This window comes from Peromyscus eremicus, chromosome 1, assembly GCF_949786415.1.
Source record: "Peromyscus eremicus chromosome 1, PerEre_H2_v1, whole genome shotgun sequence".
NCBI lineage: Eukaryota > Metazoa > Chordata > Mammalia > Rodentia > Cricetidae > Peromyscus > Peromyscus eremicus.
Genome location: NC_081416.1, coordinates 17,453,565 through 17,596,185, shown reverse-complemented (window position 1 = coordinate 17,596,185; position 142,621 = coordinate 17,453,565). Strand labels below are relative to the sequence as shown.

The following is a 142,621-nucleotide window of genomic DNA, read 5'->3' as shown; positions in this document are numbered from 1 at the left end:
TCCTCCTCCTCACACTGACTGCTCACAGTCCTCCTCCTCACACTGACTGCTCACAGTCCTCCTCCTCACACTGACTGCTCACAGTCCTCCTCCTCACACTGACTGCTCACAGTCGCCCATAACTCCACTTCAAGGGAATCCAAAGCCGCTTTCTGGCCTCCTTGGTCACCTGCATCTACAATGTGCATAAAACCGTATGCTGGCACACATACACACAATCAATCAATCCATATATTACTTCAGATTTCCAATGGAGGGGCCAGCAAGATGGCTCAGTGGATAGAAGTGCTCCCCACACAAGCCTGAAGACCTGAGTTCAAATCTCTGAACCACAGTGGATGGAGAGAACAGACTTTAAAAACGTGTCTTCTGATAGCTCTGTCATGTGCATGTGCACATGAGCACACACGTGCAACAACAATAAAGTTTTATTTCATTCTACTGGGAACATTTTCCAGGGATTTCTCACAGACTTGGAGTCCAGCTCCTCTGTTTACTGGCTTGGCAAGTTACTTGTAACATCAGTGTCGTTGTCTGTCAGAAGGAATGATGACGGGACCGACGGCAACTCAACGAGATAAGAGCAGGGAATGCCATAAGCAGCTTTTAAAAAACTGCCTCTTAGTTTTCCTTTTTATTTTTGCTTTGTTTATTTTGAGACAGGGTTTCTCTGTGTAGCCCTGGCTGTCCTAGAACTCACTCTGTAGACCAGGCTGGCCCCCAACTCACAGGCCTGCCTCCACTTCCCAAGTGCTGGGGTCAAAGGCGTGCTGCTACATCCAGCTTGAATTTTTTTTCTAAAGAAGCATATGATAGGGGGCTGGAGAGATGGCTCAGGGGTTAAGAGCACTGATTGCTCTTCCAGAGGTCCTGAGTTCAGTTCTCAGAAACCACATGGTGGCTCACAACCATGTATAATAGGATCTGATGCTCTTTTCTGGCATGCATGTGTACACACAGAGCACTCATCCATAAAATATGAATGAATAAAATTTTAAAAAAAGAAACAGATAATTGCCTTTTGAAATTTTATACATTTATTTATTTGGTGTGTGTGCAAATCCACATACACAAGCGTGTCTCACAGTGTGTGCAGAGGTCAGAGGACAGCTTACAGGGGGAAGCTGGTTCTCTCCTTCTCCATGTGGGATTTGCAGGCTGAACTCAGGTCGTCAGGTCTGGTGGCAGGACTACCCAATGAGCCATCCTGCCAGCACTGCGCTGCAATTGTAATAAAAGGCTATATGCTCACAGAAATGTTATCGACTCCATTTCAGCATATTACAGATTGCATCATGATGAACATGTGCTGGATGACAGGTTTTTACCTAAGAAGGAAAAAAGCCACAATCACAGCCTTTGTAATATATGCTAATAAAGCATCATGTTGTACATTTGATTCTTTTGGAAAAGATGGCAAGAATGTTCCCTGTTCCCTACTTAAAAACAAACAAAACAAAAACAAAAAACCCAAATACTAAAAACTCAACATTATTCCTAACTTGGAAATAGTTGAGCTGTTACACAGACATGGATCATTGTCCTAACCATGGTTCCATCCTCAAATTTCTTAAGACTTTGGACCTCCACTGCCTCATAAATATACATATATACGTGTGAGTGACATTCTGTTCAGCATATAGGGTGAGGGTGCCTGGCGTGGTTGCTCACACCTGTAATCCCACCACCTGGAGGCAGAGGCAGGACAGATGCAAGTTTGATGCCAGCCTGGACTACACAGAAAAAAATAAAAAAGGGTATGGTGGTTTGAAAGGCATGGCCCCCAAAGGGAGCGGCACTGTTAGGGGGTTTGGTCTTGTTGGAGTGGGTGTGGTCTTGTTGGAGGAAGTGTGTCACTGTGGAGGCGGGCTTTGAGATCCCATAATACGCTCAAGCCAAGCCCGGTGTCTCAGAACACTTCCAGTTCCTTCTCCAGCACCATGTCTGCCTGCATGCTGCCTTGCTTCCCTCCATGACGATAATGGACTAAACCTCTGAACTGTAAACCAGCCACCACAATTAAGTGTTTCCTTTATAAGAGTTGCCATGGTCATCGTGTCTCTTCACAGCAATAGAAAGCCTAAGGAAGATGGGGGAAGGGAAAGGAAGGGGGGAAGACCTGGCCTTACCTGGCAGAATGCTGGCACAACTAAAAGCTAAATACTGAATCTGTTATGATCTGAACTTGGAGTTTGCAGAGATCATTCTATTTCACCCTAAGAACAGCCCTGTAAATTAAAAATTACCACTAATCTCATTTACAGAGGAGGATGGAGGAATTGGGAATGGTTAAGCATTTTGCCATAGGTTAAAAAACAACAACAACAAAAACCAAAAACAAACAAAAAAACAAAACTCATAAGCCACAAAGTTGGGCTTTGAATTTAGGTATCCCAGCCCTAAAGCCTTCACTCTGTGAAATATATTGAGCCTAGGTACCAGGCACTGTTCTAAGTCCTTTTACATTGTATATGAAGGGGTGATTTTAGTCTAGGTTTCATTAGACTAAATGAGCAACCCAGGCTGGCCTAGAACTCTGAATCTTCTTGCCTCAGCCTCTCAAGTGTAGGATCATAGGTATACGCCACCAAACCTGGCTACACCCTGCTCTGTTCCATGTTTGAATTCACGGAATTCTCACAACTACTGTAGCAGCTTGCTCATCCTGCAAGATATGTGCAGTGTAACTTTGGGTAGTCTGTTCCCTTTGAATCTGTCTGGCCAGGAAGATGCCACGGGAATGGTACAGGGTGAGCTGTAAAGAGACTGGAAGCTGGAGAAGCTGGAGAAGCCGGAGAAGCTGGAGAAGCTGGAGAAGGGAAGAAGGTTTCACAGAGGGGGAACCAAAGCTTCTGGCCAGCAGCCAGCATCAATTGCCGGACACGGGCATGAGGCTGCTTTAGTTGTTCAACCCATAGCTGAGTTTATAAGTGAACAGAGCTATCTGAACACTCAGGTAGCACCATCTGGAGCAGAAGAAATGCCCAGCGCCCCCCCCACACACACACACAACAAAACTGTGAAAAAATTAAAAAAAAATATTGTTCTCCTGGGCACAGTCAATGCCTGTATTCTCAGTAGTTAGGAGTTGAAGGCAGGAGGATGGGGAGGGTTCAAGGTCATCCTCAACTACACAGTGAGTTTGAGGCCAGCCTGGACTACATGAGTTTCTTTTTGTCTCAAAAAAAGTCAAAAAGAAAAAAGGCATATCTTCCTAGAACTTTCTTGCATTCTAAATAAAAAGCATGCCTTTTCCTTACCCCTTGTCTCATCTTGGAAAACCAGCCCCAATTCTAGGCTTGCTTGTTTGCTTGCCCTGACCCTCCATGCTTGCTCAGTTTCTGGAAATACCCTTCCCTTTCCTTCAGCTGCTTTCACTGCTGATTGTAACTCAGAAGACATGACTTTCTCTCCTCCCCTCCCTCTCCCTCAACAGCTGCCAGGCTACCTGTAGCTTGCCTGCCATGTTGTTTTTCTCTCAAACTTTAATAAAGTGGTCCTTGGGCTTAAAAAAAAAAATCACTGTTTAACTGGAGACGGGAATGTAGCTCGGTAGAGCACTTGCTTAGCATGAGCAATGCAATCCCCAACAACTAAAGAAAATCCTTTATTAGCCTCCAGATCTGGAGTGAAACGTCATATAGCAATAGATAACCAACACAACAAGGAATATGCTACCGTTTCTTTATTCTGCAAGTGGGAGCGCTAAGGTCATAGATGGGTTAAAGAACTCACATAGCGTTAGGCCACTAATGATGGGCAAAACCAAGGTTTTCACTGCAGCAAGAATCTTAACAGGTCTTATTAATAAAAACAAACCTGAAGCCAGATACTGGGGTCAAAGCTGGAAGATCAGAGAAGCAGAACAAGCCACAGCTTCCTCACCTCGCCAATTCCTCAGCTGATCCTGTTTCCTCAGACTGGAAGCCTCTGAGTCCTCATCCAAATGGATTTCAGCTGAACTGCTTCTCAAAAGCCTGAAAGCTTAACCAGGCTCTAGTTCCTGGTCCTCACGCCTTATATACCTTTCTGCTTTCTGCCATCACTTCCTGGGATTAAAGGCATGTGTCACCAGGCCTGGCTATTTACTCACAGAGATCCAGATGGATCTCTGACTCTGGAATGCTAGGATTAAAGGTGTGAGTGCCACCATTTTCTGGTCTCTATGTCTGTCTAGTGGCTGTTCTGTTCTCTGACCCCAGATAAATTTATTAGGGTGCACAATATTTTGGGGAACACAATACCACCACATTTTGCACGGAGGCATTCTAGCTCCAAGGGCTGCATGAGCAGCCACTAGTTAACAGAAAAATGGCCCTTCAGAGATATCCATGTCCTCATTCCCAGGACCTGAGAATTTACTGCCAAACTTGGTAAAAGGAACTTTGTGGATATAACTACCTTAGTGATCTTGAGGACAGTTACTAGGTTCTCCAGAATCATCTGGATGTACACGATGTAAGCATGTGACCTTTATAAAAGGGAGACAACAGGTCAAAGGCAAAGGCCAGGTGACAGGGCCATGACCCGGAGAATGAGGACACCCTTCAGAAGTGGGACTAGCAAGGGACACAGACCCTCCCGAGAGCCTCTGTAAAAGGAGCAGGCCCTGTCTACACCTCACTCTAACACAGTGGGATAACTTCAGACTTCTGGTCTCTGGAAGTATAAGAGAATGAATTCTGTTGTCTCAAGCCTTCAGCAGCAACAGGAAACTAAAACACACAATTCTCTCCTTCTTGAGGGGAGCTGGAGTCTTTCCTCAGTCACAAACCAGGCCAGTCTCTTTATTCTTTTTCTGTCTGTCTGTCTGTCTGTCTGTCTCTCTCTCTCTCTCTGTCCTTCTGTCTCTCTGTCTATCTCTGTCTCTGTCTCTGTCTGTCTGTCTCTCTCTTTCTGTCTGTCTCTCTCTCTCTGACTCTCTCTTCTCATCCCAGAAGCTTGCCATGTAGCCCAGGCTGACCCTGAGTTCACTACATAATGTAGTCCAGGCTGGCCTCCAGCTTATGGTTCTGCCATCTCTACCTCAAAAGTGCTGGGATTATAGGCATGTGTTGAAAAACTCTTTTCTGTCCCATTTTCCCCCACCTGCCTCTTCCAGGACATTTTCCCTGAACATCCTGGCTACTGCTTCTCTGTCCTGTTCCTATAGCAGACATTTGCCACCTTCTTACTCAGCACTTACTAATATCAGTGCTAATGTGCTGGCGGGCGGCCCGGTGACATTCTTATGAGTGTGAGTCACAGAATCCAAGGACATGAGGCCGGAGAGGTCCTTTGAGAGTCTATCCCTTCATTTTATGGATGATGAAACTGAGTCCCAGGGAAGAAAAGAAAGCCACGTAGCCAAGGTCATGTAGCCAGGGTTCAAAGACAGGGCCCCTGACTTTACATCCATAAGCTCATTCATTCAACAAGCATTCACCAGGCCCTTGCCAAGATGGGTGCCGGAGAGTCACTGACAACCCAAGCAAGAAAGGTCCTTGTCTCACAGGGTGTCCAATCTGTAACAAACACCGTTATCACGTGGATGTATCATGACTCACCATGACAAATGTGAGGGAAGTTTGTCCCATGTGACAAGCTGATGGTGTACAAAGCATACAGATGTATTTTAAGTCGTCAAATCAGGGAAGGCTCCTCTGAGGAGGTAACCACTGTACTAAGTTGTGGATAAGGACAAGTAGAGTTAACTAGGACTCTGTGGGGTTAGGGAGGAGGATAAGATCTATTAAGCAGAAGAAATGAAGTATGTGAAGGCTGTGAGATCCAGGGGAGCAGAAGATGGTGTGGGGGTTGTCAGGGGGTCAGGAGAGCCAGAATGACAAGGAGAGAGGTGAGACTTAGGGGCTCCAGAAGTCCACAGGGTCAGACCACAAGGGCCAGAGAGGCCATGGGAGCTTTTGGTACTAGTCCCGATGACAATAAGAAGCCGTAAGAAGATTTTAAGCGGAGAATGACATGATCATATTTGAGTTTTATGGTGTTTGCCCCCACCAGGGCCTTTGCTCATCTCTACAGGCATGTTAGAGATCATTATTAGAGGGAGTTTTATGCCACTCTGTATTCCTCTCTGTATGCATAGCCTTGTACAAAGCAGGTGCCCCATAAATACACGTTGATTAACCTCTCAGAGGCAGGCGAGGCTAGAGAGCTCTCCCTCCCTCTTGGAGAGCTCTGGCTTGGGCTCTCCAATTGCCACACACTGACTCTTGTCTCCCCTCCACACACACACACACCCATTCCCCGAGATTTCATCTTCACCCTCCTTCTTCTCTGTCCACACTCTTCCCCAGACCACCTTGGTGCTTCTTACAGAAATGGTCATTTCCTTCCAAGCTAAGCTCAAGTTCCATGATGGCTGTGACTTCAATGGCTTACTCTGTCGTTCCCAGAGTTGGTATAGTACCCAGCATATAGCAAACACCCCATGCACCTTTTTATTTACTTCTTTTTTTTTTTTCTTTGATGCTGGAAATTGGACCTGGGGCTTCATGAATACTAATGTGTCTTCCATTGCTGAGTTATATCTCAGGCCTGCATAAGTTATTTCATGAGAGTGTATATTGGATGACCATTCAGATGAAGTTCAAGTAGAAACAAAACCAATCTACGGTGATTGACATCCAAATAACGGCCACCTATGAGGACCTAATAACTGAGAAGGAACACAGAGACTTTGGGAAAGGAGGACTGGAAGTCTTGATCTGTGTGGCCCAGTATCTGCATATGGAAAAGTCATGGGATTCATGATCTTTACTGTGTGGGTTTTTTTTAAGGGGGTGGTATCTGCTAAGGGGGAGCACCCCATTTCTAGTTGTTTTAGGTACTTGCCCTGAGACCCACCTCATTCAATAGCTCCCATCCTATACATTGCTCTCCCAAGTCCTGTGCCCAGTGATGTCTCAACATATTTGCAGTTACTTACTTTCCAATCCACAGGATCCCCTGTGCCCCACACTACCCCTTCTTACATCTCTCCTTACCCAGCTTCCAAAGACACATGAACACAAGTGGCCCTGTCCTTGCGTAGATTCTTAGGGTGACCCCAGGACTTTCACTGTGACTATGTTATGTGGCAAAAAGGGACATGATCTGAGGCAGGAGGTCAGGATGACTGGAAACCCTTGAGATGTAGTAAGTCTTCCGTGATAGCTGGTGGAAGAGGGATCTGGGGATATTCGAAGCATTGAATGGCACACTGTTTCTGGCTTTGAAGACAGAAGGAGTACGTACAAGCCAGACAGTGGCTTCCGTGAGCTAAGGCTGGCTCTCCTGCTGACAGCCAACAAGGGTGCAGGGAGCAAGGAGTGGAAAGCCGCCATCATGGGAACGAATGTGGACAGAGTCTGTCCCCGGAGCCTCAAAAGAGAGCTCTGACCAGCTAAAGCCGGATCTTGTGATTCTGACAGGACCAGCAGTCATGCCTGCCAGACTTCGGACCTATGGACCTATGAGATTAAAAATGCGTGTAGAGGGCTCAGGGAGACAGCTCAGGGGTGAAGAGCCTACGCTGCTCTTCCAAAGATCCCAAGTTCAGTTCCCAGCACCTGTGACAGGCAGTCACAACTGTCTGTAACGCCAGCTCCAGTGGTGCCCACACCTCAGGCCTCTGCAGTACCTGCATTCACACACACACACACACACACACACACACACACACACACCCCTACATATAATTAAAAATAAATTAGTAAATAAATGTGTGTTGAGCAGGGATAGTGGTACATGATTTAATCCCAGAACTTGAGGTGTGGAGGCTTAAATTCAGTCTCCACTCAACGGCCTCTACATCCCTCCCTCTCTCCCTCCCTCCCTCTCTCCCTCCCTACCTCCCTCCCTTCCTCCCTCCCTCTCTCTCTCCCATCTCTTTGCTCCTATCATGGCTTAGACCACTGACAACTCTCCTGCCCATTTGCCTCCAACCCATATTTCCAACCCATTCATCCTGCTCACTGCCACCAGATTAATCTTTCAAAGCCACAGACTTCATCACACTTTTACCTGCTCAAAAAACAAACAACAACAATAACAAAAAACCTTCAGTAGCAAGGTAGCCTAATAGTCATCCTCTGGAACCAGAATGATGGTGTAAAGCTCTGCCTCACGTGGTTTGTTTTTCTCTTTTCATTTTATGATCACCTATGTTGTCTAAACATAATTACTGAGATTTTACATGATGCCTCTCTGTAGTTCCAGCCATTGTCAGGTAAAGGCAAGAGAATCAAGAGTTCAAGGTCATCCACAGATAAACAGCTAGTTCAAGGCTGGGCTGTATGGACGCCATCTCAAAACAATACTAATAATGAATGTAACTGCCCAGAGCTAATTGCTGCTCTGACTGTAGAGTTTTGCCAACGTTTACATCACCACAAGCCCCACCCACATCAAGATGATTAGCCCAGCCACCCACTCCTAAACTCCTGCTCTCCTCTTGGGATAATGCATGAATGAAATAAGGTACATGTACAAAAGGTAGTTGCTATTGCAAGATGGCTCGGTGGGTAAGAGCTGTCTAAGCCTGACACCCCAAGTTCATTCAGTCCCTGAGTCCGACAGCGGAAGGCGAGGGCTGCCTCCTGAAGTTGTCCTCTGGCTTCTGCGTGTGTCTGCACTCACACACACCACACACGCACAGTAACATTTTCTTTTTAAGGTGAGGTGGTGGTGATAATCAATCTTAAAAGAGTGATTCGTGGCCTGATCCAGGTAAGCACTCCATCTGTGAGTCCTGATCATGGGCGTTGTTACCCATCGCTCCAGGGGGTTGACTGAAGTCTTCAGTCTGGCTCTCCAGCCCCTCCCACCTCCGCAGCCCATTCACAGAATTCCGGGCTGTCCTCTTACCTGTTAACCCCATCCGTTCCTTCCATCTTCATCACGCCTCCCTTCATTCACATTATCACCTTCTATTCCCAGCGGTCTCCTCCCTGATTCACACATCTCCAGTTGCTGCGGCTAACCAGGCTGCTGAAACCCAAGCCTGAGGGTGTTGCCTGTGGGTTACACCCCTCTGTGAATGCAGCTGCTTTCCAGATGAAAGTCTCACCACAGCCCTTCAGGACTCTAACACTGCCATCTCCAGCCTTTCTGTGCTCTCTGCACATACGCTTCCTCCGGCCCCGGAAGTATCCACTTGGCTATTCCTTCTTCCCGAACCATGCTTCTTTTACCTCTTTGCTAAAGAACACCTGGTTGCCCTTCATCTTGGTCTAAAGCAGAGGAGACTTCCTCCAGGAAGCCTGCCCTGACTTCCCTGACTAGGCCAAATGCCTCACTTACCAGATCACAGAAGCTCAAATTGCTCTCCGGTTAATATTTCATAGAAGCTATTTGTCTTCATGAACTTCATCACCAAAAGCTCCAGGCCAAGCCTGATGCCTGGCCAGGATTGTACCCGCTACAGTACCAGGAAGCAGTATTAGACAAAATGCCTGCGCAGGCCCCGATTCAGCCTGCTGGATTGCCTTCCCTGCTAACACTCACCCCACCTTCACTCACTTGTCCCCACTTGATGTGCTCTCGGGGACAACTCTTCTTTTGTCACACCGACCCACCCCTGGCAGTCCCTGCCAAGCCGCTGTGACCAAATGTTGGGGCCTGTGATGATGTCCAGTGATACCTCCCGCCTGCTCCGCCACCATCATCTGGTCTATATTCTTTCTCACTGGTTGTGAGCATAACACATGCACACTGAAGAACTTTTAGATAACACAGATAATGCAGAAAATAGAGAAGAAAACACAAAACATTTCAAATGTAACTACCCAGAGATAATTGCTGCTGTTACTGTAGAGTGCATGTTTGCCCATTTCCCCACAGTCAAGGATTTGTTTTTTTTTTTTAACTTTACAACAAATCAATGAAGTTCATATTATCCTCACCACTTTCCAAAGGGAGGAGGGGTCCAGACAAATTCCGTAACTTGTATAAAATCACAACTAGTAAGGCCAGAATTAAGGCTGAGCCCCAAGCCTGCTGCCTCCTGCCTGGGATCCGGGTCTCTACAGGGTCTCTCGGGCCTCTAGGCCCCTCCCCCTCTCTACCTCCTAATTCTTCTCCTACCACTGTTCTCTTTTCCATCAAAACCCGAACCCCACTCAGCAATTCGGCTTCAAGGACACCACTTCGGCGTCCAGTACAGTGTGGAAAATTGGCAGCAGCGTACATGTATGTCAGGATGGGTCAACAAGTGACCCATACAGCCTTGTAGTGGACTGCTACACTGTTAGAAAAAGAACCACGGAGAGCGTAGGTTCATCACAAGTTACTTCGGGGACAGTTTATTAAATTTTAAAAAATCGCCGGGGTGGTGGCGCACGCCTTTAATCCCAGCACTCGGGAGGCAGAGCCAGGCGGATCTCTGTTGAGTTCGAGGCCAGCCTGGGCTACAGAGTGAGATCCAGGACAGGCACCAAAACTACACAGAGAAACCTTGTCTCGATAAACCAAAAAAAAAAATTTAAAAATCAAGACAATGAATAATGTGTGAGATGGACTATCATTTATGAAGATATTCCTACACACACACACACACACACACACACACACAAACATGCACACACAAACATGCACACGCATGTGCGATATCAGTAGCTACTTCTGAGAAGGAATATTTAAGGAATGAAAGTGAATGATAAGGGGGACCTGGGTTTTCACTCCCGCATGATACTTACATTTTTATCACATCCATGCATGTAATGAGTGAAAAACAAATCAAAAATAGGCTGGGATGTAGCTCAGAGGTAGAGGTTAGGTACTTGCCTAACACGTGAGAACCTGCATTCATCCTCGGCATAAAAGGTAAGACAAAGTAAACCTCACAAAGTGGCCCAGCTTTCTCTGGCCCTCCCCTGAGCCGACTTTTACTTCCCTTACGTGAGTGTTCGTATGTGCTCTCTGGTGTACAGGTATGCCCTCCTTCCTTCCCCAGTGAGGCTCATATACTTACCATTTGTCTCAGGGGCTGGAGAGATGGCTCAGTGGTTAAGAGCACTGATTGCTTTTCCGAAGGATCCAGATTCAATTCCCAGCACCCATGTGGCAGCTCACAAGTGTCTGGAACTCCAGTTCCAGGGGATCCAAAGCCCCTCTTCTGATCTTTAGGGGCACCAAGTATTTACATAGTACATAGACACAAGCCAGCAAAGACCATAAACATAAAATTACAACAAAACCAAGACCTCTCCCTAAAATAATTTTTTGTCTTCTTCATTAGACTAGTAAGATCCTACAAGGGCAAGGACTTCCTTCTAAGCTGTCTCCCTCGGTTCTCTCTGTCTACCTTTACATGAGCTCCTGATACTGAAGTCGGGTCACCAGGCTCACACGGCAAGCGCCCTTACCTCCTGAGCATCTCACCAGGCTTTCACCTCTTTTAAGACCTCTGTTCTGACAGGTGGTGGTGGCGGCTCACACCTTAATCCCAGCACTCAGAAACCAGAAGGAGGCAGATCTCTGTGAGTCGAGGACAGCCTGGTCTACAGAGTGAGCCCAAGGACAACCAGGGCCACACAGTGAAACCCTGCCACAGACAAACACCTCTATTCCATCACCCCTGAAGGGTGAGCTCCCTCACGTTACCCCACCTCCACCCCTGTTGACTTCTACCTCAAAGCCCAGCATCAGGCTGGAATGACTCCGTCAGAATTTGCCTCTCTGATGTTGCGTTCTGTGATACAGGAACCACACGTCCACCAAACCCAGCACTCAGCTCAGACCGCATCTCTCTTGTCCATATCACTGACTGGATGGGCACTAACAGCCTGCCCCCGGTCACTCGTGAAAGACAGGTGACATTAGAGAGCATGTTACTTCCTCCTCTTCTTACTCAAAGTCCCTCAGCCCACCTGGGTCACCAGTCTGAGATCTTCCCACCCTCACATCTGCAGCCTCAAAGCAGGCTCTTGCAAGGTTCCATGCCATCTAGGCCTCTCTTTCAGAGCAGAGCCCCACCCAGGCCAAGGCCAGGCCCCAGACTGACTCCCTGCCCCCAGCCCTACAGAGAACACCATAGCCCAGCCCAGCCTGGAGGGTCTGGCCCATCAATCGTGTTCCCAGGGGTACAAACCAATTTCTCTTGCTTTCCCGAGCCCGTCTTCCTGGCGGAGCCTGGAGGGGCCTTCAATCGCATTAATCCCAGCCTGGCGGCGGTGACGAAGACGGATTTCTCCACCAAACGATCCATTTGTATCTCTCGCGCACTCAGTTGGTTTTTTTTCTGTGCGGATGTTCAAAATATCATGAAAAAGGCGTTAGCCGGGTAGCTGTGGCGCAGCGAAATAATAGAGTGATCCGGCAATACGCTCCTGACCTTGCAGGACAGCTAATCCATCCGCACATCTATCTTAATTATTCCCGGTTACAAAAGAGAAACTCCACCATCCATTCATTCCGGGCTGGCAATTCCATTTTCCACCCCCACTCACGTCCCATCCTTTCCCCACCATGCCTCTAACCAGATAGTCCCATTCGCCAGGCTCCAACACTCTCCACCTCCAGTCCAGGCCATTCACTGCCACTTGAGATCCAAAGTCCTCTATGTGTGCTTTCCTCTCTAGAACACCCGTCAATACCCACTGAAGACCAGCTACGTTGAGAATCAAGGTTCCGCAGACACAAAGATTGTGTGCACAAGCACACACACACACACACACACACACACACACACACACACACTGAACGTTCACACAGGTAGCCACAGAATCCTCTCCAGGTTTTAATATTCAGACTCCTTTCATACACAGGCCCACTGTATCTTCCGTTCTTACTCCAACCTCACCATTGGGCTTCTGCTGCTGCCTTGATGCTAACACTGGTACGGATGGGATGGACTTTTGGACGGTCAGGTTGGACCCGATGAGTGTCTTGGCCTTTCTCTCACCTCTGAAGTCAAACTGCATTGTTGCAACAATGAGATAGCGTCTCTCTCTATAGCCTTGATTGACCTAGAACTTGCTGTGTAGACTAAGCTGGCCTCTAACTCAAGAGATTTGCCTGCCTCTGCTTTCAGAGAGTTGAGATTAAAAACGTGTGTTGCCATGTCCTGCCTCCCATTCCATTCCTTTTTTTTTTTTTTCTCCTTGCTTAATACACCTAGGGCACCAGTGCTGGAGGATAAAGATTGACATGTGAGCGAGGAAGAGAGCAAAAGATATGTGTGTTGCAGGGGGATTGAGCTGAGATCCAGCGATGGGGGGGGGGGGGATGCAGAAAGGGGACACCAGACACAGTGATAAGAAACTGACACTCTGTGACTGTGACTGCATGAAGAATACAATTCCAGCTAATGGCACCAGATTCACTTTGGGAATGCCCGTGCAGGTCTCTAAAGCCCTTCCTAATTCTGCCCCTTAATGTATGTCTTTCAGATCCCTCATTCTAATGATTTTAATGCATTCAGCAAAACTAGGCATGTAATTGTCTTGGCTCTGTGCTTGGCCGTGGCGGCTCCTGGGATCCCTGGCTCCCAGTTTTCATGCCCTCCCCACCAATCCAGCCCTCCCTCCTTTTGTACTCTTCACTTCGGCTTCGTCAACAAGTGAGACTTCTCCAGCTCTTGGGGTCCGGGAAGGAAACAGAAGGAACTGGCCTCAAGAAACCCACTGAGGAAATGATGCAGGGAGTCCTGGGCTATCAGGAGGTGTTTTCTGGCTCAGCCTGGCTAGTTACTAGTTAGAAAAGGAAGTCGGGATGGCTTCCTAGAAAAGCTCAACGACCCCCTTTCCCAGAAGCAGCAGGCAGCCTGGGCTGGGCCTGCAGGGGCAATGTGCCGGGGAAAGGCCATTTGTCCGGAGACAATGGCAGAAAAGGGGTCTCCAAGCGGCTGTTGAGAGCCAATTTGTAGTGGTGACGGGCCGAGGTTGCTCCAAAGGCTGGGAACAGCTGGAGCTCCGGGTGACTGATGGGTGGGCCCAGGAGAGGGGCCATTGGTCTGGCAGACACAAAAGCCCCGATGGTGCGCGGGTGGGGCCCGTCAAAATCATTAAGTGCTGAAGATGGAGCCGGCAGACTTCAGATGGGACCAGTGGGTTGGGGGAAGAGGTCAGGAGCTCTCCCTGCCCTTTCTACCGCCCCTCCTCCATCCTCCACCCTCCATCTCGGCTCCGGAAACTGGCCACCCACGACCCTATTACCATCTAATTTGCATAGACACGCCCTCCCCCAGCCTCCTGGTGCCTCCCAGCCCAACGTGAGCAGTTCTGACTCTGGGGTAACCTGGGGCTGAGTCGTCCCTCCGCGCCTCTTTTGGGGACCCGTCACTCTCGAGCAGTGCATTCCCCAGCCGTGCCCTTCTCTACTTTTCAAGTAGAGACTTCAACTAGACTGTCTCCAGGCAGGACCACCAAAGACCCCAGCCCCAATTCCAAATCGAAGAAACTGAGCCCCGGGGGCTGCTTTTGGCTACTGCCAGGCGCCTCCTTCCCTCTGTGTGGGAAACGTTTCTCCCCCTCGACCTTCCCCCAAGGGGTGTAGGGAGGAGACACTGGAAGAAGCCGCTGTCCTCCCTCACCCCCGGGAGCCCTCCCTCGCTCCTCGAGGCTCCGGGCACGAGAGCAAAGCAGTGACCCGGCCAGGTGGTGATGATGCGGCCGGCCGCGCTGGTCACTCTTGGCCGCTCCCCGCGCGGCGCCCGACCCCCCTCGCATGGGTCACGGCGCCGGCAAAACTCCCTGACACAGAAACGCCGCGGGGCCTGCGCGTGTCGGGAACAATCCTCCCGCTGATGGGAAGCGACAGCTCCGCCCCGCCTCCCTCCGCGCTTTCCCTCCACCGTTTCTCCCCGCGCCGCCCCGCTGTCCGCCCAGCCGGCCCACGGCTCCCCTGCAGCAGGCCTGGCCCGCCGGGTCGCCCCCGGAATTCCTCTGCGTGGCGTGGCATTTGTACAGGACAGCCGGAGCGGCCCTACGGCCAGGTGGCTTAGGATCTGGAGACAGAAGGAGTGGAGAAAGAGAGGTGCTTGGAGGCACAGCTGGTCTCAGTCTGCTCTGCCCCTGTTCCTGAAGAAAAAAGACTGGAAGGAACCAGAGAAATATGTAGAGGCGCTCCCTGGTGTCGCCTAGTCTTCTGGCCATCTCCGTCTTCTGTGCATTTTTTGTATTGTTTGCAAGAAACACACACACACACACACACACACACACACACACACACACACACACTAACGTACCTGCAGGCATAGTCCAGTCATGGTCACCTACCCTCCAGCAGTGTAGCCTGTTCACAGCCGCAGAGAAGTCTGTGATCACTAGCTCCAGTTTTCATACTTGCTCCGAGCCAGAACCTTCCAGGAGGCAATGCCACCTTTGGCCTTCCTCAGCTTTTTCTCTGCTCACCTGGACCCTGATTTGTGGTCCCTGACTTGGACCCTTACTGTCGGCTTCACTGAAGGGGATTTGATGTGGAAGGAACAGCCTAGGAGAAACTGCTGGATCCGCTCTTCAGCTCACTCAAGGAGAAGCCTTTATGGGGGGTCCCTTCTGAGGATGGGCCAAAGCTCCAGCAACACCTTGACAACTTACCCAGACCCGCCCCAGACCTACCTCTGCCCTTACTTCTGGCCCACTCCCCCGTCCTTTGTGTCCTGGCCTGGGACCAGATGTTCTGGGAGTGTATTTTCCCACCTCTACTGTGTCTCTCCCTCACTGACATTCCTTGGAACCTTTACTGTTGCTTTTTGTGGGTCCTGTAATCCTCATCTTGCCTCCTCCCAGCAACACAAATCCTTGATGAGTGAACTGTGGTGGCTTGTGAATTTGGGTGGCTCTCTCATGCTGAGACAGACAATGTCCCAGTGAAGTGGGTGAGGGCGGAGGCACCCTTGTTGGAGCTGAGGCAGAAAGATCACATTTTGAGCCAGATTGGGCTATACAGTGAATTGAAGGTCAGCATGAGTGACATAATAAGACCCAGTCCCAAGAAAAGGAAAGGAAGCTGGAGAGAGGGCTCACTGGTTAAGAGCACTGGTTGCCTGCTGGGTGGTGGTGGCTGCGCACGCCTTTAACCCCAGCACTCCAGAGTCAGAGGCAGGCTGATCTCTGTGAGTTCGAGGCCAACCTGGTCTACAGAGAGAGTTCCAGAACAGGCAAGGCTACACAGAGAAACCTGTTTCGAGAAGAAAGGGGGGGGGGGGGAAGCAATGGTTGTTCTTCCAAAGAACCTGGGATTGATTTTCAACACCCACATAGAGGATAACAACCATCTGTACCTCCAGTCCCAAGGGAACTGATGCCCTCTTCTGGCTTCCCTGGTCACTAAGCATATATATGGTGCAAAGACACACGCGAAGGAAAAACACCCATATACACAAAAAATAATAAGAATAAACTTCTGAAGAGTGCTAGCTTTGGTAACACATACACTAAAATTAGACTTGTCTTCTAAGCACTCCACCACGATCCTTTACTAAATTACTTCCCTTACGATTTCTTTATTTTATGTGTATGTTTGGCCTTCATGTATGTCCCATCTCCACCATTCTCTTCCACAGTCCTTTGGCCTTGAACAGTTTTCCAGGAAGCCCTCAGTCCTACCTAGCTGCTAGTTTTGAAAAAAAATCCACTCATTCCCCCCCCCCCCCCCCGGCCTGGAATTCTCCAACTGTGTGTGTGGTAGGATGGAGTTGAAATCGGCGAAAGTCTGAGGATACCCACCACCACCTCCATTCCGGGCTCTAATCCCTCGTGAGAGGAGGGTGGGAGCACCTTACCCAGCTGACCCAACCCCCACAGAGGGGTTGGGACTCCAAGAGGACTGGGAAATGTTGTGAATTAATTGCCATCAGACCTAGGCCGCTGTTCATCTCTGTAAACAAACATTTTAATATGCTGTAATTAATTACATCTGCCACAGCGACCCTCCTCTCATTCATCCTTCTTCAGCTTTTCTTCTGCGTACCCTAGACCACCTTCTCCTCCCACTGAAAACCTGGCGGGACCCCTCCCGCCCCTCTCCCTCGCCTTCTCAGCCCCCACCACTGCATGCAGGTGCCAGCATCTGCCATGCCGCTTTCTGTTCCTCTTCTGTCTCTCTAACGCCCTTCTGTCTTTCTCAAAGTCCTTTGTCTCTGATCCTGTTGGCCTGGGTTTTCTTCCTCAACCAAGTTTGATGTTAAGAACACATCCTGCAGGGAGGAGGAAATGAGACCAGAGGATCTACCCAGGTGCCTAAGCACACTCTTTAGTGAGCTAGGACCAGGCTAATTTACAAGGATTATCGCGAAACGGGGGAAAGAACCCTGATGCAACGGCTGTCTTCATCCCTCTCTCGTCCCCCTCCCTGTCTCCACAGCAGCTCAGTGTGAGAAACACAATGGGGAGACAATTGCCCAGGTGAGCCCACCTGCCTATGCCACAATTACTTCCCTTCAAACACAGAAGGACCGCGGCAGGATGATGCCCGTTAGGGCAGACAGTTTAGCACCCTGCTGGCCACAAGGCTGCTGGGGATGGAGTGTTATCCTTTTTCTGAGTTCACCTTGACCTGCGACGACGACTGTGGGCCGGGGCGGGAAAATGTTCGCCCTGAGCAGAGGTGGACACCTTAACGAAAACGAGGAGAGTCACAAGCCCAGATCGCCAGGAAGGACTGGAAGAGGGCTGGCCGCCAGAGGGGTTGTTGGCCAGCTAGGCCGCGCTGGGGGAGCTGGGAGCTGGGTGGGCGGGGTAGGGCGGGCGCCACCAGGCGTGGCGCAGGGAACAGAGCAGAATGAAATGCAGATGCAAAACGTGCTCGTAAGAGTTTCCTCTCTCTCCCCATCTGCCAAAGCCGAGATTTTAATCTTTAATCCATGAGCAATCAGCGAGCAGCGGCGAATGGCACATTACAGATGTTTTACTGTCGCGGGCGTTCGCAGCCTCCGTGCTCCGTACAGGCGCGACGCGCGGGCGCCCCTGCCCCTCCCCCCTCCCCTCCTTCCTCCCTCCCCAGATCCCACTTAACAATATCCCCCCTCACCTGCACTCTTCAGGCTGGTTAATAAAGGTAGAGCAGGGAAGCAGGGCCTTTTAACCCTTTCCGACAAGAACTGGGAGTCTGTCTGTGGGGCTACGCTGGTGGCACAGGCGCGGGCCGCAGAAAGGACCGGGTGCCATTTATACCTAGCCAATGTGGATTTTCTAGGTTGAGGGGCATGAAGCCAAGGACATTGATAGTAAAATCTTTCCATTTCCCACACCCTTCCAGAACCCAGCATCCCGGGCCCGCTGGCGGCTCCTGCTATTAGCGCTCCAGATGTTCCGCTGAGCTGAGGCTCTGCTTTCCAGATGTTGGGCACCTCTGTTCTCACGTGTGGGACCACCATCCCTTCTGCATGATGAAGGAGAATGCTGTAACGGTCAGATTTGGGAGTCGCTAGGTAATTCTGACCAAGAGGAGCCTTTGAAGAGCTGCTGGTTAAAATCTCGCTTGGGAAGGGGGGTCCACTCTCTACAATGGAGCTCTGTGTGTGTGTGTGTGTGTGTGTGTGTGTGTGTGTGTGTGTGTGTGTGTGTGTGTGTGTCTATCTGTCTGTCTGTCTGTCTGTCTGTCTTGTCAAGCATAGGTAGGAAGATAGGAACCCCAGGGATGTGACTATGGAGCTGCTATCAAGGCCAAAGGATAAATGATGTACCCCAGAAATCCCTGGCAGTGATTCTAGTTTATAGAGACATACTTGTATGATTTTTAAGTATTTGTCGCATTTTCTAGTCTGCAGGCCCCACGAGGTCAAGAACTATTTCGATCTATCATCTTCCCAGAGTCTAGTATAGGGCCTAGCACCTAGCAGATGCTCAGCAAATGCTTTGAAAAAGTGGGCTCCTGTAGGGCCCTGGTCATGTTTTCTTGGGCATTACCGATGAAGTCAGCTCATGTACCTCAGAACAAAAGCATCCACATTCAGTCTCCCTCCACCAAGACTACAGTGAACGGCATCCTTCCTACCCGGGGCACCAGCTTGCTTCCCTACATCTTTGATGGATCCTTCCCTTTAGACAGGAACCGAGGACAAGGATGGCTCAGCCCTTTACAGCTGCTGCTTTTGCAGAGGACCCGGGTTCAATTCTCAGCACCTACACGGTGATTCACAACCACTCCAGTTTCAAGGAATCCAACGCCCTCTTCTGACCTCCTCGGGCACCAGGCACTCATGTAGTTAGTATACACACATATAAAAAATAAAATTAATAAACACAATTTAAAAAAGAAGAAGAAAAAGTCTCTGATACTACACCGGAGTTCCACTGGCCAATTTCTTTCCCTAGGCCTCTCTGACCTTTCACCCTCACCTCAACCCTACCCTACCTCAGAGGTCTTCTTCCCGTTGGTATGCCCACAGACACCAGAATCTTCTCCTGTGGTTCTCACGGGAGGGGTTCAGTTGTACACCTCTGCTGCCCAGTCCCCAGACTGGCCCAGAGTTTCACTTCACAGGCCAAGGTCCCACCTTTTCCCTAGAACTTCCTACTCTGCACCCCAAATTTGGGTCTTCTGGGGAGGCATGTGCAGAGAGCAGGGATGAGGAAAAGCCGAAAACCAGCCAGAAAAGGGGGGGGGGGATGAGATCTAGGACTAAAAATAAATAAATAGAGAGTGGGAGGGGGCAGGTAGCTAATGAAGGAGGGTGAGACAAGAGGCGGGTCTAGACAGGAGGGCCAACGGCGGTTGGCCCAGGCGCAGAGGCCCGCACAGATGGACACCCACACTTAGAGGATGCAGGGAGAGCGGGGTGCCGGAGGCTGGGGTCGGGCTCGGGAGCCGGGGACCCGGGGGCGCCCTGGCCGGCCGGCCGAGGTGGCTGCGAGCCCGGGCCGCCCCAGCCGCCCCAGCCGCCGCCGTCTGTCGCAGGCCTCCCCGGGCCTAGGCCGCGGGGCCCACAGGCGGCCCCGAGAGGCGGCGGCGGGGCGAGGGAAGCCGGGGCGAGAGGCAGCGTAGCCGCGTGTGTGTTTTTATTATTATTATTTCTGATTAAAGAGGAATTCATCTCGTATCTGCCTCCTGCCAGGGGCCGAGGCGCCGCCATTGGGGTTAACGGTGCGGAAGAATACAAAAAAATTTCATTGAGGAGGATTATAAAAGTTACTAGCTGGAACATTAACAGAAGAGTAACTTGTAAAAAATGCAATATTACAATATTCACAAGGACGGCAGAGCGTGGTAAAGCTATAAAATTCAACATTAAAATCTTCCACAGCCTAGATAACCTAGTTAACAAACATGGTATTGGAACTACTTTTCTATGGGGGATGAGGGATACGGTGCCGGGGGCTGATCACACCTCGGCTGAGGGCGGGGTGGGGGCGGGGCGGCCCTGGGCTAGCCCCGCCTCTCTCCTGCCTCAGCCTCCTCCCCAGGAAAATGGGCGTAAACAGAACTTCTAGGTGGGGAACGTCTGAGGGAAGAGCCTCCATTTGTGAGGTTATTTCTTATGGGATATATTGAGTGAAGCAGAGAATTCAGTATGGATTTAGACTGTCTACAGAGGATGTATACCTCTCTACAACTGCAGGAAGTGTGCATAAAATGTATTAAGAAAGGATTTGGTGTGCACTTCAGTGAGTTTCTGTGTGTGTGTGTGTGTGTGTGTGTGTGTGTGTGTGCAGTACTGTGTGCTCAGGGTCTCCATACATGATGCATATGGAGTACAAATGCATGGTATATGCACATAAATAGGGAATTCAGAGCAAGATGTTTTGAGTTGTACATTGAGTGTTTATATCATGTACGTGAGATAAATGAACCTCTGTGTGTAATATATGGGTGTATGTACAGTGTGTGTGGGTGAGAGGTAAGCCTAGATAGTATAGGAGCATAGGTATTTACTGAGTACCTGCTGTATGGTGTGTGCATATACATAGAGTACATGTATTTAGTGCAGGCATGATATATTTTCCCTAGAGGCTATATGTTACATGATTCCATGTATAGATTATGTAGGGTGCATACATCAAAGGGCATTATGTGGTTTTTAATACTATCTTAATAGGATAAGTCCAGATACTATCAAAAGTATGTTTGCTGTGTATGCATGATAAGCATGCACAGACAGTGCTTGAGATATGATACATGAGTGTGAGTGTGCAGGACATGTGTTTAGGGCATGTGCACCTGAGTGTGATGTGAGTGTAAATGAGCAAAGGGGATGACTGTAGATATAAGTGCCCGGATCTTTGGTATATATGCCTATATCTACAGTGCATAAATATTTGAGCAGATTACATATTCATGAGAAGTATATGTGCATGTATGAAAAGCACATAGACATGTGAGCTGACAGAGTGTGCACTGGAAGACACAGAGTGTGGATCAGGCCTCCAAACATGTGGCGATTAAGAGCACACGATCAGGACATATTCTGAATTGTATGTGCTTTTCTGTGTCCTGAGTGTACGTATGACCTTGGGCAAACAGCCTCTAGGGATCTTGGGATCACTCTTTGCAGAATGGGGACAGTGTCTGTTTCACGGGGTTGTCATTAGGGTTAGACAAGTTAACACTTGGTATGGTGGAAACAAGAAGGGCTGGTGCCCTAAAAATGTCCAAAACATATAAATAGGTTTCCTTCATGGCAAAAGGAATTTTCAAGATGTGATTAAGAATCTAGATATTAGCCTGGTCTACAAACTGAGTTCCAGGGCGGCCAGGACTGTTACACAGAGAAACCCTTTCTTGAAAAACAAAAACAAAAGGAAGAGGAGGAGGAGAAGAAGGAGAAGAAAAAGGAGGAGGAGGAGAGGAGGAGGAGGAGGAGGAGGAGGAGGAGGAGGAGGAGGAGGAGGAGAAGAAGAAGAAGAAGAAGAAGAAGAAGAAGAAGAAGAAGAAGAAGAAGAAGAAGAAGAAGCCAGAGCTTAGAGCTGGAGAAGTGACTCTCCAGAGCATTAGTTTCTCTTACAGAGGACCTAGATTTGGTTCCCAGAACCCACATAATGGCTTGCAATTGCCTATAACTCCAACCCCAGAGGGCCCAATGTCTCTTTTGGCCTCTTTGGGCACTAGGCACAGATGTGGTGCATAGACAAATAAAAAGGCAAAACACTCATACACATAAAATTTAAACAAAATTTAAGTATCTCCAGATGAATCAATTATCCTGGATTACCAGGCGTGGAGCAGGCCTTTAATCCCAGCACTTGGAGGGCAGAGGCAGGTGGATCTCTGTGAGTCTGAGGCCAGTCTGATCTACATATACAGTTCCAGGCCAGCCAGGGATATATAGTGAGACCCTGTCAATAATAATAATAATAATAATAATAATAATAATAATAATAATAAAATTAAGAATTATCATAGATTGTGTAGATGGGTCTCATGCCGTAAGAAAGATCCTTGAGAGGAAAACACACACGTGTCAAAGGAGAAATATGAACAAAAGCATAGGAAGAAATGATACAGCCATGACTTATGGGATGTAGGTGGCTTCCAGAAGATTCAAACAAGCAAACGAATTCTCTCTCAGTCTTGAGAAGTTAAGCCCCACTATCACAGTTTAAAATTCTGAACCCCCTAACGTAAGATAATGTAATCTTTAAGATGCTCACAGTTTGGGCTAGTGAGACAGCCTAACAGTCAAATGCACTTGGATCCAGTGCCATGTTCTGGTTTCTTCGAGCAGTAGGCCCACACATGGTGCACAGATATACATGCAGACGAGACACCCATACACATATAAAATAAAATGAGTTTTAAGGGATGGTAGCAATTTGTTATGGCAGCAAGAGGAAATTAACATGTTCACAATGTGCTTAGAACAGTGTCATGTGTGTTGTAAGTGCCTTATAAATGTCTGTAAAATCAGTTCTTTGGAGGTAATGCTTGAGGCCCTAGATCTATACCCAGTTGCCAAACTTGCCTTTTTGTCTAAGGCTGTCTCTGGCTGCCCTAGGCCCACTGATCTGGATCCTGCCAGAGCTTTTGTTGGGCCAACAGAAGCATGGATGTGGGAGAAGGGGTATGGAAAGTTTCTTCAAGGCCTGCCTGCTTGTTCTTCCTTAGTCATGTGCGGGGTGTTGGGATTAATGCTAGGTACCTAGAGCAGGAGAAGGTGGAGAATTTGGGGGCATTCTTCTTCATCTGGTCTTTGAGCAGGCTTGGCAGAAGGATGAAGGTATTGTGGGTGAAAATACAGGGGAACTTGGAGCCTTTGGAGCCGCTGGAATAGAGACAAGTCTTTGGGCACAGAAAGTGACATCGGACCTCAAGTCATACTCCAGCTGCCAATGGGATGAGCTCTTGCTTATAAGCCATGGTTCTCCCGTCACATCTCTGTTACTATAATGGATATCTTCCTCCTCCAGTTTGGTCCTTATTTAAGGTTTCTCCTGCAGGTCCTAGATGGCCACAAGGATTTGGAGGCATTGCTAGAGATGATGGAGTAGCTGGTTTGATTTAAACCCAATCATTTCCACTTCCTTCCATGCTAAGGTTGCATAGAAAGTTGATGAGATGGTATAAGTCATTTAACCAGGCTCCTAACAGTGGACTTTTGAGTTAGTTCTTTTTGTTTTATTCTTCGAGATAAGGTCTCATATAGGTCAGGCTGTACGTGTGTGGTGTGATATATGAGTCCCTGGGATGTCATCCACAGAAGAGGAGCACTAATTCTCCCTGGGTTTTTGTTTGTTTGTTTTTTGTTTTTACAGAATGAAAGAGAATTTGCTCCACATTATCTTATTGTCGTTAATAGCCAAGGTCCTAAAGTCCAACACTCACATTTACTTAGAAGATAGAGATGCCTCTCATTGCTCTCAGTCTTGGGGCAGTACAGGCATATAAGAAAGAAAGAAGTAGGGCTGGAGAGGTGGCTCAATGGTTAAGAGAACTGACTGCTCTTCCAGAGGACCTGGGTTCAATTCCCAGCACCCACATGGCAGCTCACAACTGTCTGTAACTCCAGTTCCAGGGGACCTGACACCTCCACACCTATGCACATAAAATAACGTTAAATAAATTATTAAAAAGGAAAGGAATGAAGGAAGGAAGGAAGGAAGGAAGGAAGGAAGGAAGGAAGGAAGGAAGGAAGGATGGACACTGGCAAAGGACATGTCTAGCATGGAAGAAGTTGTGGGTTTAGTTTCCAGCACCACAATGACACATGAACACACACACACACACACACACACACACACAAAATAATAATAATAATAATAATAATAATAATAATAATAATAAATTTAAAATGCTCAGTGTTCTCTCTGTGCATTGAAACAGTTTAGGAGTTAGAAAATTCATATAAGGCTCTCAATTCAGCCTTTTTCTGGCCAGTATAACTGGATAGCTCAACTAACCTCTTTGCCTCAACTTCCCTAGCTGTAAAACGGGTTAATAATGGCATCTAATCCATAAGGCTGTTTTGAGGACTAACTGTTGCCTGAAAGACTTATGGAAATGCCTGGTGCAGAACATGGTCTCAGCTGATGTTGACATTTGGCATCACCATCACCCCCCCCCACACACACACACACACACACACCACCCCATCTTCTGAGAACAGACTGTGTGCTGCTCTGGCTGGTAGGCAGGGGTAAAATCAAAGCCCAGACACGAAATAGTTTCTGAGCATTGGTACAACTTCAACCCACATAAGCCTCAGTTTCTTCATCAGTATGATAAACTCACGACACTTGCTTCGGAAAAATGTCCTGTGAGGACCAGAGCTTAGAAACATGTGGCCCAAAGCCGTGGCTGGTCTTTAGCAGGGTTTGCTCAATCTGCACTGTAAGGAATCATGGAGTTAGTGCGGAAGGTAAAGCAGACTTCGGATTTGGAGGCACACACCTGGAATCTTAACAGGAGGCTGAGGCAGGAGGATTGTACATTGACCAGGCTGGGCTACATAATGAGATGCTGTCTCAACAGACAAAAGCAAATTTTACAATATGCCAAAGGGCACACAGGGAAAACAAGTGATCCTTCCATCCACGCTACCCTCATGGAGGCAATCAGTTTCTTCTGCATCAATCCAGGACTGATCTACGCAGGTCCCATGGGGATGCGCATGGATGCATGCTCTTTCTCACACGTTCGTGATACTACTGCACACCTGTTCCATGCTTTCTTTCCTTATTTATCTTGGAGATCTTTCCATGTCTCAACGTAAAGAGACCCTTTTTTCTAGGTTAAGGCTGCATAGTATTCTGTTGAAAAGTATTAAGTCTGTTAACTCGTCCTAACAATAGACATTAGGATTGCTTTTTTAAAAATTGAGACAGGGTCTCATATAGCCTAAGCTTGCCTCAACTTCAATATATGGCTTAGGATGACCTTGAACTCCTGATTCTCCAACTCTACCTCCCAAGTGCTAGGATTCCTGGCATGAACCACATTATTGGGCTTTCAATAACTTCTATGACTCTTTTTATTATTTATTTATTATATATACAGTGTCCTGATGGCATGTCAGAAGAGGGCACCAGATCTCATTATAGATGGTTGTGAGCCACCATGTGGTTGCTAGGAACTGAACTCAGAACCTCTGGAAGAGCAGGCAGTGCTCTTAACCTCTGAGCCATCTCTCCAGCCCAGCTTTTGTTGACTTTCAATGACGTACAAACAAAATGGCCATGGCTATCCTTGCTTATCTGTCCTTTGATCATTGGTCTTTTAGGTTGCTTGTCTTTTATATTTTAAATAGCACCCAGTGCTTTTCATGTAAAAATCAGTCAGTCTGGTTGCTGTTTAAAAATTAGGCAACTTGGGTTGGTGATGTAGCTCAATGGGAGAGCACATGCCTAATTTGCATGAAACCCAGACTCTGAGCCTCTGCACCAAAGTGTCAGATAGATAGATAGATAGATAGATAGATAGATAGATAGATAGATAGATAGAGAGATAGATAGATAAACCCTCAAACCATATTTTTTTAACCAGAAAACTTGTCACCATCAGCTCCATTTTCTTTTTTTTTCTTTTTTTTTTTTTTTTTTTTTTTTTTTGGTTTTTTGAGACAGGGTTTCTCTGTGTAGCTTTGCACCTTTCCTGGAACTCACTTGGTAGCCCAGGCTGGCCTCGAACTCACAGAGATCCGCCTGGCTCTGCCTCCCGAGTGCTGGGATTAAAGGCGTGCGCCACCACCGCCCGGCAGCTCCATTTTCTACATGGCAATAGTCTCCTTTTTCCCCCAGTGTTGGAAATTGAACCAAGACCTCATGCATTGTAGACAACAGTTCTGCCTCTGAGCTACATCTCAGCCCAGTGTGTCCTGGACAGAGGAACCCTGTGCTTTTCAGAGGTCTCCCTAGGCTGCTGGTGGAGCTCCAGTGGTGATGCATGTGTGTAGCACACCCTAAGCTGGGTTCCATGCCCAGCATCACAGAATATTAAAAGAAGAGGTCTCCCCTCTCTGCCTCTGCCATAGGCCCATTTCTGTTGTCTTCTCAACTAACTCTTCCTGCACATTTGAGCCCTGGTAAGATTTATACAACAGATCATGTAAAAACAGTGTTTGGTACCAAAAAAGTATGCAATATAGATTATTTCTCTTTTGCAAGGAGTTACTCTTCTATCTACAGTTCTAGAATGTGTCTGTTTTAGGGACTCAGATTTTGACTGAATTATTTTCATGCATGTGTGGGTAGGTTGTATTCTTTCATTAAGTCTGTATATTTTTAACTTTATGTGTATGAATGTTTTGCCTGCATATATGCAGATGTACCATATAAGAGCCTGGTGTCTTGGAAGCCAGAAGAGGGTGTGTGTCTGATGCCCTAGAACTGGATTCACAGACAGTCGTGGGCTGCTATGTGTGTGCTGGGAACCAAACCTGGGTCCTCTGCAAGAGCAGCAAGAGCTTCTCACTGCTGAGCCATCTCTGCTGATGGGTTCTTAGAGTATTTAGGAAACTGGAGGTCCAAACAGGAAGAGGAACTTTTCAGATAGACCCACAGGTCTCCCAAAGCTCGGGAAGGAGGAGGGAGGAATTCCTTCACCTATATCATGTCAGATTTAACAAAATGAAGATTAACCTGCCTGTTGGCCTTTTACCGGGTGATATGGTAGCCATTCGCCACATTTCTATCAAATATGCCAATTGAATTAATTTTAAAAATCAGCACCCTTGGAACTGGGAGGATAGCTCCATTAGTAAAGTGTTCGCCATCCAAGCATGAGGACCTGAATTCAGTTCAAAACCCAGGTTTAAAAAAAAAAAAAAAAAAAAGCTCGACATGGTAACATGTTCTTACAATGCCAGTGATGGGAGGTGGCAACAGGCAGATCTCTATGGCTCGCTGGGCAGCCAGCCTAACCTACTTGGTAACTCCAGTCCAGTAAGAGAATCTGTCTAAAAAACCAAGCCCCTGGAAACAACACCTGAGCTCCAGCTCTGGCCTCCACAGGCACACACAAGTGCACACTAGCCTCCAAGAACACAAGTGCACACCACCCTCCCAAAACACAAGTGCACACCAGCCTCCAAGAACACAAGTGCACACCACCCTCCCAAAACACAAGTGCACACCAGCCTCCAAGAACACAAGTGCACACCACCCTCCCAAAACACAAGTGCACACCAGCCTCCAAGAACACAAGTGCACACCACCCTCCCAAAACACAAGTGCACACCACCCTCCCAAAACACAAGTGCACACCACCCTCCCAAAACACAAGTGCACACCAGCCTCCAAGCACACAAGTGCACCCATACATACACACTCTCAGTTCCTCAGTCACACTTGCTGCATTTCAGATGTTCTATAGCCACACATAGTGGGCCCCGTGTTGAACAGCGCAGTACAGAACATCCTCCTGAGTGGGTCTCAGGAGTTCTCCGGATACACTGATCTAGACTAGATTCACCACAAAGACAGGAACTCCTTAACTCCTGTCCACTATGGACAGGAGTTGTTTCTCATGCCCTTCCCTGAGCTGGCACAGAGAAGTCACTCAATGATGCTATTGGAATGAACAACTAAGGAATAAACAAACAAGTTAATGAATGAACAAGCCAACCGACGACCCACAGGACACACAACTACAGACTCTTCCACAGCAGCATACCGAGGCAACCCTTAGGAAACTGAGAACACACTGGGTCAAGTGGACAGCAATACAATGCTGGAGAGCAGCTGTTCCCAGAGGAGCCAAAGGGTCACTCCCAGGACTCAGGCCTACAAAGGAAGCAGCCCTTCCTGGTGGGTGAGTCAGAAGGCTGTGTTTTGAATATTGTTGCTCTCTTTTGTGTGTGTGACCTCTTCCCCTTGGAGTCTGGATAAGCCCTCCTACCTGGAGAAGGCTCATTAACCCTATGGATCAGAGCAGAGCAAGTGGGATCCAAGGGCCGAATGGGCAACTAGCTATAGGGAAACTACTCCCCCACTCCCCCAAAGGAGACATGTTTCTGATACTGCCATATCTGACCTGTGCCCACCTGAGGGGGATCAGTGTGGAGGAGGAGGAAGATGGGAGGAAGAAAGGGGGAGGAAGGGGAGGAAGGATGACAAGAGGGAGGGAGAGAGAGGTGAGAGGCAGAGAAAAAAGCATTTGTAGATCTCTACATTCTGTGTTTGCATCTTCGTGTATCTGTGCGTATTTGGAGGACCGTGTATGCAGCAGAAAGTTGGGCATGCATTGGGCAATAGGTGGAGAGCTGTGTCTACATATGGAGACTGGGATATGTGTGTGCCCAGAGTTCTACTTAAGCATGGTGTTTGTGTATGTGACATTATGCAGTGGGAGGCTGTGTGAGAACTTGGAGCTGGGAACGTGCAGTGAGAGGACTGTAGTAGTCTGTGCAGTGGGGTCTGCGGTGTTGTGTTTTGCTGTGTACAGTGAACTGCGCAGCCGCCATGCCGGCTTTCTACACGCTCGAGACCATGTCCGGCATGTACATAGCCCTGCTCCATTTCTTTTCATTCCTGAATGTGGGCCCCAGGTGGTCCCCATAGTCAGCTAGTGGGAGCCCCACTTTGGAAGATTTCCGCAGTCCCCAAGAGAAGTCTAGCAAGCAATTCTAGAGGGCCCTCTTGTTTCCTAGTTTTCCTAGGAGGGTAGGAGATGAGCTGGACTCTGACGGAGGAAGACCAGAGAGAAGTAAAGATGTAGACACAGAATGAGAGGAAAAAAGAAAGGGGGGAGGGGAGAGAGAAGGCAGGCTGGCTGGGCTGACCAGTAGGCCACCGGGCCCTGGTCAGCAAGTGAAGGGGGAGGGAGTGTGGGGACTGAGAGATCAAAGGCCAAGCTGAGAGATAAGGAGAGAAGAGCTGGGCGAGCCTGGGGGAAATGTGGACCCCCGAGCTGGGGAAGCACAGCGGATCAAAGGCCAGCGCGGGGGCGGGAGGAGGTAGTTGGGAGGGACTCCGGAGGGACCCGGGAGGGACTCGGCGGGGGGTGGGGGTGGGGGACCGGCGGGCGCTCGGGCGCTCCGAGGCGCGCGGCTCCCCGGGGAGACCGCAGACACTTTGCGGAGATGTTACTCCGGAGTTGGAGACGATGATAAATATGATAATTTGTATAAAATCTGAATGGGTCTTGTTTTCAGGGAGAATGCCTCGGATGATGAATGGGCCCGGCTCCCAGATAGATGGCTGATAAAAAGTGTATTGGATTGGCGAGAGCGATTTTAATTCTCATTCGGTACCTGCAGATGCCGCGCCCGCGCCCTGCCTCTCCTCACTCCTGCCCACGGTGCGGGGCGGCCGGCGGCCCTGCTGGCCTCGGCGGCCCCAGAGGCTCCTGAAATGACTCTAATTACAGAGTTATTAATTTTAAGAGGAGGGTGAGCGGGGGGTTTATGATTATTAATCGAGCACCGGCGCTCGGCAGGAGGGGCGGCCCTCGGGTGAGCGAGGCTCTGAGTGTGCAGTCCGCTCGAGGCCCGGGGCAGCCGCCAGCCCGGCTGGCTCCGAGAGGAGACGGTGGCCGTCAGGCCCCCTTCTGATGCGGGCTGAAGCATCTCATGCACCTGTCACCCGTGTCTCCGGAGACAACTCCCGAGCAGTAGGTTCCAGGCCTGACCTGCACACCTGAGTAGCTGAAGCCCGGGGTCCAGGCCTGGGAAGTCAGTTTCCACCCCCAGCTCCCAGCTCCCAGAGGTGGAGGAGGGCTTGAGACCCACAGCAGGATGCATCCTTGAAAGGCAAATGATCAAGACAATGGCATTGATGAGGTTCCTTATTGAATGCTAGGTACTGTGCAGGCTGCTTTAAGATTTCAGTTTCCCTAATCGGAAAGATGAGGCTTCCCACTTCCCAGGCGAAGAAACTAAGACTCAAGAATAACTTGGTCTTGGGAGGGAAGCTGTCTACTTCAGTGATCTTTAGGTCTGCTCTCCTCTCCTGCAACACACACACTTTTCCTTGGCCGAGAAAGGTGAGGAGGTGGGAGGGAGAGGCAAGAGAGATATTTCCTATCTCTAATTTACATCCATCCAGTCAGTCACCTTCATCCCCAGTGTCGACTCTGAACGATTTGGCATGTTGCCCAATACCCTGTCCATCTTCCGGGAAGATTTTCAAGACTAGACTTGGAGCTGTAAAGGCAGACCCCTGAGAGGAGTACATAAATGGTTTCTGCTCCATGGTGCTTGCTCTGTGGGAACATCTATCTGTTCAACTACAGCAACTGTTTTACGGAACTCCAAGGTCATTTGGAAGAAGGTATTCAGTGTTTGTTTGCCAGGAAACGGTTAAGTTTCAAATTCTATACATAAGAAAAAAAAAGAGCCTTCTCCAGAAACATGGGCCCAGGATCCTCCCCCGACAACATGTTCACTCCTTTCTTTCCACCTGGTTGAGGGAGCCAGGAGTGTCCCCCACAGACCTGGAGGGCTCCAGAGCTTCCTCAGCTCCTGCCTTTTGCCAGGAGGTGGGGACTTCTGGCTTAAAAGGGAGCTGTGATAAAATGCTATGAACATGGGTGTAGGTGGTGTCCTCTGGCTTCCATAAGGTCAGTTCTGTGGACAGTCACACAACCCATTGTGTGATGTGGACACAAAGGACCCTGTAGAGAGGAGTGGGGTTCTCAGCAGTGCCCTCCCCCCTCCCCCCCCCCCCCCGCCTCCAGTGGTGGTGGGGTGCTTTGGCCAGCTTAATGAGGCTCTACATGGGGCAACCCAGGTCATGCCTTGGGGTTGGGGACCAAGATAAGCCTAAGGCAGCAGTTCTCAACCTGTGGGTGTCAACACTGTTGGGGTCAAATGACCCTTTCCCAAAGGTCACCTAAGACCATCTGAAAACACAGATATTTACGTTACAATTCATAATAGTAGCAAAATTACAGTTATGAAGTAGCAACACCAACAATTTTATGGTTGGGGGGGTCACAACAACATGAGGAACTGTACTAAAGGGTCGCAGCATTAGGAAGGTTGAGAACCACTGGACTCTCAGGAGTCTTGTCTGTAGCTGTGTTGAGGACCAGGCCTAGTCAGAGGCTAAGCCCAGCTGCCATGAGGTACAAAGGTACCTTAGCTCCCCATCCTGAAACTTAAAACTGAGTCAGAGGGCATCTTAGGCAGAAACAGGGCCTGGCTGGGGAACGAAGCCTCCCAACCCAGAGAATACCTCTTGGAGTGTGCGTCCCAGTGATGGCTGCCTGGCCCTGCAGCCTCAGGAGTATCACAGCCTCATCATAGATGCCAGCTTTGAGTTTCCAGATGCAGGCAGGCCGGCCCTGGGTGGAGAAGGAGAGTGGGGAGTGGTGTGAAGATGTAAAACAGGAGAGGAAGAAAGTTCCTGCGTTGCACCAGAAGGAAGACTTCCAAGGCAGTCCTCTTAGATGGGACAGAATCTCTCTTCCCTCTGACTGTCCTCTGGGGACCAGAGATGTCTAGCATAGCATAAGCACAGAACTGTAGGTTGAGAAGCAACCTCTGTCTATGGAACCTGTCTACGCCACCTGCCCAGTGTGATAGAGGAAACGTTACTAAGATTCTTTGTGCCTCACTGTCTTCATTTGTAAAATGAAGATAATAGGTGTTGGGTTGGGGAGATGGTTCCGTGGAAAATGCCCTGGCCGCTAAAGCATAAAGGCTAGAGTTTGCACCCCCAAACCACATGAAAGCCAGCTGGCATGGACAGCACCTGTGATCCCAGCACTCAGGAGATAGAGACCTGAGGCAAACTGGCTAGCTAGGCTAGCTTAAACTAGTTAGCTCCAGGTTCACTGAGGGACCCTGCCTCAGTAAAGCAGAGAGTAAATGAGGAAGACATTCTGTGTTAACGTCTGGTCTCTACATGTACATACACACATGCATGCACACCCACCCATCTACCCACACACACGTGCCCACACATGAAAGCATACATACATATGTGTGTGTGTGTGTGTGTGTGTGTGTGTGTGTGTGTGTGTGAAATACACAGAGAGAGAGAGAGATAATAATAATAGGTGAAAATGAGAGGGATCACCACATATAAAGTACTCAGACAGTGTGGCATGCAGTGAGGCCCTCAGACATGTTAGTTGTCTTTGTTGCTTATTGTCACTCACCTTGCCTCCAGGCCTGCCCTCTGAACTGTTTCCCCAATAGTCCTGTATTAACCATTCTTTGTGTTTCTGACACCCTGTCCTGTGCTCAGCATAAAGAAGTCAGAGGCCTGGTGTGGTGGCATATACCTATAATCCAGCTACTTGGATGCGAGACAGGAGGGTCTCCAGATTGACACCAGACTGAGCAATACAGTGAGACCCTATCTAAAAAGAAAGAAAGAAGGAGAGAGAGAGAGAGAGAGAGAGAGAGAGAGAGAGAGAGAGAGAGAGAAGTCTGAGTCTAGAGTGAGTTGGAAAAAAAACGAGGTCCGCCAAGGATACACAGATATTTAACTTTTGTGCTCTGGATTACAAATGTGGACATTTAGGCGCCTTGTTCAAGGGATTTGACCATGTAGTGGGTGTGATTCTTATCTGAGGAAGAGTTCACCTCAGGACTGCTGCCTCCGCTCTGGATGCTGCCCTCTCTGATGTTTCAGGATTAGTGACAAGCCACACCCTTCAGTGACATGCACTGTCCCATGAGGGTTGCCTTCTAAAGGAGGGCGTGCAAGTGAGAATGATGGAAGATGTTGGGAAGGAGTCAGAGTTGAGATTAAAGTGTCGGAAGGCTGGTGAGATGGCCCATCAAGTCAAGGTGCCTGCTGCCAAGCCTGATGACCCAAGGTCAGTCCCTGAGCCCCCAGAGTGGAAGGGGAGGACTGACTCCCACAAGTTGTCCTGTGACTCCCACATGCACTCTGTGGCACGTGCGAGCTCCTCACACGCACACACTAAATCAAACTTAATAAAATATTCTAAATTTCCTTTACTTAGCATTTACTAAGCATCTCACCCCAACACACACACACACACACACACACACACACACACACAGAGAGAGAGAGAGAGAGAGAGAGAGAGAGAGAGAGAGAGAGAGAGAGAGAGAATATATGAGCCTCTTGCCTCTACCTCTCCACCTAACATCTGTCTCTCCCTCAGACTGGTTGGCCTTGAGAGTTTGTCTTTTCTGGGAAAGATTGCCGACCTGGTTTCTACTGCTCTCTCTCACCTCCCAGCCCATTACTCACACCTCCAAAAATGACCTTCCTCCCAAAATCAGACCTGTTACTCCCTTGTTTAAACCCTCCCACTGCCCCCCCCCCCACGGGCCTGCAAGGGAAAAAAATCAAAGTTTAGGGAAAATGCTATTACTGGCCTGTCTTCTTGCCCTGGCCTTTGCCCTTCCCCTTACATGGCTTCCTAGGTTTGTTTGTTTGTTAAGAGTTCCCCAACTAGGTCGGTTGTTGACCCCCCGATGCCTTTTCTCTTTATACACTCTAGGCCCAGGGAATAAGCACCCCACCCCTCCATTTAGGGTACATTTAGTTACCCCTCCCATTGGAGATTGAATCTCACAGACCCTGGGCAAACAACATCTCACTGAGGTATATACCCAGATTTCCTGGCCCCTTGTTTTTAAGTTCTTGAGCCGGGGTCTCACTAAGTTGCCAAGGGTGGCCTTGAACTTGCTCTGTAATCCAGAGAGGCCTTAACCTTTCCGTCTTCCTGCTTCAATCTCAAGAGTAGGCCTGGCTGAGCTTGCAGTGATGGCTCAGTAGTTAAAAACACTTACTGCTCTTGCATGGGACCCAGGCTCAGTTTCCACGTGATCACTCACAACTGTCTGTAACTACAGTTTCTACAGCTCTGACTACTCTTCTGACCTCTGAGGGCTCTCCCATGTATGTAGTGCACACACACACACACACACACACACACACACACACACACACAAAATTAAAGAGTAGCGGGATCACAGGCCTGCAGCAAGAGGCTCAAGTCATCTTGTGAGGCCCCGCACACTTTACCAGGCGTTCCCTGTCAATGAATTGTGTATTCCAATCATCTTGACAACCCACATACACCATCGACCCCAGACAGACAGGTTCTCACTATGTAACCCCGGCTCCTCTAAAACTCCGTATTTAGACCAGACTGACCTTAGTGAACTAACTCAGAGATCAGCCTGCCTTAGCCTCCTGTGTGCACCAACAAGCCCAGCTGAGAGCCCACACCTTGACATGTTCAGAGTTTTTATTTGCCAACAGGTAATGTCATCCTTAAAAGGGATGGACAAGTGCGGGGATTGGGGGGGGGGGGGGCGTAACATCTGTGCCAGCGTGCAGCACCGCGCAGACCCAGGCTTACTAAGAGATAGCCCGCCTCTCAGCATTGTCCCAGCTCAGCGATGCCTCCCTTCTGTCCTCAACTTTCAGCCCTCAGGTTTCAGCATTAGTTACACACCTGCACGTGTAGGAAGTGACTAAGTGGCCCACCGGCTTCCTGGAGGACTGTTTTTCTCATCTTGCTACAGCAGCTCAGAGGGAAGGTCAGAAACAGATCTGTGGAGTGGGCTGGACCCCACCGACCCAGAGGCTCTAAGGCTGGAAATTTTCCCGAGCATTCGTCATCCAGAGGCTGCCAGGCCAGACTAGATGACTTCCTCTCCTTACTTTGGGTCACACCGACACAGAGGTCCTTAGCAACCTTGTCTTCACTCAGGCGTCCTGGGAGTACCAAAGCTCGGGCTTGCAATGGCGAGGCCAGAAACCGGGAGGGCGCTCCCATGTCTATCCACAGAGACCTCATAGGAAAATTCCTAACATCCTTAGACCTAACTTCCTTTCCCTCTCTCCCTTTTCCCCACTTTTCCTTCTTCTTCTCCCTTCCCTTTCCCACTACTTCCTTCTTTCAAGCTTCTTCATTCCCCCTACCCTGTGGTCTAGGCAGCCAGTGCTGGCCAAGGCACCCCAAAGCGAGGAGTGTCTGCGCGGTGCCTTGCAGAAATCCCAGCTTTAGGAAATGCGCCCTCCGCTGGCGCTGGGTCGCGGTTCTCCGCTCAGCCTTTTTTTTTTTTTTTTTTTTTTTCTTTTCCTCACAGCTGTGGTCTCTCTTTCCTAGGAGCTCCAGATCCATGACAGGGAAATTCTCCCAGGGCCTGCTGAAGAGCGAAGGGTATGAGCTGCGGGGGTGCAGCGGGGGTGAGCTAAAGGTCCTCTGCTCCCACCCGGTCCCTGCCCCACGCAGGCTGGGCCAAAAGTCCCGGGCACCCAATTCAACTCCTAAAGAGAACCCTGTGTTATCTACATAGGTCTCCCTCACTTACCGTGGACTCAGAATGTCACTTAACACACACACACACACACACACACACACACACACACACACACACACACACTTCTGTGTGAGTCCAGTTCTGTGTGGGACCCGGCCAGAGCCCCCAGGGCACACACTGAGCTCCCCGCTGTGCCCTCAGTCAGTGGCCATTGCTCCAACCCTGACCGCCGCATGGCACGCACTGACTGCCATGACTAGCCGCAAAAGCATTTGCTCTTTCACTTTTCTTTATTTTCTTCCCTCTTCCTCTCCATCCTCCTAGCGCATCTTCTCTGACTTCGTTTCTCTCTCCCCTTTCCCTCTCTTTTCCCTTCGCTTTTCTTTCTCTCTTTCTGCCTCTCTTTTATCGCCTGTCTTTATTTTCCTATTCTGTTTCAGCCTCTTCTCTCCTTCTGGGACTCCCCTTCCTGGACCCCTGGCTGTCCCTGGACGAAGGTTGCAAGGTCTCCCGGCATTCTCTCCCTGGCCCCTCCGCCCTTTTCTCACTTTCTCCTTCTCCCAGGGGCCCCCGTCTGGCGGCTCGGGTCCGGCTCCCCCGCCGCCACGGTGATTTATTCGCCTCACTCGGCGGAATCAGGTGCTGAACCGAGCCCCGGAACGAGGGAACAGATTTCTCCCAGGAAGGGTTTGTGAACTAAACGATGCTAATTATGGGGTGCGGGACGCGCCGCCGCCGGAGGAGGGGAGAGGCGCAGGGCGGAGCTGGGCCAGCTAGGGGCACGGCGCGGGCTGCGGGCCTCCCTGGGCGCCTCCCAGCAGCCTCCTTTGCGCCTCCTGCCCGGGCTTCACCCTTCCCTGGGAACTTTCCTGTCTGAGTTAACTATTAACCGTTGGCGAGAGGCAATTTTCTTCGGAATTTCAGCGATTTCCTTTTCGCCGTGGAAGCAGATTAACATGCAAGCGGGGAGGCGGCGATCGGCTCGGGTCTGCCCGCCGCGAGGATGACTGTGTCCCTCCAAACTGTCCCGCCGCCGGACAGCGGAAAACTACAGCCCGGGTCCCCCACGCCTGCTTGAGCAGGGGCCGTGACCCAGCCAATGCCCGCAGAGAAGGTGGAAAAAGCCCAGCGCTTGAGCTGGAGCGAAGGTGGGGGTGGGGGTGGGGGGAGCTTAACCCAGACTTAGCCCGGAACCTCGGCCATCGGCACGTACAATCACACCAGGAACCCAGAAGCCACACAGCCAGATCCCCGCCCCAAGCCTCGCTGGCTGGAATGTTCGGAAGACACAGGCGAACTCAGGGAGAGCCCTCTCAGGCCTGCGGACCCCCGGGACGATAACTCACTTCCCCCTCTCACTGTCCTGTCCGCACCCCAGAGTCCACACGTAAGCACACCCTGCTCTGGCTTCTGACCGCTGCAAACTTTGTTAAACTCCTTACTCCCCTCCCCCCCCTCCTGCTTTCTTGCCTGGCGTGAAGCAGGGAAAGAGAAGGTCATCGCCCTCAAAACCTAGGAGTTGGGACCCCGTCTGACTGGCACGTTAACCTCTGGCCCTCCCGCCAGGCTGCTAGACTCGGGAGCATTCCCGGCTGATGGGCGTTGGTGACGGCTGCGGCCAGGCTTACCAAGGCCCCTGCTGCTGTTCCTAGGGCTGCCCTTGTCCGACTCGCCCCGGACACTGGGCACGCCAGCCCCGTGCACAGCAATCTTCTTCCCATTCTTGGTCTTCCTAGCTTATTTTTCCCCAGCCCTAGCCTTGAGTTAGTCTTTCCCTGGCCGCCAGGTTCTCTCAGCCTCTGGCGGTTTGCTTCTGTCTCTCTCTGTCTCTCTCTCTCCTCTCTGTGTATGTATGTCTCTGTCTGTCTCTCTTGTTTGTTTCAAGGCACGGACACTGATTGCGCCTTATGAAGTTCTAACTGGTTTTGTGTCAGGAAGATCTTTCTCGCTGCTACCCAGCCTGGCGTGACGGATTAAACATCAACTAGTTAAATAAAAATTAATATCAACTGCCTCCTAACTTCTAATGTCATGTTGTTTATAACTAATGAACTGATTAGGGGATAAACACATCACGGAGACATTCAGCTTCCCTGCCTCAGCTCCATCGAAGCCTGTGCCCACTCTAACGCTGCCAGTTGCCAGGCCAGGAAAAGGGGCAGGGCAGGCTGCCTAGGCTGGCAGTCCCTGGGGCTTACTCCTCTGCCCACCTTGATCTCTCTCTCTTTTTCTCTTTCCTCCTCTTTCCCTTCTTTTGTACATTTTTCTTTCTGTCTCCACCCCATTTCCTTCTTTTTCTCTTGTTTTTCTTCTCTCCCTCCTGTCCTTCTTTCTTTCCATTTCTTTGCGGGTCCATCCCTGTTTATTCCCTGTCCCTGATCACTCCCCGAGTTAGCCTCCTTTCTCCTTATTCTATCCTGACTCAGACTTTCTCCTCCCCTTTCTCTTCTTTCCTGCCTGGACAGCCCAGAGTATGAGATGACCAAAGTTCTTGTAACTGGGCTTTTGCCCTGACTCAAAGCAAGACAGCCTTCCCACAAAAAACTTAGAAACACACACACACACACACACACACACACACACACACACACACCCCTATTTAAGGAGAAGAGAAGGTGTTTTCTCCATTTCTCCTCTTCCATCTGAAAGGGAAGCAGGATAACAGGAAAATCCTTCTTAAAATTTGTGCTTTCCCTCTTGTCCCAGAAGCAATTATTCCAAGTTATACTACTAAATTTAATTTCAAGAAGAAAAAAAGAACTTGCTCTAGTATCTTTCCTTCGGGGCTTCAGACCCCTTAGCAGCCAGCCTCAGGCTGACCTGGGCAACCTCCCCTTAGGAGGCCCTTTTCCTAAAGACACTTAAAGCCAATCACAGTTGTCATGATGACAACCATAAGGCAGAAAGGTAGGTAATCACAGACCCAGAGCTGGTGATTTTTTTTCTCCCTAAGAAGCCACAACGTTTAAACTTGGTTTGCCCTGGACCGCAGGGTCTGACAAGACAATAACAACAGAAAAAAGCTTTTAAAACCAATTTAGCACACGTGAAAATGTAATTCTAATGAAGAATCAATAGGCTGGCGGATCATTTTTCCTGCGACTCCTTGGAGATCCTGAAAGAAACTTTCAATCAATGGGACCAGCGATGAGCAAAGGGCCCAAGAGACAGTGTGGCCCAGGAGTGAGGGCCGGGGAACAAAGGGAGACAGCCGCTGAGGGAGAGTCTGAAGAGAGCTGAAGGCCAGGGTGCCTTTGACTGCCATCATCTCATAGGTGTGTGGAGGAAGGGTAGCAGAGGGAGAAGCTAAGAAACCTCTTCCCTCTCAAGTTCCTTCAGTGATGCCTGTAAGTCCAGTGGGCCCAGCTGCCTCTCCAGGACCCATGTCTGAGCCTGGCACTGCCCCAGCCCTGGATCCTGCATGTAAGCACCAGTGGGTAGTTAGCTCAGGAACAAGAAAGCTGAGTGTGTGACCTCAGTTCAAAAGTGAGTGCTTCCCGACCTGTGTGTCTGGGAGACTGGGTCTCAATTCCTGGTTTTAGTGGGAACAAGAATATTTGATGCAGGTGTGGCCTAACTTCATATTTTCTAAATCATTTAAGCACACTTTGACTCCTAAGAAACTTGTGAAGAGGGTAGGGAATTATTATCACCATTTCAGATGCTAGGAAACAAAGACACAGAGATCTTTGCAGGGAAGGTATGATTCCACAGGACAAAATCCATGTGTGCCAGTGTACACTTTTAATTCTAGCACTTGGGAGGCAGAGGCAGGGGGAATCTCGATGAGTTCAAGCTCAAGGCCACCCTAGTCAAGTTCAAGGCCACCCTGAGTTCTAGGCCAGCCAGAGCTGACCACCTGAGTCTGACCCCCATAGACATGGTGGGAAGAGAGTGAACCATGTCCTATATATCTTGCTCTCTGACCTCCCCATGAGATTGTGTGCATGTGCACACCATGTTTACATACACACACACACACACACACACACACAAATACATAAGTGCAAAAAGGTGTGTGACCAGGTGACAATGAGAAGCTGATTACAAGTTGTCATCTCATGTGCACGAGCAGAATACTGGTAGTTGTGTGTAATTGTGCCTACCGACCTCCTATCCTAGACCATGGAAATATTTCTCTGTATATAACAGCAAGAAAAAAACAGTTTTAGATAAGGTCTCAGTATGGCTGGCCTGGAACTTGCTTCTCAACCAGGCTGGTCTCAGATTCACAGAAATCTGCCTTCCTCAGCTGCCTGAGTATTGGGATTAAAGGTGTGCACCACTGTGACCAGTGAGCTGTTTTTTTTTTTTTTTTTAACTTTTAAGTTTTTATGCATTTGGGTTGGAAAACCATTGTAAAATGAGAAAGAGGAAGATGAGGAGGAGAGAGAGGAGAAGAAGAAGAGGAGAAGTAGCTGATGAAGTCTAATGTCTGAAACAAGACATGTTGGTAGGCCAGGCCTGGGGCCTACACATCTAACTCAGTGGTAGAGTACCTAGGATGAGTGATTCCTGGGTTCAGTCCCCAGTGCTGTTGGAAAAGAAAAAGCCAATAAGGTGATAATTTGTCCAGAAAGTCATCTTCCTACAGGCTTGCTGTGGCTCCTAGTGCTTCTCTGGCTTCCTGTTTCTGGTTGGACAATCTCTCCAGGGTGAGCTCAGTGGACGGGTTGTGGCCTCAGGAGTCAACTTCAAGTCTTTAAGTAAGAAAAGAGGGTATGGAGGACTTGAACTTGAGTCACATTGTTCTTTTTTTGCTTGTTTGTTTTGTTTTGTTTTTAGAGATGGTTTCTGTGTGTAGCCCTGGCTGTCCTGGAACTCACTCCATAGACCAGGCTGGCTTTGAACTCAGAGATCTGCCTGCCTCTGCCTCTGGAGTGCTGGGATTAAAGGCATGCACCACCACCTGGAGTCACAACTCTTGCCTTGATCTTTCTTCCCAGGCTCTTTCTTTCTCTCTCTCTCTCTCTCTCTCTCTCTCTCTCTCTCTCTCTCTCTCTCTCTGTATGACAGCATCATAGACCTCTTCTTATCCAGTGCTTTCCTGGACAGCTGCTCAGGGTTGGTTATGAGAACAAGTCTCTGAAAGGGGGAGTCCCAGGACAAGCAAGATAAAATGGAACAGATGAGGAGAGGGAGCACAGGGAGGGAACCTCAGTGCTCCTGAGGGGGCGTGTGTGCTTCTGAAGGAAGTACGAGAGCAGGTGCATAAAAGGAAAAATGGGCTATGAGAGATTTGCAGAATTTGTGGCCAAAGTTGGAGAGATGTAAATTGCAGATTGAGAGGGTACGATGTAGGACAAGGGAAAGTGGGCCTTTGATCACCCATGAAAGCACAGGTGTGGTTACAAAGGGTGTGAGTCTTAAGGCCCAAGAAACTTGCCAGGGGGTGGGGGGGTTGGGGGGGGAGTGGAGGGTGATCAGAATACTGCAGAAGGGCTGTGTCCAAATGAGCGCAGAATGAGAAGGGAAGAGTGGGCCCTTCCTTCCTCCTCTTGACCAACACCTCCTCAAGGACACCGGGACATTTTCCTTTTATCCTAAGTTTTTGTTTGTTGAAAAGAAAAGGAATCCAGAGCAGATTTGTAAAGAAATCAGAGAGCAGAGCCACAGTGAATGTATTAGGGATGGGGACCACTGGGAATGATTGTGTGGTCTGCAAAAGTTAGGGTGCCTTTGTGGAGACTTTAGAAGCTAAACTGGGAGCCAAAAAGTTCAAGGCAGGTGAAGGAGCCTGACAGGGCGAATACCGGAAGTCTTGGCAAAGGGGAACCGCACGAAGTTGGGGAGAAGGCAAGGGCCATAAGTGGACGCCTGGCCTTGCAGGCTGTAATCTGAAGGGGGGCGTGTGACCGTGGAGATGAGGGGGTGGGGTAAGAGGGTGTGCGGGTGTCTAGACCCAGGGTTCGGTCTCCGGGTGCTTCTGGACAGCGAGGGTGTGGATATCGGCTTGCCCGCGGGGCTGGGGGCCTCCGTGCGTGTGCGCGCCTGTGCGCGGCCCGGAGAGCCCGCGGCTGCACAGCCGGTGGCTGTACTCTGCGACCCGGTGTGTGAGCGCGGGCGCGATCGGGGCTCACAGCCCGCCCAGGCGGCCGGCAGCCGCGGTTATCTGAGCTGCTCCGTCGCGGGTGGCTGCTCCCGGATCTCCCGGCTGCGGCGGCCAAGGCAGGACCGACTGTGGGGCGGCGGAGGAGCCGGCGAGCCGAGACCCAGGCCCGCGCAGCGGCGAGCAGAGCATGGAGCAGTGTGCGGGTCGAGCAGGTAAGACCTAGGACCCGTCAGAGCCGTCCCAGCCAAGGGTGGGAGTGAGGAATGGGGTGGGGGTGGGGGTGGGGGCGCTGATCAGTGGAGAAGGAGGGACTGTGTAGCTGAGAGCTGGTTCCACTCTTCTTTCCTTCCGGGGTATGGTCCACAGCTGGGACTGAGAGGGCTGGGGAAAAGAGGTTCTGTGGACGCTCCTCTTTGGGGCGTCTTAAGCCTTCCCTCCTGGTGACCTCTGAATCTTCTGTTGAAAACTTTCCACCCAGGAAACGTGAGTTTTACAACTTCTCTTTGCAGGACTTGGCTTTCCCTTTCTATTGAGTGCTTAGGACTTGACTATTCTGATTTCTCTCTTGGCATAAATATTTTACACAACTTTCCTCAAGTTGGGAACATTGGGCAGGCTTTAGTTTTCGGGTGGTGGGAATATATATGCTGTGTGCACATGCGTGTGGGTTTTGAATACTTGGTTATAAGCAGTAGTGTAGAGAGTCAAACTCCCCCCCAAAAAATCAAGAGAGGTTCAAGGGGGGCCTAGGGGAAAGATGACAGATGCCCGCCGGGGGGCCTGGATGGGGAGGGGAATCTGAAACTGACCGCTGTTAGTGCGGCTCTTCTTTATTCGCTTCCTCCCCCTCTTCTCCAGACCTGCCAACTCAGCTGTGACTGCCCATTAGGCGTCCTGGTGTCGTGTAAGGGTGGGAGGCCAAATACCCAAACTGAGATTGGTAGTGAGTGAGAGGACTGGATCAAGTTTCCAGAGTTTTCCAAATAATTCTGTAGAGGTCAAGGCCTAACTCGGGGCCTTTTTTCTTCACTCCTCACCTATCCAAATCTCATTTCTCTCCACCCCGCGACCCCAGCTCAAGTTCAGTTCTTTCAACTGATAGTCCAGGAGCCCCCGCCCCAACACTGCTCTTGCTCTAGCTTCTTGGCTCAGTCTTGGACTGTTGCCATTCTTCTCTAGGGCCTTGTCCCCACTGAAGAACCTGAGCCCCTATGAGTGTCAACTGTGGCCTCCTGGGCTTTTAGGGCTCTGGGCAGACCCTCCACACCAGAGGTTTAAGTAGGGAGATCAATAGCAAACAGTTGTAATGATCTAATTAATTATGGCAAAATTAAAAGCGAGTATAAAATCAATCTCTGATGGTGTTGAAGATGGAATTCAATTGAGAACCCATCTGTGCACCCCCTCGACCGTATAAATATGCAGCCCAAGGACAGACCTAATGCCTGGCCTTCCTGGGAACCTCTCTCCTCCTTCCTTCCTTCCCTACGGAGGGTTTCTCCAGCTCACCCCCTCTGGATCTGTTTTGCCTCTTGCCCCTGCCCTTCCCTCCCAGGTCCGTTTTGCCCAGGCTCCAACATTTCCATCCTTTCTCTTAGCAGGTGCCTCTGCCTGCCTTGCAGACCTAAGTTGCCTAGACTGGGTTCCTAGTCCCAGCAAGCAGCCGAATGCAAGCCTCCTGCTCAGCACTTCAGGAAGGAGAGGGCAGAGCACTGAGGCATCCCTGTGACCCTGTCAGGACTCTCATTCCAAGTTTCATGGGACAGGCTCTTCAAACTTACCCTGGGATCAGCTGGTGGGGTAGGCAAGAGGCTGGGCTCATGGCACAGGGGCTACAGCTCAGGCTCGCTGTCATGCCTCCTTTCCTGGAGCCAGGCTGGCACTCCAGTCAGGCACAGTTTGTACAGGGTAGGAAGAAGCTGCCAGGCGAGGCAGGAGGCAGGGAATAGTGAAGAGAAAAAATGGTGTTTCTTTCAAGGTACCCCCATGGCCGCCAAGCCCAGCCCAAGTCCTCTACCCACCACTCCCGGCTGAATTATTTTTCTCTCTTTCTTTCTTCCACCCTTCCCGATCCTCTGTCCTCACTCTCTCCATCACAGGCTTGTCCCACCGCTGCACAGCTCCCTCAGTGCCCTGTGTCCCCCTGTGTCCCCCTGTGGGCCCCCTATGAGCTTTTGGATCCCAGTCTGACTGTTCGAAATGACAATGACAGAGAAGAGCAGGGGAGGCAGCGAGCAAATGCGCCTCTCCGCAGCAGTAGTGCAGCCGCTGCAGCAGGGATGTACGTGAGATGCGGGTTTTATCTAGTTTCTTCAGCCCGATTCGGAGCAGCACCAACACACACCGGAAGGGTAAAGAAAGGATGAGGGAGCAGGAATCAGCAGCTAGGTCATTGTGATCTTGCACCCAAAGTATAAAAATGAGGGGTGTGGGCCCTCTCTGTTTCTCTGTTCTGTCCTAATCCCCAGTCAGCGTTCTGGCTCCCAGTAGGTGATCCCCTGCCTCTTCCTTTGGTAGCCCTGAGTGGACTCCCAGACTCCCACTGAGTTCCCAGGATTTTTGTTGTTGTCGTTTTCCCTCCGAGATCGCTTCCTTCTCCCCGATCCAGTCACTGGGTCTTCAGAGCCTGGGGGAAGACCCAGACTGACACCTCCCACCCTCTTTTGCCGGGCCTCCTCACCCCGTTATTAATTGCTGTGTTGACCTGCAAGATTGATTGGCAGTCCTGCTGGAAGAGGCTGGGAGGCCTTGGCCTCGGAGCAGCCTAGGCTGGGGGCTGAGTGAGGAGGGAGAAGCGTTGGAAACAGGTCCTGGGCCCGGTTTCTTAGCCCCGCGTGGAGCACAGCTGTTTGCCTAAGCACCTTCCACGACCGTTAAAAACCCCTCACAGCACTCAGACACGGTCAGCCAACCACCCCACCAAGAGATCTCTGCCTCTAAGGAGACACTAGAAATTCTCCGAATTGATTTAGACATTGAAAGGGGTGTTCTCTCTTCGTTAGTCAGCTTCATCAATGTATTCGTTTTCCGTGGGTCTAGAGCTCATTGCGGATCTAGACGTGACAGGAGAACTCCTGAGACTGAGCTCTTTCTACCTGGGATTCACTGTTGGCCGCTTTTTCTTTCTAGGGAGTGACAGAAACTTAAGAGATAATCCTGGATATAGATGAACTTTAGACTCTTAAACAAATCATCCCCTTCCCAGCTAAAGAAGGGCACCTCAAAAAATTACATTCAGGCCTTTTGCTTCAGCGAAGTTTGAGGGGATGGATGCTCTAAGGGCTTGTAGAGAGATCTGAGGGCCGAGGCTTGCAGCACCAAATGCAGAAATTTAACCCCTAGGAGGGACCTCCCCTCCCTATCTCTCCCCAGCCCAGTCACCTGCAAGCTCGCACCCTTACAAGGGCCCCCGGCAGCTGGCTACAACCCCTGTCCCGACCGGAGGCCACTGGTCGTCGGGCCATGATCCCCGGGAGCGTCTTGGCTCTAAGCTTGGCGTGATGGAAGAGACAGACGTGTACAAACCTTGGTCTGTCCCCGAGAGACCCCTTTTCTTGGGCCTCTCCCATCTCAGCCAGCCCTCTTGCCCCTGTCCTCTCTCCCCTCCTCTCCGGTCCTTTGTTTCCAGCCACCTCGCAGCCCTTCCCCCGCCTGGGCGGCCGTGCCCCCAAAGCCTCCCTTGCCTCGCTGGCGGGTTTCGCTCGGCCTTACCAGCTCCCGGCTCAGGCGCGCGCTCCGCCTGCTCCTCACATCCACACAGCTGCTGGGAGAGGAGGAAGGGAGGGCGGCGCGCGGATGGATCCGAGACAGTAGATTTGGTGACTCCTGGCAACTCCCGGGAAACTCTGCCCGGGTGCTCCCGCCCCTCTCCAACTATTCCTCAGCACCGCAGGGCTGAGAGCCCTGCTCCGCACACACTGTCCCTTCCTTTCCCGACGTATGGGCCCTGGCTATTTAGCCACCCCTGGCTTCCCCGCATCTGGAGTTGCCCTACACTCAGTTGCCTTTCAACTACCTCTTGCTACCTCCTGTCCCCTCCCTCTGCAGTCCCTGTAGTCGCTGTGGCGGTGACGGGTGGCGCTGGGGACATCCCAGATCCGCCAGCACAGTCTCCCTCCACCACAGCCCGGTGAGCCGCGGGCTCCAGCAGGCTGAGAAGAGGGTTAATCATTACCTCCCCATCAACATTCAGCCACCCTTGGACTCTCTCACCCAGGCTCAGAGGAGGAGGGGGCAGCTGGCCCGATGGAGACCGGCTTTGCCCTACCACTCTGCAGGCCTTCCAGGGGCAGGTCTCTTTTCGGTGGTCTCAGCACCCCTTTTGGGTACTGCTTCTGCCTCCCTCTGCCTCTTCTCAGACTCTGCCCACATCTCCTCTCTACTCGGTCTTTGGCAAGTTGACCACAGGTTCTGGGACGACCAAGTCTTTGTTTGCAACCGGACAGAACGGGATTTCCTTCCCCAATCTCTGCCAAAGGTTTTGGCGGAGTGGCCCAAAGGGGACCGCGCCTCGGGTCACAATTAACCCGATTGTTGAGGGATGTGGGTGAGAAATTTAACTGATCTAGCGGTTACAGTAGACGGGGGCGGGGGGGGGGGGCGGGGGGCGGCTGTTGTTGCAGGAAGTGGGAATGGAGGAGTGGCAAAAGAGAAGAGAAACCTGGATGGGTGTGGTGTAGTCAAAAGGGAAGGGGCGGGAGTCTGCAAAGAAGAAACACAGGAAAGAGTGTCGGTGAGGAATCCCAGGAACATTTGTGGGGTATGAGGATGGAAAACACCACCTTCTGCCGGCCTACATGCTCAGATCCCTCCCTTCCCTCTCTGTGGATGCCAGGTGTTCAGAAAGCTAGACAATTATCCCTTCATCTACTAGAGAAGTGTTTGTTTTTCAAAGTGTCCAGTGGTGGGCTCCATAGTGGACAAGTGTAATTGTCCCCATTTTACAGCTGAGAAAACTGGGGTCTAGAGAAGCCTAGGGACTATGCAGGCAGAAGCAGCTTCTCCTTCCCGTAGGCTCTGTGTGTGTGTGTGTGTGTGTGTGTGTGTGTGTGTGTGTGTGTGTGTGTGTGTGTATGGTCCTTTTACAGCCCTCCTTGGGTGCCTGGGGTACCGGGGGTATTCAAGTCTGAGCCAGGATTATCCGGGTCTCCTTGATTCTTTTCCCATCTAGTTTCCTCTCTTTGGTCATAGTCCACCACTCCTACCCTGTGGGTCTGCTGGCCATGTTTTGACTATTTTTTTCACACACACCCTCCAATAGTTCAGTGGTCCACAGGCAGCCACCTGGCTGACCCGTGCCAACATGAGGCCAAGTGGTTTGTATTGTCGTTGCTCCTCAAAGGAGCTGTGAAGGACCCGGGAGGTTGCTAGGTCCTCTTATGTAGGGAAGCAGGGTTAAAGGGAGGAGGGGCCAAGGAGGAGAAAGGCTCAGCACGTGCGCACGGCCTCTACAGGACCAACAGACTAGGCGGGCGGGGCCAGCTGGCAGTCAGGACCCCCGGGATTCTTGTGGGGTGTCCAAATATTGGGAACAAAGGCGGGAAAAGAAGAGCGAGAGCAGGAGGGAGGGAGGGAGCAAGGGAGAGAGCGAGGAAGCAGAAATTAGGGGGTCTTAGATGAAAAAAAAAAGTAGCTTTAGGGAGAATGTGCTGTGGAGTGTGAAATTGCAGCCCATGGTGCTCCATATTGTACCAGAAGCTCTTCCAAAAAAAAAAAAAAATCCTCCAATGTGACCAGAAAGCCGGCTAGGCAGGGGGAGGGGCGCGTGGGGGGGGCAGCTGGCGGGAGCCGGTCAGGCGGGGCAGGAGAGGGGGCTCGGGGCGTTCACCCACTGCCAGGGATCTGGACCGCCTAGGGTACGCCCTCCAAGGACTCACTCGGAGGGCAAGTGGGCCGCGGGTGTGCGACCCAGAGTTTGATTGTAAGAACTTTTCTCTTTTCTTTTTGTTAGTGGATATGGGTGAGTTCCAAACGGCATAATCTAGAAAAGATACTGAGCTACCTAGTAGCTACAGCCTTCGCTTTCTCCCTCTTTCGATCCTGCTTTCCTTTGCTTCGAACTAGTTTTTTTCCCTCTTTCTTTCTTTTTTCTTTTCTTTTCTTTTTTTTTCCTGTCCCTTAATTCTAAACAGCAACCCCCTCCCCAACTTTAATGCATTTAATTTGGTCTGCGCTGTGGGGAGCATTTCCTGGGGAGATACGCTTAATTTCGGAATTTCTAATCCCCTCCGTCAGAGCTCAGGCCCTAGCTCCCCTCGCTACTCCCCAGGAGGGAGAAGGAGAAAGACAGGCCCAGGCCACGGGGGAGGGGCCCAGCTGGGATGCTCCGCTGCAGCCGGGGCCCCACCAGGTCTCCCGTAGCACAGCCACCTTTGAGAACTGCTTGAGACCCGGTGCCCAGTCCCAGGGTCAGAGCCCCGTGAGCAGAAGGGAGGCGGCCACGTCACTCTCTTTTCCATCCCGACAGAAAGTTCCTGGGCAGCAAACAAACCAAAACCCCAGCAAAAGAGTCATAAAAAGGGACCGGGGCAAGCGGGCATAGCAGACAGGATCCCCACTCACATTTGGCTTAGGCATAATCCGCCCAGAGACACATAGAAAGCTGAGGTATAAGTCACACGCGGCTCGGGACACCTTTGCATAAGTATATACAAGAGGGCCTTCTTATTGCGACCACAGCCTCCCGCACACTTAACACTCAAGCGGAGCAGGCCCGCTCCAGCAGAGAACCAGCTCGACCCTAGCTGGTCGGAAAGGGAGGAGGTAGGAGTGGGCCGCCAGGCGCCAAGCAAGCATGGCAGAGATGCGAGCGGAGAAGGCGAAGGAGCTGAGATCCACAAGGAAGATTTATTGGGCAGATCAGTTGCACAGAGGCGGCTAATGAAGCAAATCCCGAGATGGGTATCACAGCAACTCCCCAAAAGTTTATTTGCCTTTAAATTTCCGCAGGGAGGCGGGCGCCTTGTTTGAAGTGTAAATGCCCCTAGGTTGGGGTGGGGGTGGAAGGGCTGCTTTGAAAACACTAGAGAGAAAAGGTTCATTTAGAGGCAGACGAGGGAAAAGCAACCAACCCTGACAGGTCGGAGCCCTGGTTGTGTTTGGGGTTGGGTTGTTTTCTTTCTTTCTCTTTCCTCCCTTTCCTCTTCTTTCTTCTTTTCTTTTCCTACTCTTTCCCCTTCTGTTAGAGCCCATAGAAAAAGAAAAAGGACAGGAAAGGGGAGTCGGAGGGAGAGGCCAGCAAGGAGGGACATCTGCAGTTCAGCCCTTCGTGCTGAAGTCCAAAGCAGCAGGGCGGATTGCCTTTTGATTATCCAGATCCAGAAACCGACTGGGAAGCCGTGGGAGAGATGTCCCGGGAGCAAGGGGAGGAAGGTGTGCTGAAGCTTCTGAGGCTACCTGGAAATTAGACGATTAGTAGCCCTCATTCCTAAGAGGGTGTATACAAAGGGTACTGAAGGGTATGTGTGTGATGCAACTTCAAACACGCTTTACAAATTGTTAGTTCTCTTTACAAAATGCAAAGATCAACCCCACCCCTTGCATGTGAAAACGCTCACTGTCCATCTTCATACTTCATAGTATACGAAACAGAGGAATACACTGAGTTCTAGAAAAGTGTGACTTTCTGTGTGGATCGAGGGATTCCACTCATTTTTGTTTCTCCAACAGTTCAGACTTACCAAGACGTAACTTATGTATGCCCAACATATGGAGACCCAGACAAGGGCTCCTTTATGGGTTTCTCTCTATAGGAACCTTTTGAATGCTCCCCACCTCCAATTTTGAGGTTGCCAAGGTTATGCCAGTTACTACCACCTGAGAGGTCCTGGCTCCCCTGGTCGGGGAGCTGGCTTACTGTTTTCCCTTTTTAGTTCCCTACACGAAGTTAGTGCGGGTTCCTGGGGTTGTGAGGCCAAAGCAAACCCGCGAGCGCCATCTGCAGGCCTTGGGAGGAAGGCATTGGCTTTCCAGGCAGGACCCCTGAGCCTACAGCCTCCTGCCCAAGGGAATCTAGTCCTCAGCCCCAGGGAAGTGTCCGGGCGGTGGGGGACAGATGGGTAGGTGTTTTGTCTTGTTTTGTTTTGTTATTTTTTTTGTTTTTTACTTTCCAGCAGTTACTCTGCAATTGGATTAATCGGATCAGGATCAGGAATTTCCGGGAGACAGGGCAAAGGCCCAGGTCCCAGCGGACCCATCTCCCCAAGCAATGGAAAGCTCAGAATCCTGTGCAGCTGAGCCTGGCCTGAAACCCACTCAGAGTAAGGGCATCCTGGATTCTAGAACCAGGGTTCTAGATGCCCAGTAGGAGTCAGTCTGAGTCGGGCTGAGTCTGGTGGGTGCTTCCCCCCAATCCCAGCTACTGCTGAGGCTTTTGGGCCATAGGGACAGGGGCACGAATCCACTCACTGTCCTTCCTCTGGGCTCCAGGAGCTGCAGACAATGCCCAGAGTCTCGGGTCCGCCAGGCAAAAAAGCAGTGTTTGGCAGCTCGAGCTTCCCGGAGCCGCCCTTTCTCAGACCCAGGGAAGCCTGGGAGGAGGGAGCGAAGGGGGGAGAGAGAGAGTTAAAACATCAGCTGAAGTGCCAAGATGATTTATGAGACGAGGGAAAATATTTCATAAAGATCTCCCGGATATTCTGTACTTAACCAGTTAGGAGACAAAGGGCTTCTCTTGCCTAGTGCGTGCGAGAGGACCCCAGCGAACAGGGGAGCGAGCGCGGGTCAGGCTGCAGAGACTGGGCCAGCGGCTCGGATAGAAGCCGGGCCAGGCCGGCGTGCTGCGCCGGCTGCGCTCGCTCCGGATCCGCAGAGCTAGCGGCGGGCGGCGCTCAGCCGCGTCCACAGCCTCCTCTTCTCCCCAGCCGGGGAGAGAGAGCGTCTTGGTCCCGCCTTGGGCTGCTGCATCCTTTGCAGCCGGCAAGCCGCTGCGCACTGTCTCCCGGCCCAATCCCCTCCCTAGCTACCCGAGGGTCCAGGAGCCAAGTTCCCTGGCTCTCCTGCCGTCCGTTGGGTCCCACCAAGGCAGGTGGGTCCTAGCCAGAGGCCTCTAGTTTGAATCTAAACCAAGCCTTCTGGACTGCCCAGACTCCGGAGAGGGGGTGCGCGCCACCGCGTGTGGGACGGGAGGGGACAAACTGCTGGGCACTTTGCCCCGGAATGAGAATCAGGCGTGCGTGGATGGGAAGGTACCACAGGAGGGAAATGCGAAAGGGAAGGACCAGAGGTAAAGGGATGGAGGAAGGAAGACACAGGGAGGAGCGGAAGGGAACTCAGCGCTAAGGACAGCCGAGTTGGGACTAAGGATGCGGACCCGCGGGCGGTGGGATCTGCGGGCATTGGCCGGTGGATGGCAGGGCTGGGCGAGTTAGGACAGAGAGCCTGGCTTCGGGGCGCGGCGCGCTCGAAGGCCCTCTGTAGTTGCCTGAATATTCATTAGGCTGGCCGCTCTTTATCCTTATCTAACGTTTATCTTCTCGGCGAGTTTCGTTTCTCAGTGTAGTTTTAATCCCGGGCTCCTAGTCCTCCTCCCCCTGGCCCGCTCCTCACCCTCCCTCTTCCTTCGCCCGCTGCTCCCTCCCGTTTCCCCCTCCCCGGCCCTCCCCTCGCCGGCACCGGAGTGACAGGCGCGGGGCCCTCCTTGCCGAAGCTCGGGGCTCCGGCGCTGGCGAATCACAGAGTGGTGGAATCTATTGCCTTTGTCTGACAAGTCATCCATCTCCCGGCGCGGGGAGGAGGAGGGGGTCTGGAGGGGGCTTTGCAGCTTTTAGAGAGACACACACCGGGAGCCCAGGCTCCAGTCTCCGGCCGAGTCTTCTTGCAGCCGCAACCCACCTGGGGCCAGCACAGCGCTGCGGGCGCCGCTCGGCTCCTCGGCTGCCTCCCTCCCTCCTGGCCCTCCGGCCGCCGCGGCGTGCGCCTGCCTTTTCCGGGGGCGGGGGCCGGCTCGCACGCTCCCCTCCCGCGGGCGCCCGCTTGGACATCCCGGGGATTGCTACTTCTCTGCCAACTTCGCCAACTCGCCGGCACTTGGAGCGGCCCGGCTCCCCTCCCGGCGCCCTCGGGCCGCCCCTGCCCTGAGCCCTCTCTGTTCAGAGCCTCTCCGGCCACCGGGTTCCAGGGGAGCTGAGTGAGCCGTCTTCCCCACCCGGCCTCAGCTCCGGCCGCAGCTGGCTCGCGAGCCATGCGCCCCCTGTGCCCCCTGGCCCAGCCCGTCGCCCGGGGGCTGCTTTACTGACTGCCCAGCCGCGTGCCCCGACGGTGGCAAGTTGCAGCCGCTGCGGCTGCAAACCCCGGCGGGCCCGGAGGAGTCCCGGCGGGGAGCGCAGCGCGGCGCCCCCCGCCCTCGCGTGCCCCGCAGCAGCCGGGCGCCCGCTCACCCTCCCTCCCCCACCGTCCCTTCCTTTTCTCCTCAAGTCCTGAAGTTGAGTTTGAGAGGCGACACGGCGGCGGCGGCCGCGCTGCTCCCGCTCCTCTGCCTCCCCATGGATATGCACTGCAAAGCAGACCCCTTCTCCGCGATGCACCGTGAGTACCGGCGCCCGGCTCTTGTCTCGGTTCCAAACCCATCTAGCCCCAGCGCGGCCCGGCCCCCTGCGCTCAGAGGCTCCTAGAGGCCACACTGGCTTTCCCCCCGGCCCTTCCTTTTGCCTTCTGCCTATTTCTCTAACCTAGTGTTTCTCATGCCTTCGGCCACGCTCTCTTCTGCTTTTTACCACCCCATGCTCATCGTTCTGTCTGCCTTTCTACCTCCCCTAGTGCTTCACCTGCTTGCTCTTTCCACCTGCTCCTCCTTACCTTGCGGGATCCATAGCCCTGGGCCCAGGTTCCAGCCTCCCACTACTCCCTAGCCTTTGCCCTGGACTGGACTGGAGGATTAATTGTCAGTTTTCGGGCTCTCTCTCTCTCTCTCTCTCTCTCTCTCTCTCTCTCTCTCTCTTTCTCTCTCTCTCCTCTCCCTCCTCTCGTGTCTACCTTTCTCAAACTTAGAGCTGTGGCTGATCAGGAGGAGGCTCCTAGCTTGAGCAGCCTCGGTGTCTGGACGGCTATGGAGAAGCTCCTGGGGGTGTGACCCCCTTCTGAGCCTCAGCTCACAGCCTCTCTGGTTCCTTCCAGCCTAGTGGGGCTTGTTTGAAATATTTCCGTGCTCTCTCTTTCACCCTCTCCTCTCCGCCCTCCCTTCCCTTCCAGCTAGGAGCCCGAGATTGGCAGGAGAAGGTAGTCACTTTTCTTGGCTTTGCCCAGGGAGGTGATCATTCTAAAAACAAGAGGTTTTGAGAAATCAAAGTCAGGAAGAAAGCGAGTAGTAGAGCCTTCCAAGCCAGCTCCTGGACGCTCTGCGTTCTGGAGACTCCCTTGCCTGCCTCCACTCCCCGTTGAGGACCATGCAGCCAGCGCCCTGGCCAGGGGGTCAGCAAGAATGGAAAAATGAGAGGCAAGGAACAAAAGAAAGACAACCGCTAAAGCTGAGGAGAAAGGAAAGAGAAACCAAAACGAGGGGAAATCAAGGAAAGAAAATTGAAAGGATGTTATGGGGGGAAGAAACAGGAAGACAGGAAACGAGGAGGATGTCTTAATGAATTTTGAATTTATCTAATTCATGCCAGGTCTTTAACTTGGAAAACTATTTGTCAGGTATCTTCCTTTGCTTAAAAAGATAAATAATATTCTAAGTAGAAAACCCTCCCCATCTATAGATTAATAATTAAGGATAATTTGTAACTTTCCACAAGGTAACTTTTTAGACCTAGCCTCGATCTCTGCTTTAAATGTGATCCAATAAGACAGTCGTGTTTTGTTTATTCGTTTCCTAAGCACACATTTAACTTTATGGGACAATAATAATAATAAAAAAAACCCTCCTGGAATAAAATACAGTTCCCGAAATGATTTCTAGGTAAAGGAAACCCAAGCCAGGGACTTCGGGCAGCTGCGGGTGTCTCCGGCGGCCGGGAAGCCTAGCTCTTTTCGAGGGAATGAAACCGAGTCTACACGCCGGTTCACCAAGGCGGCTGGCCTGTCTCAGCCCGGCTGCCACTGCCTAGCTCAGTTTTTTTGAGAATTGCTTCCGGGACGCTCCAGTCAGAGCCAGTCTCAGGGAACCACTTCGAAACCAAAAAGATAGCAAAGGCAGCAGAAGGCAGTGGAAGGAAGGGAGAGGGGCACTGCGCAGGCAAGCAAGGCCGCCGACTGGCGGGCGAGCAGCTACACAGCCCGGGTCGGCGCCCTCGGCAGTAGCACATTCCGGGCCTGATTCAGCGCGGATCCTCCGCAGACCATCGGCCCTGAACGCCAGCCGATTGCCGGTTGCAATCCCCTTCCCATATATTGGGGCAGAGGGGCCGGGCCCGGAGCCCGGTGAGGCTGAATTATTCATCTTTAATCTGCCCGCAGCTGCCGCCTTTTCATACCGGTAACGCGAGTTCTCCCGGGGCCTAAATTATTGATGGTCGGGGTATGTAGGGAGGGGAGGGGGAGGGGAGAAGAGTGGGACCAAGGATGGGGAGGACATGGGGATGGGGATGTAAGATAAGAAGAGGTTCCGGCCTCCCGGAACCACTCCATTAGAGGCCTCTGGCCAGGGTGTTCTCCCACGCTTGTGTTGATTTCCCCAGAATGAGATGGTTGCAGATGAAGGGGGCGCGAGATGTGCCCGCTTTCTCCGAAACTCGCTTGAGGCCGTGGGGCAGTGGCTGCAGGTTGCCGACCTTGTCTGGCCAGACACTGCGGCTACAAGTCTCTGCGTTAGCTTGCTGAGTAACTGAAGCTGTAGGTTAATCGCACTGGGTGCAGGATTTCCAGGCTGCTTTAGGCCGCGGAAAATGGGGCAGTCTGCAGCGGCCTCCAGCCTGGCACCCGGTGGCTTTCTTGGCTTCCAGGTTGGGAGCTCCCGCCTAGTTGGACTGGAAACCAAGGGCTCTGCTCTGACCGGTGGAACATCGGTCCTTACGGTTGGATTTCCTAGGCAGCTGCCGAGGTCTGAGAGGGGTCAGAGGGTCCCGAACTGGTTTAGACAGCAACACCGAGTGCCTCTGAGTCCTAAGCCCGCAGGTGCGGTCCCTACCATGCCATCTGGGGTTGGGGGAGACTCCGGGGTCCCCAGCTGGCAGCAGCGTGGTAGGCAAGCGAACCCCAGCACCCTGCGTTCTTCAGCGGCTGCCGGGAAGCGCGAGACTCTTAGCCGCCTCGCGGTCTCAGAGCGCAACGGATCCCGAATCACTACCCCTTCTGCCGTTCCTTCTCCACCTAGATTTCTTCCTACCTTAGCCATTAGGGATGCAGAGGGGGAAATATGGTTCAAAATACCCGAAGACAGAAAACACAGAAGGAAGAAAGAACTTCCAATAAAAACAAAACGGAAAAACAGGGAAAGAGGAAACCATACAATTACAATTAAAAATAGATACAAGGGGAGAGGTAGGCAGCGAAGGTGAAAAGGGGGTGCGTTTGACTTAGTCCCTCTCTACACTGAGGACTCCGCTGAGCTGAGTCAAGAGGACCCCGACCCTCCAAAATCATCTAGCTTCCAAGCCCTTGTGATACCCAAGCCGCACCTAGCCTGCGGCGCAGGCGGGTTCCTAGCCCGCAGCAGTACTGTCCCTGGCCCGGTGCATCCTCTCCCTAGCTCCCTGCTTTCATCCCTACTAACATTATTCCCTTTTGTCGTTTTTTTTCCCTCTCCATTTTTCGCCTCTCCTCTCTCTCCTGGCTCCTCTGCTCTTCCTGTACTTTCTCCTTTGCAGCGCACTAGTCTGAGGGGCGGGTTCTTCCCCAGTCCAGCTTCTCAGTTCCTACAGCTAGCCTGGGGTTCTGATATCTAATCCTCCTCTCTCCTGCACGCCCACCAAGCCGCCTTTCTCCCCGAGTCCCCCCGGGATATGCCCCTTAGCCCTGCCTGCTCCCTTCGCACGTGCCGGGGCCTCGGACCCTGACTAATGGCCGGTCCCTGCTGTGTGTGGGGTGTTGTGTTTTTTTCTTGTCTCTCCCCAGCAGGGCACGGGGGTGTGAACCAGCTCGGGGGGGTGTTTGTGAACGGCCGGCCCCTACCCGACGTGGTGCGGCAGCGCATCGTGGAGCTGGCCCACCAGGGTGTGCGGCCCTGTGACATCTCGCGGCAGCTGCGGGTCAGCCATGGCTGTGTCAGCAAAATCCTGGGCAGGTGAGGGCTGGGTGCTGCCTCCCTTCCCAGCTGAGGCTTTAGTTAAAAGTTGAGATGCCGGGCAGGAAAGGAAGGTCCGGACTTGAAGGGATTTAAAAGACTGGCTTGCCCCTTTTTTGAGGCGGGCATTCAAGTGATGCTAGGCCTTGGAGTGAGGATGGAGTAGCGTCTACCCAGCGTAACCCAGCTCCGGGGGGCCTTCGAGGAAGGCAGCTACATTCTGAAAAGGAGGGATTCCCCCCCCCCCCAGCTAATCAATGTGAATGGGGGTGGAAGAAGGGGGTCCCAAGATGAGAAAATGCAGCATTAGGAAGGCTAAAAGAGGGTTCAGATTCCAAAGCGACCCTGTGCTTCAGGTGGAATCAGCTCTCCCAGCATGGGTCCTTCTCTGCTTCCCAAACGGAAGGCCAGACTTCCATTCCCGGGGTACCCGCTCTAGCCACTCTCCACGCCTAGCTACTATGCCCGTTTCCACGCTAGTCACCACCTTCTGGAGTCTGCTCAGCTACACAGGGCCTTTTTCCCTTCACGCTGATGCCTAGGGAGGGAGAGCGGCTTAGCAGCTCTGGAGCTTGCAGCCCCCCTGCCTTGCCACCACCGGCTTCTTGCTGACCCCGACGGCCTTCCTGGCCCAGGTACTACGAGACTGGCAGCATCAAGCCTGGAGTGATTGGTGGCTCTAAGCCCAAGGTGGCAACGCCCAAAGTGGTGGACAAGATTGCTGAATACAAGCGACAGAACCCGACTATGTTCGCCTGGGAGATCCGGGACCGGCTGCTAGCGGAGGGCATCTGCGACAATGACACGGTTCCCAGCGTCTCATCCATCAACAGGTGAGCAAAGCCCCCCTGGGCCTGGAGGGCAGGACTCCAGTTCCCTGTTCCTGCCTGTTGGGTCGTCTCCCAGGGCCCATCCTTGCTCTGTCCAGCCCCTACCCTTCCTTCCAGCTCCCAGCCTGAAGTCTTTGGGCAAGGAAAATGGACCTGAGAGGCAGAAATAGACAGACAGACAGACAGGGCTCTTTCCAATTCAGAGCTGGGTTTTCCCTGCCAGGCTTCTCCCGCCGGTGTCCTGAAAATGAATCCAAGTGTTTGTGGTAATTAAGACTCCAAGATTACCCGCCTCGGGATCTAGAGACAATCACAGCCCATAGCAAAGCTTTTAAAATGACCACTGTCTATTCACCGCTTCCAAACAGACTTTTCTTTCTAAAGTCATGTACCCTTCCCCAGGGGCAGCCAGAACCCTGACTCCTTTACCCCTTCAGCCAGCTCCCACAAAGCTTGCCTCCCAGGAGCCCAGGTCTTGCTAGCCAGCTCCACACAAATTTCCGGCCGAGAAGCACTGGCATCCAGGCCTGCAGAGCAGATGCCAGCCACCAGCCAGGACTTGGCAGAGAGTAGAGGAGCTGGACAAGGACTGGGATGCCAGGCAGGGAGTGAGAGCTGGGTCCCCGTGGCTGACTCTTGGGAGATGCCCCCACCACCAAGCATGCCTATCTTGAGGCTGAAACCTTTTCCATAATGATGGGTCCAGACACTAGGACCATGCAAGCTCTAGTCAGTTCAACTTGCAGGGTACTTAGGTCTCTTAAGCCCCAGGTCGCTCTGGAGTGCTATCTGGGAGGACCACAAGGTTATGCTTTATGCATGTGTACCCCAGCCAGTGTGTGCCAGGGTATCAGTCTGGGGTGACCTCAGAACACTCAGGCCGTACTAAATCCCAGGATCCCAAACTGTAGCTGCAGAACTGTTACAGTCCGACCATTGTCTGCAGAGATTCAGGACTGCCAGAGTCACACTCCAGCCAGAAGCAGGTCCCCCCGTTCTCAGGCACCCCCACACGAGAAGATAGCTAAGAGTTTCATACTCTGTTATTCTTTGAAACTCTTCACAGGCCCATTATCAGGACAACTAATAATTCAGATGGTGTTTCTTTCTGCAACCAGCATTACGTATCTTTTTTTAATATTTTGCAAATGATATGGAATTATCCCAAATCATCCTGAAAACAGCAGGTAAAATTAGCTGGTAGAATGTACCTTGGCTAAAGGAGATTCCCTCCGCCACACTCATGTTGTAACGTACTGCAAGGCGACCCCAGAAATTATCCCAGTGTGTGCCATCTGTATTAAAATGGTGATTCAGTTATGAACAGGGTAACATAATACTGATCGGCTAATTATACACCCTCCGAAACTCTCCAGCTCCCTGGGCCTGGCTCAGCTAGGTACTGGAAATGTGTGGCTGTTTGACATTTAGACACTTTCCAAAAGAGCTGGAGAAAAACACTGGGTGTTTTGAGAAAGCAATAAGGGCTTTGCATTTAAAAGTCAAGAGGCTGGGGAAGCTTGGGTATTGAGGCAGGTGTGACAGGGAGGGGAGGGGACAATGCTTTTTTTTTTTCTTTCCTCTTTTTTTCCTGAACCACTCAGAGACTTTGCCTCTAGACCTGGTGGTGGTCCTTGCAGCGGTGAGTTAGAACTGAGGTCTTGGCAGGACAGAAGCAGAGCCAAGAGTAGCTGAGAGGAGAAGTGATGTCACTGGGCTGGGGAGCGGTGCCCTGGGGACTATTTTGGAGATACACCTATTGTCTGTGATGGGAATTGCAAGCTTTGGGAGAGACCAAGACATATATTGTTACAGTGATTTGCTTCATTTGGGTCTGGTGCGGTGGCGGCCTCACCAACACCCTCTCTGTCCGCTCCCCCTCCAACACATATCCATGGATGATTGGGCTATTTTTAAAGCTAGTTTAGGCACAAGTTTGAAAAGTTTCATCCTGAAAAGAAGTCCTAGAGTACAGAGGACAAGTGACCCTAACATCAAATCCCAGAGGTCTGAAGGTGCACCTACCAAATTGGAAGAAAGTAGACTAGCTGGTTGCCCCTGAGATGAGCTTTAGGGAAAGAACGGCCTGAGCCCGACCACTCTGACAGTCGCAGAGGCTGTTGGCCACAGGGTCCTGTTCCCTAAGGTACACACAGGCTTCCTTTGGGTGTGGAGAAAGAGGCATTTCTGGGTAGGTGTTTGCTGAAGGTGAATGGAGCACGAGCACAGGAGCAGGGAAGCCACCCACCAACAGCAGAGCCCTGGCTACGCAGTTAGGCGTCAAGGCTTGGTTTGTCAACAGGATCTATCAGGCTGTTTTTAATTTTGCTTTGGGAGGAATCCTCCCATGGTTGATACTTTGGAAAAATTGGTTGGGGCTTCTCAGTGTGTCAGTGGGACACATTTGGGCACCCCAATCATCAATATCATTCCTGTGGGTACTCTGCCCTGAAGGGGAAGGTTCTTCTGGAGTGGTGTTTCTTGCAAATGCTTGATAAAGGCGTGGCATTCCTGCAGGTGCTGGTTGTATCAGGAACTTGGGCCTTTCTGTTTGAGGATTCTCACTCACTGTAGGAAGCAGCTGGAGATTTCCCTGTGTGTAGAGAATGATATGCATTGGGAAGTGGGGAGTGCCTGAGTGCAGAGCTTGGGGGATGGTAGGGTGTCCATCTGTGTTGCTGTTGTTGTTGATGTATACATATACGTACACACACATATATATGTACATACATACCTGTCCCAAGTAAGGGTGCTCAGGAGCCAACGTTGGCAAGAAAGGAAGTCTACACCTGCTCACCCACCTGAGCCAAAGGTTTTCGTCTTCTCCTCCCCCAAACAGATGCTGTCGCCGCACTTGAAATATGCTGTTATGGCTATAAACTAAATTGCTTTTCATGCTTTAAAAATGGTTTTGGCATTCTCTGATCCCCTCACAATAAAGCCCTGGCTGTCCGACCTGAGTTCTCCCCTGGCAGATCCTCATAGAAATGCCTCTCTGGGCCAAAGGTGTGGTAGGGAACCATCCACACCTAGAGACCATTGGCTAAAATCTTAGCTCTGACCAGGTCATGGGATTTACTGAATCATTGTAAATATTGGGCTTCTTACAGCTGAGTACGAAGTTGCCAGCCCTTCAGCTTGTGTGGCACCACTGTTGGGGACAGTGTTTGTAAACAGGTGACTTTAGATTGAAACCTGGCATGGGAAATGACCTGTGGGCAGGGTAGAGATGGAAGATCCACGTTCTAAAAGAGGAGGAAAGTTGCCTGGTCAGGTTGAGTTATTGACGAAGCACGGAGGATTTTCCTGATGATACATCTGAGTCTTCAGGTTGGCCTGTTGCCCTGGGTAGAGACCACTTCTTTGGGAGAACAGCAGGAACTCCAAGTGCAGTCTAGGGCTACTGAAGACTCTCTGGGTGTGGTCTTGAGGCTAGTCAACACTTTTAGGGGTCAAGGACTCTGTACCCTTAGATCCTTGCAGTGGACCCTTGGGGCTCACCCATCACCACCCCTTCATTCTTCCTTAGCCTGTTTGGCTTGAAGTGAGCACGTTCCTCCAGTAGCAGCACTGACTTCGAGAAGACCCTAGCCTCAGGGCTGTGTGAAGCACTGCCAGTTGGGTCACCCCTGTGTCCCCTGCTGTGCCATTCTCAGACATTGTCACTGGTCTGGGGTGGGCAGTGGTCTACCACTTGTTTTCCCAAGTAAGCTGATAGTCACTGATCACAGCCATGGGAATTCTGGAGACACATTGTAGAGCAAGCAACATGTCTGCTTCTGCCTCTGAGACTCAGATCTAGATCCCCGGCCGGGATTTGACTCTTGGACCAGGCTTGGCATGGAAGCTAGGGCAGAGGGGTGGCAGTGCTCGCCACGTCTCTCAGATCTTCGAGGTTGCTTATTGGTCACCACTGTTGGTGACAGAGAGTCAGGGTGAGTCAGTGGGCTAAGACAAAGGCTTCATCCCAAAGAGGGATGAGAAAAATAAGGGACTCTAGGCCTCTCAGATAGGGGCTGCAAGTAGCATCTTCTCCGTGGTTTCTGTTTCAAAGCCATGCTCGCCCATTTTTCCTAGAGAGAGTCTCTGCTGTTCTGCTCGCCCATACTTAGAGAGGCATGTGAGACAGGCATGGCTGTTGATCTGTTTCTTGTGTTTTTAATGTTTCACATTTCACCTTTATTTATTGTGTGTATGTGTGTGTGTGCATGTGTGTGTGTGTGTGTGTGTATGTGTGTGTGTTGCACACCTAGCACAGTACTCAGGTGGAGGTCAGAGGACAGCTTGCAAGAGCTGACACTCTCCTTCTATCACGTGGGTTCTGGGATTGAATTTAGAAGATTGTTTTGGGCTTCCGGGTCTGACGATCCCCTGGTGGTTGGCTCATGGGTTTCCACTGGTTGGGTGCCTTGAGTTCCTACCTCAGCTGGCAACTTTTGAGAAGTAAGGATGAGGGGTTATCTTAAAAACTCCAGGTTGGGTTTAGAAGGTGATGTAAAGAGGAAAAGAGAGGGTGAACCCCAAAATAAACAAATAAAGTCCCAACTTTCTGAGAACTCAATAAAGCAATCACATCAAATATGAAGAGGCATAAATCTTGTGTCTGCACAGGTAACCCTACTGGATTGCTTTTATTATCGCTCAGGCTGACTCCATTTATTACCATCCACAGCCCGAGCAAAGGAGACTGCGTGGAGGGTGGTCTCTGGTGCAATCCTACACCCTGGGAGGCAACAATCAGCCCATACAGCCAGGGATTTCGATGGGAGCCAGGAAGGGCCCATCTGTCTGCATGAAACCAATCAATAACTCTGTAACCAGAGCCCTTGTCACAGGGAAATGGACAACACAACAGTTCAATAGAGGGGCCACGAGGGGAACTAGCCAAGTGGGGATGGTGCCAGGCAGGAACAGCTCCTTGAGAAGGGAAGCAGGGGGTCCTGGAGAAGGAGAGGCTGGGAAGGCAGGGCTGCGCATGCTTACTGGCACAGGCAAGGCTTGCTGCCTCATCAACCTCAGGAGGGAGAGGCAACGTTGGATGTTGGGGTGGTGGGCACACGTGCTCTAGAGGGCGGCTGGGGAGTGGGTGTGTGGTACTCAGAGGGTGGCACGATTGCTAACATGATGGGATAGACTCGAGGACCAGATCATCACAGCCTTAGAGAGAAAAGCAGTAGCAACCAGCAGAGATGAGTCATTCTCCCCAAAGCCTGCACTCTGGAGAGGGGGTTCCCATGAGCCCATAGGGGACGGAGGCCCTGCGACTGAAGAAGGAATACTTTAACCCAGGGGCCCATTGTCCACTCCCAGCTTCCTACAGCAGCAGACCCGGCTACGTGGCAGGGCCTTGGTACTCAGGGCTTCCCTGAGCCCCTCCTTGATGCTATCTGGGGCTGCATTGCAGTTCTCCCATTAAGAGGAGAATGTACACATTGAGAAGAAGCCACTTTCCATGTCCTTAAAAGACTCCAGTAGACAGCGCCCAACTGACCTGCCAATTTTCTAGATTACTGTTGTGTCTTTTCATACCTCCTTCCCCATCAGACTAGATGTCCAGAACTCAGGTTCACAGGGTGGAGGCATCTATGGTCAATGAAGCGCCCCGAGAAGGCAGAAGGGTTCCTGAAACCTGAAGACTGGTGCCTCTCAACCAGTACCCAAGTAAGGGAAACATTAGTTGGAGAGAGGTTGTCTCCTGGAATTATCTGCCGCCACCGGGCAGAGACGCTTTCCTCTTGTCGGTCATGTTTTGGGGTTCGATGCTCTCGAGGTGCAGGTAGAATGTATGCACCATGGTATATAGGAGTAAAGGCTGTTACCTTCTGTGTGGGAGACTGTGCATGCTTGTGTGTCTACCTCTATCTACCCTTAGGTCCAGGTCTCTGAGGTCAAGAGAACAAAGAAAACAGTCCCTGGTATGTGACCTGTTGTTACAGTACAAGGCTGGGCACCTTGTCCTTGGCTCAGATGGTTAATCACAAGTCAGTCATTTGGGTTATTGCCTGGAGTGGTAACAGCCATAGAGTTGGGCTGAAGGTGGTTCCACTTCACAGTTTAGACAATCTGGGGTCAAGTTTTCCATCATGTTTTGTTTATCTTACAATATTCCCTCAGTCCAGTTAACCCCAATGCAAGAGTCTTTGCCGCTGTGGCGACACCTTTGTGATGGAGACTTTTGTGATCACATGTTCATCCTTACTTTGACATGAGCCCAAGCCCTGTTGGCAGGACTGGTTAGAGACCAGTCAAATCAGTAGCCAAGACTATGCTCTTCCAGATACATACTTTTCCCCCAAACTGTGATCCATAACCAGGCATGAAGGTGCATACCTTTGATCACAGCAGAGGCAGGCAGATCTCCATGAGTTCAAGGCCAGCCTGGTCTATAGAATGAGACCCTGTCTCAAACAAGCAAGTAAAACCAACCCCCCCCCACCCCCAACACACACACACATTGTGATTCAGGGAACCACAGGCCAGGATACCCAGCGTGAAGCATGGCAGTAACAGGGGCTGGATAGTTGGCTTAGTGGTTAAGGGCACTGGTTGCTCTTCCAGAGGTCCTGAATTCAGCACCCACGTGGCAGCTCACAACTGTCTGTAATTCCAGTTCCAGGGGATCTGATACCTTCACACCAATGCACATAAAATAAGTTTAAATAAATTATTAAAAAAAAACAGTAGTATATAGTTATGAACATAGCTTTCTCTGTTGGGCCCAGGCCCAGACTCCAGATCCTTCCCAGGTACTAGGGAACAAGGATGATTCAAGATGAGAAATTAAATACATGGTAGAACTGGAGAAGGCTTTGAAGACAGACAGGGCTCAGTGTCAAAGGCAGTGACTTGGGAACTTCTTAGAAGGCTTGGCAAGGGAGCTGCTGGCCTATGAGAAGGGGGAAAAATGGCCTGACCTGAAGAAGAAAGAGTAGGCCCCCCTGTATCCAAGAAACTGCCAGGTAGGAAGCAAGGCACGTGGAAGGGGGGCAGATGGGAGTGGTCGTTTAGCCCAGTTCCACTCACAGCTTATTCGAGCCATGGAAATATCAGGACCTTTTCTTGTGTTTCTTGAGTGACAAGGGGATGAGAAGATATTTTGTGTGGCAATATGGTGAGAAGGCGGTTTATGTTGAGAGAGAGACAGAGAAAAAAGGATTAAGAGTGCCATGGTCATCTCTTCCAGAGAACTTGGCTTTGGATGCAAGGGTAAGGAAAGTAGAGCCCCAAAGTCCAAGCTGGTGTGTGCCCAGAGCAATGATGGACATGTGTGTAGCCACGGGGGTCACAAACAGTGTTTTCAGGGCCCTGGCAGAAAAGGTACATGGATGGCTACAGGAGCTGGAGAGCATGGGCCCAACCTACGGGCCTTGATACAGAGAAAGTTTTCACATTTATTATTGTTTGTGTGTGGATGTGTGTGGATGATGAGGTCTGAAGACAGCTTTTGAGAGTTGATTCTGTCCTTTTTATTCTACCTTTCTTCCACTCCATTTTAGTGCTCTGTGTGTGTGTGTGTGTGTGTGTGTGTGTGTGTGTGTGTGTGTGTAGGCTAAAGGTTAACATCAGGAAACATCCTCCATAGCTTCCCATCTTATTCATTGAGGAAAGGTCTCTCAATCAAACCCAGAGCTTGCTGATATGATTGGTCTTGCTAGTCAGCTTTCTCTGGGGATCCTATCTCTGTCTTCTGAGGTTGGAACTGCAGGTGGGCCGCTGTTCCTACTCAGCATTTATGTGGGTTCTGGGAATCTCAGTTCTCTGGTTCTCACACTTGCACAGGAAACTCTTTAACCACTGAGGCATCTCCCCAGCCTCCCCTCCCTCCTCGTCAGTTCTAGCGATTGAAGTCGGGTTTTCAGGCTTGCATGGCCAGTGCCTTTACCCGGTGGGCCATCTTGCAGGACCCCAAAAGACAAATTTTACCAGCTCAGTGCTAGGCAAACAAAGCACACGTTGGGTCCGGTTCTATCTTGGCCAGCAGTCGGCAGCCTCTGGTCCGTGTAACTCCGTACACTGCTGATCTCTGCTTTAGGAAAGAGCAGTGACCTCAGAGCAGGCGTGAGGGGACCAACATTTCCCTTGCACCTTCGTACACAAGCTTCTGGGGATGTCATGGGAGATGGTAGGACTCCTTCTAGCTGGAGGAGTTGGGGAGTCATGGGTGATGAGGGGAGCAGCAGATGTGAGGCAGACACAGGCATGATGGAGGAGAAGAGAAGGTAGAGGATGAAGAGGTTGGGGAGCTCCCTTGGTCTGGATGGTATTGGGGACTGGAGGGCAGAGAATGCAGCTACAGTTGAGAAGGGGGACAGGATACCACAATCCAAATAAGGGACATTTGGTCCTCTGAAGCATTTTAGATACAGTTAGGGAAAGTCAGTGTCCAGGGTAGCTGGCAGTTCAGACTGGTGGCATTCTGAGGAGCCTAGAAGTGACAAAGAGAAAAGGAGACACCAGCTGGGGAGAAGTGTCCCACATGAGGGTGCGACAGAGGAAGTGATATTGCAGGCAAGTCCTCAAGGTCAGAGTTTCTCTGTCCTTTCTAAGAGAGAGCTACGGGAACGTGAACATGGCTGTGACCACCTGCCCCTCAGCATACTGCGTATCCCTGGCAGTGAGTGTGGCTGTCATTGGCAGGCCCAGGAAAAGCATGAGAGAGGTCAGGAAGAAGGCAGGGTGGTCCCTGCTCTCTGGGGCTCCACAGTAGAGTCCCCTCTACCCTGCTACCCGGAGATTAGGGCCACACTGCTCCAGACTTCCTGCTATGCTTGTCTTCAGGCCTGTCTGACCATGGTGAGCTCCCTCTGCAGTGGCCTGAGAGCAGGGAAAGCTGGGGGAACGTGCCAGGCTTTTCCTGGCAGGCTCCGCAGCAGGGCAGCTGGCTGGAAAGGGAGCAGTGTTCACCTTGCAGGCACAGCGGAGAAATACGAGGAAGGATGTGGTGACCCGGGAGAGAGAGCAGGGCATAAAGGGACAGCAAAGGGTTCCCAGAGTTCAAACAGATGACATCTAGCCAGTACCGGGGGTGCCTTTCCTGATTCTGGTGCTCCCTCTTGGCCCTGGAGTTTTTGTGGGTCCAGATGCCCAGTCCATACCTGTCAGGCAAGGGAAGGAGCTCAGGAGCCTTGCGGACCCTGTTGGGTCTGATGGATCACTGAGATAGTCAGGCACAAGTACCTCATTTTGTCCCGTGTGCTGGCAGCCTTTGTCTTACTTCAAGGCTCATCGTATCCTGAGAGGAGCTGATAGCCCTGGCCTGGGGGCCTCGTGTGGCTCTGTTTTAGAGACTATGGAGGCTGGTGGTTTCTAGCTAAGCCTGGCTTTCACAGCCTGGGAGGCTGGCCTAGCATCTCTGGGAGCTCTCAGAAGTCAGGCTTGTCAGACCGGGAGCTGGTGGTTTCTTTATTCAGAAAGCTCCTGGCTGGCTGAACTGTTTGGTCCCCAAGCGAGAATCCCTGCCATCGCTTGGATAGTCTGCTCATTCAGGATGTTGCTGAATGCTGTCCAGAGAGGGAGGGTTCAAGGGGACAATAGATGTCCTAGTGAGTCAATAGGTAAGGATCAGGTCAGGTCTACAAAGGGTTCTGACATGATCTGTGAGCACACCTGTATCTGGGAAGTGTGGGCCCAGGTGAGATCAGGGCACATTTGCTCTGTTGGAAGTGGGTGTCACCTGTGGGTGGCCATAGCACTGGTTGACCTCAGAGGCAGCCTGGGTATGGGTGAGACCAAAGGTCAGGATGGTTATCTGCAACCATCTGTGGAGTGCACCCCCCCAGTCCTTTCCCTTCTTCTCCCCCTGGGTTAGATGGATGGGTAGGCGAGAGACCAATCTCAGTTGATTCTAATTGAAGAGTGAAGAGACGTTGATAAGATAAGCCAGGCCACCTTTCCTCCAGGGACCAGTGGAGGTGTCGTGTTCCCCTCTCTCCTCGGCTCTTCTAAGAAGGGCAGGCAGGCTTCCACTTGCTGGGACTGTCTGGCTTCTGGGAAAGCCAGAGGAAAGGAGGTTCCTTACACCATGGTCCTGGGAGGGGAAGCCTGGCGAACTCCCCGGTAAGAGAGAAAAGGCGGCAGGAGAGAGAGGTGAGGGCCAGATGCCTTGACACGGATCGGCCCTGCCTCAAGCCTGATGCGGGGCCACAGGAAGAGGCTGAAGTAGGCAGCTGTGAGGCTTTCTGCAAGCCTTCTGGGCTGGGCCTTGGCCTCCTGCAGAGGACACAGCTCTGGCTCCAGTCCAGTTCCTTCTAGAAACTCTCCTCCCTACCACCCTGCCTACCATGTAACATCTGCCCCTTCCTCTACTCCCATTTCCTCAACTCCTGACCGGAGGGAGACACTCTGGAAGGTCATGCAGACTTCTTAAGAGATGACCTCGCAGGGTAGGTACAAAAAAGTTGAGAGAAATTCATTTCATGGCTAGTGGCTGCTCAGAAAAGGCGATTCCGGCATTCGAATGTGATAAATGTTAACTGAGCATTAATCGCATTAAAGAGGGCCCTATAAACTTTTCATTTCTAATTAAATTCGTCCAGTGATGCTGCCCAAGCGAGTACTCTGAGCCTTTGTTTATGTGGAAAATTAAAATGCAAATACAATGGGATTTATTTCCAGGAGTGGAGTGGTGGTCTGGCCCCTCTGACTACTGGTCCCCAGGCCTGTCAGGCTGGGTAACTATTCTGCAGGTACTGTCTGCTGTGCAGCAAATTTTTGCTGTGAAGGAAAGGGCCAGAGTTCAAGGTCAAATACGATAAGCCACGAGGAGAAGTTATAGAAGGAATTAAAGAGGAGAAAAGGCAATAGACAACCCAGTAATGTAGGAAAGCATTTTCTTGGTTTTCTAACCTTCCTCCTTCTAGAAGAATAGGACCCCCCCCAAAAAAAAAAAAAAAACAACAACAACCAAACGAACTTGCTGGTGAATAATGTCATCATAAGCCTTCTTTGCAATTGAGGTAAAAAGAGGTGTGGGAGAGAGGATTTAGAGGAAATAAACCCACCAGGCGCATACGTGACTGCTCCTAGAAGAACTCAATGACGTCAACAGGGAGGGCCTACAGTCTGGCTTTATCTCCAGCACTCGGAGGGCCAGCTGCTGCCCACATCATGGGTGTGCTGGGCCCTTCCTGCCAAGGCCAAGTGGCATTGACATAGGGTAGTGGAGCATAGAGGCACACATCGTGAAGGACATTGTGCATGCACGCCTGCACGCACACATAAGGAGAGCTGGTTGCTCATAAGAATAAACAAATGGCCCTCACGATGAGTCTTTTAGTGCCATGATCCCTTTGATAGAAGCAGTAACCCTTAATACTATTGAATGGAGTGATATGAAGTTCCTGCTTACTAAAACATAAATTAAGTTGAGAGGAGAGAAAAGCCTAGGTAAGAAAAATCATTTGGGTATATCAGTTAGAGACACTGAAAAATAGCTATAGTGCTCTATGAGTAAGGAAGTTGTAAATAGCATTAAAACGCAAGAGGGAAAGGAAATAGAGGTAGGAGAGATGAGAAAAGGCAGAGTGTTAAATCACAAATAGGGGCTCGTGTACAAAGTCACAAACCAGATTTATACCAAGCTTTGCAAAATCTACAGCCTGGACTGACAGTAGGTGGGGATCCCGTGTGCCTGAGTGCACAGGCCCAAGGCATCCTGACTGTGTAGGGAGGGTGGGCTGGCCTGGCAGTGGGGAGGCTGCTCACTGTGCTGGATTCTGGGATTGATCCATCAGCTCCCTGTGCAGGGATCTGCTTGGGATGGTTCTGCAGACCGTCAAGGATACAGCCGCATGAGAGTCTTTAAAGGTCTTTAAGCACATGAGTCTCTTGTGAGCTGGATCCACGTTCTAATGGTTCTCCAAGGTAGCAGCCCATTCCTGGAACACCGCCTGCCTGACTGATTTCACAAACAAGTGCTACCCTGTCCTCTTTAGTCTGTTTTATTCTGGGTTATTCTTTTCCTCTTTAGTGTTCGCTTGTGTCTCGGGAATGCATGAGCACTTGCTGACAAGCAGGTTAATGACCACAGCAACGCCCAAACATCTGGATGGAAATCAAAAACTTTAGTCAATCATCTATATTAGTTGTCCATAGGATGCCAAAGACCTGGTGATTTAGCACGTCCACCTGGTGGATTAGATTTCTCAGGTTTCGTTCAGGCACAGAACCAGTACCTCAGGAAACACTTATTTCAGAGAAAAAATGTTCTAGGGAACGAAGTGTGGTTAGGAAGCATCTTGGATACACTTGGGTCTGATTTCTGATTTAAAGGGAGCCTGGGCCAGGCACAGTGGTGGCAGCAGCTAGTGTCTGGACAAGCACAGCCATTGGACACACTGGAAGAGGTTTCATCCAAATAACCTTCGGCTGTCCATTAGGCCTGGCTTCCACTAGGGAAACTGCCATCTGAAGGTCCTTAATAGACAAGATCATTCATTCATTCATTCATCATTTCATTCACCCATTCAGAAATGTCTCGCTAAGTGCCTCCTATGTGCCAGACAAGTCACATAAAGCTCTGTGGCACAATGCAAGAGGCAAGTTCCAGGGAGAAATGGCCATATTTTGATTCTGGCTAATCTCATGTCCTTTCTGTTCCTCAGTTTCCCTTGTCATATAAGGTAGACATAATCACTTAAGTCTTTATAGGCTCTCATGAGGGTTAAATGAGCCCCCCCCTCCAATAAATCTACTTAGAATTGCAACTAGCCAATATTAAGGGATCAATAAATGTTACTGTTCTTATTGCAATAGTAATAATCAAGTATGCATTTCTAGTTTTAGACTGTGTCAATATGTGTGTCTTCTGGTTTGTATGTGTATGAGCACTGAAGTATTTTAAATAAGAACGTCTGAAGGGTCAAGTGTCTTTGCTCACATCTGTAATCCTAGCACTCAGGAGGCTGGGGCAGTAGGATCCTGAATTTAAGGTCAGCTTAGGGCTATAAGAAGAAACTGTATCTAAAAAACAAACAAGAAAAGAAAGAAAGCTTCTTAAGGAGCCAAAAGGATAGTCTATGAGCAGGGTTGAATATCGTGAGTGCCAGTGAGAATCATGGCATCCTGTGAGTCCTGCTGAATTCAGGAAAGGAGTTGACTCTGTTTTCCGGGAGGTGGAGAATCTCTGTGCCTCGGGTCTCTGACCACTGGATAGAGTTAGTTAAGTAATTGCCCCTGTGTCCGCTTTGAAAGCCCAGCCTGTATACACATGTGAGTGTGTGCATACCTGTGTGCATGTTCTCGTGTGCAGGTCTGCGGTGTTGCGGCGGGATGAGCGGGCTGTTGGTTGAGGAGTTGAAGGTTGGCATTTTCCAGGCTCCATGGCATTTTCCCCGAGTTGTGCTTCTTTGCATTTGTAATTTTTTAAAGAGATAAACGAAACAGTGGTGATGGGGGGGGGGGATCTTCATGTGATAGTTTTAAAGGGTTGTCCCAGTGCTTAAATGCCGAAATGGGGAGAGGAGGGGAAGAAAGAAAGAAAACGGAGCAAAGACAAAGGATGAAAAAGAGGAGCAAGCAAACAGTTGACAAACTCGAGGCAGATCTGTCAAGTGTGGGCCTTTGTGTCTGGATGTTCCCGGGAGGATAGGGGTCCAGTAGCCTCTGCTGCTACTGCCGCTGCCGAGGGAAGGGTATTTGAAGAAAAGATTTGAGGAAGCAAAATTACTCTGGGCTTAGTCTATTTGGTGCAATGGTCCAAAGTAACTACCTAATAATAGATTTTTCTAATTATTCTGTGCCCATCAAAAACAAGGTGAAAACCAAAGTTGTCCTGACTCAGGATGACATGTCTCTCGTCTGTAGGGGAAATCCCATGGAATGGGGCTAAGGCCTGATCTTGTGCTTCCCCTCTTTGGCTCAGTGACCGCCTTCAGTCCAGTGAACCCCCAAAGAGCCACACTCAAGTGCCTACCCATTACTTATCAGATATCCTAAGATGACTTTTATTTTTAATTATGTGTGTGTTAGAGTGGGAATGGGTATGGACATGTGAGTGCATGTACCCCTGGTGGCCGGAGCTGTTGGGTTCCCTGTGAGTGACAAGCACTTGTGAGCTGCCAGACAGGGGTACCGAGAAGTGAAGTCAGATCTTCTGCAGGAATTAAAATGCTTTGCCATCTCCCCAGCCTCTTTCTAGATATGTAACCGTCAAACTGGCTGTTAAAGGTCCTGATTTTTTAAATTATAAGGGTAACTTGGTGCTGGGGATTGAGCCTAGGGCTTTGTGTATGCTTGGCAGTTGCTCTAATACTGAATTATATCCCTAGCCCTAGGAAAAATTTAAAATCAGCTAAGTTGGAATCGTGGGGCTAAATCACCCTCAGAGTTTTTCAGTTAAGTGTGAACCTACACGAGGGCTATCGTCTTCCTTTCTCATCATGAGTACAGAGCTAGCTCTTGCTGTTGTCAAGCCCCAACCCCTGCACTGTCCAAACAACCTGGAAAGAGAGCTCCCCGCAGCCCTGTTCTGTTCAACTGCAGTTTTAAAAACATATTTATTTTTATTTTTGTATGTGCATTGGTGTTTTATGTGCACATCTGTGTAAGGATGTCAGATCCTCTAGAACTGGAGTCACAGACAGTTGAGAGCTGCCATGTGGGTGCTGGGAATTGAACTCAGGACCTCTGGAAGAGTACTCAGTGCCCTTAACCACTGAGCCATCTCTCCAGCCCCCTCAACTGCAGTTTTTATATTTCTTTTCTTAAAACACATACATGCACCCCTTAATTGACCTTATAATTTTATGTGCATTAGCATACTTGCATACATGTTTGTATTTGGTCAGTCTCATGTTAAATTTATCCAGTGATTTTTAAAATCACGGCCATCATCATCATCATCACACTCATCACACTCATCGCTAACCAGTCCCTGCTACAGTAGAGCAGTTTCAGTAAGTTACATGTATTAGTTGATTTAGGCCTGATGAACAGCCCCACAGGCCTTTACAGCAGCATTTAGAGTTGTGGTAACTGGAGTACAGAAAAGTCAAATAACTTACTCAAGGTCACAGACTAAGTTGCAGACCCAGGATTCGAACCCATGCAGTCGTGGTGCTGGAACCCATGTGCTTATCTGCTACACCACAGTCCTTGTCTATTTTTGATCAAAGAAAACGCAGGCCTGACTAATCTCTCCTCAGTCTCACGCCCTGCTGCAATTTCATATATTTACTTAGAAGCTTAGAACATGCACCCTGTGCCTTAGTGGAAAGTCACACCTGTAATTCTTCCATGACACCCATCTGCTATTGGGCCACATCATCTGGGAGTGGTGGGGAGAAGATGCTTCAGGGGAGTGCCACAGTGTGGAAAGGAACAGGGGCTCTGGGGGACAGAGGTCATGGTGTTGTTCCCACCAGGACTGGGAGCTTGACTTCCATCCACCTCCCCGAACCCCAGCCAGGATCTAGACTCTGTACAGGGATAATGCTTGGCTTCAAAGCTTCCCTCTCCAGATTAGGCAGGGGTGGGGGGCGGGTGTCACCCAGATCTGAACCAGTGTGGTTAAGTCAGAACTCTTCTGGCCAAGAATAGAAATGTAAACTTTATCATCAAGAGGATATTTGTCCTGCATCTCTGGAATTTTCCCTCTGGAAAGAAGCAGCACAAATGACCAGGCCAGAGTAAGGTTAAAAAAAAAAAAAAAAAAAAAAAAAAAAAGACAAAAGATTGGCCCTCTCACTCACAACTATAAGAAGGCCATTAAAGCAATTACCGAATCACACAACCACCACCCAGATCCAGCATCATTACTCAGCCCACATCACCAAGGAGACACCCATTAACCTAATCTCTGAGACATACATTATGAATAAAGAGATGCAGATATGATCAATGAATACAATAATCTAAAGCAGAAACACACACTGCCACCAAACAATACTCAAATTCCTCCAACTCAGTGTTACAGGAAGTGCAGTCACCTCGATACAATACCACAAACCAAAACAAACCCGAGGCCAGTTGCCGGGGGGATGTGTCCACATGATGCCACATATGCTAAGTGGTAACCCAATTCAAACTCTCCATCCCACAGGCCACCCATACACAAAGACTGAAATTAGGTGGCTCTTGGAGCAATGATAAACATTGGTAAGACATACAAAGACAGAGTCAGCATTGAAACCCCCAGCCCTTAGCACACCCTCCTGAATATAGTCCCAGCCACAGTGTCCCTAAGCACAGTGCAGCTGCCAGGACCCAGCACTGCCCCCTGTCCAGCAGGTGGATGTATCTAGACCATCACCTCTGATAAGGCCTCCAGGCTCTGGCGGCTACTAAAAGAGTAAACTGTCCCCAGAGCCTGCTTCCCGAGACAGGACAAATCAGCTCCATCCTGGCTGGGGTTTAATAAGCCCTCGCTGTTACGGAAAATGACAGCGCTCCAGGGATGAAGTGGAGGAGTGGGGTTGGGGGGCTCTCCAGGCTGGGTGCAGGAATTCCCCTCTGACTCCTGCCTCTGTGGCCGTTTGGAGCTGAAGCCGTCTCTTGCTGGGTGTTCACTGAGTATCGATTGAGTCTGCAAGCAATTTTAATATTTCTTCAGGGACTTTCCGGCACCAGCACAAGTCATTAATTCACCCTCCCAAATTGCTTATTCAATAGCAGGAACATGGCTCCTGAATAAAGTCCCAGAATTTATGTGACTTGCACGAGTCAGGAGGTCAAACAACTGTTATGGAGTGAAGTTAAAAATCCAAATAAAATATTGACACTTTTTTGGGGAGGGGACGAGGGGGAGGCCAAGGTATTTAAAATAGGTTTTTGTTGCAATGCCCCCAGGATAAAGAATGGAAGGAGACTGAAGACAAGTTGGAGTTTATAAAATCAATGGAATTTATTGCACATCTACTTGGCATTTAATAATTCTCTCATTTCCACATCCCCCACCCCCACCCCATTCTGGCCACAGACAGGGAGATACACAGGTATACAAATGCACATTTATGCACATCAATACTGCCGCACGAACCAATATAAAAACAGGATTGTGATGTGGGAGTCTCAAACACTCTAAAAAGGGAGCATTGATGGGTTTCGCTGTGGCTTAACATGTTTAACAGAAACAGGCATAATTTGGCAGATATTCATGAAGCAGCTTTTGATAAGTATATTCACTGTTATAAATCTCAGATCAATGCATTAGAACAGATATGAATATAAAGATGTGTTCATCACAGAAATAGTTTCCAAAGTGTAGAGAAGCTGAGAAACATCTATATGCAGGATCATCATGGGATTGTGTACACGATTTGCAAATTATGGTTTGTTTGTAACACAGACATGATGCTTACCAAATAATCTATGGCACATGCATGGGAGAGGAAAGCATGTTTCGAATAACATGCAACCTCTGCCAGCTGTCTACAGATGGGTGTTCAGTTGTCCAAATCGTGTATGTGAAAAGACTAAGAAAACTGTTCATGCTCAAATAGCTAATAGACACAAAGGGTTATTAATACAGAGATTCCCAGAGGAGATCATATTACCTAGCTCTCAGATATGGAAGTCACAGACCTGGATCCAAAGCAATGTGATATTAAAAATGTGACCTTGGGTGAGTTGCTTAGCCATGCTGTTGACTCTAAGGTAGACTGGAGAACACACCTATTTGATAGAGCTGTGGTTAGGATTTGAATGAGAACAATCCATTGTGTACAATGTCTGTTCTACAGCGAATACAAAATAAATGATCAGGGCCAGCAAGGTGGTTCAGTGGGTGAAGGTACCTGCTGCCCTGGCTGATGACCCGAGTTCAATTCCCACACCCTTTACACAGTCAAAGTCAGAGACTGGTGGAAAGAGATAACGTACTCTGGCAACTGATCCTCTCTGACTTCCACACTAGCGCTCCACACACAAATAAATACATGTAAAGCCTTTAAAACAAATATAACTATGACTTCCACTGTTATTCCATGCAGCTCTTCTAGTGAGGTCTAGCCTTAGATGGATAGATCTTACCATTTGTTCTTGATAAGACTAAGTTTGTCTACCAAGTGGTTAGTGGAGCAGGTAAATATTAAGTTATTAATACTATTGGAAGAGCAGAATCTTAAGGGACACTGTGTGCTAACATATGTTTTATATGCACCAGTCATTGGCTAAGTGTTTTATATGGACTTTAAAATTTAATCCCTGCAACGAGACGCCCTCGTTGAAATTCTGATCTTACAGAAATGCTGTGTAAACTTAGGCAAGTGAGCTAATATTTCTGAGCCTCAGTTTCCACATTAAAGAACGAGGATAATAATCTTCATAGGTGCTTAGAAGACTTGAATTTTATTATTATTATTTTTCTTTTTTAGACATGGTCTCTCTATATAGCCCTGACTCTCCTAGAGCTCACTATGTAGACTAGGCTGGCTTCAAACTCACAGAGATTTGCCTGCCTCTACCTCCTGAGTGCAGGGATTAAATTTTAAAGTCCATATAAAACACTCAGCACAATGGCTGGTGCATATAGAACATATGTTAGCACACAGTGTCCCTTAGGATTCTTCTCTTCCAATAGTATTAATAATTTAATATTAAGTTCTTTTATTATAGCTGGCCTTGTTTGTTGCTAGAAGGTGAGAAAAATAATTATGACATTTGTCCTTGTTGAACTGAGTCCATGGGAGGGTTCAGTATGAACTGGATAAGCAAAGAAAGGTTTCAGCTCTTTGGGGGAACAGAAAGAGATGGACCGGAAAGCTATGGAGGCAGGAGGTGGGTGGGGGCAGGAGGCTGGTGGGAAGATTCTGAAAGCTAGGCTGAGAAGCCCTGACTTGGCCGTGTCTGAAACAGGAAGCAAGGGCAGCGTTTAGCTCCATCCTATTCTTCCAGGACAGAGACTGATGGATTGTTCTTTGAATCCCTGAGTGGCTGAGGTGACAAGGGCTAGAGGCAGCAAGGCCAGGCAGTCACTACAGGCTTCCTTTTGCTTACAGACGGGTGTCGGCACACGCATGTGGAGGGGTAAGCGGGATGGACGGGCTCAGAGGGGAAGACTCACCGCTGTAGTGAGCCTATAAGCAGGACCAATTTACCATTACATTAGGCAGTCCCCGAGCCACCGGACTCTCCCAGGCGGGACCGTGGGGTGAACAGCTGGTAGACCCCAGCTTTAGCCGGAAGCCCTGACAGATGAGGGCAGGGCCGGTGACAAGACGGGGGAGTCTGGTCACGCTCTGGCTTGGCATACACTGTAGACTGATTTCCAAATGGTTAGTTAAACACATTGCCCCTTAATTTTTAAACCTATGCATATCTTGACGTTAAATCAACCCATATGCTTACCACTCATCATATAAACTATCACCATTGCCCCCTTGGGCCAGCCCCACGGCCCATCTAATCAATTGTGTCTGGCCTGGGATCCCAGGGACACACGGTGAAGGGACAGTCACCCTCAACGCCAGTCCTAGAAGGCTAAGTTGTTGCAGGAAACTGCATAGTCTAGAAAACCACTGGGAGTCAGTCATCCTGGGACTCACGAGAACGACTTTGAAATGTTTTTATTTTTAACCTAGAGTTTAGTCTCTACAGAGGAAGAGATAGCTTCTGGAGTGTGGGTGACTGTGGGTTGAAGTCAGGGTTAGCAGATGGAGAGATATGTGGCCTGAAGTATGAGTAAGGAGCCATCTTCCTGCACTGAGAGCATCTCCTGATTCCCCCCCACCCCCCACCCCCACCCCAACCAGCAGGTACTTCCCTCACACCCTGGCTTGAGCTCATCTTCTCAGTCTGTAGAATTCAGAAATTCTAGTTTAGGAAGACCAAGGAGAGACTGGGTGATTTACATTTTAGCAAATGCCCCCAGGGATTATGATGCAGGTAGTTCCAGGGCAGTCATTTGAGGACACACTTTTGTGAGCTTCCTAGTAGGGTTCTCACTCTTGGAGCTTAATTATAACTTCCAGCTGAGCATCCCTACAAGCCAGGCACTCAGGAGGCAGAGGCAGGAAGATTAAGAGTACAAGGCAAGCCAGGCCACGGTGGCGCATGCCTTTAGTCTCAGCACTTGGGAGCTACATGTATATTGAGTTTAAGATGTGAGCCTGGGCTACATGAACACCACCCCCTCTTTCTCTGTCTGTCTGTCTGTCTCTGTCTCTCTCTGTCTCTGTCTCTCTCTCTCTATATATATATGTATGTATGTATGTATGTATGTATAATCTATTACATCATCTGGGAAGATCTCTCATAACCTAGAACCTGTGTGTTCTAGCTGTGTCCTGCTCTAGCCAGAATGGAAAGGCCAGTTCTCAGCTGTAAAGAATGGCCTGATTCGCCTCACTGGCATTCCCATTGTTCAAGCTAAAACCCACAGAGCCTGTGAGCAAGCCTGGGCAATACCTCTAAACCATACAAACTGCAGAGGCAGAGCCTACAAAGGGAGAGTGTGCATGGAGTGCCTCAAAGTGGTCACTGGGGATGCCAGGGACAGAATGTCCGGGGGTCCTTGTGTGAGGAGAAAGGAAGTCTCAGCCTCCAATCTGAAAGAGCTACTTAGTTCCGTGGGGTCCTCTGGAGCAGGCACCACATCAGAAGACATAACAGCTTCCTGGGTGATCTATGACATCTCACTTGCTAGGAAACATCTCCAGCTGGCTTGCCTCAGGGCCAAGCCGGGGATATATGCCTAACACAGGCAGCTCTGAGAAACCCGAGATGAAGCAGTTACCTGCATTTGTTGGATGAAGTATCCTTTGCTGAAGCAAATGTAGTTGTTTGTTTGTTTTTAAGAATGAGCCAGCTCGTGATAGCCATGCAGCTGGAAGTCACTGGCAGAGAGGGGCCCCACCCTCTTACTGGTTCTCAGCTTAGCGGGCAGTCAGCGTTATCTAGTCGGAAACATTGTAACCTGCCTTACAAATCCCATAGAGGAATCAAGTATGTTTTGTAGACTCCCGAGTGGAGCAGCCTAAGGCTCTTTGGCTAAACCAATGGTATGACCAGGCTTGAGGGGCAGCCTGCTGTTCCTTAAAGAAACAATTCCAAAGTTAGCAGGGCAGTCTGCTTCAAGCTACTGAGCAGGATTTCATGAGGACACTCTTGGCGATCCCTTGTCCACATGTTCTTAGCAGCCGGCTCCAACACATGTTGTTACTCCCACATCCTGGTGAGGAAACGGTGAGTTTCAGGAGTCTGCTAGCCTCTGTGTCTAAGAGCAGACTACTGGGTCCAGCATACAGGCGCTTGCGAGTCTGCGCTTTTGCAAGTTTCTCTCTGGAAGCAGTAGAGTTGAGCAGTTGAGGAAGTGGGCCCTGGGATCAGTCTGTTTGAATTCAAATCTCTGACTTGCCATTTATAAAATAGATAGATAGCCTATGACCCTCTGCAAAAGGGGTTCCTGGGAGAATGGAGCAGACGAAATGTTTGAGGTGCTTAGAACACGGCATCTCACACAGCAAAGATTCAGGGCACAGTGCTTTTTAATCACAAAAGTCTCTTCTGGGAGGCATCGCTCTTAGCAGTCCACCTAGGCCTTACTCCTCCCAAGGTGAGCTGTCTGAGGTCATCTCAATGCTAATAGGACTGCTTCTTGTTTCCACCTGAGGGGAAGTTTTTGCACATCATTTATTATCATATAATATAATGCAATATACTATTATACATAACATAATATGATGGGTAGGCTAACCTGGAAACCCTGAGGCAGACCGTGGATGGATGGATAGATGAATAGATACATTTGTACTATGTATACATACATTATATCATTCTATTGATTTGTAAAAAGTTCCCGCTCTGCCTGGCTGTAATGAGATTTTTGAACTTTGCGTGGCGATCAATGAGAGGAATATTATTGGCCTGGAGAATTGATATACCTGCTCTCAGTGGCTTGTTCTGCTCCCAGGCCAAGCCGGCCCCCCAGGTGTACGATTCCAGCAGACACTTAACCTTTTTTACAGTGTCATCAGGCTAAAAGGAATCTAATAGTGACACAGGACTTGTGCTCAGCACTCTGCCACTATTGCTTTCCTGTCACAAATAATTTATAGCCTTCTATTTCCATCCCTGAGCCCTGCACCCCAGCCCACCTCCCGCTTTCCCCCGGCTCCCGGGAATCAATAAACTCACACAGCCATTGTGGGACTTCAGGGTGCAAGGAGATGGACAGATGGACAAAGAGAGAGAAAGAGGGGCAGAGACAGATGAAGAGACGGAGAAGGTCGTAGAGGAAACAGCGGGAGAAGGAAGGAAAGACGGAGAAGGGTTAAGTAGGAGTCCGAGTTCCCAGCGGAGGACGGAGCTATCTCCTCACCAATTTAACAGGCTTGCTAGGAGACTCAGGCAGACCTTCATCCGTCTCACAGAGCACCTGAGACTGTTTTGATCTTCAAGGTGGGAGGAAGTGGAGGTTTCCTGGGAGTTTAACCAAAGAGGAAATGACCTCACCATCTGCTCGTCATCCTATGCTCTGAAGCCCTGCCACCACCTGAGCACTCTGTGGGTCCATCCCAGTGCACTCAGGTGGAACTTAGTCCAGGCCCCAGTCTGCCTTCTGGGGAGTCTGATTGCATCCTTTTTGGGGTCAGCCTGTGACTCCTTCTGCTGTTCATCCCGTCTTCTCCATTTCTTCCCAGGGAGTACCTGCATTGATCCAGCTGGGGCATACTGAGAAGGGAGGCCTCCTGCCTGCACCTGCCCCTAAATTGAAAGCAGCTAGGCATAGGGGTCACCCACAGGGATAATAACACAAGTGAACGTTATTATTACAGCTAGCATTTATTGAGCCGGCCATCATACTAATCACTTTACATGAATTATCCTACTTAATCCTCACCATAGCCCTGGGAAGTCCATAGTAGTACTAAATCTCATTTTACAGATAAAGGAGTAAGAAAAGTCCAAGGGCTTCCTAGGAAGAATGAAACAGAGCTGAGATTCTGACTCAGGTAGACTGAGCCTGAAGCCCATATCCCAAATCCCTCACTAGCCCAGGGGTGGTGGTGCCCACCTGGACTATGACCGCTCAGCACCTGGGAGGCGGAAGGACCAGCTTCGAGGTATTTCTGAGTTATATGGTGAGCCCCTATTTCAAAACAGCAAACAAACAAAATCAGAACAAGTCAGGGGCGGAAGAACTGACTCGATGCCTAAGAGCGTTGGCTGCTTCTGTAAAGAACCCAGGTGTGCTTCCCAGCACTCACATGGTGGCTCACAACTCCAGTTCCAGGGGATCCAAGGCCCTCTTCTGTCCCCCATGGGTGCCAGGCATGTGTATAGTTCTTATACACATATACAGGCAAATACTTATACACATAAAATAAAAATAAGTACATCTTTAAAAAAAGAAAAGCAAAACCGAAACCCAAAGTCCTCTAGCTATACATGCATCCTTGGGAGACATTAAAATCCCAGCAGTCCCTGTATTGGGAGCCAGGTAAAGCACTGAGCAGGGTGAGGAAAGTGCACTCTGTGTGGGAAAGCCTGCTTGGTTGGGAAGGGGGAGCAGTGCCCTGTCTTTCACGTTGAGCACAGAATGTAGGAGGAATATAAATAACCTTAGGGTCTTCACAACCCTGGTTCTTAAATTCCCTACGATCAGCTCTGGGACCTGGCAGGTGCCCACTCCCTGGGGTCATGGATGGACACCAAGAGCTTTAGTAACTCATAGCAGGCGCCCTGCCCAGCTTCTCTCCCATGCACCACCAAGCTGCTGTCAGGGCATAGCGATTTTCCATCACCTGCTGCCTCAGCTAAATCTGTATCAGTGCCTCGGGGGTCAGAGGCTCTGGTAATAAAGACAGGAACTCCACCAGCCAGTCCAGTTATCTGTGTGCCCCAGCCCCAGCCCCGGAACTCCTTAAACCAAAGCCTGTCAGCTGTAAGCAGAGCCACTGCAGGCTCGCCAGACCCTGGACGCTTGTACAGTAACAGCTGCTTGGTAGAAGTCTTACCTTCTAGACTTTCTTGCCGGCGGGGTCACATGGCTCTCAGTGATCAGCCTCAAAACCTCGCCTCCACCTTCTGCTGAGAGTGCAAAGCTGTCAGAGCCCCTTTCCGACACTCTTGTTGTGTATGTCTAACTCTGCCCTGGTCCTTCACTCCGGCCCCCCACTATTCTGCCCTGCTCTACATCATCTTCAGTCTCCTTGGCAACCTCACTCTCTTCCTCTTCTCTGGTACGCCTCTTTCCTGCCCTGAATGACCCTTCCTACACTCTGGTTAGTGGGCCATCCTGCGACTTCCACACCACAGTCATCTTTTAGAACTCCGCTCTCCTCCCTACACCTCTTGCCAGGATCCTGTTCCAGCTGTCTGGCCCAGTCACTAATGGCCACCCTTGGCACTGTAGATTAAATCCTTAGCATGGCTTCCTCCATCTACTGAGATCAGGCTACCCTGCTCTACATTGGTGCTTCCGGTGGCCACCACTGCAGCCTCCCATACTGTTCCACGCTCCTTTACCTACGAACTCCTTTCCTCTGGGCCAGCCATGCCTGGACTTGCCCACCTCACACCTCCAGAGCCAACATCACACTTCCTTCCCATGCCATTCACTTTCCTGCATCCCTGCTCTCCACGGTGACACACGCCACACAGCTTCCACAACACGGGGGTGTTTTAGAGCCATGCTTGACTCCAGATAGTCCCCAAATCCTGGCTGCTCTCCCTTGCTTCTTTCCCTTCGCACTCTTGAAGATTCTCCCCTTTCTTTCTTTCTTGAGACAAGCTTGTTACTACCTCATGCCAACATATTAGCTTCCTGAGATCAACCACTTTGCGCACATCCCCTCTAGTGTGAGCATTGCGCATCGCTTCAGACCTCTAAGGCTTGATTCTCACACGATGAGGGAACGATGACAAAGTAGCAGAAGACACAGATTTTTAGAGACTGAATTCAGACTCCGCTCTAACTGGCAGTATGGCCCCAAAGAAACCTTCATTGCTAAACTTTGTCAGCTTCGGTTGTCTGTCTGCAAGATGAAGACAATAGCATTTATTTCTGAAGTTGTGAAAATGAAGAGAAGTACATATGGAGTCTTATAGATTATATATAAGATTGGTGTACAACTTTTTTGTTTGTTTGTTTGTTTGTTTTTCAAGACAGCATTTCTCTGTGTGTAACAGTCCTGGCTGTACTGGAACTCGTAGCCCAGGCTGGCTTCAAACTCACTGAGATCCTCCTGCCTCTGCCTCCCAATTGCTGAGATTAAAGGCGTGCGCCACCCCCGCCCGGCTTGATGTACAACATTTTAATGAGTGGGAAATGGCTGTTTCCCTCATCGGTTGCAAGCTTTCAGCCCCATTTCCTCTCTCTCCTGTTCACACCTCTACCACTTCTGGCTGGGGGTGTTGGCGTCACCCCAGCCTGTGTTCCTCCTAGGCCTCCCCACCAAACTTCCTGCCCTCCTCCAGCACCTGTGTGTGACGTCTCCTCCCTCCATGCTCTTGTTCATCTTAGAATCATATTTTTCCCCCCGCTGGGGAAAGAGATCTTGGAGATGCTGTGTCCCTGAGAGCCCTTTACTGTTCACTTGGACCAACTGAGGTACAAAGACACTAAGTGATAAATATGAGGCTACGAGCCTTTCTAATGACAGACAGAACCAGCACTGGCTCTGTGGTACACCCGGTACACTTTCTGCTGTTTTCTATGCCCCTCCTGCATTCAGCTCAGCTCTGCAGTGGGTCTGTGCCAGGCTTCACCTCCTCATTCACTTCTCCCCCTGGTCCCTACCTTCAAGGGGTGGCTCTTCCTCTGGCACTGGCTACCTCATTGCCTTGGGCTACCTGGCATCCTTTAAATATAAACCCGCCCTCCCAACTTTCCAGCACTGGGAGACAGGGTCCCAGGTATGTGCCTACAAGCAGTCAGTAAAAGCTAAAGCTGAGCTGATCCCAGCACTCAGGAGGCAGAGGCAGGGGGATCTCTGTGAGTGAGTAGGAGGCCAGCCTGATCTACAGAGCAAGTTCCAGGACAGCCAGAGAAATCCTGTCTCAAAAAAAAAAAAAAAAAAAAGCTAAAGTTGAATGATTCACAGCTTGCAACTTACTGGGATGGTAGAAGTGAACTTGGCTTTCTGTAGAGAGGAGCAACGCTCAGTTGGACAGGGTGGAGGGTAAGGGTGGAGGGAGAAAGAAGCATTCCCCAGTCCCTGGGCTTGGTCTCTTGCATGATGGAGCTCTGTGTTTTTCTGGACTCCTGCAAGATGGGCTTCTCTCTCCCAGGAGGGTTTTGATTTGTTCCTTTATTTCCCGGGGATGCACAAGGATGGCACTAGCTCTTCAACCAGTCTGGTAAAGAAGGTCTGAGTCAAGGAAGACCGTAGGGAGGCTGTAAGCCAGCCAGATGAGGAGCGGGTGGTGTGGGGCCCGATGCCGGCAAAGGGACAAGGTGCTATGGTGGGGTCGCCTGTGGTCCAGCCCTGCCTTTGGACTTTCTCTCCTGGCTTCAGTAGATGAGGAAGCTGCTTCCCTGACTTTGGTGCTAGTTGGAAAGCCAGGCGTTCCTGGTCCCAGGCGCTACCTAAGTGTGACTGGGGAAGGAAGGTGGGCCGCTAGCCACCAGGGCAGTCCTCGCCCCCCAGAAATGGAAAAGATGCTGTGGCCCACTTGACTGAGCCTTAGTTCTTGCTGCCCAAACTCCAGCTGCAGTTCAGCTGGAGTTCAAGGCAGGACAGAATGCAGCCCACCTCTGCCCAGGGCTGCGCTAAGCGAACTGCAGAGCAGACAGGAAAGAAACCTCCTGCCTTGCAGCAGTGGGGGAGGGCAGGAAGGCCGGGCAGGCGAGTGAGGCTTCAGCAGGCCCCTCTGCCAGGCAGGGTGAGCCTGGGCCTGGCCTGTGGTGTGTAATGCTGTTGTGATGCTTTGCAGGATCATTCGGACCAAAGTTCAGCAGCCTTTCCACCCAACACCGGATGGCGCAGGGACAGGAGTGACTGCCCCTGGCCACACCATCGGTAAGAGGGCTCAGGAAAGAGGGAAATCAACTTGGAAAACACAACCCAGCCCTGGGAACTGTCCACCCCAGGGAGATCCATGGTCCCATGGTCCCCAGTCACTCCTTTCCCTCCTAGGGCCTCCCTGGTGACATTAGATCAGTGCCTCCCACATGACCTCCCTAGTCTACGTCTTCCTCCCCTTCTCTCCCCTTTCTCCGCGCCCTGCCCCCAGCCATCCCTCAGCCACTCTCCTTTGAAAATTCCTTCCTCTCTATCATCATTTATTTTATCTGACTCACTCTCCCCATATATCTTTCCTTAAGTCCTACAGTGTTTCATATCTACTCTTTTACTTCATCTTTTTCATAACATCTTTTTTTGGGGGGAGTGGACTGGAGAGATGGCTTAGTAGTTGAGAGCATGTATTGATCTTACAGAGGGCCTGTTTGTTTCTCAGCAGCCATGTCAGGCAAGACTCATAACCACCTGTAACTCCAGTTCCAGAGGATCTTATACCGTTCTGACCTCCGTAGGCATGCATGTGCACATTCATGCACAGATACACATAAATTTAAAAAAGTAAATCTTGCCGGGCAGTGGTGGTGCACACCTTTAATCTCAGCACTGGGGAGGCAGAGGCAGGCAGATCTCTGAGTTCAAGGCTAGCCTGGTCTACAGAGAGTTCCAGTACAGCCGGAACTACCCAGAGAAACCCTGTCTCAAAAAACAAACAAACCAAAACAAAAAGTAAATCTTTCTTTAAAAAATTGTGGGGAAGGCCAGGTGGCGGTGGTGGTGCACGCCTTTAATCCCAGCACTCGGGAGGCAGAGCCAGGTGGATCTCTGTGAGTTCGAGGCCAGCCTGGTCTACAGAGCCAGATCCAGAACAGGCACCAAAACTACACAGAGAAACCCTGTCTAGAAAAAAAAAAAAAAATTCTGGGGGAAGAAGGGATAGAACCCATAACCTTATGCATGGTAGGTAAACACTTTTCCATGGAGTTATATCCCCAACTTTTAAAATTTTTTTTTAGTTATCTTTCTCTCTTCTCCCCATCTCTCCCTTCCTCCCCAGGCCTCTTGCCTCCCCTCATGTGTCTGGCTGTGGATCTCCCCCTCTGTCTCCCTCCATCCTTCCTTCTGGCCTCTTTTCTTCTGGCCTGTTTCCTCTTATTTCTTCGTCTCTACCTCTGCTGCTCTCTGCCTCTCTGGCCCTCTTAACTCTTCACAGGCTCCCAGAGACACGACCCAGGCCTGTCAGAACACCTGCTGCAGCTTTCCAGGTCCCCCCTGCCACCTCCCCGTGACTTCTCCTTGGTTTTCTTCCCTCCTGACCAGCAGGAGCCGGAAGTGGCTGGACCAGCTCTGCTGGGGCTGTCAGGAGCCTTTTTTTTTTTCACCAGGCCTGGGTTACTGTGCTGGAGGGACGGGTGTGCTGAGCTATAGCTGAGCTGATCATGGCACAGTGAATGTGTTCACTGGCCTGTCCCCAAGAGGGAAGTAGGAACTTCTCCATTGATTTCAAGACCAGAAGCATATGGGAGAGAAAGCTACTTCTGGGGAAGACCAGGACCAGCTTTGTGCCTCCCCAAGTGTCAGAGACAGATCTGAGGAAACCTCAGACTCTAAATCAGGGCCGGCAAAGACTCCACCCAGGAGACTGAGAAGCAGTGAGCTGGGGTTTGTTTGGAAGGATTTGCTCAGCCTTTGGATTAGGTGGATGCTAGAAGCGTGGCTCCAGAGGGCACCCTTGGAACTGTGCTATGGAGAAGGTCACTGGAGCACTTTCTAGACAGCTCATCTTGGCAGTTTTTGGGCCTATACTACATCCATCTGAGGGGAGGGGCTTGAGGGACCAGTGAATGCCATAGGTGGCTGAGGAGGCCTGGGTTGACTGGTCACCACTCACCTCCAGCTGGGCAGAAGTGCTAACAGCCTGCATTGTCTGTCTGTGGGAGTGAGTCCTCCCTCAAGCCTCAGCAGAAGGAAGTGGGTATGAGCTCCTTGTCCTTCTGCCCTCTGCTCCTCTCTGTCCCAGCCTGGGGCTTCAGTCACAACTGCAATCCTGATGGTGTTTCCTCCTCCTTCTTCTCCTCCAGTTCCCAGCACGGCCTCCCCTCCTGTTTCCAGCGCCTCTAATGACCCAGTGGGATCCTACTCCATCAATGGGATCCTGGGGATTCCTCGCTCCAACGGTGAGAAGAGGAAACGTGATGAAGGTAGGGAGGAGGGAAGAGCTTTGGCCCCCCTCTGCACGCTTTGTCCTTGGACACAGGGCTCCGGTTTCTGCTGGCCTCGCAGCTGCTGTGCCGTGAGATCAGTTTTAGCAGCGAAGCCTTGGTACCCCCACTGCCCTGCTGGTTCCTGAAGTGAGGGAGGGAGGCTGCTGCTGGGCCACCAGCTTCACCATCTGCTCAGGCCCCACGGTCTCACCTTCTGCTGGGACTCACCCCAGCTGTCCCCGAGGGATGCCAGGAGGAGTGGCATCTACTGTTTACCTTGAGAAGGTTGGAGAGGTTGGGGAGATAGCTGGTATCTGACCTGGGGATGAAAGGCCAGCCTGCTTTGACCTCACTTGATCCCAGTTAGAGGTAGCAGGTGATATGGACATGGAGGACCCTGGGGTCCCTTCTCCATTGAAAGCACTTGAGAAGCTGGACATAGGGCCTCGCCATACTCTTGATCATGAGAGTGGACACCATCTGACTCCCACGTCTCTTCCTGAGCCCTCAGGGTACAGCCAGTACCTCAGATAGCACAGACCCAGTTAAGAGGAATGGGGAATTAGAGGAGGACAGCGGATGAAAGAAAACCAGGGGAGAGACTGATAGCATAAGCATGGGACAAGGTGCTTCTCGGGTACTGTGGCACTGGTGGCGCATTGGTGGCCAGCTAGTTTTCTTCTGAGGGTGAGGCCTGGGCACCCAGATGGACACAGATACCAATATCTCAGGCCAGCTTCCTGCTCCAACTCTCTCATGGTCCCAGCTAAGGAAGTGGTAACTTCTGGTCTTTGCAGGATGGATAGGATTGTATAGATACTCTCCGTAAAACAGAACCCGCAAAGATGAACATAAAGGGGAAAGTGACCTTATGTTCCATTAGCTCGAGGAAGTCACAATGTATGCTGTTGTCCCTGCATCTGAACCAGGCATCGTCTCCTTCTCCCTTCAGAAAATGTCGTGTTTGGACAGTAGGCTCTGTGGTCATCCCAAGCAGAGACAAGCTCTTCTTGAGGGGTTAAAGAACAGAGACAGGGATAGAGATAACATTCCTTGCGCTGCAGTCTGGATTCTCCAGACCCAGGCGGGGCTGGGGAGGGTGAAGAGACAGCAGAAGAGTCCTGGCCTCCAGCAGAAGGGACACAGTGCAGGAGAGACCTGGGCCTGGCAAGACAGTGATGACCTGGTGCTGGCCTCCTTCCAGAAGCCCTAATGGCCTCGTTTCACAGGGAAACAGCTTGTCTGGCTCGATTTCTCTTTCTTCCAAAATATCCAAACCATTTGGCTGCCACGGCCTTTGCCACTCACTAAATTTCATTGTGGTTGTTTTGGCGGCAGCCCCTGATGGGCAGGGGGAGGCTCCGGGAGAGGCCCTAAGCCCCGGTTCTCCCTGGGGCCTCTGACATCTAGGCCTTAGCCAAGCTCCCTGGCACCCTGAGTGCCCTGGTAGAGTCTGCCTCCAACCCTAAGGTCTTCTCTTTAGCCACCTGCCTTGTTTAGAGTGTGAGATGTCCAGGGGGACCGGAAGGTCACGGGAACCCTTCTGTGCTCTCCCTCATTGGTCTGAGGTGGGGGCTTTGTGTGCCTTCTGCTGCCTGGGCCTTCATGGGTGGTGAAGGGAGGCGGGGGCTATCCAGGCTGGGCCAGCCCGCCAGGTCAGGAACAGAATGCTCTCCCCTCCTCCTGCTCACATTCATTGTTTCCAGTCAGTTCAATTCGGCGACACCCCCTCTGCCTGTCAGCTATGAGAATAGCTTGGTACAGAAGGTCCCTGAGCCGAACAAGATGTGATTCTTGTCCTTAGGAAGCTTATACTCTAGCGCATACATTAAACACTGCGTCCAGAGAGTAGAAAGGCCATCGGATATGGTGTGGTGGAGATCTGGCCAGGCCTTTATATGGGGAAGGAAGTAGGGAGGAAGCTCACTGCCAGGAAGGGCTGCTCTTTGAGGAAGGCCCTAGGGCATGGCTGAGGAGGGTGTTAAGGACATCAGCCTGAAAATTCTGTCTCACGCATCAAGCCAGTGAACAGCAATGGCCGGGTGGCTTTGGCCAGGATGAGTTGAGTGGGCAAAGGGGGAGCTCTGAGAAGTAAGCCCAAGTGGACAGAGTCACAGGAAGAGACCAAGACTAAGCTGTGTAAGAGGACAGGCTTTTCTCTGAAAGCAGAGGTAGCCCTGAATGTATCTGGGCAGGAAGACCCCTGCAGGGTTGGTCTGGGGCCTCCAGCAGGGTGGCAGTGCAGGAAACAGCTGTAATCTTCAAGTGAGGGATAGTGAGAGCCTCACAGGCTCGTCTGTCAGGCCTAACCAGGTTACAAGAAGCATCAGGGACCCTGTCATTTTTTGTGGAGGTTTTCTTGCCCCCCCCCCACCTCTCTCTTTTAAACCAAGCCCAGGCCAGATGGAGCTGTCCTTTCCCTGGAAGCTGGGCCTGGGAGGGACGCCAGCTTTCCCCAACCACCATCTCAGTCTTGATCCATGGGACCCAGGTGGGAAGGGAGAGGAGAGAGAGGAGAATGCAAAGGGAGATCTGGAGGACTCCTCCCCTCCCCCCACTCCAGAGGCCTCCAAGCAGCAGGGCCCAGTTTGCATTAGGGAGCAGCTCAGATGATTAAGAATGGGGAGATAATTATGTGTCAAGATGATGTAGCCCAACTCTGCAGTCAGGCCAAGGTAGCAAGCAGCTGGCAGGCCAGTCCGGTGTCGTTGCGTTGTCGCAGGAGGAGCCTTGGGCATAGGCTGCACAAACACCCAGGTGTGCCCTTCAACTCTTGGGCCAGGACTTTGGGTGAAAACGAAACTGATCTGAGGGAGCACAGAGTGTTGGGATGTATGTCCAGGGACTAGACCCCAGAGGGACTAGAGGACCAGGTCATTTTTCTCTGGGAGAGTCCTAAAGGTGTCAACTGTATTGACCCTCCTTTGACCTCAGATGTAGTGACATCTCCCTAGATTGTCTTGAGGCAAGCTGGGTGGCCCTCTGCCCTCCAGGAAGCCATTCTGGCTTCCACCTCACAATGTGGCCCTTTCTTTAGCTCTAACCATTGGGCACTGAGGTGGTGGGCATTAGCAAGGGCAATGACCGCAGTATGTGCTGGCATTAATGAAGGTCTTCTCAGCAGTGGTTACTGGTGTCGCACTGGCAATAACCAGAATGTTACTGGCAATGGCCCTTGGAATGTGGACAGCATCATGGGGATATTCATCAAGGGCTAATCAGATTTGACTCAGGGATGGGATGGGGAGATGATCTAGACTCCTTCCCAAGCCCTGGCCTGTGGGGAATATGCAAAAACTCAGACTTGCTTTGGAGAAATGTGGCACTCGAGAAGCTTGGACTCTCCTCCTAGGGATCCAGGACCCTAGGCAGAAAGACCAGGGAGAGATAAGGAAAATATGCATGAAGCACCTGGGACCCAGGCTGTGTATCAATCCAAGGAGGAGAAATCCTCATCAATGCCCTGCTGAAACCTTCGCTTCCAACCAAGAGTCATGGGCAGCTGTACTAAGAAACGTAATTCCCTGAACGTTACACACCTTGGCTCTTGTGGTTGGAAAACAGAGTTGTAATAGCCTCTCTGTCTTCAGACTGAGGAACTAAAGCCAGGCTGGGGGCGTGGCTAAGCAGTGGAGTGCTTGCCTGGTAGGCATAAATAACGTCCTAGGTTCAATCCCCAACCTGGAAAGAAAACAAAACCAACCACAGAAAACTGTGTCTTTTGCCCCCACTCCCACCCCCCACTCTTTTCAACCACAGCCCAGTGCACTGCTGTCCACTGGCAGTGGGGGTGAGAAGCACAGAGAAGTTTTATAACTTGTCCAAAAATCCAAATGAAGTCATATGGTGAGGGGCTGCTGATGTATGAGAGGGAGGCGTGTTGGTACCAGCCTTGGATGGGTGGGCTTCCAGGGGGCCATGATTTTGTATTCCATTAATTAGGTGCACAATGAGTTGTGTGACGGGGTGGTGCCAAGCCGGTGTGGCTGTGCATTTGCAGGCCGGACAGGTTGCATGGCTGCCGATGGCCGAGTCCCGTCACTGTGTGAATAGCTCCCTTCCGCTTTGGATGCTGCTGGTGCTGGCAGAAGCAGATTGTTTCCTTACTGTCCCCCTAGAAGTCCCCAAAAACAGTGCTCAGGCTATGCTTGGAGCCCATAAGGGGACTGAGCTGTGAACATGACCAGCACCCGGTTAGAGGCCCTAGATTGAGGCAAGAAAAGGTTTCAAAACTCCTTATCAGGAAGGAAGAAGCATGAATGAGGCCTGCCAGGGCCGAAGCCTCCGCACAGCCCTGCCTTAACTGTGAACCCTGGGCTGGAATCCTAGAACTCCTCAGCTGTGTGACCTTGGGGAAGTCATTTCTCTACCCCAGCTCCTCTGTCAAGTGGGGTAGTAACAACCCTTACTTCGTTTGTTTGTTTGTTTGTTTGTTTTTTGAGACAGGGCTTCTCTGTGTAGCCCTGGCTGTCCCGAACTCACTCTGTAGACCAGGCTGGCCTCAAACTCAGAGATCCACCTGCCTCTGCCTCCTGAGTTCAGGGACTAAAGGCTTAAAAATCATCACGACCCTGATCAACCCTTACTTCTTATGGAGAGGTTTCTAAAACATTGGTTTTCAACCTGTGGGTCACGACTTCTTTGGGGGCCAAATGGCCCTTTCATGGGTTCACCTAAGACTATCATAAAACATAGATTTTTTTTTTATAAATAACTTTATTTTATATGCATTGGTGTGAAGGTGTCAGATCCCCTGGGACTGGAGCTATAGACAATTGTAAGTTGCCATGTGGGTGCTGGGAGTTGAACCTGGGTCCTCTGGAAGAACAGCCAGTGTTCTTAACCACTGAGCCACCTCTCCAGCCCCTAGATTTTTTTTTTAACATTACGATTCCTAACTGGCAAAATTACAGTTATGAAGTAGCGCCAAAAATAATTTTATGGTTGGGGATTTAGCTCAGTAGTAGAGCGCTTACCTAGCAAGCGCAAGGCCCTGGGTTCGGTCCTTAGCTCTTAAAAAAAAAAAAAAAAGACACAAAAAAAATATTAATTTTATGCTTGGGGGTCACCACAGCATGAGGAAGTTGTATTGCAGGGTCACAGCGTTGGGAAGGTTGAGAACCACTGCTCTAAAGTGTTAAGCCAGCTCCACTCTGGAAGATGGATCACTGTGTACCTAGGCAAAAAATAGTCTAATTGGCAGGTGCCAACTTTACGAGGATGAAATAAAGCTGTGAGGACAGAACGAAGTCTATTCGGGCCTAGGCTCCCTAACCCCAGCGGGGCTCTTTGTAACTCTGGGACAAGCTAATCTGTAAAGAGTGAGGCAGCTGGCCTCACCTGCATGGTTGAGACACCTGTGTCTGCCCCTACCTGTCCACTTGTTGCTCTGTGGTTACCTAACGGGCCACTCGTCATTTTCAGTGTCCACTATAGTTTTCTACGCATGTCAGTATAAAAGTGCTTTTCTTTATCTAAGATGGGACTATTATTCTCTCTGTCCTTCTGTGTGCATTTCTATTCCTACATGCAAGTTTGTTTATTTACCTTGGAGACTAGAGGCTTGTTTTCTGAACCACATACAATATTTCTATGATTTATGTAAGTGTATTGTGTGTGTGTGTGTGATGTCGCTCTGAGACCTTTAGGAGTGAGGGGGTGTGGAATGTCACATGTTGAGAAGACATGCAGTGTTTTAGATAATGCACGTGCTTGGAGAGAGTATTATATGGCCGTGTACATGCTGACACCAGCAGCCAGGAGAATCCTAAGCCAGACCTGGGCATGTTGAATGTTCAACACTGTGAATGTTGGATGGGCCTGCATATAGTTTAGCCCCAAGAACCCATTGGTATCAACCTATATCTGTTGACAAATCAGTAAGCTGCCCTAAGCCCACCCCTGAGAGTGGCTGGGCCCTAAGGTGAGGGAAACTGAGGCAGAGAGCTAGTCCTTCCCACTCAGGCTGTGGGTAATTTGCAGCTCAGAACTTTTGTATCTCTTTGAAGAGGAGCCTGGTCTCCCAGCTTGGGGATCCGGCCCCCAATCTACCTGCCTGTCCTTCGGGATCTCTCAGTGTCTGTCTGTCTGTCTCTTATTTACTCTAGTCGAGGTATACACTGATCCTGCCCACATTAGAGGAGGTGGAGGTTTGCATCTGGTCTGGACTTTAAGAGGTATGAGGGCCAGAGGGAACATGGTGTGGGGGTTAAGGGGAATAGCTTGGGGGGCGTGGCCAGAGAAATGGGTCCTAAGGGCAGACAGCCAACTGGAGGCAGAGGCTCTGTATCTGGGAGCCTTAGAAAGCTAACAGTCTGTGGGCCTGGATCCCTTCTTCCACCATGGGCCACCACAGAGGTTGTGGGCTGAGGCCTGGTGGCCCAGAGGGTCAGCCGCTCTGTGGATGGGGGCAGTTTTTCCAGCCCTTGGAAAAACAAAGAGTAGATCGGGTAGTAAAACAAAAGCAAAGGAGACCTGGAAGCACCTGACAGCCCTAATTCATCACGGCCCAAGTTTTTTCCTGTGTTCCCATTATATTTGTTTGTAAAAGTGGAAATCAATTTTGAAGGTAATTTTCTGGAAAGAATGGAAGGGAGGTGGGAGGGCCGGATAAGGCAGAGATGGTAAAAGGAAAAATTTAGGCCAGGCACAGCCCAGGGGCAGCTCTTGGCAAGGTGAAAGAAAATTGCATATTCAATCTCCATCCATGAATCTCCCTCACTGCTGCCCGCCTCCTGCTTGAAAACAATGAGGGCTTTTTCCCAGCGCTGGGCAGGGCCTCGGTATCAGCCTCACTTTAACTTCAGGGTCATTAATTCCCTGATTATTGAAGGAGAAGAGAGGGTTTGCAGCGTTCCAAAGGCACCCCCCATGTGATCAGCCACCGGCTGGGGTGGGGGGGGGCAGCAGGGTGAGGTGAGGCACTTCAGAAGGGGGTGGGGAGAGAGGAAATGGGGGAGCCACCTGGACTGGGGGGCAGGAAGCTGGGAGGAGGGTGGCAGAGGCAGTCATTACCGTCTACCTCTGTTGTGGTGTTATTGCAAATTAAAAGTAGCATGTTCCACTCCACAGCTATCTTTGGGGAGGGAGGGGCACCGAGGGAGGTGGGGGATCTTATCATTGCTTCTTCAGCAGACCAGCGGTGGTGTCACCGTGTGAGGTGACATTTGAATTTACAATTCCGCTGAGAAAAGCCATTAATTCACAAATTAACATTTCTCCCTCTCCCTCTCTCTTTAACACTCTCTCCCTCTCTCACATGGATGTGCAAGCAATTGAAAAGACAAAGGAAATAGCCTTAAGGAAGAGACTTTACTGCTAGTCTGTCTGTGCTGAGATTGCTCCCCCTGCTTCCAGATAGATAAACCAATTACCTGAGCAGCTCGGCTCCTGGCCGCCCGGGATCGCCTCCTTTTGTAGACTGCCTCCGTGGCTGCCTTACACTCGTGTATCTCATTAATGGAAACCAGGCGTGCCCTGGTCACCAAACTCTTCCCAGCTGTCCTTTGGAGGAGCCGTGGGAAGAGAACCAGTGTCAGACAAGACAGGCAAGGGAGATCCCGGGGAAGAGGAGACGCTCTCCTGGCCTCGGATCTCTGGGCACGGCTTGCTATGGCGGCAGCTCGGGGTGGGTACGCAGGTGAGCAAGGCTGGATAGGTAGACTTTCTGTGACCTGAGAAGAGTATGGGCCTTCCCCATTGCCCATCGTCTTCTGCAGACCAGTGGGCAGAGAGGAAAGACAGACCCCTGGCATGGAACCCCTCAGAATGGATATGAAGGAAATGAATAGAGGTAGAGATTGTAGACTGAGTCTTGGAGCTTGTCCTATGGGAAGGACACAAGGAAGTTTTGCTGCCTACATGCTGTTTCAATGGGACAGGATACAGCCTGAAGAAACTGGGAGAACCGTTGAGGGGAGTCAGAAGACACCGTAAGGTTGCACATGTTGGTCCAACAGAATGATATTGTACTGATTCTTTAACTTAAGTCAAGCACCTGGGTACAGTTGTGCCCACCTAATCCTTACACACACACACACACACACACACACACACACACACACACAGAGTCTGGGAAAGAGTACAGTAAGAGTGAGCTGGAGAGAGTGGGAGGATGCTATCTGATTCACATCTTGAGAATACTGTAGTCCTCTCTTACTCATAAGAACATATCTCCAAGACCCCTGGTGGACACGTGAAATCATGGAGAGTCCTATATGCCCAATTCTATCTACACAGGCTTTGTTTCTCCCAATGCATACATACAAAAGTTTAATGTATGGATTAGGCACAGTAAAAGATAAACAACAACAATAATTAAAACAGAGCAATTATAGATTGGTACTGTGAAAGTTAGTCTGATAACCGAGACAGCCACTAAGTGACCAATGGGTACAGCATGGGTACACTGAGCACAAGGCTGATTTGTACACAGGGTGGGACTGAGCAGACAGCTCAGGGTTTTATCATGTTACCCAGAAAGATAAACAATTGAAAACTCATGAATTGTTATTTCTGGAATTTTCCACTTAATATTATTTATTTATTTATTTATTTGTTTATTTGTTTGTTTATCTATCTATTTATCTGTCTATCTATCTATCTATTTATTTATTTATTTTATGTGCATTGGTGTTTTGCCATGGGTGTTGGGTCCCCTGGAACTGGAGTTACAGACAGTTGTGAGCTGCCATGTGGGTGCTGGGAATTGAACCTGGGTCTTTGGGAGAGCAACCAGTGCCCTTAACCGCTGAGCCATCTCTCTAGTCCCATCTACTTAAATAAATGGAAGGTAACCGAAGCCAGGAAAAGCAAAAGCTGGACTTAGGAAGAGCTAAGGCCCCTGTGGGTCACACTGGGGTTTTACGGCTTTGTGTGTGCTGAGTACCACCTAGCATGTGTCACGGACTCTGTCTCAGTGCGACAGGTCCCTTGGCCCGAATATGGGAGCCCCCTGTCTGGACAAGTGCTGGGGTTTGACTGTGTTAAACAACACTCAATTTATGTTCATCTCCAGCAAAGACTCAAAACTGGCTACTATCCAGATCAAGAAAGAGTTAAGTTCAAAGGTCACTAGGACTCCAGAGAGAGCCCCACTGTGAACATTCACTCGTGGTTCTGCTTATGGAAATGAGACTGACCGTACCTGCTACCTGCGGCGGTTCTTTTTCCTCTAGCTCGGTTAGATCACATATTTTAGCTGAACTCTCTGGATACCACTGGCCATGAGCCTGTGACTCCTCAGAAGCAAATGCGGGTCGTGTCGATGTTTTGTGTGAGCCTTTGCTGTGGGCTCTGTGCAGAGGTAACTCGTGTTTTTCTGTGGGGAGGTACCGAGTTTAACCACGGCTGTGTGGGATAGACAGGTGCAGGTGTAGTCTAACACTAGAGTTGAAAGCCGAATTGTTATGTTTCCTTTTTTTTCAGCTAGTCTGTGCTGTTGTGGCTCAAGAGTGAGTTTGCTTAAAATGTTCTGAGGTTTCCCACAACGGCAGGCATTGTCTATACATTGTCTATACATTGTCTATGCATTGTCTATGCATTGTCTATACATTGTCTATACACTGTCTATGCATTGTCTATGCATTGTCTATACATTGTCTATACATTGACAGAGAGAACGGAGGGTGGTTACCCCAGGAGAGGAGGTGCTGACTTGCCACAGAGGGGATTGCTTGTATCCCTCTGCTCCTGAACACTGCGTGTAGGTCACACATTCTCTGCAAAGGCATGCATGTCCTCCACATCTTTCCTGTAGTCACCCTCACATGAGAACCCATCATATCGGTATATGTCTTCCATTCCTCATCTTCCCCCAGCAACCGCCCTCCAACCCTGTGGGTGGGGTTGGCTCCTCCCACCCCACTCCCAGCAAGGGCGTGAAGCAAGAAATCCACTGCTTCGGCTCTTCTCCTCCCCACCCCCACCCCAGCACAAGCTCTGGACATAGAAGGGAAGAGCCAGGCTCAGGGCTTTCCCTGGGCCCTGCTGCTTGTGGGCTCACCTTCCTGGGTGCCCTCGTCTTCTGCAGACCAATGGGCAATGGGGAAAGACAGGCCCCTGGCATGGAACCCCTCAGAATGGATATGAAGAAAATGAAAGGGTTGGGAGGTCCAGGATGCCTGCAGCCTCCTAGACTGTTGAGACCAGGCAGCGACCCTTCCCCATCCTGCCTTCCTCAGAGCCAAGGTGGCCTTGGGGCTGTCTGGGACCTCATTTTCTGGCCCACAGTGGTAGAAAAGCCAGACAGTCTGGGAGAGGGTGGGGCCTGGCGCAGGCTGGGAGTCAGTCATGAGCCTCAGAGCCTAGTTGCAGCAGAGCCAGTAATTCAAACCATCCTGACCCTTCAATGAACCCAAACCTGCTGACCTTGACAGCATCACACAAGAGGCCTCACAAACCTGCTGCAGGCCAGCCTTCTCTCGCTCCCTTCCCAGCAGCCCTGTGGCCTGGCTTCCAGGTGGCTCCTCATTTGGCCATCCTTATGAAATGTCAGCATCCCGCCCTCCCCGAGGCAGGCCAGCTTCAAAGCACCCTTTGTGCTCATCTCCACAGGAGACAGGGCGTGGGCATCCCTTGGAGCCTGTGGAGGACCCCCGGCCGTGGCCTTCTCCCATGAATGCAAGAGCAGAACTGGTCCCCCTTCCCTTCTGCTCCACCCCACTTTCAACCTCCCAGGATTAGCTATAGCACATGTACCTGCGCAGTGTGTGTGTGTGTGTGTGTGTGTGTGTGTGTGTGTGTGTGCCCATGCATACATATGTCAGGGTGCATATAGAGGCAGAGAAGGTGATGGAGAAAGAGGGGATGGGGGAGGAAAGAGAAGCCAGAGGAAAACAGCCCTAGGAACCTGCATTAAGGTAAATGCCGTTTATGAAGTTTATGCTTTCCTCCTCAGGAGAGCTGGATTCCATCCAACAGCTTCTCCAAGCTTGCCAACTGGTTCGAGAAGAAAAAAGTGTGGGCAGGAGAGTGAGTAAGCCAGTGACAGAGGGAGAAATGCATGGACACTGTGCAAATGCTCAGGTGGGCGCACACACACACACACACACACACACACATATACACACACACACATACACACACACACACACACACACACACACGCACACGCACACGCACACTATAGGCTGAGAAAGTCTGAGAAGCCAGGACAGAGGGAGAAACGCATGGACACTGTGCAAATGCTCAGGTGGGCACACACACACACACACACACACACGCACACGCACACGCACACGCACACGCACACGCACACTATAGGCTGAGAAAGTCTGAGAAGCCAGGACGGAGGGATACAGATGGTATGGTGCTTGGGAGGAGAAGCTCCAGGAGTCCCTCTTTCCTCCTCTCTCCATACCCACCTGTCATCTCTCTCCCCCCGGGCAGTGTGGCCAGCCCAGACACTTGGCAATATGGGCACTGGGTGGCATGGCTGTATGGTAAACGGAACCAAAGACATTACGGACCACCTGGAGCAGCCAATTTGTGGAAGCCAGCAAGGGACAGTGTGGTCTTGGGCAGTGGGAATGAAGACCTGGCCATGGAAGGGACCAGAATGTGGTACCGCTAGGTCTCCTTGAAATTTACCTCTTCTTCTGATGCTGGGCGATGTCCACATGGGCTCCCTGTAGCTACTAAAGACAGCTACTGCAGTCTTGTAGGGAGAGATTATTGGAGACCTTTGCCTGCTCTCCGAGAATTCTAAGGAAGTAAGTGACTGACAGGGTGAGGCCATGAGAGATCTCCGAGGGACTTACAACCAAGTTAGAGTATCGGCCCTTCCAGACCTTTCTGCCACAGCATGGGGCTTGCTTGTGCTGATGCACACTAGGAATATGTGAGTGAGCCAGAACCCGTAACTTTGTTTACTATTTTTATAACAAGTTTTGTTTTTATTAGCAAATGTTAGCTATAGATAATAGTGGGTTTCATTATGACATCTCATACATGCATATTTTTTATTATATTCACCCCCATAATGTTTTCTTATTCCCCTCCTTTCCTCTAATCCCCTCTTCCTGACCAGTCCCTCTCCTCTTCCATAGTCCTGGTGGGTTGTTTTTTGTTTGTTTGTTTGTTTGTTTGTTTGTTTTTGGTTGTTTTTTTTTGGTTTTTGGTTTTTCTGTTTTCTTCCTTTTCTCTCCCTTCTTCCTTCCTTCCTTCCTTCCTTTCTTTCTTCCTTCTTTTCTTTTTCTTTCTTTCTTTCTTTCTTTCTTTCTTTCTTTCTTTCTTTCTTTCTTTCTTTCTTTCTTCTTTCCTTTCTTGTGTGTGTGTGTGTGTGTGTGTGTGTGTGTGTGTGTGTGTGTGTTGGGTATATGTCCTACTGAGCTTAACCAGGACCCGTAACTTTGGAGAAAAGGGCCTGTGGGAGAGAATGAGGCTGAAAGGAAAGGGTGCCTTGACTCTGACCTGCCAGTGAGATGTCAGCTTACCGCCCCCTCCCCATGTCTGTGTTCAAGTTCTGCCAGGATCCTGGACGGAGGAGAACTGGCAGGTAGAGTCCACAAAGGCACAGAAGGGAGAGAAGAGGGGAGGTAGGGGAGAGGGGGAGGGTGGGCAGGAATTGCTGAGTGTGGAGGATACCAAAGCATCCGGGATACGCCAGGCCCAGAGTGAGGCAGAAACCGTCCAGGGACGGCCTTGGCCCTCTGTCCCCTGCTCTCTCCTCTGCCCTCCCCACTCAGCCCTCCCCTCTTCCCTCCACACATCTTTATTGGTTCTGGTAATAGCCTTGATTTGCATGTCAGGCAAAGCCTTGCTACACACACAAAAAGAAAACCCCAGCCGTGGCGGTGTGGCGGTGTCAGCTCTCGCTGTTGTTCGACAGTGTAAAATTAAATTAATAAAGCCCCCAACACAGGAAAACATAACAGGAAATTAATGGCCTCTGCTGTCGCTCTGATGCAGCCATTTGCAACCCTGCTTTCCGCACCAAAGACTTCATAAATGCAAGCAGTTTCTCTAAACAAGCATACTTAGGACGGCCTGGGATGTAATTTTTCGCCTTGCTTGTGTCCTTAGAGCTAACAAAGCCCCCTTCCCTCTCAGCTTCAGACAGGTTTCGGACTGGGTCTGGCCCAACTGGAGCCCACTGAGGGTTATACCAGGCAGAAGGCCCCAGTCCCTTCTGGAGGGGGTGAAAGGAGAGCCAGGGTCCAAACAGGAACCCCTCACTCCAAAGCCCCTCCTCCCCACTGGCCCCGAGGGCTGCTTCCTCCGGTGGGTCTGTCTGTCGCTCTCTTACCACCTCCTGTGCCTTCCTATTGCTTCTGGCCTTCATCTTCCTCCTCCCCGCCCATCTCCATTCACTGAGCATCTCCAACTTCTTCATACAGGTGTCACATGAGGGGACCAGCTCTGCCTCAGCAGTGGGTAACCTGTGGGCTTTTCTGGGGCGGAAGAGGAAGCTTACTCAAATTGGGCAAAGTAGCCATACTAGTACAATTTTCTGGGGTTCTAGGCTTCCTCTATCCTCCCATCTCTTTTTTCTAGGTTGGCTATTAACCGTGAGGGCCTTAAATGATCAGGCTCACTATCCCTCTGTTCGCAGACAGATCTCAAAGCTGAGAGTCTGTGAGCTGCTGTGGTAAGTAGGTAGGGTATTGAATGCACAGGTTTCTTCTTTGAACTTTGTGCCAGTGTGGGCCCTGATGCCCACTGTGCTGGGCTGAAGGTAGACTGGAAGGGCAGGGCTGCACAGGGCACACAGGCGGCTGCTCATTAAGAGGTGAACCTCCTGGCTGTGTATTCAGGAGGGGTGCAGGGGCATGACCAAAAGAGCAAGCAGGCAGTGGAGCTTGCCTTGGGACTGGCTAGCTCCAAGGACACCTCCCATGTGGACGGAGGCCAGGGGCTGGGAGAGCGTTGACAGGGGAGGATCCCCGATTCTTGAGGGTCATTGGTCTTGCCTACCTTTTGCCATGGAGCCCGCCCTTCCCTCAGCTCTACTTGCTGGGCTGCAGCCTGTGCGTGGACGTGGGACATGGCTGAAGAGTGTCTGCTGCTTACAGCTATGTCTTTCTCTGCTTTGAGGGAAGGGCATAGGACAGGAGCCCACCCCACACCTTACTTGCTCTAGGATGTTTGAGTATTTACGTTATCTCTCACGGTCTTAGTTTCTGGTAAAATATTTAGAGATCATGGCATTTACCAGCACAGTAGTGGTGGTGATAAAGGACCTTCATTCGCTAGCTCCTTCGTTCTCTCTCCCTTCCTGTTTCCCTCAGTCACTTACCCTATTTACCAAGCTCATGACTAGGTTCCTACCCTTGAGAAAGTCCCCTCGCCATCCTGGTCACCTATCTCTGGATTCATGAACACTGAGTCCCAGAGACAGTCCGGCCAAGGCCAGGTACCGCAGAACCACTGCCCTCTCCCGCCGGGAGACTCCACACCCGGAGCGTCGCCTAAGATTACATTCGATTTTTTAGCAGCCGTGTCCGACTCAGGCTCATATTAAGCTCATGGTCAACTAAAACCTCAAGATCTTTTCCACATCAATTGCTCTCCAGCCAGGCCCACCCATTCCGTACTTGTGTAATTGATTTTTTTTTTAACCTAAACATAGGGCATTCCATTTATCCCTGTTGCATTTTCATCTTGTTGGTTCAGGCTCTTAACCCTACCTGATTAAAGTCATTAGGATGTCTTCTGTGTCGTTATCCGAGAAGTCTTAGGATTTTTCCCTCCTCTTCCTCCTCTCCTCCCTCCTCCTCCTCCTCTCCCCCCTTGTCCTCCTCCTTCTTGTTGTTATTCTCCTTTCAAATGAAGAAAATCATGTGACAAAAAAGCGAAGACCTCCTCCCCGTTGTGATACCGTTGAACTAACTCAACAGTCATCAACTATTTCACTTTCCTCTACCCTGTCCTTCTGCTAGGAAAGGGGAGGAGGTGCTTGTCAAATGTTAACATTTACTATATCCACGTTACTGTCTTAATAAATCAGCCAGGGGGGAAATGCCAGTTTAAGCAAATTGAGCACCTGCTAAATAAAGATGCGTGATTGGCTTACAAAGGTAAATGGAGCAGCTCTTGACTTCAAGACGCTTATCATCTAGTTGAGAGGCAGATGTGCATATGCAGATGTGCACACCATCACACAAGCAGAATGTGATTGATGCTGTGATCATGGCAGAAAAGCTGTGAAGAATGTTTTAAAAGATAAAACAAAACAGAGTTATAGCTTCCAGCCAAGGCAATTGGGCACACCATCATGGTGGCAGGGGTTGGCGGGGAGAGCGTTTAATCTAAGCATCAATATCAAGTTAATGTGCCACAACTTATTCTCAGTGAGTGCTTTCAGGTCCTGGTCTGTCCCCTTTTATTTTCTGGCCCCTGCAAATCGGTGGTAAAATAATTTCTTTCAGAAAAATATCCAAAGCTCGAGACTGAAGGTGTTGCAGTGTCGTTTGCAAAATCTTCTTGAAACCAGCCATCTGGACTCAAGGACTCAGCAACAGCAGTTTTAGGATCCTTGGTTCCTCTGAGTACTGAGGTGTAACAGTGACCTGAGAAAGTTAGCCCAGGGCTGCTGCCTGGGCCCTCCCCAGCCCTCTGCGTGCACACTGGGGACTGTTTCCTTTTCCTGGGGAGACAAAGGCGAACCAGGAGTTCACTCTTCCTCTCCCCTCCTCTCCTCTCCTCCCCTCTCCCCTGCCCTCTCCTCCCCTGTCCTCTCCTGTAGCTTAAGTTTTCCTGCCTGGCCCACGGTCAGGGCAAATCTCTCTCACCTGCCAGTCCCACAGCCGCTCAGACCCGACCAAGTAAACACAGAGACTTATATTGGTTACAAACTGTATGGCCGTGGCAGGCTTCTTGCTAACTGTTCTTATAGCTTAAATTAATCCATTTCCATTAATCTATACCTTGCCACATGGCTCGTGGCTTACCGGCATCTTCACATGCTGTTTGTCATCATGGCGGCTGGCAGTGTCTCTCTGACTCAGCCTTCCACTTCCCAGCTTTATTCTCCTCCTTGTCCCGCCTATCCTTCCTGCCTAGCCAACGGCCAATCAGTGATTTATTTACTGACCAATCAGCAACACACTTGACATACAGACCATCCCACAGCACTCTCCTCTGTTCTTCCCTCCACTCCCCTCTTCTCCCCTGTCCTCCCTTCCCCATCCTCTCCTCTCATGACTATCTCTTCTTACCAAGGTTTGAGCCAAGGTACCCTCCACCGTGATCCTCCTCTGCAGGGCAGAGCCCTTGGCACTGTCTCAGGCCCTCTGGGTCTTTGTTTTCCTGCAGGCCTGTGTTACTCTCATCTCCCTCCCTGGCTGTGGTCCTTCCTTCCATCTGTTTTGTGCCCTTTTGGGGGTGGAGTGCTGTGTCTGATTCTAAGTGCAATACATGTTTATTGTAAAATATTTGGACAGGGCAATAAGTTTCTAAAAAAAAAAAAAACACCCAATAATCTACACCCATATTGAGTGACAACCGGTGTTGAAACTAGGTGTATAATTTTGGAGCCTTTTCCCTCTGCATGTGTCACTTTAGATATGTGATTCTTAATTAAAGTTGGAGTGCTGCTATGCACACAGCTTTGTGTCTTGCTAGTTTTACTTAACATTATATAGTAGCATTTTCACATGTCATTACATATTCCTTGAAAACATGATTTTTTTAATGGCTGCATAATCTTCCACTGTTCGATGTACATGTCCTTTTAAAGTCTAGGCTCATCACATTTTAAAGCTTAGCCGTGTGCGGCAACAGTGATTTCCTTAAATGCCCTTCTGGTTCCGCCCTCCCCTTCTCCCAGGCCCTTTACTTCGTCAGGTTGCTCATTTAAGCTTAAGGAGGCAGAATTTCATCTTTCAGAGCGTCTGTCTTCCGTGGAATTCTGTCTTCTTTTTTAGAATCTCTTGACATGGAGTTTCATGTGTATTCTTCCCTCCTGTGGGATTCCCCCAATGTCCCCCTCCTCTACCGGCTTTAGACAGGGTCACTTTCTCCCCAGATTCCCATCATTGTCTTTAATTCATTTTTCTTTCTTGGCCAGAGTCAACGGATAGGACAGGTGACCATTTCTGTGACACAGAAACACTACCTAACTTCTCTGAGTCTGCGTTTTGTTTTGTTCTGATTTTAAATCTCTAAGATGGAATCGGATTAAATCATCTTCAGGTCACACTTTGCAGCTGGAAAGTGTGATGTCAAATCCACAGTGTCAACCACTATTATTGCCTCTTTTTTTCCTTCTGAAAGGTAAAATGGGAGCGGGGCGGGGAGGCAAGTTCAGGGCTCACCCATCTTTGTTTTTGGAATTCAACGAATCAGCCAATATTTGAGATTGCACATATCACGCTCTATCCTAGGTTTATAAAGATGAGAAAATGTGGAGTCTCTGCCTCCAGAGACAGTTCAGTAAAGAGACCAAGCATAGCAATGTAACTGTGCCGCATACAGAGTTTACTTTTGGCTCTGACACTTATTGGCTATGGCAAGTAGTTTGGAGCAGTCTTATGGGCTATGATAAGTAGTTTGGAGCAGTCTTATGGGCTATGATAAGTAGTTTGGAGCAGTCTTATGGGCTATGATAAGTAGTTTGGAGCAGCCACCTGTCTTGGAAATGCCTCAGTTTTCCCAGGTTATAAGCTCAGCTTCCAGAGGCACATCTCTGTGGTCTGGCTCTGCCTTCCCTGTCATTCCTCAGCTACCTCTCTGTGACCTTGGGAAAGTCCTTTAATTTCCAAACTTCTATTTCCTTACCTATGACATGGGTATAATAATAGAAGCTCCCTGATGGAGTTTTTCTTATGAAAATTGAATGTGTTACTACAGTGAAAATTCTGACATGAGCACAGATTGTACACTTAGAACATGCTATTGTTCTGAGTTAAATCCACGTGTTCTGTTAAGCATAGTGTTTGGTATCAACCAGAATCTGGGTCCACGTTATTATTATTTCTATAGCAGGGACTGAGAGAGGGAAAGCTAATGTTGCTGTAGGATGACCCCCAGCCTTCTTGTCTGTATCTAAGGAAACTCAGCATAGAAAAGCTCACGGGACTTGTCCAAGGTCACACGGAAAGTGAGCAAGAAAAGCCAAGATTCAGTCCTGGGGAATGTTACATCTATTCCAGGGCTGGATCTTGGCTTAAGGATGTTACATCTATCTATTCCAGCCTTGTTTTAAGATCCCTAGCATAGTGTCCCCAGAAGTAAGTAGGTATGGGTAGGCACAGCAAGCCTGAGGCCAGGATTACTCTCAACTACCCCAGTCTCTCACCCTATGATGCTTAGAAGCTGGGTGTGGCGAAAGGTAGCATGTGGGTTTTGCCAGGCTGGTGGGCTGGGCAGACCTAACATTGCCCAGAGCCAAAACTTTGGGCCAGATTCCACGGGCTTCCTTTCTGTTATTTTGTGGGTTTTGTTTGTTTGTTTTGTTTTTATTTTTGTTTTTGAGACCAGGTCTTACTACATAGCTCTGGCTGTCCTGGAATTCACTCTGTAGACCAGGCTGGCCTCGAACTCACAGAGATCCACCTGCCTCTGCCTCCCAAGTGCTGGGATTAAAGGCGTGCGCCACAACACTCGGCTTTCCAAGGGCCTTTTCATGAGCGCCAAGCTTATTTCAGGGTTCATGGCCAGACCAAACTCCAAGTTGTCCCTCTTAAGGTGGGAAGCAGTGGGGTACCACATCCTCTTTGCTGTCCAGGCCCCTGCAGCACAGTAGCATCTCCTCTGTCCTCCCTCTCCCCTCCTCCCTCCTTCTCGCTTGTTCCAGGCTTCCCCATCTTCTCTTCCCATCTCTCCCATGTCCATTTCCCCATTTTCGTCCCATCTAGACTCCTTCCCCGATACCCCTTTGTCTTCTCCCCTCTCCTTCCGCCTCCCCCTCCCTTCCTTGCTTTTCTCCCAGTACAAAAGGCACCCTAGTTCTGGGGAGCAACCTCATTCCCTGTTCCACTCTCAGATAGGGTCCTCAAATGGCAGCCCAAACCTGTCCGGGTCCTGCTGTGCCACTGCTGTGGGGGGTGGTGCTGGGGCTGCACAGACAGGCTGCCCTGAATGACAAGAGGGGATATTGATCGCATTCTGAACTCAGCCCAGCAGATAGAAGGTAATTAATGACTCCATTTGCCTCAGTACCGGGGAGAACAATTGAGTTTGAAACTACAACAACTGGCAGCCGGGGAGACTGGGGGACAGGCTGGGGTGAGCCCTTCTGAGGGGGAAGGATGTGGAGGACATGCGGTAGAAGAGTAAATTTAATGCCCCTGCGCCAACCAGCGCTGTTTTCCTCCTTTACCCATCCCTTACACGCTTTCCCTCCTATACCAGTTCTTGAGGTCATGTTGAACTTTTCCAGAGCTGTTTTCTTGTTTGTAAGATTGAACGGTTGGGATCTCTTTCTCGGGGGCTCTGTGAGGGCTAGAGGCAGAGTCTGTCCAAGAGGGCAGGAAGTGAGCAGGAAGATGGCTGTGGTGGCAATGGCCAGAAGACAAAGCAAACGACTTACTAGGAAGAAACAGACATTTCTGACTTCAGATCTGGGCTTTGCTACTTATCAGCTATGTGATGTTAGACAAAGCAACTTGCTCTCTGAGATTTATTTCTTTATCTGAAAAACAGTGATGATGGTGATAATGGTGATGATGATGATGATGACGATGATGATGATGATAACAAGAACCAGTAAAGTTGAACAGATTTAATAAGTATAGGTGAACTCATACTGTTGGTTGGCCCATGACCAGTGCACCTTTGTGTTTGGGCTTAGAAAACTAAAGCTCAATGCTAGCTTGCTTGCCTAGCATATTCAAGGCCCTGAGTTTGGTCACCATCTTTAGAAGAAAAACGTTAATACTAAAGCTATATAGTTTTTTTCTGTGATACAAAGTTTCTTGGAGGTTGGAGAGATAGCTCACTGGTTAAGAACATGGACTGTTCTTATAGAGGACCAGAGTTCAAGTCCCAGCACTCAACTGAGCATCTCACAACTGCCTGTAACTAACTCTCGCTTCAGGGAGAGCCAGTGCCTCTGACCTCTATAGGCGCCTGCATTTGCATTCACATACTCTCACACAGGAAGAAAACCCATGCCTACATAGTGTTAAGAATGAAAATAATCAGCTGGGCAGTGGTGGCGCACGCCTTTAATCCCAGCACTTGGGTGGCAGAGGCAGGAGATCTCAGTGAGTTCAAGGCCAGCCTGGTCTACAGAGTGAGTTCCAGGACAGCCAGGACTGTTACACAGAGAATCCCTGTCTCAAAAAACCAATATATACATTCATATATATATATATATATATATATATATATATATATATATATATATATAATTTTAAAAGCTCAAATCAGTCCTGTTTGCTGGGATTTAGTGTGCTGTCCAGCTCACCTCACCCTGAAGGTGTAGACTTTAAGGAACCTTGGTGCCCTCTGACAAAAGAAATAGCTAATCCTATCCTGCTCCCATAACCCACCTCTCTTTGGGTGAGTGCATGGCTCCATCTATCTCCTTTCCTTTGCATTGCCCACTTTTGGAATTCAGGTGAAAGTAAACACAAGGAGGAAAGGGTATATTTCTCCTTTGTCTCCAGCTCGAGTCACAGTATTTAGTGACTTCCCACTCACCAAGCTGCTGAGACCTCACTGGGTATTCCCATTTGTGACTGGCCACATTTAGGGTTCTAGCCTGGGGTCCAGGATAAGGTAGGGTCTGTTCCAGAGCAACCCAGGAACAGATGAGGTGACAGTATTGATGGGATAAGGCTGTCAGGGGGTGGTCAGATGGAGGGGAAAGACATTTCCCTTCTTTCTTTTCTTTTTGGGCACAGTGTGTGTGTGTGTGTGTGTGTGTGTGTGTGTGTGTGTGTGTTGGAAATTGAACCCAGAGCCTTGAGTACATGGTCCATCACTAAGCTCTCCTGCTAGTCCTGAGACATTTTAAAATAAAGATTCTAGAAGTAATACATGCCTCTGTACAAAGCCCAGACAATGTAGGAAAGTGTAGACAGAAAGAAGGTAAAATGGCTTATGATCAGGAAGAAGCCACTGTGACCGTGTTGGGGTCATGACCTTTGCATTCATGGTTGTCCTTTACACGGAGGCTTCCTGCTCTGGAGCTGAGTGGGTAGTGTTGTCTAACAGTTCAGCCTACAGCTTAACCTTTTCTGAGGAACTTCCTTGTGCTGGGGTCCCTGGTGGATACGCCCTAGATCCGACCGCTTACCCTTACCTAATCTGTACTTCAGTGACTTTGAACCTTAGTCTTCTCGAAAGTTAGAAGAGGATTAATTGCCAGCAATGTTGGAGGATTGTTTGGAAGCCCAAATAACCCAAGATCTGTGAAGACTTTGTGTTAGGTGTTCAATAAATAAGGAGTCAAAGAAGATAATATGGGCTTAATTAATTCATCTCTAGCCTGTCTGTGCTCCCTAAAGGACTTGCAGTAAGCCCATCCTCCTTGGAAATAATCACACTATAGTGGAAAGAGCCCCTAGAATGGCCGCAGGCCCGAAAGCCCTACCACCCAGTTATGGGACCTGGGAGAGCTGGCCTCTTACCTCCCGCTCACCCAACTAGTCTCCACAACCATAACATGATAAATGCAGCACCCTAATCACCTGAGCAGTATGTGCTCAGCCAGCACATACCACAGGGGTTAGCCTCACTGCAGGGAAAAGCACCAGCAAAGAACTGCAGATGTACCCTGAATAGGGCCAAGTGACCCTAGACCTCTGGGCTCAGTACCTAGGCTTCAGAGTAAAGTAATTTAGGAGACAGGCTCTCATATGGGACCTGGACTCAAATCCTGACTGTCATTTACTATGGTCACAGTCTTTAACAAGCTACCTAATGTCCTCTGTCTTGGTTTCCTTGTACATAAAGTAAGTGCCACGGTGTTTATTTCGCAGCATTGTTGAAAGGATTAAAGGAGCTCTGGAGTACAGAAGCATTGCTTTTAGTTTTTAGTTCCTTTGAGATAGGGTCTCCCTAGCTAGCCCCTGCTGGCTTGGGACTCACAATGTCCCTGCTGTAACTTCCTGAATCCCGAGAGTCCAGGCAGGCACTGCTATGTACAGCTTTATAATTCTTTTCATTATTTTGTTTGTTTGTTTGTTTGTTTGTTTGCTTTGTGGTACTGGAGATTGGATCCAGGGCCTCGAATGTGCTGTGTAAATGTTCCCACTGAGCCGCGTCCCCAGTCCAAGGGGCCCCCATCCTTGTGCAGTAGTGGAGTGTCTGGCAGGGGCCGGGGGAAGCTGGAGTGACTTCTCCATCAGTGGTGACTATCAGGCCAGCACATGGTCCTCTCATAAGATGGAGGGAGGCTTAAGAAACCTAGAGGAATATTATCCAACCTCTCCCTAAAAGCCAAGCCCGAGAGCTGAAAAGAATATTGTAAGTAGGGATTGTTCCAGAAAGTCCAGAACATACAGACACCATACTCCAGCCTTCTTGGCACAGGGAGTTTAAATGTTGACTCACGTAGATTCTGAGCCCTTTCCTGGAGTGGCTTCTGCCACCTGTTCTGGGTGGTAGCCCTTTGATTCCAAGGCTAAATTCCCAGGAACAATGTTTTCCATTAGCTCAAGGTACCGTGGGTAGTGGTACTGCTCAGGAACGGTGTTTTCCGTTAGCTCGAGGCACCATGGGTAGGTGGTACTGCTCAGGAACGGTGTTTTCCGTTAGCTTGAGGCACCGTGGGTAGGTAGATGGTATTGCTGAGGCAGCAAGGACTTCCAGGGGATGGGAGCTGACGCTGCCAGAGGCTAACAGGGAGTGGGCTGACCTGACAAGTGACAGAGTGTGCTTGTGCTGGACCAATCAGCTGAGACTGGCCAGTCTAGAAAATTTCTGCCAGGGGTCTCATTCTGAGTACCACAAGGGAGAGTCTCATTCACTCATTCACTCACTCATTCATTCATTCATTCATTCATTCATTCACGTAACGAGTACCTGATATGTGTCATGCCTAGCATAGAGTTACAGAAATGCATGGTCCCTGCCCGCAGGAACTCAGAACCTAGCTTCTTGGGCGGGGAATTGTCCTTGCAATCGATGCTAACTACTCTCACGTGTTCCTTCCCTCTCACTCGAAGGTCAGGACTCAATTCTGACTCTGCCAATGGTTGCACAGCTTTGCCAGATAGCCCTTCAAGCTCTGACTGGTCCTCGCAATGGCCTCTGCTCCAGACTGCCTGAGTGCTCTCTCCATCGCTTCTGGGGGTCACTCCAGTGAGGAGCACTGCCAACCGCTTTATTTTACTCCACTTTCCCACACGTTCCTTTGACGCTTCATCTTTCTTTCTACTCTCTTCTCCTTTTCCTCCTCTTCCTAGTCTCCCATCACCCCCTCCAGACTGCTCCCCAAAGCTGGACACTCAGCTGTGACACCAGGTTCCATCCTCTGCCAACCGTCTTGTCCAGCACCTCCCAGTTTCTGGTGTAGAAGGTCTCTTCTGTTTCCCTTCCCCCCTTCCTGCCCTTGCCCTGCTTCTCTGCTTTCTCCTTGCAGAAGCATCTCCTCCTGGCACCTTCCTGGCCCATGGTCCCTCCCACTTCCTTTCCCTGCTCTGTCTGCCCTCTGTCTGCCTTGACTCCTCCCTACTTCCTTCATTCCCAAAGGAAGGGCACCATCCCTTTCATAGAGCATACCAGGGACAGCCCAGGCCTGTGGCTGAGTTGGAGGGAGATGTCTCCCTGTCTCCCCACCAGTAATTACACTCACTGTCTTCTCCCTGCCCTGTAGCTCACCTCTCTCTCTCTCTCTCTCTCTCTCTCTCTCTCTCTCTCTCTCTCTCTCTCTCTCTCTCTCACACACACACACACACACACACACACACACACACACCACCACCACCACCACCACGATTCCCTCTACCATACTTCACTGCTCATCAAAACTCCACCTTTCCAGATGAAGATGCTTCCTCATGGCCTTTCTTCCCACTTAGAGACCGCCCCCCAGGACTCCCCCAGCCTAAGGTCAGAGTTCAAGCTCTGTCCTCCTGTGCCAGGCGCTCACACTTTCATGCTACCAGTCCCCTACTTTTCCTGTCTCCTTCCTCTGCCCCCACCTCCCAGTGCCTCCTCTTCCAGGAGCTGGCTTCCTCTTTCCTTCCCTTCCAGCCCCCCACCCCTGCTTCCCGCCGTCGCTGCTTCTGTAACCTGTCTCACAACCAGGGCCAGTGTGTACAAAAAAATAAATAAATAAAAAGGTCAGTGAGTGGAGGGAGCAGCAATAACCCCTAAAACAGTACTATCAGTGGAACATGATTGATCAATTGAATTCCATAGCGGCTGAAAAATGTGGGATTAAGTAGTGTATTATACGCACAATGAGTTGAGGCATGATGTTCATTTCAAGTTCATTTCGCCGGCCTCTGCCACCAGATCAGGCAATCAATAGGGGCAGCAGATATCATATATCACCTCTCTGCGGGCTGGGGAGAGAGCACCATAATCTCTCGCAAATTTAGAGTGACAGATTTGTCAAGATCTGAAGGGCCCCTGAATAAATGAAGGCAAAGAGACTCCTCCAGCCAGTGACCTGAGGACAAAGCTTTAGTTCAGCTCCTACACACACACACACACACACACACACACACACACACACACACACACCTCGGTCACAGGGTGAGGCAAGCCACACACAGGCATGCACACAAATCCACAGAGAGGCATGAAGTGGATCTTGCCATGTGTGTGCTCACACTCACACACATATTTGAACGCATGCTCACAGATGAATGTACCTTTTACTCCCAGGGCCCTTTCAGTAGGAACAATAAACACAACGTCCGTCCCGTGATGCTGCTCTCACTCGGCCCTAGCAGCAGGGCTCCCCCCAGAAGGCAGGAAGGCCGCAAGCAGAGACAGTTGGGCACCGCAGGCAGGCAGACAGTGGCAGGCCATGGAGGTGTGCATCCTGGAAAGAGGCATGCTCACGGGAGAAAGGGGACACGGGCCCACAGTCCTCGTGTGCCTGTGTTCTTTCAAAAGAGATTCATGCTGTCATTCAAACTCACCAAGACCCTTATTCGCGCAGATGTTTACATGTACATGTATATGCACAGAGAACACTCACACAAAGGGGAAAATAGCATACTGTATTCCAGTCCCCCTACAGGGTCACACATGGTTCCAGAACCATGCAGAAAAAAATACAACTACCAGGTCTTACATCCACAAGAACCCGGGAATGCCACCAAGGCTGCCTCTGCCCACTTCTTAGTGTCTCTCTCTGAGTGTCTTTCGCTCTCTCTTTCTCTTATTCTCTTCCCTTCTCTCTCTCTCTCTCTCTCTCTCTCTCTCTCTCTCTCTCTCTCTCTCTCTCTCTCTCTCTGTCTCTCCATATTTTCTCTTTACCTCTCCCTCGCCGCCGCCGCCCTCTCCCCCACCCCACACACACACTTTCTTTGCTCCTGAACAGTATGGTGGGAAGATGGGAGGTCCTTTTGGAAAACAGTGCCTTTTGCTCCATCTGGGAGGCCAGCAAGGGAGGACGGCTGTAGATTGAGGTTAATCAATATGTAATACTTTCTATGGTCTCCCAAATGATACTGTACGATGTTACTGTATATAATGCAATATTGATTATATCATATCATATAATCACCTATAAACTGATATATATAACAGTCCCAGAGGAACACCCTAGGCCCTAAAGCACAGGCTGGCCCCAGGCCCAAGGCTCCCTAGCTTGTCATGGGCTGAGGAAAGCTAAGGAACGGCGGGCTGGGGCTGGAAGGCCAGGAGAGTTGCTGGTGAGGGCTCAAAGGGGCTGTTGGACAGGCTCTTTGTCCTCAGCATGCTCTAAAAGCTCCAAGCGACCAAACGCTGGAAGCAGGGACAGATAGGGCAATGAGCGGCCGAGGTGGAACCTCACTTGGAGACAGGACTGCCTTCTGGCCAGAAGCAGGCTCTAGTGGTCACCGCCCGGCCCTTTTCCATTGAGCAAGTCTTGACTCCTAGTGGAAACCTGATGGAATAGCCAGCCAGGTGTCCAGGGAGCTGGCTCTTACTGAGGCCTGAGCCAGAGCCCCCCAGAGGAGAACGGTGGCCAGGTCACAGCAGTTTGCTGCTCTCTGGAGTCTATTCAGGGGTGCCCAAACAGCACATGACTCCTCCCAGCCAGTGTCCCCGAGCTCTGCTTCCAGAACCCCTCCTCCTCGGGAGTAGTTCGTTACTTTACCCAGCCTGATTTGTTGATTTTCAACCCCTGGAATCCGTGGAGCTGAAATTTATCTGAACCCAGTTCAATTCTCCACAGTAATGCCTGTCTGAGAACCCAGCCCCTCCCCCAGACGACGCAGGCTGGGGGATGGGTGGAGGTGCTGGGAAAAGAAAGCCTTGGAGACAGCTTCATGGGACCCCCTGGCCCCACCTCTTGTCCACCCAGCTATGACCTCCCTTCTTTCAGGGCTCTGGCTTCCTCAGCCAGGTCTCTGAGGAGGGGCTGGCCTCCCAGGCCCCTAGGCCCAGGCCTCCAGCCTCCTCTAGCTTATGGACCGGAAGGAAGAGACCTTAGCGGGGTCCCAGGGTCCCGAGGTCCAGAGCCAAGTACACAGCCCTTCACCCACTGCATCCTTCCTTGTTTCTGCTGGCCTGGTGCTCGTGCCTGAAGTGTTTATGTGTTCCCCAGATGTGTCCGAGGGCTCCGTCCCTAATGGAGACTCCCAGAGCGGTGTGGACAGTTTGCGGAAGCACCTGCGAGCCGACACCTTCACCCAGCAGCAGCTGGAAGCTTTGGATCGGGTCTTCGAGCGTCCTTCCTATCCCGATGTCTTCCAGGCATCAGAGCACATCAAATCAGAACAGGTGAGAGGGGAGCTTCCTGTCCACCCGGAACCGAGAGGAACTGGGCAGAGCAAGGCCCCTCTCACACCAAACACCCAGCCCTGCACATGTTCATACGGCTGCCATGTGTGCAGTGAACACCACAGCACAGACCTATGTTAAGGCAGAGTGAAGAAAAATAATGTCAGCATGTAGTCATGGGAAACAATAAGATCTGGTGAGAGGATAAATATTATCTCTATTCAGTTTCCAATGCCTCATGAAGGGCAATGTGTCGTCCCTCAGTTTCCCCACCCTAGCTCTGCATTCTGGGATCCTGGTACGAGAAAGACAGAAATATCCTCTTGCTGTGACCCTTGCCCTGCCCCCACGAGGTCCTACAGAAGGTCTGTGAAGATCCTCTTGTCCTGTGTCAGAGGGGAACCCACCTGTGCCTCCTCCCTGATCCGCTGGGAACCCAGGCCAGCTGATAGCTGTCTCAGTCACCCACAATGCTTACAGACACAGACGAGAACAGAGCACATGACATAGGCTGGCACACAGGCGACATCAGCAAAACACACCACCCAGAAACAGATCCCCAGGGACCTCACATTTCAGGGCTAGCAGGATGGCTTAGAGGGCAATAGCATTTGCCACCCAACGCTATAAGCCTGCCAGCCTGCATTTGGTCCCCAGACCCTACATAAAGGTGGGAGGGAAGAACTGACTCCACAGAGCTGTCCTCTGACTTCCACATGTGTGCCATGGTATGACCTACTCCCCACACAATAAGTTTTTCAATTGTAAAAATTAAAAAAAAAAAGACTTCCCATTTCCCACTATCGTTCACCTGCCCTTCCCACCCCACACAGTACTCACTATGTAACCCAGGAGTCCTGCAAAGCCCATAAATGCACACACTTCCCAGGTCACCCTCTAGCTCAACAACCCTCTAGCACATGTCTCCACCCACACACCAGTATAGCCCCCCCTCCTCCCCCGCCCCAACCAGCCTACATATATGGCCTAGGACAGGCCTTCAACTGCAGCACAACCCAGCCTGCTGTGCATACACTTACATTGTAGGCTCACACACACGCACACACTTGGACACTGGCAAAGCCTCTCCGGCTCCACACAGCACAGTCGCACTCTAAGACTCCAACAGCTCCTAGTCTCTCTACTTTCTCCCCGCCCGTCCTTTTATCCCGTAAGCTGTTTGTCTTCATAAAACAAAAATCAAAAGTCTTTTTAAGGTGCCCTGAGCTATAAACCAACAAAGGAGGAGCTGGCCGAGGCGGGCGGCTCAGTGCACCCTCCCTGAGTCCCCGGCTGTATTACAATGAATAACCTTTATTTACTTTCATTAGACTATTAAACACCAGCACAGTCATTTTTCCCCCTGAAACTCGGAGCAGGGCCCATAAAGCAAATCCGAAGCCTAATTGAGTTCATTTTAATTTCTCTCCGATCACAGCGAATTACTCTGGTGATAAATCAGGGGGCAGCTTCACCCCCAGTAGAAGGCCTAATTTGCAGCTAATTACAAAACTGATTTCTACAGGAAGATCAATACGAGAAGGAATTGGAAATGACGAGGCAATCCCGTCCAGCCAGGGAGGGGAGGGGGTCCTCTGGGGGGGCCAGGAAGCGGAAGGGAAAAAAAACGGACCCGAAAGAGCAGAAAATCAGTTTTAATTTAACGTAATATTAATCAGAGCAACTTTTCCTGCTTTGTGCGGGCTCCTGGTCTGCCCAGCTCCAGGGTCTGGCTTGGTAGTGGTTGCAATAAAAAGGCAATTACCCAAGTGTTTCGGGCAGGACACCCTTTCAGACTCAATGGCTGGCCCCCTCCCACCCTTCTGTTAGCCATGTGGACTCTCCCCCTCCCCAATTTCATACCCCAGTGCACAGGCAGAGAGCAAGGGGCCCATGGGGCTGTCTTTGTTTGTTTTTTAAAAAGGGGCGCCCATACCCCATCAGGCAACCCAGCAGTGCCAGGTTGGAGGCCCACTAGGCCCTTCCCCCAACAGCTACCTCAGCCATGTGTCAGGGAGGGTCCACCTCTGCTCCCCAAGGCTCCTGCTCAGAGGAACCTGAGCACCCCACACTTCTCAGTGAGGGGATCCCTACTGTGACACTTCCTCCTGGAGCGTCTTAGGCAAAAGATGAGGAAGCAGTTCCAGGGGTGTTGGGAAGTCCACCCCCAGTGTGTAGACTATACCTCCACTCACCACGTCAGGTCCACCCCCTCTCTCACCAAACTCTCCGGCCCCACCCAGCCATGCCCTTCCGCCCCATCTGGGCGGGCTCCGGGGTCCTCCTCTCCATCTGCGTGCTGCATCTTTCCATGTGGACGCATCAATAGAGAACCTGTCACTTTTCTCTCTCCTCCCAGGGGAATGAGTACTCGCTCCCGGCCCTGACCCCTGGGCTTGATGAAGTCAAGTCAGGTCTATCTGCATCCACCAACCCTGAGCTGGGCAGCAATGTGTCAGGCACGCAGACGTACCCCGTCGTGACCGGTAAGGGGGCTTCCGGGAGGGTGGGGCGCTGCTTTCAGTGGGGTGCCTCGGTCTGTGCCATCTGGGGCCCAGTGTGACAAGTGGGCCCCCTGCCATGGTATCTGCAGAGTGAGAGAGAGAAAGAGAGAGCGAGCCTTCGTGAACAGATGTGTGTAGACGTAGGCATGAAACACTGTGGTCAGGGTTCTGGGCTTCAGCCGGGAAAAGTGGGGACCAGAGGCCCGCTGCCTGCTCTCTCTGCCGTCCTTGCTTCCTTTCCTCTCTCTCCCCAAGTTGTCTGGACTTCCCAGGCTTCGGACATATGCGGAAGAATGTCAGGGCAAACAGGCCGGCTGAGGAAAGTGGCTCACTTTCCTCAGAGATGTAGCCTTCACACATCTCTGTTCCCAGGGGTGCTGAGGGGCTTGCTTTCCTCTCTCCAGGCAGCTTGAGTAGCTGTGGCCTGGGACTTGAGGGTGTAGCAGCAGCCCTGCAGAGTGGAACACAGTTGTTGCAGCCTTTCTCCTACTTCTTGGAGAAAGCCACTGAGAGGAAAGTTGGATTTCAAGGCCAGGGGAGGTCAAACACAGGGCAGAGGTACCCTGGCCAAGCCTTCCAGGGATGAGAGCTGCAGAGGCGCTGGAGTGGCCACACAGGGGAGGCCTAGTAGATGATGCTTCAGATGCCAGCTTCAGAAGGTCCCTGGTGCCATGGAAGGGTTTCCGGGCCAGGAGAGTGCTCTAGTAAGAGAGACACACATTGAGGTGTTATTAAAATTCACCTAATTATTCTGGAGGCACTAAAGCCAATGTGCCGTTTGTACCTTGGGAGACAGGATGATTGAGAAGGGTCTCGGTGGGGATTGGGAGACACTGAGGCGTTACCTGTGAGTGAGCTGAGACTGCCTGGGGACAGGACAGCAAGGCTGTAGGCAGCCAGCATCACATCCAGTGGCAAAAACAGGGAGCGGGCATAGGACCTGCCACAGGCCAGGGCTCTGTGGTGATCGGTTGTGTTGGTGACTTGGTAACTTGCTGTGGATAGGAACACAGCTCAGGCTGAGGTGGGCTCAAAGCCCCTCCTGTAGGGGGCTCCAGAGAGCCCTACCTCTCCCATGCTCTCCTGAAGCTATGGCCAGCAAAAACAGAGTTGTAGTCTTCGGGTAGGCCTCCAAAGCAAGTGCTCCCGGGCTGCCTAGGCTTTGGGGAGTGCTGTCCTGAGCTCCGCCAGCTGAGTCAGGACACAGTTTAGATCAGTGATCCTCAACCTTTCCTAATGCTTTCCTAATGCTGCAACTCTTTACTACACACAGTTCCTTATGCTGTGCTGACCCCCAACCATAAAAGTATTTTGTTGCTACTTCATAACTGTAATTTTATTACTGTTATGAATCATGTAAATGTCTGATATGCAGGACATCTGATATGTGACCCCCCCGAAGGGGTCACGACCCACAGGTTGAGAACCTCTGGCTTAGCTCACAGACCCTGGACATGAGTTCTCTGATGCTACATATAGTTGCTCTGTGATCTTCTGACCCAAGTCAAGCCAGCTTTCCAATGTAGTGGTTGGTCCTCAAAAGTGCTGAAAGAGCGTAAAGGACTTTTCTCCCTAGTCAGTGCCACAATCCAGAAGGCAGGAACTTCCTGGGGATGGACATGTGGCTCTTCCGGGCAGGACTCCTGCTGCAGGGGACACTGGGGGGCTAATGTAGAAAAATGCCTCCACCTTGAGCAGCCCCCACCAGACTCCCCCCCTATGGCCCTGGAACAGTCCCAGCTCAGCCTGGGAACATCTTCAGCTGATCCATCTGGATCCAAGTGTGAGAAAAGTTCATTTCAGACTCAGCTTGACATTCCCAGGTGGCAAGTTAGCACTAACATCTCAATCTGTATGCGACATTTCAATCAAGCGAGGAGTAACAAAAGCAGAACCATTAACATTCGGAGCTGTTCACCAGTGGTAATGACGGGGAAACTCGCTCAGAAACTGGAAATTACCAAAAAAGAGAGAAGTGTGGAGAGGGGTGGGGGAGGGGAGGGGTGGGTGGGGGCAGGGAGTGATTTTTGCACACTTAGACCCAGACCCACTGTTTGGATTAATAGTGCCATTACTTGAGAAAGGACTGCAGATTATGCTCATTCTTAAAATGTTTTTGCTGGCAATTAAACTGCTGCAGCTATTGATCTTTGTTGATTTTATGTCCTCCTAATTTGCATAATCTATTAAAGATGAATGATTCATGATGTGTTTATTATGGGGACAAACAGAATTTGCTGGAGGTACTGTCAAGGTGAGAAACGAGTATCGCCCAGAGACTTCGTGGGCCATCTCGGGAACAGGTTTAACGTGCTGGGCCAGGACTTGATAGGTAGCAATGAGCAGTGTGGCAAGGACAGGCAGAACCAACGGACTTGGAGTGAGTTCTAGGGAGGCATTGACATCTGTGAGAACTGGGCTCCAAGCATGCTGTGGGGAGGTGAGAGAGACTCGGTTTATTTGCAGAAATTCCTCTCAAAAATCCTCCACCCCATAGAGTCTCACTATGTAGCCCAGGCTGGCCTCTAACTCACAACAATCCAACTACCTCAGCCTCCTGGGTGCTTCGATTGAAAAGAGTAAGCCACTGTATCCGGCTCACAAACATTCTTTAAAAGCGTGTTTCATTTGAGAATAGTAAGGGCTTTGGTAGTAGGTAGGTGATTGTGGCCTCGTGGGAGCTAAACCAGGGAGCTGCAAGGTCATGCTATGCTAATAGCCTTGGATGTGCCAAGGCATTCCACAAGTCCCCAGGTGCCCAGCTCACTCTTCTCCCTGAGAGGAGGCAAGCCCTAAGAAGTGGGTCTTAAGGAAGCTGGCTGGGAAGGCCTTGGCCCAACCTGAGAAGCCAGACCTTATTGATATTCCTGCCACCGCCTGGCACTGGAGGCTGATTTCAAACTTCACCAGCCACTTGATACAGCTGTTCCACAAGGTCAGGACTGAGAGGAGACAGGAGCCTGGACTATTGTGTGGAGGGGAGAGTGGGAGCCAGTGGGCCAGGACACAGCTAATCACATCACAGGCAAGGGTGGCCGCCACAGGCTAGGACTCAGCCCGATAGCCTCCCCACCCAGCTTCCAGCAGGGAACCAAGGCAAGACACCGAGGGAGGGTGGCGTTTGCAAGTTCTGCCGAGATTTTAATTTCACTGCATCACAACTCAGCAAGCTGCCAAGTCAAGCTGGTTATTTAAATTTATCACCCACTCTCCCCTCTGCTGCTGGGTTGCCCGAGCTCGGCTGCATCTCTGCTCCAGCCCACTGCTTTAGGCTGCTGGTCTGGAACAGAGCCGAGTCTCAACTAAGTGATAAGGAAAATGGGACCCACTAGATGGGAGAACGGACTGGGCCACTCTGGCCTCAGGCTTCCTTAGGTGGTTGCTTGGAGCTTCTTCAAAGGACCCCACAGGGGAATAGCCTTTAACCTTTAAGTATCCCACCACCCCTCTGATCTGGGAGTCTACAGAGAGGCCACTGCCTCAGTCACAGGCTCTACCATTTGCTTCCTAAGTTTCCTATCACCAGTAGCAACAAGAGCCCCTCTTCCCCACGGCTTCCTCTCTGGCCCTGGCCCAGGCTGCGGCAGTAGGGGAGTCTGCAGAGACCCTGAAAGTGATGTTAATCTGAGAGGAGAAGATGAAAACAAGTTCTAGGATCCTCACAGTCGCTAGGCTGCTTCGGAGCATTCCAGAGTGCCTTGACTTGGGCAAAACTCTGTTCCACAGCAGAGCCAGTTTCTTTCCTGGGTCTATGTGGGCTGAGATGAGGCCGAAGGGAGTTGGTGCTAGCATAGTCCCAGTGCTTCTCAGAGAAGCTAAGGCACACTCATGTCCCCAGAGCAGCTGCACAGAGCGGGCTTCACTGGCCTCTAGTGGGCATCACTACCAAAGACTGGGCATACCTTGTGCAGATGCAGTTCCCACCCTCGGGGCAGCAAAGGTATGAGAGGAACGACACTCGGAAACAAGGCAGACTAAGCTTAGCAAAACAGAGCTGGATAAAATATAACAGCAGAGGAGTTAATACACAGCCACACCTCGCTCCGGAGCCAGAAACAGAGGAAAGTCGGAGTCAAAGCAGGATGTGAGACACTGTGGCTTCCATACAGAGGTAAACCCTGGGGCAGGGATGGTGAGGTATAAGGCACCAGACAGAAGCTGTGATCTTGGACCCAAGAGAAATAGAGACAGGACAAGGACCACACTGTCCAGGAGCTGGAGAACTATAGGTTCTTTCTTCCTCAGGAGCCAGGGAAAGAAAGGAGAGAGGCACATGTCAGGAGAAATGGAGACGTGAAAGCCCATACATGGACCTAAGTCCAAGTTCACGCCATAAGTAGTTGCAGGAACCCCAAGCCAAGAACTAACACAGAATTTTGTAGGGGGCAAGAGTTCACTCCCGTGCCAGCAGGAACTGTGTGAAACCTTCCCTGTAGAGACAGCCCATGATCTAAGATGCAAAGGACTCCCATTGAGAAAAAACAAACAAACATTAAAACCTACCATAGAAGATGATGAGCTCACCATAAAAATATTTCTACACTTCGTGTGACTATGAAGCATCATCATAGGGAAAGTTAGCAGAAGTGACGCAGAGGACAGTTAACGTCCCCAAGAGCTAGCTATCATGGACTACCCCAAAGTGAAGATGGATTAAGGAAAAGATTGAAGAAAAAGACTAGCTTTTTCTTTAGCCTAGACCCAGACCCAGGAGCCCTTCCCCTGGCTCCAAGCCAATTGTCAGATAATAGAGACCCATAGGTCAGTGAGTAAAAGGGAAGAGGGCAAGCCCACTCCTGGTTTATCCAAATTCAGAGTCTTCTCGGCAGAGAGTCTTGCTCTTCTTTTGGATAATACTGACTATGAGAGATTTTAGGCCCCCGGACAGTGCTCTCCTTCCCTCTGTATGTTGCAAGGGAAGTTAGACTGTGTTGTCTTCCCAGCCCTGGTGGAGAGGAGGTAGTTTTATTCAAGAGCTCGGGGCAACTTTCCTGGCTGCCTGGAAACTACAGCTTTGAAGGAAGTCGTCACTGAGGTCCAGGAAGGATCTGTGGGTGCTACCCAAGGAGGAGTGCCCAAGTCAGCAGAGGAGGTAGAAACTGTTGCCTTTGAACAGAAGTGAGGAGGTTAGAGACCCCAGGTTTGGAGCTAAAGAACAGAGTTGACCCCAGTCCTAGGGGCCAGAGGAAACAATGCTGGTCCAAGCTCAGATGCAGGGTGCCAATGCAGCAGCTTGCATATGGAGCCTGAATCTGCAAGGGATAGCAAAGGGGCCCTTTGGCAGACAGAGGTATGGCCCCTGGGAAACCTCCTCCTCTACTCCAAGTGTCCACCTCCAGGGACCTCCCTTTCCTGTGGTTAACAACCCCTTCCCAATGCAAGCACATTTCCCCCATAAAATAAACACATAGCCCTGGCCAGCCCCTCAGGTAGGAGAAGGCAATAAAAGCTCAGAAACGCTGCTGAAGGAGGCTGGAAGGCTTCTACTCTGTTGCCTCAAAGCCTCTGATTAGCTGGAGGAATTTAGGGCACAGACACTAGAGTTCCCCTCCAACCTTGCAAGAAGAGGGTGAGGGCAACTCCAGACATGTGGAGGGTCGGAGAGCCCATTCCTGCGGCCACCAAGCCAACCCAGAGGGCTTCTCTACACCTCTACTTAGGCTGAGAAGGCCCAAGGCAAAGAGGTGAGGCCTCCTCTAGCTATCTCGGAGGCCTCTAGCTACATCCCCAAGGACCTCCAGCCCCAGACCTCACTGTGATTTAATTATGGAGGCATTTCCATAGCAATGAGACATTGACAGATATGCAGGTGCCCTGGGCCTGCAGCTCAGGGAGGCACTGCCTGGGACTCTTCCTTTTCTCTTTCATGCAGTCTACCTCATTTTGAGGGGAGAGATGTTAAAAGGAAGAGACTTTAACCCGCTCTGAGGCTGACAGGCAGGCCAGTTTAGTGGGAATCCAAGCTAACTGTTGTAATGTATACCCATGTCTTCTCCTACCAGCCATCCCAGGAATGCTGGGCTAGCCTCCCAAGAAGGGGGCCTGGGCAGAAGCACACAGTCTGACATTGAGGCCACACAGGGAATCTTGAGCAAGATGACAAGGGATTGGGCATCTTAGCAAACTTCTTCCGCGGCCTTCTAAGCTAAGCCAGAATTTGGTCCACACAATGGGAGTTCCTACCACTTCTTCCCTTTATCTCTTCTACCCATGAAACACACCCAAGATGCTGGGCATGTCAAACAGACCACGCTTTTCCTCATCATGTGCTCCCTCTAACTCAGCGATAAGAGAGACAGGCCTGTCGGAATGAAATCAAAACATTTTCACAAAATCTGTGTTTTTTAAGTGTGTACATCACCTAACTCAGGCCAATGAGGGCTGCCTGGGCAGTACCCTGTTTTCACAGTGAGGGAGGTGGAAAGAACTTCTCAGCTACCAGATGTTGTTTGGAGACACTTAGGGTGGCCCAAAGAGGGGTCCTCCAACACTTAGCTTGTTTACTCTGCTCTTCGGCACTTCCTAAGAAGAGGCTGCCTAAAGAGGAGGCTGCTAATACAGTCTTTCCTGAACGACCAGGAATTCTGAATGGCGGTGCTCTAAGGAATGTCACAGGTATGGCTCAGAAATGTCTTAGTGGCCTTAAAGCCACCAAGGCAAGACTTGAAACCTGTTTCTCAGAGAACCAGATACCCACAAGGTGACAGGAAGACCCTCCTTAGCTGTCCCCTCAGGACAAATAAGCCAATGCTTCTTTAACCCCGAGCTTTGTGAGGTAGCCCTGAGGCTGTTGTCACTTCTGTGAGGCTTTGCTGCCTTCAGTGTGGAATCCTCTGCTCTCCTCCGGGGTGGCGGGCGGCGGGCGGCGGGTGGGCTGCCTGGCAGAGAGGAGGAAATCCAGCGGCCGCTCCAAGAACAGGCTAATGCTCCGGCAGCTTAAGTGCCCGTTTTCCTTGGGATTAGAGTTTCACTTACACTGAGCGCCTGAAAAACGCTGTGCTTTCAGAAGGATTAGGGTTGACAACTCAGCGCTCTCAGAGAACAAAATAAAGCCAGAGAGGAACTGGGAGACCCAGCGGCGTATCAGGAGACTGTGCAAACAGGCCTAACCTCTGCCCACCCAGCATGAGGGTCTCTCATGCACTGAGCCCCTGGGTGAGTCCCTTGCCCACTCTCCTGGGTGCCAGTCCCTGCTCAGTTCTGCTCTTCATTTGCTCCTGGAGTCAGCCAAGGCAGCTTGGGGAAGCAAACCGAGAGGAGTACTGGAGATTTCTCTTCCCAAACTGCAGTTTCGTTTACCTCTGTAAACGAGCCAAGTTTCTTCCCTGCCCTTTGAAAGTGCGAGTCTTCTTAGCTTTTCTCAGGTTGAGCCAGAAGACCATCCATGCCAGCTGAGTTAGAGGAAACCCCCTCCTCACACACACACACACACACACACACACCCCGTGCTGCACTGCACAGCCCTATAAGGGCCTTGTGTGAGGGGAGAAGGTGGAAATAGCCTGACTAGTTGTGCCCAGGTGTTTGGCGGTCAAGGGGCAGACCTCACTGAGCCAATGCAGACCTAGCATCTCTGCCTAGGGCACCCCGGGGGACCGAAGGTCCAGCTGTCAGTGGACAAGCCGCTCAGCTAGAAGAACAGCCACCCTGAGCTGTGAGCACAGCCCCCTCTGCTGGAGCTGAGTGTAGGGCCAAAACAGTGTCCTAGGTGGGGTCCTTCCACAGGCTCCTCTGTTCTAGAAGGCAAACCGTGTGAAAGTCTGGGAATCTTAGAAATAAAAACCAAAATGAAATACACAGAACGCTATTTCGCTCTCTCTTGAAAGCATCGTTTACAGGGATCACTGTTTTAATATATTACGTATAACATGGAAATGCAAGGATAAAATCTACTTGGGCAGCAATGAAAAAGTCAGTGACTCTATTCTTGCGTGTGTTATGTTTGTGTGAGATGTAAGCACAGAGCGCCAGCCTTGAGGAAATCTAGTGCCTTCCTTTTGCCACCTTAGGAGAGGCAGACAAATGTGGGGACGGGGCAGTAAAACAAGAGTTATGCTTTCTGGCCTCAGGGTCCTCCACGGTGTCAAACGGATATCAGAAATGCTCTCTGCAGAGAAAGATGCCCAGGAAAAGCATCTCTAAACTGTTTGGGTATAACTTCTGCTGTGTAAATCAGGGTCTAATGAGCCTCATTGCCAAAACCTCGCCAGCACCAGTTTCTGTGTCCTGGGCAGCTTCTTCTTAGTGTTCCCTTGGTCTTCTGAACGCTGACATCGGCCTGGACTTGAGATAAGCCTGATGCTTCACATTGTGCTGTTTCTTAAGTGGTTTCACTAAATGCTATTCAAGTTGTTGCAAACAAATCAGTTTCTTCTACCAAAGAACAGAGGTTCCATTGTTTGTTTGTTTTGTATATGTGTAGCTTATTCATTTTGGAGTCATGAATACTTTTGAGAATACAATTTTTAAAATGTACCTTCTACTCAGAAAGAGCTGTAATAACACTTAGGTATAGCTTTATACGGATCCCTTAAAACACATCTGTGATACCCTGTGGAATCAATGAACCCCAACCTAAAACCTCCCACTGCACAAAATGAGGCAAGCTGAAACACACAAGAAACAAATAGCCTTGAGCTGGGCAGTGGTGGCGCACACCTTTAATCCCAGCACTGGGGAGGCAGAGGCAAGCGGGTCTCTCCGAGTTCAAGGCCAGCCTGGTCTGTAGAGCTAGTTCCAGGACAGCCAGGGATATACAGAGAAACCCTGTCTCAAGAAACCAAACCAAACAAACAATCCAAGATGTCCTCTTCCAGGACAGGTTCATTTAGCATGAGCCCAGGTTACTAGGTCTTTAGGTCTGTCATATTTGGGAATATCATCCCAGTATCAATCCCTTGGCCTATCACTTCTGTAGTCCAGGTTCTTCTGTCGATTAGCTGTGAAATCCTGGCCATAATCCTTAGTTCCTCCGTGTTTCAGTTTCTCATCTGAAAAATCAGGGATTAAAAATAGGTCAACTGGAAGAGTTGGTAAGAGAATTCAAGGAGAGGATAACACATGTAAGATACTGGAGGCGGTGACTGACTAGCACATGGTAGCTGTTCAGTGCATGATGCTAGAAAGACCAAGAGCAAATGATTGCTGACCCAGCACCCAACAAAGCAGCACCCGTGATCTGATGACGTAAAGTTCCTCACTTCTTCATGAAGCCTGAAACTTTGCTTCTGTCCGTCCTTGCGAGTGAGGCTGCACTTAGAATTCTCCAGAACAGTTGCTTTGCTCTGGCCCATTTGCTAAGGAATGCCTGACGAAAGTGCACTCACTGTCTGATTCAGACAGAGTGTCTGCTGCAAAAATTGGCTTTGGAGTCTTCAGGGACTCCCGCAGTTGAACTGAGAAGACATCCTCATCAAGTACAGTGCTTCTAACACTTCTGGGGACTTTAAGATTCTCCACTACTACTGCTTCTCAGAGGGGCTCTTTTGTGTTAGAAAACTCTCAAGGGAGATGAAGACTCCACCCCCATGGAGTTTTACTACAGACCTCCCATACACTTGTTCATTCCTTGCGTCCCCCTTTTCCCTGCTTCATCTTAATGATAATGTGGAGGTATGAGGTTTTGCTTGTTGGAAAACTTCTTTTCCTTTTCTTCGGCTCTTGGGGGGGGGGGGGAGGGTATCTGGGTCCATGTTGTCATTAAAGGCAGTGTGGCATGGACGTGGCTTCCAATGTTGGTGCTGTCATTTACTAATCGTATAATCCTAGGAGAGTCATTATGCCTCTGTGTCTCCACCTTTTTACCTTTACGACAAGGGCATGGTCATCCAGGAGACTCATCTCTGAAAGCTTTGTCACATCAGAAAGCAAACAGGCAGCATGGAATGCCTGCTCTCTCATAGTAACGTTGGCTTTTTATCCGCTTTGATTCCTGGTGCTGCTTTTATGTCGCTGGCTTTGTCAGTGAGCAAGCAAACGCTTTACTGCTTCCTGTCTGCCTCGGGACGACGGCACATAGTTTATAACTGATGCGCTCTGCCAGGCAGGCTTTTCTCCTGTTTCTGTGCTTCGGCCTGTTTGTGTAAAGGAGACGGCTGTGCCATCTTACAGTTTCAGAGTCGTCCCCACTGCCGTCTGCCCATCTCTCCCTAACACTGCAGCGCCCAGCGCTCTGTCAGGTCTTCCATTTCCCATTGATATTCCCTCACCAAAGGAGGCTTGCTCCAAGAATGCTGCTGGGCAAATGGTGTATGATGGTTTTAGTAATTTGAAAGCTTCCTGCACTGTGTGTTTTCCATTATTGACAGTGGTGTTCCAGGAGAATATATGGCTCCAGCAAGACTTTGGTCAATTCTTCCCGCTCTTCAGGTGTCGTCTGTGTACTAATGAAGTCATCGAGCGTGCTTTGCATGCAGTGGCTGGCAGCTTGTTGACTCAGAGGTCCTGAGCAGGCGCCTCTCTGTGGTGACACCACTACAGAACAAAGCAGAGGAGTATGACAAACACTAGAAAACTTGAGTGCTTTTACCTCCCTGCAGGCCTCCGCTCCCACGTTCTTCAAATTTCAAATCGCTGCCTACAGATATAGATGCTTTTTTTGTTTTGTTTTTGTTTTGGTTTTTCGAGACAGGGTTTCTCTGTGTAGCTTTGCGCCTCTCCTGGAACTCACTCGGTAGCCCAGGCTGGCCTCGAACTCACAGAGATCCGCCTGCCTCTGCCTCCTGAGTGCTGGGATTAAAGGCGTGCGCCACCACCGCCCAGCCATAGATTCTTTTAAGAACTACAATTTGGAAATGTGCCTTCCAATCAATTGTTCAGAGAGCGGATCTCAGTAGGCAAAGTCTTCTACCTGCTGGAAGTTGAACATGCCATTTTGCAGGCAAGATAGCTGTGGGAATAAACTTTGCAAGAGGACTGCCTCCAAGTTGTCTGGAGAGAGCTTCTGAACAGCCACCCCATCTTCATCTTGTCTGTTTCTGGTTGTTGTTGTTGTTGTTTTATGTGAATACCTTCCATGATGGGGAATTTGTATTCAACTAGTTGTTAAGAATGATGGCAGTGAAGGTCAAATTCAGTTTTCCTGTCTTCACAACGAGTCATGATGCCCGGCGTGGAAAAAAAAATCGAGGGGATAAGAAGGAAGGGGCAGAGAAGGAGGGAGGCACACTCTGCTTCCTGGCTGCTTTGTGGATATTGAGATCCCAGGGCCTGGAGGAATCAAGTTCTGTATCTCTGTAGCTTCAAAACCTCTACATCTCCCATAATCCTCCTTTTTCCTAGGTCTTCTTTGACAAATAAATGCCATATTCTTCTTCTCCTCTCTCTCTAGGAACTGAAAGGTATTTTCTCTCACTGTGTACTTCCTCTCCACTGAGAAATGGTCAGGAGATATGTACTTTTTAAAATTGGCAATAGAAGTCCATACAGGAGCCAGGCAGTGGTGGCGCACACCTTTAATCCCAGTACTCGGGAGGCAGAGGCAGGTAGACCTCTGAGTTCGAGGCCAGGCTGGTCTACAGAGCTAGTTCCAGGATACTCAAGGCTACACAAAGAAATCCTGTCTTAGAAAAAAAAAAAAAAAGTCAATACAAGAAAAGCTACAATGAAGCAAACACAAGCAAGTCGTGGTGGCACACATCTGTAATCACAGCACTCAGGAGTCTGAGGCAGGGGGATCACAAGTTTGAGGCAAGCCTGAGCTAGGTGTAAGACTGTCTCAAAACAAAACAAAATAGGACAGACAAAAAGCAGATGCAGATTCTTCTACTGGCTGGGATTCAGAAGTGACCTTTTCTTTGCTAGTTCTTTGTCTAGTGAATTTCAGGAAATGTAAGGCATTAGCTATACTCAACAGGTATAGAAGGAAATCATTCTGTTGCATGGTAAATCTGAGTCACCAGAGATGAATCTGTCATTGAAAATCTTTGTAAAAAATCCACTGCTGTTTCAATTTATTTTTCAAATGTTTAAACTTTTATTTATTTTTATGTATATGAGTGTTTTGCCTGCGTGTATGTCTGGGTACCACATGCCTGGTACCCCAAGAGGCCAGAAGTGGGCATCAATCCCCTGGGACTGGAGTTACAGACAGTTGTGATTTGTCACGTGGAGGCTTGGAGTTGAACCTGGGTCCTCCCAGAGACTAGCCAGTGCTTTTAACCACAAAGCTGCCTCTCCAGCCCCATTTCCATTGATTTTTCAAGGAAAAGAGTCCGCGGATTTCGTTCTAGCTTTGCTTCTCTGTAGTAGATCAACACACATGGAACAATAAGAAAACCATTAGCATCCACCAGGGGTCGGCTGTGGATGCAATGGAGGGATTGAGAATTGATCAATAAGGACTTAGTGAGAGTACTGTGTTCTCAACTGTGCAGGGTAGATCAGAATGCAGGTCCCGCCCTTGGGTGAGTTATGGTCTGTTTGGCATGAAACAACACAGCTGGCAATGCGTTTTGCAATAATATGATGACATAGTCCATCATGGCACACAGATGTCATGGTAACCTGAGAGAAACGTCCTTGATGAGTAGAAGGATGGAAATGTTGAGGCTTGAGCTGGAAGAAAACTATGAGTAAGAAGGAAGCAAAGGTCACATCTTTTACATCACAAGATGAAAACAAACTTGACCAGAAGTGAGAGTCAGAGCTGAGAAAGCCAAGTGGGGTGAGCCCCTGGGAGACTTGGAGTCTGGAGAGTTTCCATTCAAACTGTAGCCTACAGGGAACCAAGGGCAGTGTTTACAAGGGCGTGGTACCATGGAAGCAGTGTTCAGAAGGGCTAGCAGCCATATTTAGATTGGTAAGAGGGGAGAATGTGGAGGCAGGAATACAAGCAAAGAAAAACCACTGGAGGAAGCCAAAGGCAGGTACTTGGGGGTCAAACTACAAATATAACAGAAATGGCTAAAGAGAATCAATAGCGTATTGGAAGGGGTGGGGAAAGAAGGCTGGGTCTAGAACTCTGAAGTTCTAGGTAAGTCTTCAAAAGGTCTGGAAGACTGATGGAGGAGAAGGTGGATCTGTCTTTATTCCTATTGAGTTTGAGGTGGCCGTGGGACAGCTAATGAGGATGTTCAGCAGGCAGTCAGGAATGGAAAAGCCTGAGCAGTAGCTCTGGATCCTTAGAGAAGGATGATCCTCTCAGTTGTGTCAAGGTGGGGATGAGAAAGCACACGTGTCTGGGGAATGAAGTAGCTGGCCTCATCAAGTGGACAGTAGTGAAGAAAGAAAGATGCTACAGAATAGTCATGGAAAGTCAGTCCCGTGGGCCCAACCATGACTAGGACCCAACCGAGGAAAAGAAAGTGAACTAGGGGAGGTGTCCATAGTGCTATGACTTCCTCCAGCCACACCTTGCCTCCTCAGGGTTGGACAGAGCATGAGGAGCAGAATGCCACTGTCTGGTGAGGAAGAGCAGGGGAAGCCGCAGCAGATGCCTGGGCCCCAGGAGAGGATAGGCTCTAGTGTATGGGTGTGTAGGTGACAGGAAGGAGTCAATACTGTCCATGAAAGACTGGGGTATGCTAGAAGGGATCCCCTTCACAGAACTGGAAGGAAGCCAGTCACATGAGCTCCAGAACAAACATCTCTGGATGGAAGTAGCTCTCTAATATTGATTCCCTTTGCCTCCACTTCCTGTTCCTGGCAAGGAGAGTCCCATCCCCCACTCTCTAGGCTCTGGGTAGAGCAGAGACCTCCAGGGAGGCTGCTGGTAGGTGGAGCAGATTTTGCTCACTGGAACTTGATCTGATCTGCTGGCCCTCAAAGTTCCTGATTCACTTCAGAGATGGTTTTCTAGCCTTTAAAGGCTACAATCACAGCAAAATGGCCCACTGGTTAGTCCCTCATCCTCCAGACCTACCAGGCCCGGCATCTACAGCTCCAATTAGAATAAGGACTCTACCCTTGTAGAGGTGGTAGTGGGATGTCTTCAAACCTGAAGAGAAGATAGGAGTTGGGAAGAGAAGTGGACAGGATGATAGAGGTTCACCAGAGCAATAACAGCAGAGTATCTGTGGAAAAGGAGTAAAACCAGGCCATCTCCACCCAGCTCCATCTCTGTTGGGAATCGCAGAGACACAGAATAAAGCAGGCAGACACGAATGCACAGATATGCAATGAGCAACATAAAACAGGTACACACACACACACACACACACACACACACACACACACACACACACGAGGCTGATGGTGGACACATATTTAGGCATTTGGACCCACATTTAGGCACTAGGGGGCCGGAAAGCTCAGATGCACATCTGCACATCTCCTTCCTCACGGAGAATGGCCTGTCCCTAGCATCCGGGTGTGAGCTGAGGCAGGCCCCTCTCTTCCAGGCCTCACTCCCTCCCCTTTGTGTTTTTCCAGGTCGTGATATGGCGAGCACCACTCTACCTGGTTACCCCCCTCATGTGCCCCCCACTGGCCAGGGAAGCTACCCTACCTCCACCCTGGCAGGAATGGTGCCTGGTAGGTGACAATGTTGTAGATGGCTGACCTAGGTGGGGGTAACTAAATTGTGGGTGCGCTGCTAAACAGTCTGTAGTCTGAGGCTGGGGGGTGGGAGGAGATCCAACAGGCCATTGTCCTGCAAACCGTTGTCCTTCCGCCCTCCTTCTCCTTAGAAGCCAAGTTGGCCCTTTAGAAGCAATTCAAGGAGGAAGCTTGTAGAAGTGCCCCCTTGTGTGCATAGCTGTAGGGTCTGGCCCCTCCTCAGCACCCATCCGTCCAAGCCTATGTCCCAGTGCTGCAGCCCACCCCAGCTAGCTGACACTGCTTGGAAGAGCCTGCCCTTGTTTCCATGGAAACTTGGAACCAAAGACCATTTTCAGACAAAGCCACACTGGTCCACACCAAGCCAGGGGTTGGGGGGAGCACTGTAGAGAACCAACCCCAATCCAGAGAGAGAAGGAAGCGAGTCTCAAAGTGGAGTGGAGGACAGGAGGGAACCAGAGACACCTTAGCTTCAGAAAGAAACAAGCTAGAACACCTCAACACTTCTTCAGAGGACACAGGTCCTCCGTGCTCCTTTGGGACTCTAGTGCACCTTTTTGCTGAGAGGCACTGGACTTGGATTTGGAATTAAGGAGACTGAGGCTGTATTTAAAGCCTGGCAGCTCCTAGCTCCACCCTCCACCCCAAGTGGGAGTGGCTTAAAGTCAAAGAGAGTAGAAGTTCTTATCTCCCCAAATCTCTGTCTTAAAATGACCAAGACTTTCCCAGCCTTCAACCCTCTGCCTCTAGAGTCTTTGGTGTGCTCTGTTCCTGAAGTGCAACCCTCACAGGTAGGGGGAGAAGGAGAGGGTAGAAAAGGTGATTGGCCTCCTCCATCAAGGAACAGCCCTGAGTAAGCCCAGGTGGGACTGAGAAAACCACACCGCTGCAGGGGAGCAGGGACTAGGGGCTGAAGGGAGCTGGAGGTGTGAGACAGGGACTCCTGCGCAGACTTTGGAGAAGGCACGCAGAAGCGTTGGTAGGGGCAAGGAGAGGCTTTGGAGGTAGATCAGTGAGCAGGTGGAGGCTGGAGGAGGTCTTAGGGAGGTGGGGGCGAGGAAAGAGTGGGGAGGTTGGGGGTGGGGAGCCTGCAGGGAGGTGGGGATGAGGGGAGCCGCAGAGAGCTCACGGTGGCAAGGGGGGAGTCGTTAAACAGAATCTAGTGCTGATGAGGAAATTACACTTGTTTCATTAGCAATGGGGAAGGAGATAGCTCAGTTCCTCTTGGTCACAGTTGAGCTCAGAAGCTCATTATCCTGCTGCACGCATGCTTTCCCTCCTCGTCAATAAACAGGCTTTCCAGTGGCTGCGTCCCCCACCCCCACCCAGCTCCTTCTTGGAGTGGGGCCCCTTCTCCTCTACTTAACCCGCGGTTAGGGATCACTGTAAACAGTCTGGGGTCATCACACAGGAGAAAGGGCGAGGGGGGAACCCATAGGCCTGGCCTTTCTCCTCCTGGAGGGAGAGGGAGGCAGCTCCCGACCCGCAGTGCCCTCCACTACTCACTGCTCCGGGGCCTGCGGGCAGTCCACTTGATTCCTCCAAGTCTCCTTCCTCAGTTGCATGGCCCTCGTATTGGACCTCAGGAGGGAAAAAATGGGAGGGGCTATTTCCCCGGTGAGCACCATCATCACCACCTGCCTAGTCTTGGCACAGCGCTGAGATGCGGTTCTTAAGACTTTCTGGGACAAAGTGTCTCAAGGGCCTTCCTTCACCACCCTCCCCCTCTTGCGTCCTGTGGAGTTCCCAAAGCAAGTGTCCACTGTAAAAGCTCTTGGCCCCCAAGTTACTTAAGTGGGCACAGCCAGACCAGTCCAAACCCTTCCGGGGTAGCCAGCAGTGCTTCACAGGGAGCCCAGACACAAACGTGCCCACAGATCCCTCCATGACTAGGTGTGCAGAGATACTGGTACTTCTTTGCCTTGCCTCATCTCTGACCTGCTCCCCACTCCGCGCGGGCCCTTGCTCTGCTTGGAACACCTGAGACTGGGACTAGTGGGGAGGGCAGAAGATGCCACTTGGGCACATTGAGTACGTCTAATTCCAGTTCCCCGCCCTCCCACAGGGAGCGAGTTCTCAGGCAACCCATACAGCCATCCCCAGTACACCGCCTACAACGAGGCTTGGAGATTCAGCAACCCCGCCTTACTAAGTGAGTACGCCACCTGGCTGGCCCGCAGCTCAGCGGCTCGCCCGCCCGCCTCTTGCCAGCTTGGGCGCGCAGGCTGCTTTGGGATGTAGATCCCACTCTGAACCACCCCACCTCTGGGTACCGGGATGGGCCAGGGAGACAGACTCATTATAGCAGCGCTGGGGCCTGGGGATCCCTCGACGGCGCCTGCGCCTCCTGCCTCTTCCATCCCCTGTCTCTCTCGGTCACTGGAAGGCTCTTGGCCGCGGTGGCCGTCGGGACCCCTTGGCTTGTTTGTCGCCAAGCGTCACCTGTCCTGTCCCTCTCCCGCCCTGTGAATGCAGCACTCCTGGGCATCTGGCCTCAGGGCTCGGCCGCAGTCCTCCAGTCCTGATCCCGCCGGACCCGGGGAGGGCTTTTCTTTGCTTTTCTTTCCTTTTTTTGTTCTCCTGTTTGTCCTCTCACCCAGCCCATTCTTCTCCTGTGTTAACTTCCAGGTTCCCCTTATTATTATAGTGCCGCCCCCCGGGGCTCCGCCCCTGCCGCTGCTGCCGCTGCCTATGACCGCCACTAGTTACCGCGGGGACCACATCAAGCTTCAGGCAGACAGCTTCGGCCTCCACATCGTCCCCGTCTGACCGCCCACCCCAGAGGGAGGGAGGACCGAAGCGACGCGCTGCCACTCGGCCACCGTCCCTGTCCCACCTCCCCCCCTCCACCTCGAGACACCCTCCACCCCCCCACCGCCCGCAGCCCTTCACGTCATCCCGTCGATGGCCTGACCGGGCCGGTGGAGCCGCGGGTGGGACCCTCAGGCCCGGGCCCGCCGCCAGCCCCGCCCGCCCGCCGCCCCTCCCCGCCTGCCTGGACCACCGCCCGGAAGCCTGCCCGCCTCGGGCCCGCGCGCCCGACACCTTCCTGTGACACACAATCAGCGTGGCCCACCCGGGGGCAGCCTGCTTCCGACGTCCGCCCGGGCACCGGGAGGCTTCGCTGGAGAAGCTGAGCAGGGGAAACTAAGGAAAGGACTTTGTGCCGAAGGAGGAGCCGCGGGCGGAACCCCGGGGGAGACTCCTGCCCCACCCCGCTGTGCCTGCCAGGCGGACCCCGCCCTCCGTCTGCGTCCTGCCGCGGACCGTGGGCACCGGGACGCGAGAATCGGATCGGACTCGAGGGACAGCGTTTGGGACGTCGGAGTTTGCCAAGGCTGGTACCCAAGGCGAGCAGACGCCAACTGAGCTCGTCCACCCGAACTGCCTAGTTCCCCAGGGCCTGGGATCTCCTCCTACAGTGACTCTACTCTCGGCCCCGCCTGGCCCCCTACCTCAGCGCCTCGTCCATCTGCTGGCCTCTCACTTCCCCCTTCTGCGCGTCCTCATCCCAGGACGCCTTGTGTCTGGTCCCAAGCACGCAGCCCCACCGGGGCCACCGCGGGAACAGTTTCCTCCGACTGCTGCTGCGAGCACTGGTCTTTCCCAACAGTAACTTGCTGCCACCCCCGCCCCAACACCCCCCCCCCAAACTCCCAACCTGCGGGCCGGCGGTAGGAGCCAGGAAGGAACTGACGACCCAGCTGCCCAGAGATGGAAACCGGAGGCTGCCCGCCCCCCCCAACCCCCACCCCACTCTCAGCCTTCCCTTGGGCAGGGGCTGAACATAGCCGCAAAAAAAAAAAAAAGGTCTACACTCATTTAATATTATGGTCTTTGCAAAAATGAACAAAACAAAACCCCAAAAGGCTGCTTTGTAGAAAGTCGGTGTGTGTGGTGTGGAGACGAACCTCTCTCTGTACATATGCCCTCCCTCTCCGCCCCGCCCGCCCGCCCGCCAGGTACCGTAGAGTCCCTGTCCCCCGCCCGCCCTGCCTGTAGATACACCCTGCTGTCTGTGCTGAGAGTCGCCGCTCGCTGGGGGGGAGGGGGGGACACAGCTACATGCCCACTAAAGCACAGCACGTCCTGGGGGAGGGGGGCATTTTTTACGTTACAAAAAAAAAATTATGAAAGAAATCTCTATGCAAAATGACGAACATGGTCCCGTGGACACCTCTCGCCTCTGTTTTGTTGGCTGTTTCTCTGTAATTCCGTGTTTTCCGCTCTCACCTCCCTGCATCTCTCCCTGGTCATCTCCCCTTTCTCTGCTACTCTCCCCTTCTCTGTCTCTTTCTCTGCCTCACTTGTCTCTGTCTCGGTCCGGCCCTCCTGCCCCAGGCCTCCAAGGCTACATCAAAAGTGGCAGAGCCAGCCTCCGGGCTAGCCCCTTGTGGCCTTGCCCACGTGCCCGGGCCAGGCCGCCCTGCCCCGCCCCGCCCCGTAGTTGCTCTCTCGGTAGCGGCGATGCTTCCTGCATGTCTTCTCAACCGTGGATCGTGACGACTCGAAATAACAGAAACAAAGTCAATAAAAGTGAAAAATAAATAAGTAAATAAATAAAAATCCTTGAGCAAATCCAAAAAGGCTTGGAGTCCTAGCCAGATCTCTGTTCCCTTCGAGCCTTTTTATTTGAAAAGGAAAGCGAGAAAAGAGAAGAGTTGAAGAGGAATTCCAGCGCCTGACCGGGTCCAGTGGCTGGAGCCGGCTGGCGAGGGTGCCTAGGTCCCAGCTCCGAGGCCAGGAGCGATCCCAGTCTTGTGTGGGGCTGGCCACGCTCAAGGAGCGCGGGATCCAGGATCAGGGATCCTAGCCTTCGAAAGGTCTTCCATGGTTCTGGTCTCCTCCGCCACTTTCAACGTGTCGGTTCGTTTTGATTCTTTTTTTTTCTTCTTTCCTTCCTTCTTTCCTTTCTTTCTTCCTTTCTTTTTTTGTGCACATGATAAATAATAATAATAATAAATAATAATAATAATAATAAAATTTTGTATGTCACTCCCCATGGCTCCAGGTTTGTCTCTCCCTGCCCCTGGGATAGGCCTGTCTTCACTCTGGTGGACCCTCAATAATTCTGTCAAGGATCCAACTCCACTCCCAATGCGACTTCTTCTAAATTCTTGTCCAAGACACCCCTGGACTGCAGCTGAACTCAGATGATGGCCTGGAGAAGTCTATCCCTCAGTACCCCACCCCCACCCCCACCCTCACCCAGGCCATCTACCAAGGAGTTTTGGCTTCCTGGAACCTTGGAGTAACTTTGACACTTCCTTTTCTCCCGAGTCAGCCTTGTCTTACTGCTAGTGTCCTGCAACCACACCTGGGGGCGGGGCGCAGGTTCCCAAAATGAGCAATGTCTGGGGCTCTCTCTCCATGGGTGGGGGTAGCCTGCGGTCCTATCTTCTCTCTGCTCCCCCAGTGGGTTCAGCTGCTCATTAGCACAGCTGCAATTTGATACTGTGTCCCCTAAGAGACCAGAGACCTCAAACCCTGGCCCCAAGCTTCTCCTTTCAGCATTTATTTCTAGACCCCAAGAGCTGGCTCGTGGGACCTTTGTGGGCTACTTGGGTGTTGCAGAGTCCCACCTGAGACCTGTCAAGTGCCTGAAACTAGTAGCTCAGGGTTGGGGTCTGGGTGCAGGTTTAGGGTGTGGGTGTACTCAGAGAGGAAAGGTTTGGATGCCCTGGGCAAAAGGGAATGTGAGTAGGTGGGTGGGTCGGTCCCTTCCTGCATATAAATGAATTTTTGTTCTTCTGTGTGGGCCTATGTGTCCTAGAGAAGGTCTAGCAGCAAAGAAGGAGGGTAATGTTGGTCTTTTTAAACACATTTGAGCTCAGGTGAGAAGAAAGGATCTATGTGTCTGTCCTTGTGTCTGTCTGTTCCTGCTTAGAGAAGGGATGTCTTGATTGTTCATAGCTGTCCTGCTGTGTCAGAAAAAAACTTAGAAATATTCCCTGTCCATCTCTTCAGCAGCCTGTCAACTTTCCTTCCTGCCAACAGACTTGTGGCACCAGCTTGCATCTGTCCTCCACCCGGAGAGATTTTCTTTCTCAACTCTAGGAAGTGTCCATAGCTAAGCGTCCTTCTCAGCCTGCCCGCTTGAAAGGCTCGACCCTTCCAGGATTGGTTGGAGAGCTGCAAGCAGGACCTGGGAGCAGACTAAAGAGTGACCTTCCCTGCTTGGCTGGGGCAGTGCCTTCCAGAGAGCTCCTCCCCACCAACATGCCAGAGACCTTTCCCTAGAGCGGTTTACCCAGGCTTATTCATATCACACCACCAGGGGGATACACGGACCCCCAACATATCAGCGAATCTCTTCCCTCCCCCCTCTCACTACCCATTCTCCTTCCCAGGAACTAGCAATCCTACCTCACCCGGTCTGGTGCATCCCCTCTTGGCTTCCAGTCTCCAGAAAGAACTCTTCAATCTCTTTGGCGATACTAATGCATCTGTAAAAGAATTCTGGAAGTTCACTCTAATCTAAGCATATCTACTTATTTACACTTCCCATAAAGGTATTAGTGCATTATGAATGAAATAGGAAAACATAGAAACAGAAGTTCTAATAGTTTTTTTTTTTTTTTTATCTTAAGTAGATTATTTTGTGTCTTAGAAGATGTGCCTATTCAGAGCTTCCAAACACCCAGGAAGAACTCCTGGTTGTCATCTGATGCTCAACAAGGGGGTTCCTGGAAGCCGACAAGACACTGGATTGGACCAAAGTTCAGTGGCTTTATCAGGATGTTGCCCTAGCCAGATGTAGCAGGCACCTGGCTGTGCACGCCTGCTTTCGCCTCCAGGGTTCTTACCTACCTACCCATCAACTGGAAAGCCAGGGACATTTTGGTGGATACTCTCAGAATCGCTTATCTTCTTGTTTACTTCTGGTCTTCCTCCCACCTAAATAGACAGCCAGGGCCGCACTGTTTACAGTGGCTGTTTCGGGGTGGAAATCTCTCACTGTGTCCTTCCTGGAGTGCTGGTTTCATCTCAGAATCAGCCTGAAGCCCCCAAACATGCTCTGCAATCCCTGCCAGCTCCCTAGTCTAACGGCAGCCCTTTCACCCACCCAGACACCAAGAGGATCTGCTCTCCCAGCTTCAGTTTGCTTTCCCCACACTCTGTCTGCTAGCCCTGCCCCACCTCGTTGGCACAGATTCCCAAGTGGTATAACCAAATATAACAGTTTAATAGACAGGAAAAAAAAGTGCCCCAGGTTGGGCAAACAGTGGGGGGCAAAGACATGAAAGTATACTAGAGTGGCTAGAATCGGGTGCTTGGGTGGAACAAGGAGAGAGGATATCAAATGAAGCTTAAAAGAGTTCAGTGAGTCCCCAGGACACTGGTGAGAACGTCAAAATGGCACCTGCCGTTCAAGGAAAGCCGAGTCACCCACAGTCACATCCTGCCCGTGTATGCAGCCTGCCAGACTGAGTCCACTCCGAGCCAGTGTTTCTTCCTTTCTCACGAAGCAGAGGTAAGCAGTATGGAGAAAATGAGGCTGTTCCTCAGGAGAGGCAAAGCCCCATGAATACCCTGAGGGGATTCCCTAATTTTTATTGGGTCAGTAAAGTTAGCTCCATTCTACCAGGTGCTCAAGGCTGGAGCGCAGCTCTTCCCAGACTCCTACCTTTTTCATGGACTCCCATGTCCATCTGATCCATCAGTAAAATCTTTTCCCTAGATAACTTCATGACTGGCTCTCTCATTGCCTTGTGCTCTCCACCCCAGTGTTATCTGTCAAAGAGGCTTTCCAACCACCTTAAATAAAGCAGCACGCAGGTGCTGGTGATGTAGAGCACTTGCCTAACACAGAAGACCGAGGGTTTGATCTGCAGTACTGAAATAAATAAACAAACAAACTATATACAACACCACACCACTCTCCATTCACTTCCCTGCATTTATATATTGTTTTAGCAGTACCTGGAAGGTTAGATTTTTGTTTGTTTGTTTTTGAGACAGGATCTCACGATGTAGCCCCAGTTGGCCTTAAATTCTCTATGTAGACTAGGTTGATCTGAAACTCACAGAGATTCACCTGCCTCTACCTCCTGAGTGCTGGGATTAAAGGTGTGCACTACCACACCCAGCAGGTTCCATTGTATTTGTCTGTCTCCAATCATGTGCCCATAGAGCATGAACAGGCGTAAGGGCAGCTTTGCGTCTGTTGTACGGCAGCTGTATATTAGGTTGTCAAGGACAGTGTTTGGCACACGATAGCTGTTCAACAAACATGACAGATAAACATGACTGAGGTGATGCCAAAGAAAATTGAGTAAACAGGAGGCTGGGGCAGGGGCAGGAGCTAGGAACAAAGGTGAGAGATGGGAGAGAGTGACCACAGAGGGGAGCTGAGTTGCTAAAAGGTCCCAGGAGACAGTTGCTGCCCCTTCCACAGCCAGTGGTTTGAGACTTACAAGCACCACACTTCTCAAATAACTGTTCCACACAACTCAAAGCACCAATCACAGTTCCTGTGAGGGTCACTGGGGGTGCACCCCTCCTCCCACAGAAGACTAACCGTGTACCATCCCGTGTAGCTCTTACGGCACTGACAGAGTACCACATCAGCTCCTGACCACACATGGGGCCTGTGACCCTGTTCCATAATGAAGACCCTGTGTCTCTGGCTACAGGGCATAGACCTCAATTAGAAACAGTAGTTCTCTCCCTTAATCCCAGCACTCGAGAGGCAGAGGCAGGCAGATCTCTGAGTTTGAGGCCAGCCTGGTCTACAGAGAGAGTTCCAGAATAGCCAAAAGAGAAGGAAAGGAAGGAAGGAAGGAAGGAAGGAAGGAAGGAAGGAAGGAAGGAAGAAGGGAGGGAGGGAAGGAGGGAGGGAGGGAAGGAAGGAAGGAAGGAAGGAAGGAAGGAAGGAAGGACAGTAGTTTTTCTCTCAGTGCCTCACCAGGACTGTTTCTGGCTCCTGGAGAAGCAAGGGTCTCCACCTGGACTGTGGGGGGCAATGATGAAGCCCAGGAGCCATAAGAATCCCTCTGATGTGTTACTGTGCACGGAGTGCCTGCCTGGAAACGAGGCCTACTCAATCAAGCAGAGACTAGCAGAGTTGAGCGGAGAGCACCAGAGAGCCCTGGCAGTGTTAATTAAGCCTCTGGATCCAGACAGATCTGAAATAAGGCCTATTTCGGAGTTTCCAGGGTCAGAAGTCAATGCAGCTTCCATTTGAGGGCTTAAACAAATATGTTTTGAGTGGTCGCTTACAACCAGGAAGCTCTGACCATGAAGTTCTGAGAACATGAAACCCTGTTAAGGATTTTAGATTTTTTTTTTCTATAGGCAAAAGAGAATAGCTTCGTGTGTCTGCTATTTGGAAGAACTCTCTGCCAATGGCGTGGACTGGGACATAAGGAGAGACCGTGGGTGGAGGAAAATGAGGTGAAACCAGAAGAAATGGGGACTAGCGGGACAATTAGATAGGCTCTGAAAGGAAGCAATGTGGAGATATGACAAGGCTATACAGACTTTTACTTACTTGTTTTTATCATTATGTGTGAGTGCTTGCATGTACATATGTACACTACATGCCAGCAGAGGCATTGGATCTCCTGGAGCTGGAGTTACCGGCAGCTGTGAGCTGCCCGATGTGTGTGTGCTGGGAACCTAACCCAGATCCTCTGCAAGAAAAGCAAGTGCTCCTGACCACTGAGCTCTTAGCCGTCTCTCCAGACCCTGACAAGGCCACATTTTTGACTAAAAAAAAATTAGAGGACACATTGTATGAGGAGAGAGAAGTCAAGAAATTTTCGTGTTTGCATATAAATGAAAGTCCAATAACGTTCTAATGCGAGCTGTCGTCTCTGTAAAAGAGCAGGTGTGGGTGAGAACAAAGCAAGAGTGAGATTGGAGTGCGTTTTTTAAAGTCTAGTTTTGACTTTATTAAAAACAAATAAATATAAGTCAAGAGACAACCAGATCCCTGACACATAGAAGCAGAATTGTCTCGTGAAGAAATCAAATGTAGCTCTTTTGATTCTGCAGTGACTGGAAGGCTAGGGTTTGTTGCAAGGAGACACCTGGGGACCTCTGAGCTGTGCTCTCAGCAGGTGTAGGGCGAGGAGCCCGAGGAAGCAGGGAACAGAATGTGGGGGTTCTTTAGAAAAGTTGAAAGGCAGGAAGGGCCAGGTGGTGTGGTCAGTGAGCTCAGGAGAGGCTGTCTTTTCAGGCTAAGGACTAGGTGGACAGATCTGCAGTAGTCGGTGTGAGGGGCGTGTGGAAAAAAGCCTGGAGGAAGGAGGGGAGGCACGCACCGGCAGTGGGTGGGGCCTGGAGGAGGCAGAGGAAAGGGGGCACCTTTCCTCAGAGGAGAAAGGAGAAGAGAGACTTGAGACAGGATCTGTCAGGAGATACAGTGCTGTCGCTGAGATGAGGAAGAGACTGGATCTAGCCTTGAGAAGGCCAGAGAATTATGGAGATTCTCTTCCAGAGACTCAGAAGGAAGTCTGCAAGGGAGGAAGAACCATGTCTCTGGTGGCAAATCTATGGCTCACTGTGGCATCATCCTTCACGACACAGCATCTAGGCTCCCAAGATTTCCTTCCCTTCCCGTGTTCCCCACCACATCCCCATCCTGTATGTGACCTCTCTAATTAACTGGGTCCCAGCATCACCTTGGACCTATTCTCACTGTCTGATCACTGTGACTGTCCATCGCCAAGGGCGTGGACATGGCCTCTGCTCCCATGTGTAGAAGAAGAATTTCAGCCAGAAATTACCATCTATACGTGTTGACTTAGAGGCAGAGCAAAAAATAGGTCTAAGTGCAGAGGTTCAGCCAGTCAAGAGCAGAAGAGAGCCAGAAGTCATCCTACAAGGTCACTATGTGACTGTCAACAAGTTCCTCCCTCTCTGTATGCCTCTGTTTCCTCACAGAAGCTGATGGCTTCTGGGGCTTTTTCCCACTTTACTATTCTAGTCTTCAGTAATGGTATACTGTACATGTTCTAGCAATTTCTGTGCCCGGGAGAAGTTCTACAAAGTTCTGGTGGCTACAGGCAGATGGGGAAGGCAAAGTGGTGTGTTTTAAGCCACAGAAGGAGACTGGATTGCTCATTTCCATCCTCCAGCTGCTTTTCCCCATCTCCCTTCCCAGTGTCTGCCTAGAGGTCTCTGGGTTGAAGAACATAAGCATTAAGGCAAATGAAAGTGGCCTGAGGGGACCTTTGAGGGTGCAAGGTGGGGCCTAGAGGGAGGGAGACAAAGGAAGCAGCTATTTGGGGCCAACTACATTTCCACCCTCTCCACATCGCCTGCCCAAACCATCCCAATACCCTAATTAGCCAGTCCCTCAGGCCCCTGTTAGCCAGGCCGGCTGAGCGCCCAACTCTCTGGGGACCAGCCCGCTTACCTAATCAGCCCCTCGCTCCTTAAGAGCATGAGAATCTCTCTCTCTCTCTCTCTCTCTCTCTCTCTCTCTCTCTCTCTCTCTCTCTCAGAATCCAGCGTCCCATTCCAGACATTAGGGCTAGTGCAGGATGGTACTGAGTTCTCCCAACGAAAGCACCTGAATTTTGAGTGATGGAAGAGTTGAAGAGAATCCAGACAAAGTTTGAGGGCTCCTTTCCAATTCTGAGTTTTCTTTCATGCTTGTGGGACCAGGATGTGTAGCAAAGGATGGAGCCATGATCGGGGTGCTCTACAGTACCCCAAGCCTTTAGACTGGTGCATCTCAGGCCCTTATGTATAGCCAATATTCACCCCAACCTGGAACCTCCTCCCCCATCTCAGGCCCCTTCCCAGCCTATCTCCCCACCCCCTACCCCCCCCCACACACCCGCACTGTCAGCCCAAACACATGATAAATTGCCCTGTCAACAGAATTCATTCAGGGACCAATTAATTCCACAGAAATGAACCAGGAGCCATCAGTTGCTGAAAAACTCGGAGTGCAAGGAGAGGAGGGAGGGGTCCAGGCAGGGGGTGGGCGGCAGGGGAGGGGATGGGGAGGCCGGGGAAGTTAGTCTGACAGAAATTGGTCATTTAATGCTTAAGTGCACGCTAGACAGCCCTGTCATCGCCCGAGGCCCCCGCGCGGGATTAATTATCGGGGGGGGGGGGGGGGGGGAGAGGGCAGCCTGGCCTAGCCCAGCCGTCTGTCACCAATGAAGGCTGGAGTCACCCAGGCCTTGGGCCACCCTGGGTCCACTTCTAAGCCTCCAGGTCTCCCGACTCTCCCACTTCCAGGCCCCTCCCATCTAGTTCAAGGCCCAACCACATTTAGTCATGGCCTTACCACCAGCTGGCCCAACCAGAAAGACTTTCTCAACCACTTAACTGAGTTAGGTACCATAACTCCTTACCTTCCTGTGTCATTATCCTCACCCATCTTAGGGGACATTTGTAACCCAAAGCACAACTGTCCATTCATTGATCCTAATCTGAGAGAATGGTACCTCCTTCCATTCAACTGCACAAGTCGGCATCCTGCCGGTCATCTTGACTCCTTCCTCTAACTCATCCAATCAGAAGCCAAGTCTTAGAGGTTCAAAGCCCCGGGAATCTAACAAATGTATTTCACTTGCTTCCAGCTCTCTTCTACCACTCAAGACGGAGCCATCGCGGCCTCTGCCTCCACTCCAGCCTTACGCTTTTGTTTAGAGCTATTGCAATCATCAAAACACAAGTAACATTCTGCTATGTCTCTCTAACACACACACACACACACACACACACACACACACACACACAAACACACACACACACATTGGTAGACTTCCATGAGCCTGCAAGAGGTCTTAGTCGAATTCTTAGACAACTTACAAACCATATGCTCTAGTCTCTTCTGCTAGCCAGACACACCTCTAGCATGCTGCCCTGGGTTCTCTGTCTCCAGGCCCACTGACCTTCCTTGCTGGCATTTGGAAACCTTGTTCTCTTAGCACGACTTACTCCTTCCACCCTTGGACTCCCAGCACTCAGGTAACTAACTCCTAGCTGTTTTTCCAAACTCTGATTTATGTCCTGTAGGCAAGAACCCTCTTCTGACCCTTGAGGTACTTTTATGGTTCTTCAAACTTCCATGAATCATTCGCTCACAGATCACACTAGTAATTGTACATTTGTTCTTTCTTTTCATGTGTAGGCATGTATGTCTATGTGGGTGTATGCCTTGTATGTGCAGGTGCCCAGAGAGGCCAGAAGAGAGCATCAGGTCCCCTGGCTCTGGAGTTATAGGTGATTGTGAAAGCTGG

General features: G+C 50.6%; 1 protein-coding gene across 3 annotated transcripts; it reads left to right on the top strand.

Annotated features, from left to right (window-relative positions):
- The first annotated feature begins 51,901 nt into the window (after positions 1-51,901).
- Pax2 (paired box 2) lies at positions 51,902-133,199 on the top strand. Of its 3 annotated transcripts, none has more exons than XM_059257524.1 (11): positions 51,902-52,070; positions 55,536-55,701; positions 56,337-56,534; positions 83,346-83,431; positions 85,513-85,632; positions 91,743-91,811; positions 112,238-112,413; positions 114,773-114,899; positions 129,288-129,389; positions 131,479-131,565; positions 132,042-133,199. In XM_059257524.1, the coding sequence occupies exons 1-11, from the start codon at positions 52,028-52,030 to the stop codon at positions 132,116-132,118; spliced, it is 1,251 nt and encodes a 416-aa protein (XP_059113507.1). In that variant the 5' UTR covers positions 51,902-52,027; the 3' UTR covers positions 132,119-133,199. The 3 variants fall into 3 exon arrangements, with proteins under 3 accessions (XP_059113507.1, XP_059113498.1, XP_059113489.1); XM_059257515.1 differs by having other exon boundaries at positions 55,533-55,701; XM_059257506.1 differs by having other exon boundaries at positions 55,533-55,701; positions 132,061-133,198.
- Positions 133,200-142,621: the final 9,422 nt, after the last annotated feature.

Excerpts from the sequence above, each read along its gene's own strand:
- Pax2 (XM_059257506.1), top strand. The coding sequence starts at position 52,028 with ATGGATATGCACTGCAAAGCAGACCCCTTCTCCGCGATGCACC. Across the intron at positions 55,702-56,336 it reads GTCAGCAAAATCCTGGGCAG|GTACTACGAGACTGGCAGCA; the intron begins GTGAGGGCTGGG and ends TTCCTGGCCCAG. Across the intron at positions 114,900-129,287 it reads GACGTACCCCGTCGTGACCG|GTCGTGATATGGCGAGCACC; the intron begins GTAAGGGGGCTT and ends GTGTTTTTCCAG.